Source organism: Scardinius erythrophthalmus (assembly GCF_964197995.2).
Source record: "Scardinius erythrophthalmus genome assembly, chromosome: 13".
Classification (NCBI taxonomy): domain Eukaryota; kingdom Metazoa; phylum Chordata; class Actinopteri; order Cypriniformes; family Leuciscidae; genus Scardinius; species Scardinius erythrophthalmus.
In genome coordinates this window covers 30,139,994-30,253,881 of record NC_138233.1, presented here as the reverse complement: position 1 = coordinate 30,253,881, position 113,888 = coordinate 30,139,994, and the positions used below count along the sequence as shown (strand labels likewise).

Sequence of the window (113,888 nt, the reverse complement as noted above, 5' to 3'; positions counted from 1 at the left end):
CAGTTTCTTGAAAATGTGTCGAGTTGGGCAGGTCATCCCACCAGCAGGGAACAGTCCAGGGAAAGGTCAGTGAAAGTGGTTTTGTGTCTCTTTGGGATGATGGCACCACAAGGCGCCGTTCACTTGCAGAACACAAGCTTCTGGAGACACATAGATCTGAAGCAGTGAGTTTAGGTCTTGCTGCAGCATCTGGATCAGTTGCAGAGGTTTGACTGATGCTGGAAGAGCTGCAATAGTCCAGTCTGGATAGAACAAGAGCTTAGACAAGGAGTTGTGTGGCTCCGATAGAAAGGGCCGGATCTTTCTGGTGTTGTATAAGGCAAATCAGCAGGATCGCATGGTTTGGCTGAAACCATAAGCAGTTGTCTTGGCAAGGTTGAGTTGAAGGTGAAGGTCATTCATCCAGCAAGAATTTTCCATCAGGTAGGCTGAGATGCAAGCAGCAATCGTCAGATCCTCTAGCTGGAATGAAAGGTAGAGATATGTGTCATTAAGTGGTAGGAAAAGTCACGTTTCTAAATGACAGAGCCTAGTTACACTACAAAAATAAATAAAAATAATTTAAATAGATGGGTGGAATCTAACACAATCGTGGTCTTACTGTAGTAAAACCAAACCTTGTGCAGCTACAGTGGCCTCACAAGGATCAAATGAATATTAACATGGGAAAATACAGTATAAAACAAATGAAATGTTCTGCCACTTTTAGTGCAATCATATGGAATCAGAAGACTCAGCCAATACAATATTTTAAATTACTTCTTCCCATACCTTGTTTGCCATGATCATTCTGCTTTCCACTTGACCTGAAAAAAAAAAAAAAAAAATTAACAACTCAGTATTACATTTACACATGTCAGAATATGTTCCACTGAGACAATGCAAAACCTCAACTGACTATGATCTGGAAGCTGAGCAGGAAAGGCTAACAGTGAAGTTTTGAGCTGAGACACCTAACGTTAGGGGTGTAACTGTCTGTTCATCTGGATCAATGCAATTTTCATAACCAATGATCAAAAGTATCCTATGAAAAAGGATACTATGATGACCCCAGGTCATCCAAAATGTAGATAAGTTCATTTCTTCATCAGAACACAAACATTCTATCAACTTTTATTTTATAAGCCTAATATATGCACATGTATGCATTCTATAGCTACGTGTTGGCAAGCAGATGCAGCCAGAATATGCTATTTATCATGTTGTGTTCATATTCTAGTCTCATGTGCTTTCCTGTATCATCAAGTACAGTATTTACTGAATTCGTTTTCTTACCAGTCTTGAGATAGCCATGTTAACCCTTACGAAAATTAACTATGGTTTAACCACAAAGAAAAAACAAAAAAACAAACAAACATGGTAGGCCTATTTGTAGTATAACTGTGGTTATTAAAAATGGTAATAAAAATCCGCCAAAAACGTGGTTACTATAATTTTACTGTAATTAAAACCGAGGATATTTTTTAAGAGAAGAGTTTTCAGCTTCCAGGCAGTGTTTCAAAATGTCCTGCCATTTAAGAGATTGATTTACTGACAGATACTATCGCGTATTAACAAAGATTTTATACACAATTAAAAGGACTTTGATATGTATAACAAGTCTACGAAAGCTTGTTTTAGGTCTTTTGAGATGTGGGTTCAACTGATCTTTCTTAAAACAGATGGAAAATGTAAAGACGCATGCTACATTTTCAGTGTGTTGCCCTCCAGCTCTCGCCAGTTATGCCTGAACATCATTTAAGAATGCTAACGTTAGCTTGAAAACTGTAAACGTAACACAAGTGTAATATAAAATATCGTTCACATGTAACTTAGTATAATGAGACTCTTACCTCAGCCGGTGATAGGTTGGCATGATGTCCGCTGTGACGAACAAGGCTCACTGAAAAGGGCGTTATTTCCGAAGAATCCAAACGGACTGACTGACAAAAGGTCTCCTGCTCACGGCTGCTCTTGACGAATACGATTGCTTTGAACCACTGTTGGATCTCACAATCCACTTCAGGAGAGTAGACTGAATTCAAATCTCCCGCTTGCCCAAACTCGACTGATCAGCTAACGTTAACCGTTGTTGGCGGGAGTAAACAGCGGAAAAGTAATGGCGGCGAATTTGAATCTGCGTCATCGCGCGCGCGCGCATTCACACACACACAAAGCCCTGAATGTGCAGCAACGGAGATTTGGAAAAATATTCATAAAATATACATGAAATTATGGGAGAACAAGACAATGAAATAATGATCAAAATAAGTATAAAATAAAATGTGAAATAAAAAATAATTCAATACAGGCCTACTGTAGCCTATGTAGGGTACTGTATGTAGGCTACAAATACTATTATTTAACCTTAAAAAAACTCACTTTAACCCCCATATGCTTAATAATCTGTAAGGAAAACATATTGAATAGATGCAGATTTCCGCAGTTATACCTTCTTTTCTTTGTTTTCTAATTTCACAGAAAAAATCTGTAAAATATTACTTAATTTCTGTAAAATTACACATAACTCTGTAAAAATACAGGCAAGTTCCTTTTAAAAAACGTAAAATTGATGTAAAACCAAAATACAAGCAATTACCTGTAAATTTAACAGTGGACCTTTAAATTACAGCAAATGCCTTTTATTTTACAGATATTTGCTGTATAATGACAAAACTGTAAAATTCTGTAAAAAAATACAGACAATTACCTGTAAAATTACACTTTTTTTTTACAGTGTAGTTTTTCTTTACGAAGTGACACCACCAACTTCTGGCCTGGAATAACATGCATAATACAGCGTGACTCTTGTCAAACAACATGACTCTTGTCGATCTCCTTAGTGGTTTCTTTAGTCAAAATGAGTCCACACTTAAGCTCTGAACACCGTGGCGGGAGCTGCTATATTTCTATCGTCTTGTTAGCTGGGTTTGCTAATGCTAAAGCTAGTGATGCACCTTTGCACTTCTCTGCATCACAGTTTACGTTCTGAAATAACACTGCCATCTAGCGGTTGGGTTTAACCGAACACAAAGCCACTGACACGAATCTTGGATATAAACTAAGAAATAAATATCGATAGTGTTTTTAAGAATCAATACATTATCGCCAAACATAATATCGCGATATGAAAATGTATCTATTTTCTTCCACCCCTAATACCTAAATCCAGTTAGTGAAATGCTATAATGTATTAATATAAAATAATATATCTTACAGATTAACAGAATTACATTCAAAAGCTTTTGGGTTTTGTCAGTTTTCCCAGTTTTTGGCCAAATATATCAGCCACCTTTTTATTTTATTTAATATTTTGACTCTGAAAAGAGTGGATAGTACTTCTGAGATCTCAGAAGCAGCACTCATTTCACAATGATATCAACAATCCATTTATATGATCTAGCTGTATACTTTGTTCTGTAATGAATGGTCTCCTCCTTTTAGGTTCAGTTCCTCATAGGACATCAAGTCAGAGCTCTATGGGAAGCCATTCAGCGCCATTCAGTGCCACTGTCAGGTATTTCTTCCACTAAAGAATGACTCTACTGTCTTGTATCTTGGAAAACTATTGTATCTTAGCATTTACGCCCGGAGTAATACGAGAAGTATCTCTTGCAGTAGGGAATTCTCCAGTGGTCTACGGGAGCCTGCGATGAGTCCATCCCATAATATGGCCTACCGCAGAGAGTCATCATGGGAAACGCCTGTGTTCAAACTGCCCTCGGCCTACAAATACGGTTCTGTGTCCTCTCTGGGACCCCCTCTCTGACGTTCAATTCAGTCCAAAAGCAATACGGCTAATCACATCTCAAAATATTATTGTATGTCACAAATCTCTGCTATTTTTACCAGATACTTTTAGGAAAAAGACATCAGGCCCATTTATGTAATCAACATCCAGGCCTGTAGGCGAGCAATGAACACACTGCAGCGTGGACCTGTAACTGACTCTTATGATGCCGCAGTGCATTAATGCTGCTTCTCAATGAACATCTGTGCTCTCGTTTCCGTAAATGTTCTTATGTATCATAGCAATTAATCACAGACCCTCATTGAGTGGTTTGTGACTGTGAATTTTAATATGCCATTTTGCGCATGACTCGCATTGTGTCAGCAGCATCCAATATGTTCTCTCTTCTGATTCTCTCCTGATTTCACACTGATAACATTGTACTGAGGTGTTCAAACCTTGCTTACATTGATTAAATTTATGCATCTGATAATGTTGCTTGAGTTTGTTTGGGTCTTTCTCTTGTATCTTGTTTATTATCTTGGTAAGTTGTGAGATTCATCTAATCAAATCATTGGGTTCAACCAAACAGGTATCACTTTATAATAAGTGCATGCTATGAATCATTAGTTAAGCATCAGTAAATAGTTAATTCATCATTTATAAAGCATTAATAGGCAGTTTATAAATTACAGCTATAAATGGTTAATACTTGATTCATTAATATTAATAATGTGTTTAATAATTGTATTTTCATACTTTATTAATGATCAATTGATCAATTCTTTATTATTACGTTATTTGAGCTCTCAGTGTTCATAAGTTGATTTAGAAAGTGTAAGTAAATGATCAATAAACATACATATTTAGACATATAGTAATAGTTTCTCAGTGTATTAATAAATGCTTTATTAACGTATTCCTACTGTATAATTCATGATTAGAAATGATAAAGTGATCATAAATGAAGTATGAAAATACAATTATTAAACACATTATAGATATGCTTATAAATAAAGAATAAAGCATTTATAGCTGTATTTATGTTGGTTAATGCTTTATAAATTATGAATTAACTATTTACTAATGCTTAACCAATGATTCATAGCATGCAGTTATTAAAGTGTTAGCAAGATTGGGAAAATGTTCCATTTCTTTAGTGAATTTACCATGGTTACTAAACACATAGAATAGGATTCCGAGTTAGCTTTTTTTCCTGTAATACAGCCCCTAGTCCAGGGATCAGCAACTCCGGTCCTGGAGGGCCACTGTCCTGCAGAGTTTAGCTTCAGCCCTGATAAAAACTCACCTGCCTGTATCTATCTAGTAATACTGAAAACACTGATTGCCTTGTTCAGGTGTGTTTAATTAGGGTTGGAGCTAAACTCTGCAGGACAGTGGCCCTCCAGGACCGGAGTTGCTGATCCCTGCCCTAGTCCATAAGACTCCTGTCTTCAGTGTTAGATGTTTTATTATCCAAGAGTCAAAAATCATAAGTTAATAACTCTTATAAAAACATTAGCACACCGTTTCTCAACAAACCGACTGAGGCGTCATTCATGTTACATGTACACTAGTGAAAGTTTTTATTAATAATAGACAAATGTAAAGTTTATTTAAAGATTATGATGATATAATATTTATTATGTTTAGGGTTTTTTTTTTTTTTTTTTTTTTGTCAGGTGCCTCACTCAGTGCCACACACACAACATATCAGTTCTAGCATTGCTAACTTGACATTTCAGCTATTCGTCATCAACCAAGTGTAGTCAACCAAACATAAAAGTTACACTGCTCAAAATGGTCTGCTGTAAAATCCAATCTGCTGACCAAACACATTTTTGCAGGATATGTGAAGGATGCAGTTTTATGTGGATGTTGAAACACTAGTGAAATACAAAGCCTTGTTTACATAATGAATAATAGTTAAGCAACCAAATGTTACATGGCAAATACGGAAACACAGGCTATTTGGATTCTTGCCGAATGAGAGAGGTGAGCCCATTAGGTAGCCTATGTTGCTATGGCCTAATTTGTGTTTTATTTTATAGTTTGATAGCTACTTATTTTTCATTCTTGTTCTGTTCTGAATACCTTTAAATTTAAAGAATTTGTTGTAGAGTGAGGGGGAAATAGCCTAGTTTATAATGTTTGTAAATGTTTTGTTTTATTTACCGGTATTTAATATACATATAAATTAATGTAACTATGAGGTTAACGGGTGTTTCTGGGGTGGATCAATTTCTCTTTCATGAGATACTTCCTCTTCTTGGCCGGGTTTCGTTTCTCCATGTCGTAAACTCTAGGGGCGAGGCTTCTAAAGCCTGAATCTTTAGGGGCATGATATTCAAATTACATTGTTTTGAGCCGCTGTAGTGACAAATTGGACCCCCCCCCCTCCCCCCCCCCTCCCCCCCCCCTCCGAAATCGGGTCTCCTTTAGGACCCCAAGCGATCCCATTGGTTCAGATGGCTTTTAATAGGTACTCTCTTTAGCGGCTGATTACAATTCCTCCTTTATAAATGCTGTTTCAAATACAATATAACAACTATTTATGTCTGTATTAGTTAGCTTATACTAGCATAGCATACAGGTAAGTGCCTAATAGCGCCTGATAGCTTAGTTTAGGCTACACACATTTGCACTTACCCTATATAATCTCAATCATATTTAATGTAATTGTGTTAAATGTCCAAATATTTAATTTATATACAATACAAATGAATGATGTTAAATTATTGAAACACTTTTTAGGCTATTATTATTATTGATGAATTAATGGCCTAATCAAATGTAAGAAATTACGTTCAGTTGGTTTTATTATGCACTAATGTGTTTTTGTACACATTATATAGTAAGCTATGCATATTTTAAATTCATATCACTCATTAACTGACAGTTTGGGGAGACCCGATTTGTCATGACACCGCCACATTTCAACGTACGATCATTCGTATGATGGGATTGGTAAATCACACGTGTGAACTGTCACAAGATGATTTCTGCACTTGTTTCTACGCATGTTTCTACGTTAGATCGATAAATGAGTGTGAAGTGAACAATAGTAAAGGTGATGCTTGCTAATGTAACACTGCTAATGTTGTCAAGTCACCTATATTTATATAGCGTTTTATATACAATAAAGATTGTTTCAAAGCAAGCAAACTAGCCATAATGCCCGTAGAACAGCAAGTAAATGAGGAATATTTACAGTCGCTGTGCTCCTCCCAGCTGCAATCCCAGCTTATGACTTATGGAAAACCGCAAGGGCTAAATGAGTTCCAGCACCTTCAAATATCAAACGCCTCCAGGTACTCTAAGTATTTTATAATGTCTAAAGCACAATCCTCATAAATCTAACAGCTGCATTCAGTGGAGCAGATTATGAACACTTTAGCACTGAATCTGAAGAGCTGTGACAGAAGAGACGGTTATAGCTTGAGGGCCTCGCCTGATCAAACAACAGCAGAGATTGTTCCAGTGTCATATCTGCCATGTTACACAAGCTGCAGAGAAAGATGACACAATTACACTGAGTACAGCTCCTTAAACATTTGTCTTTAATTCGTTTAGGAAATGAATGTCTCAAGGGAACGGGATTGCAGATACAGTATAATTTTTATTTTTTTTTTAAACTGCAGTTGCAGGTGACACGTAGATTTATCAAACCAACATTAATTTGTGACTATTAATGGTGCTTCTTATGTCCCTATTTTTCATATTTTGTATTTGAACAAACCCCGTGCATACACACACACACACACACACACAATGTGCTGATGTCTTTCCTCCTCCTTATTGCGTTAACACACACCTGAATGCTCTAGACCAACAGACCGCCTAAACTTCTGCTTTTATAGAGGTGGTTACGCATGCTGATGATCAGTTAATCGAAGGCATTTGATTAGCAGTGCCTGACTGCTACATACTCTCTGAATTCCTATGGAAGCAGTGAGAGTGTACTTAGTTTGTCACACATCCATTTTGCCCTAGATTTTGATAAATAAATAATGACACGGTGTAATATGTCATGTGTTGTTGTTCATTTGAGGTTGCATTTACCTAATTTTAAGACCTGCAGCTTAAAACCAGATGATGTTTTATGTCCTCCTGATACATAAAACCATAGAATTCAAAAGGGTGTACTTTCTTTTTCACATGACTGTATATATGTACAGGCGACTAATATATAGCCTAATTATTGTGGATGGTGAAACGTAGTGATTACACTACTTCATATTACACATATTCTCACTCTACCTTTAATAGTGTGTGTTTCCTCTGGTCATTCTGCTAACAGCACATCTGGTTGCCGTTTTCTCCTGATGTGGTGGTGTACATTCATAGCAGGCACTGTGAGTGAGCGTGTGTGTGTTTACAATAATCACTTCCCACAATTACAACAACATAAGGAAAAAAACTTGTTGGAGGCAGTTGTTTCCAGACTGCTCACCTCTTTGGAATGCAAAGGAAACACGCACACACAAAACCTTGATGAAGCTGTACCGGTGAGAACAGACCCTTCAACAGTTTGATAAGGTACAAAATACTGAAGATGGAACTAAATTAGGCTCATCTTGCTTATTAAAGTGCCATATTTAGTAGGGGGAGCATAAGAGGCTGTTATTATGAAAGTTTTAATAGGTTCATCTGAGACACTGGCACACACCTGGAACTCATTATCCATCCATAATGCAGTGGAAATGGCTATCATGAGGGCTTACCTCTCCTTAACTCAACCTCTGGTAATATAGTACTAAATCTGTGATACTCAGTGTTCAAGGTCTCAACAGAGTGAAACGTCCTCTGAAATGTTGGTGTTTTGTGCATTTCATTGCATCACCACAAATCAAGCAGTGGTTAGGCATAAAGTTTCAACTGGCCAACTACAGCTTGACGAAGCCCTGTAATTGAATGCCTGGTTACATATGTTTGCCTTATGAAGTTTGTTAAATGGTGGAAAGATTGAACAGTGGCTTAACTGAGTTGTACAGACATTGAGGATGCATTATGCGCTTCATTAAAAGACATGCAGTTGTGTAATTCCACCATTAGGATGAAGATGACCGTAAATGTGTGGAAAGGATTTGTTAGGTTGGGGATAACAAAATACCAAAGTTCTACTGAGACTGTTTTTACAGTATGTATACTGTGCAGATAATGTGAACGTTTTGTGAATATACCTAGAAGATATGCTCCATTTGGCACAGTGGTTGTGGCCAAAAATCGTCATACTTCTCTATAGGTGAAAACCAGTATGTGATAAAGGAGTATGTCAAAATGTATGGTAAAAGAGCAGGCATAATAACCCGAATGACCTTCTACTACTGGTGAGATTCTGAAATGTACGGTAGACACTTTACTATCCTACTATACAGGCCATAGGAGAGGATTTGTGAATGGCAGTGAAACGACTGACACTGGAAGGTCACGTGATAATGACAACATGGCTAATGTACGCTCAAAAAACATTTGTCTAAACTTAAGATTTATGTCAATCAATCAATCAACCTTTATTTATACAGCCCTTTACAACACTCAAAGTGAACCAAAGTGCTTTCCAGGAAAAATAAAATAAACAATAAAAAGAAATATATAATGACAACAATATAATGCAAAATATAATAAAATATATATATACAAAATATATAATGCCACAAAACAAAGTATAACAACAAAATGTATGCCACAAAGAAAACACAAAATGCCACAACAACTGCTATAAATTAAAAGCCAGTCTAAATAAATAAGTCTTAAGGCCCTTTTCACACTGGACGCGATTTTTACGCACAAATAATTCGCGCGATGGTTTTATTTTTTGATCAGCTGTTTGTGTAATGAGTGTGCTTTCACACCGAACGCGAATGTGCTGCGGCGAAAAAGCGACTTTTTTTGTTTTGTTTCGAAGTCGATTTTTTTTTCCTTTTGCGGCGACAGAAAAGACTTCAGCCAATCATATACTTTCAGCCAATCATATACTACAAGGACAATGATTGTGTGGCGTAGCATTGCCAACCAACTCGGTTATCACGACTGTGAGTATGTTGTGTGATAGTTTTAGTTGTTGTATAGTCCTGTGCTGTGTAGGCTAGCAGGCTAAACTACATTTGGGATAGAAAGCTAATCGTCAAAGATAGAGATAGAGACCGTGTTTACGCTGCTCATGTGATGGGTTTTGACGCGAACTATTCGCACACGAACTGTTCGCTTTTTCGTTACGCATCCGGTGTGAAAGGGCCTTTAAGCTTAGCCTTAAAGAGGCTCAAGTCAGTGATTGTACGTATATCAGCAGGTAGCTTGTTCCAAAGGTTTGGCCCAGCTACAGAAAAAGCCCGGTCACCCCAGAGTCTGTACCTTGTCCTTGGGACTTCCAGCAAAAGTTGATTTGTTGATCTAAGAGCCCTGTTTGACTGACGCAAAGTTAACATCTCAGTTATGTACGGTGGTGTGAGGCCATTGAGAGCTTTAAAAACAAACAATAAAAACTTAAAATCAACTCTAAAAGAAACTTGAAGCCAGTGGAGGCTTGAATTGTATTTGTATTTGAATTGCATTTCCATCCATTTGGATTGCATAGTTTTAACATAAACAAATGAATAAACTGAATGTGATTCATATTTCTCAGTCATTCAGGTAAAATGTATTTAATTGTATTAAAAAACTGAATGTGATTTCTATATGTCAGTCATTCGTAAATGAAACGGGTAAGATTTATGTAATAATACACAGCAAAATGCCGATGATAAATTAACACTGCCTAGTATTCATGTGTGTGCACACTACAGAGTTAAAGTACCACGAAGCAGTGTTGAAGTTAATGAGATAATTAAGTGATGACTAAGCATTAATGATGAACACCTGCTGTTAACAAGCAGTATCACTGTAGAAGAAAAGAGAAAGAAGAACAGAAAAAAAGAGAAACTTCCAGCCACAGCCTTATGCCCAGTTCACACTGCTTGGTTTTAGCCCTGATTTTCACCTGCCGACAGGTTTTGCGAGATAGACGGCAAATGCCTAAAATCATAGGCAAATCGGTGCTCATTCAAGTGAGTGACAATCATGTTATTTAACTATTTAAGGCTAATTATCGAAGACACGATCTGAGAGAATCGCAGATGAGGATTCAAAATCCTGTTGTGTGAAATGTGTTCTGACTGAAAACTACATTGCGATGACCTACAGTCAATGAGAGAGCAAGATACAGGGCAGAGGGGAGTTCGGAGAGGAGTTATAGACCAGAATATCAGTATTTTAATAGATATATTTACAATTATATCAAACAGAAACAAACCACAAACATTTGCTTGACCAGCAGCAACATTGCAAAATTATTTATTTACCCCCAACTCTCTTTGCAGAACACACAATCCTCTGCTCTCTGCGTCTCCCCAACCATTTCCTCCTGCGTTGGACTGTCTGCGGGTGTAGGGACCATTCCTCTGCCGGAACATTGTTTCTGGACAGTCTGTCTGGTCCTACATTCAGGTGGCCTGGCACGTGCGCTGCTCTCAGCGAGCGCAGGTTGTGCTGAGCCCAGACCAAGAGGCGCTCCGTCAGCCTGTAAAGGTTTCGGGACCTGATACCTCCTTGGCGATTTATGTAGGCCACCACCGACATGTTGTCCGAACGGACCAAGACGTGGTGTCCTTTCATTTGTGGACAAAAGCGCCTCAGCGCGTTGTCGACTGCCATCATTTCCAGGCAGTTTATGTGCAGGAGCCTTTCCAGTTCTGACCACTGGCTGAAGAACGGTCTGCCCTCGAGCAGCGCTCATTCCGAGGTGGAGGCGTCCATAGACACCACCTTCACACTCAAGGAAGTTGACTTTGAGACCCAGATTCTCGAGATGTTCGAGTAATATGGTCCTGTGTTCTATGAGCTCTGAGTGTGATCGAGCTAGAACCAGCCAATCGTCCAAGTAATTCAAAACTCGCATTCCCCGAAGTTTCAGAATGCACATTGTGAATGTACGGGGTGTTAGGGACAGGCAGGACTGTGTATTGATATGCCTGGCCCTCGAAGGCGAATCTAAAAAATCGCCTGTGACGTGACGCTATTTGTATTTGGAATATTTGTATTTTTGACATAAACCAGTCCCCTTGGCGAATTTGCGAGAGGATTTTCCTGGTTGTGAGCATTTTGAACCGGCGTTTCGAAAGCACTTTTTTCAGCTGTCTTAGAATGGGTCTGAGACCCCCGTCTTTTTTCTGTACCAGAAAATATCTGCTGTACAGACCCCCTTCGCTCTGAGCTTGAGATAAAGGCTCTATGGCCCCTTTGCTCAACAGTTTCGCTATTTCGGCTCGAAGTAGATGTGCTACTTCCATTTTCACCGTAGTTTCGATTCGCGGCGCGTAAAGGCGGGGACGTCGAGCGAACTGTAGCGAATAGCCTCTTTTATAACGTTCAGCACCCATTCTTACCCCGGGGAGCTTTGCCCACGCATTTGCATGAATAGCTAGGGGTTGAATGAGATCTGGGCTCTGGTCGCGACATGGTGGCGCCCGGAGAGCTTCGGTATGCTGTAACAGATATGCCGCGCTTGCGGCACTCGAGGCGGGGGGCGCGCTGATCACAGCGGGCAGCGCGCTGATCACAGCGGGCAGCCTGCCCGCGCTCAACTCTCCTATGGCGGCTTGCTGAGGGAGAGCGAGCGGGGCGAACAAAAATCGCAAGACATGTAGTATGTAGTGTTTGTGGGCACTGGGTCATGGGCACATTCACTACATTTAACGCACAATCGACATGAGCCGATTTTATGTGTGCGAGCCCTGGAGTGTGGCGAGCTGAGCTTGTGTGTAGGGATGAGCACTGGACTGTGGTCATTTTTACTACACTCATAGCACCATCGGCCGTGGCCGGGGGAGAAACCCGTGGGGCTTGTCATGTCTGTGAGTGAATGTGGGCGCGGGACAGCGGGCACATTTACTACACTGAGAACGCCGTCGGCTTGAGCTGACTGTATGTGCGTTGGTTTCGTTTTTACAGAAACCGTGAGACATGCAGTGTGCAGTGTTTGTGGGCACTGGGTCGTGGGCACATTCACTACATTTAATGCACAATCGACATTAGTCGATTTTATGTGTGCGAGCCCTGGAATGTGGCGGGCTGTGCTTGTGTGTAGGAATGAGCACTGGGCGTGGGCATTTTACTACACTCATAACACCATCGGCCGTGGCCGGAATACCAGAAAATACACTCTTTATGAGATTTATCTGGGCCGACGTAAAAACGGCGTTTGTGTGCAGGCAAACGGGCTGTGGTACCGGCTTGTTTTCTGCAAAATACATTGGAACAGTCGCATTTTCTGGAACTGAACGAGCGAGAAGTTTTGGTGGAAGTCTGGCCGCAGTGGGACTTGAACACCGTCGTTTTCCTAGGCGGGCTAGGAAGACTTTGAGGCCTCGGGCTTTATCTCAATCTAAGGCCGGGGCTCACGCAGAGGGGAGTGGCGGCCAGCAGAGCGAGAGCGCCATAGAGAATGTTAGCGGATAGCCAGATAGCGTCATCTTGTCTTGTGACAGCGTTTGATTGCAGGCTCGTTTACTGCAATATTGATATTTCCAGTCGCCTGAACTTAGGAGGGTATCTGTATCTAGTATCTGTAAAACTGCATTTTTCCATCTTAAAAATATATCTAAATTACGCCATATGCTCTCATTGACAAATGCGGAACAATTAGTTAATGCGTTCATGACCTCAAGGCTAGATTATTGTAATGCTCTACTGGGTGGTTGCCCTGCACGCTTAATAAACAAACTACAGCTGGTTCAAAACGCAGCAGCTCGAGTTCTTACCAGAACCAGGAAGTATGACCATATTAGCCCAGTTCTGTCAAAACTGCATTGGCTCCCTATTAAACATCGCATCAATTTTAAAATATTGCTGATTACTTACAAAGCACTGAATGGTTTAGCTCCGCAGTACTTGAGCGAGCTCTTAACGCATTATAGTCCGTCACGTCTATTACGATCGCAAAATTCCGGCCAGTTGATAATACCTAGAATATCAAAATCGACTGCTGGCGGTAGATCCTTCTCCTATTTAGCACCAAAACTCTGGAACAGTCTTCCTACCATTGTCCGGGAAGCAGACACACTCTGTCAGTTCAAAGCCAGATTAAAGACACATCTCTTTGACCTAGCTTTCACATAATACATTATAGACTTCTATAATTTAATGTTAGGCTGCATAGATTAGGTCAGCCGGAACCGGGAACATTTCCCATAAATCCTGATGTACTCGTTACATCATGAGAAGAATGGCATCTACGCTAATTTTAGTGTCTGTGTTTATCCCGAGGTTTTCCTGCAGCCTGCCGGATCCAGGCCGTATCCAGATCTGACGAAGGACCTTCGCCTGGACCGATGACAACGCAGTGCTAAAGTGCCAACTAGTCTCTCCCTATGGAGGATCCCACTACCACTCTACAGATAAGGCGTTGTCGGGAAAATTCGTCTCGCGGTCCAACCCCAAAGCAAAAAAAAAAAAAAAAAAAAATTCCTTATCAAAATTTATAAGGAAAGACAAGTATTTTGTTTAGGCTTGGCTTGTAGGGAATTCCAAACCTGCGTATATTCAAACGCACATAACTATAGAACCCATTCTAAATGCGCATGTGAACGCCATCAGCGTTTCTCACAGGTTCGCGTTTAAAGTCTGTGTAGAGGGAATGGTGTCGTCTTAGCGGCCCCTAATTTAATAACAAATGATCATTGCGACGGAAGCAAATCAATTAAAACTAACTTTAGATGGAAATAACTTAACTCTGCTGTAAAGCCGAAACAATTATACGCTTGTCTCTGTAAAGCTGCTTTGAGACAATCTACATTGTTAAAAGCGCTATATAAATGAAGATGACTTGACTTGACTGAGAAATGTGTGAGAAATGGAGGTTGGTCCGGCCTCGGCGGGACTAAAACACTCTCTTTCCTCCTTCCGCCGGTAAGTGACACACACGAGGGGCGGGGTAGCTTTCTTGTAACGTAAAGAAAGCTAGCCCCTTTGAAGGAAACATCCATCCAGAGAGTGTCATCATGTCTTGTGACGGCGTTCGTTTGCAGGCGTGCATGTATTACAACAGGCTCGTTTACTGCAATATTGAATATCGGGGCGGGGTAGCTTTCTTGTAACGTAAAGAAAGCTAGCCCTGTAGCAGGAAACATCCATCCACATAGACGCGGCTTCTTCATTGTCATCCATGACGGAAGCGGCGGCAGACTGCGACCGCTGTCCGACAGTGAGAGACTCGGGCGAAGCAGGCGAAGCTGGTGGGCGAACCGGCGAGCTTTTGCTGGTTGGAGGAGGTTCCGGGACCCGCTGAGCACTGCGCTTTTACGGTGCGGCACCGCTGCGGGCGGAGATGCAGTCTCGGCGAAAGATGCCAGGCGAGTCCTCAGAGTCACCATGGGCATCAGCTCGCAGTGAGGGCAGCCGCCGTCGGCGAGCGCGAGAGCTGCATGATCCTCACCCAGGCAGGAAGCACAGATGACATGGCGGTCCCTGTCGCTGAGTGGGGCTTGACACGAGCCACAGAAGGTGCGAGACATCTTTAAAAAGACGCTCGGCTCTTTTAGGTCAATCAGTGTGAGTCGCAGCGGCGAACACACACTTAGCAGAGAAAAAGGATATACACGCCGGATAGCGTAGCAGGAACGGCGTGAAGGCGGCGAGTTGTCGGCCAGCGGCTTCAGATGCGAAGGCTCGTCCCGCAGGAGGCTTTCTCAGACGGCGCGGCTTCTTCCTCTCGGGATCCAGCGATGCGTGAGCTGCGCTGAAGAGATGAAAAATCAGATTCGATCAGCCTATCGAGCTATATTTATAAGCCTAAGCCACACCCGTTTCGGCGGGACGTGACGTATTGGACCTGACGTCATGAGGGGCCTCTCTCGATAGGCTGCTGCAGCCAATGGACGCGCGAGCTGTCTCGCCTATGTCTGCATGCTGCCGCAACGCGTTTTGCATTATTACAAAATTAAGGATAATTTTTTGGCTTCAATAACTCGCGGAAAAGAGATTTTCCCCTAGCGTAAGATATTACGCAGTACGAGAGACCTCTCGTAAGAGAACTATTATTTTCATTAAAACAGAAATTACAGGAATAAAGTCAATCTGGTTAGTAAAACGTGAAGCTGGTAATGCTGTTTGTGGATTTGTTTAATACTCCTCTGCTGAGATCTTCAGAGATTTAATGTCTTAATTTATCTTCAGTAGAATTAATCTAAGGCTATGACTGGAAGTTTCTCTTTTTATTGTTCTTCTTCCTCTTTTCTTCAGTGATTCTGCTTGTTAACAGCAGGTGTTCATCATTAATGCTCAATCATCACTTAATTATCTCATTACCTTCAACACTGCTTCAATGGTACTTTGCCTAGTGTTCATGTGTGTGCACACACTACATAGTTAGTGTTAATTTATCATGGGCATTTTGCTGTGTACTATTACATAAATCTTACCCGTTTCATTTACGAATGACTGACATATAGAAATCACATTTAGTTTTTTAACACTGTGACATAAATCTTACCTGTTTTATTTGTGTATGACTGAAAAATGTGAATCACATTCAGTTTATTAATTTGTTAATGTTAAAACTATGTAATCCAAATAGATTGAAATTTTATATGTAAATCAAATACACGAATCTTGTTGAGACATAATTGTTTTTTTTAGTGTAGTACATTCATACAAAATGTGCTTTTTTTTACAGTTTTTGTTGTTGTTGTTGTTTTTAAAATAAGTACTTATAAGAGAGTATGCAATGTTGGACACAGCCTATGTGTATTGTGTGGCATACTGTATCCCACAATACAATGCACTCGACATTCCTTTTCTAATGTGACAATTAAACCAGAAGTAATCTTTTTTTTACTTATTATTTGATGGTTCTACCAAAAGATATGTTTATTACACAAAAGTGAGGTAAAAATGCAAAATAATGTTATATTTCAGACTGAATGTGGCTTGTGGAATTAAATACAGAACTTAATATGTAATACTAATATTTTCAATGTTTTTTGTAGAACAATGTGTTGCATACTATAGTTATTGTTATAGTAGGCAGTTTACATAGTCCCTTGAGAAAAATAAGTACTCTTGTTCATTTGTTACTGTGGCAAGCAGTGCGGGGTTGAGAGCCGTGGGAACGGAGCGAGTACTACAGTCCTATTGCTCGTTCTGGGTCGACATTCGACACTAACATTAGGCCGTTTTGATTTATATGCTGTTTAATGTTGATGATCGCGTTATTTTACTTATGCATGTGATCACATATGAGATTGCCTGTTCCTGCATTTTTTTTAACCTATATTTTGATCTGGAGATTCAGTACTCTTTCAGAAGATGTGTCATAGCGCCCCCTACCGTATAACAGTGAAAACACGGAAAGCCGGAACATTCCGGGGGAAGCGTTTTCTTAGGATTTTTGTAGGGGAAAGAGTTAAGAAACATAGTCATGGTAATTAGATTATATGTTGTGTTTTTTATTTATTTATCCTTTATTTTTCCCATTGAGATTCAAAGAGTCCTGGCCAAGATGCCTGTACTAAAATTTCACACAAAATTTCACATAAACATATATCACAAACCAAATTCTAAACAGTCAAATAACTGATGAAGTATTTAAAAGAATTTAATGATACAGAAAAACATCGTAGTAGTATTAGTATGTACATAGTATTTTTTGTTGTACATTTTTGCTAGTTGTAAGCTTGAAAACATGTTCATTATACATGTTAAGCAGTCTTGAGGTTTGTGATGAAAGCAATAGAGGTGTAAGGAAATGTGTTAATATAGTGAAGAAAGAGAGACATTTTCAAAAACATGCCACGCACAAAAGCGCAGATTGAAAAAAAAAAGAAATGAAACTGTCATTCAGCAACCACAAAAGAAATAACATCATCAGGGCAGTATGTTAGCAAACACGAAACAAGCACCACATCAAACACACCGACACATGCAGCGAATCACCAGACTGACACACAACATGGTAGCACCAGCCAGAATAAAAGCAGCGACATCAGGCCCTAATTACAGTGTTATTCTATCTGAAACACTCTGAAATGTTATGCATAAAGTCCATATTTTCAAAGTTGGAAATAAAAGTGACGTTGAGTTATTTGCACTGAGCCAGGGTAAATGGAGGGGAATATTTAGATGTAATGCCTGTCAAGAGACAAATACATTACCAACAGGAACATTAGGAAACTATGTGTCAGACGCCTAAATCATTTAATCCCCCAAAGCTTGACACAAACACATGAAACCACACGATGAGCCTCATATTTCATACCGCATACTATAAATCAAATACTCCACTTGGATGACAGGTAGAAAATCATTCCACGAAAAGACTATTTGTCAATGAATATCCTCTTTACACATCAATAAACATCACTAACAAAAACATACCATGGTATTCCAAGCTAAATTTGCATATGCACCAAGATAGTCAAGTCACCTTTATTTATAGCGCTTTCATACAATACATATTGTTTCAAAGCAGCTTTAAGTGATGCAGGAAAAAGATGCATATTGGCTGAAGTCAGTTCAGTGTTGATTTAGATTAACAAATATTAAATTAAATTTAATCTATAAAGCAGGAAATGATGTCATCAATCAGTTCTTATTACAGTCAGTTTATTAACAATAACAACACAAATAACTGAAAAATACAAATAAGATAACACTTTACAATAAGGTTCATTGGTTAACATTAGTTATTGTATTAACTAACATGAACTAACAATGAGCAATACATTTGTTAGAGTATTTATTCATCTTTGTTAATAAAAATACAGCTGTTCATTTTTCATGTTAGTTCAGTGCGCATTAAGTAATGTTAACAAATACAACCTTTGATTTTAATAATGTATTAGTAAATTTTTTAATTAATATTAACTAAGATTAATAAATGCAAGATGCAAGGTGCAAGATAATAATAATATTAATAATAATAACACACAAGAAATGATCAATAACTTAATAATTATTAGTAATACAGTGATACAGTTCTCTATCTTATTAGTACTACTAGGTATTCATTTATCTCTGTTAGGGTTTTCATCCTCCATCAGAACATGACAGGTGACAGATGTATGTGAATGGGGAGCGATTATCATCACTCGGCCTGTCGTGATCTGCCCCGACTGGTAATTCACCGTCTCGTGTGTATCTTGAGTGTGAGCGTGTCCAATATTACGTATGTTTTGTCAAGACATCCAGCTCTCTAAGAGGGGCGAGGTGTGAACAGACAGTATTGTACATGTGAAATGTGCCTGAACTCTGGGGCTTCAGAGGGATTTCGGGTAATTTCCTGTCCCGGGTCCAGCGAGAGTGAAATTCAGCCCTCGGGTAGGCTGTCATTGTGTCATGCAGCCTGAGAAAAATATAAATCAGACTTCCTTTGTACAGCCCCAGGGTGTACAAATGAGTTGTGCTGCTTCAGTGAGATAAAGAAAACAGTTCGAGAGTTGGCATAAGTGATTGTCCAACTTTAAAACAGAGAGAGTCTTTGTGCTTTCAGCTGGAATGAATTGATTTATGCTTGACACTTCTGACCCCAACATCTTGAAACGCTTTACCCGAAGCAGGTATAATTTATTGATTTTTATTGCTCTTTTGCATTTGAAATGAAGTTATGTTTCATTTGTTTTACACAGTAAACACAGAAGCAATTTTCCTTTGAAGCATTTGCTATTTCTAAATGAAAGTTTGTAAAGAAACTAATCTATAAAAAGATGTCAAAATGTTTAGATTAAACTTTGATTCTGTGCACACTGAATGAACACACTGTATGTGTGTTAACAGTTTTATAACTGTCTATTAGTTTAGAAATTGTCCATAGAAGGTGTTTTTTCTTGTGCTCTGCTTTGACAACTTTTGGCGGCCATAATTGTAAGCAGCACAAAATACAGCTGTTCAATAAGTCATTTTATGGAGAATTTATGTAACAAAGTGGCTGTTTTATTGCCATTATTAGTATTTTGAAATTATGTTTTGTCTGGGTTGGTCATGTAAAATACGATTTGCAAATGTTAGTTGGACATCACTAGCATAGCTCATGTTCACTGTATATATCACTATTAAAGTTTGAACAAAAAATAGGCCTATTTGAATGAAATAGTTCTGAGGTAAAATCAACCTTATTATCAACACAGTCATGAATCGGTCCCACATCATCAACTACTCATTCTTACCACAGCTGTGATTAATGATAATGTAATTTTACAAGTGCGGACAACGCGAGCGGTCGCGACCCGCAGTTCTGTGAGTAATTACAGGAAATAAGTTAAATGATGAGGATGCCCTTGGATGGTCGAATTTAATCCAAACAATGTGTCACAACACCTGCGGAACACAATGACGGCACTTCCTCCGCGCTTATCTGAATCCTCTGGTTTCTTTCAAGGTGCTAAAGAGGCTTTTATCCGTGTGAATGGCTATAAGGAACTTCCTGTTGAATTGTCGGCATGCCTCTCCCGAATGGCTCACCTTGAATGATAAGCATCTGTGTTATAGTTTGAGGTATTTTGGATGTCTGCTGTGGCTTCAGAAAAACATGAACAGGTAAGGGTTGTAAAAACACAGCGCTTGTGTGTTTTAACACACTTGCACAGATGTCCCACATGTGAATAGCTTTGATGACCCTGATTTCTTCCCGGGCTTTCATGATGTCAGCGGGACTGTAGAAAGAATCCGTTCCTCTAAGGCAGCTTGGCAGGATGTGTAAAGAAAGGCCGAAAGACAACACCGAGATTAAGCTGCTTTTGTCATGGTTCTGTTGCGGACTTTAAAGGCTTTGGCTCTGGTCCCATCTTGCAGACACTTCTTTTTATTTTTATTCCTTCCTCTCGCTCTCTGCATCTTTTTCTTTTTGTACGCAAGGTAAACATTTCAGGAAAGCCACTGGCAACCAGTTTTCAGAGGGGGGTGCTTTTTTTATTTTCGCTCTTTCAATTGGCGTCTTTGTTGTCTATCGGGCCATTATGACTGTTTGAAAAAAGAAGGAAAGCAAACAGAGGGTTCATTCTTTGAAAGGAGCAGCCAGGTATTCCCAGGTGTTGGATTTATAGACACTCACGCTTTCTGTGTCTAACTGAAGACGCTCACTCGTCGCTACATGAAGAAATAGAGCAGAATGAAGTGGTTGAGAGGACCGGCAGTGCTTAGAAAGCTGTTTGGTACTGTAGCTTCCTGATTACTCCATGAACTTATGTATACAATTATGCTGATAATATATTTTTTTATGAAAAAAAAAAACAACACAAAACAATATTAGTGCATAAAATGCAAATGAATTCACAATACCCCCCCCCCCCTTAAAAGAAATTACTATTAAACAGAAAGAATGCACTAAATTGATCAAACGTGACAGTAAATTATAAATATAGCTCCAAGCAGCAATTAAGGGGCCAAGCACAAAAAAGGCATGATGAGTCCTGCAAGCATGACTGTGAGCATTAGACTAAATACTCATTGTTGCAGTTAAAGACATTTTTAGATTATTTTACTCAAATGGCTGAAAAATCAAATACAATCTCTAATATTATTTAATTGCTTAATCTACCAAATAAGACTATTATTACCCGCATGCATTATGTTCGGGAACTCATGTGCCTCAAAATCACGAGATGTTGAGGAAAACATTTCACTGTAATTCAAATTAATTAGATGCATATAATTTGGCAGTAAAAACATAAAGTGTTGCACATTTTATTGGTGCAAAGATGAGTATGGCCTCATGTAACTGTTTTAATCACTTAATTAGAAGCACCACTTCTATTAATTACATAGCGACTACTAAATAGACATGTAAAATTTATTTTTAAAATGCGAAGTATTGAAAATAAAATCTCTGTAAACACTTGCATGTTTTGCAAGACTATAAGTGTATCCCATCGAGTAATCAAAAGTTTTACACACACTTGCAGTCTTTAAGCCTACTTGAACACTTGGGTCAAATAGAGGAAATACGTCATGCAAGTAGACAAGTCGTCCAAATACCCACACTTGCCGTCTTTACACTTGACAAGGCATAAGTTTGGTCTAAATATGCTAAAGCGTTCTGGAGGCGTGATGTCCCCCCCCCAAACCAGTTAAGAAATCCCACCCTGCAGCTGATTCTAAAGATTTCATTGGTCATGTCAATCACTGTACTGATTGCCTACAGTCGGCTCTTAGTCGAATTCATTTGTGTGTTATTCAAAAAAGATTTGACTAATTAACTTGATTAACTTTTCGCCTGCATAGTCTGAAGATGTCCTGAACCAAGGACCCTTTACACGGACTGTGAAGACGCGTTTTAACAGTCATCAGTATCGTGAAGTTTTTTATATTTTCATTTTAAAAATAAGTACATTTATTACACTATACTTTGTATTATATTACCTTACCATAAAAAAAATAAAACAAAACAAAAATAAAATAGTTAACTAGTTAGTGAGTGTGTTTCTACTACAGCGGCTGTGGGAGGGCGAGTAAAATTGACATCTTTCTCTCTTCTGACTGCAGTTATCAATCTCTCTCTCTCTCATTTGAAAGTTAAGTTTATTAAAATTAACACCTTTTGTTTGAGCAACGGTAACTCATTGGTTGTTTGTGCTATATCTCTCAAAATTTGATACATGGTAGCCACATTTGTCTGCTACAAATATAACTCACTTTGGCATGCACAGCACAATCACAGATTATGTGAGATAATGTCAGATAATGTCAAACACAAAGAGTTATGTTGCTACAGCCTACTTCCACTACACTAGCTGGGGACAGACGTAACAGTGAGAGGAAATCTGCTGAAATAGGATCCACACAATCTAAATTTATGCAAGAATGCTATTGAAGAACAAAGAATAATCAGTTTTGACTAAACTGAACAATTTAAAGTAACAAAATCACATTTTATTTAGCACAAAAACAATTGCCATGTGTGTTTGTATTCCTGACACATAACATTTCAGTCACTAGTTATGTTACCTATTTTATGTGCATTTTAGGATATCACATAAAAAACGCTGGATGGAAACAATGAGATGTGCATAAATTCAAAAAATGTGCACAAAAAAAAATCGTGCTCAATTGATAATGTGCTTATCTGATAAGAAGATATACACATAAACTATGATGGAAACATATTTACCACACAAATCACTCAATGCGCAACAAAAAACTGATTTTGTCTTAACAGGGGATGTGATTTATGACTGGAATCATCATAAGGGGTAGCCTGGGTTTCCCCATGCTGCCTTGCGCACAGCGCGATTTTATTCACGCTGCTAGGCAGCCTGGCAAGGGCGTAGATTTGGTTTGAACATTGGGGGGGTTGAAGTTTGGGTTCTGCATTTTTTTCATGTGATCATGGTATACATATTGAGGGGGTTGTAATGCATAGATTTAAATATTGGGGGGGTTATCTCCCCCCTAACCCCCCCACAAATTACGCCCCTGCAGCCTGGACACCATGGACCAGATTTTCCCCTCAAAAAGGGAACCAATCACAGAACGGGGAGGGAGCAGCAAGACGATGACGACGTCTATGCGACACACCGAAGCAGTTTGTTTATATCTATGGATCCAACATGGCATCAGACGCGAAGTAAACCTTTCGATGCAGCCTTAGATAGTGTTCTAAGTAGTTTAGAACGTAAGTTTTCATCATCTTCTTCCTCGTCGAATTTCTGTCGCTCTACATACGTCATCTGGTATAATTGAAACGATTGGCTATGAGCTACGTACGGGCGCATTTGATAGACATTCGTAGCGCCCAATAAACGGCTCTGGGCATTCGTAAACCACGCCTCAAATACGAGAAAATGAACATGTGGTTCCCAGACCACGTCTCAATGAGACGAGGTCTGACGTTAGCCAGACTACATAAGGGGTTCATTTTTATTGAACTGTTAGAACTATCCCCACCCCAAACAGCCATAACTTAGCTAACTGTTTTAGCATGTTTGAAGTTAGCATGAATGCAAAGCATCAAATTAAACTAGAGAAATAGCTCCTTTAGATTATGCAAGTCAAAGAACTGTATCTAATGATTGCTAGGCAAAAATGGTCTTAATAATTTTTTTTTCCTTTCTTTCCTGAAAATCAGTTTTTTGGTCATTCAATCCACATTGTTGCTCACAGTCACATGCCACTTCTCCTGTGAGCTCAAAAAGGTGATGCGAGTGTATGATATTGATGACATCACCACAGCTCTTTTCTGACTTGTCAAACTGACAGTGTTACAACACTCTTCGGTCTCCCCCTATTTCATGTATTCTCTCATTCACTGCCATAGAATTTTACCCAACTATGATGACTTCCGCTTCTGAGAAACCTGAAAATGTGAAAAGGATCAATTATGGTAAAAATCGGAGCAATGGTCTAGGAGTTAGAAAAAGTTATTTTTTGGAAAATTCTAATGGCGGAAAAAATGTATATCTATATAAATATGGAACTCTATGGAAAAAACGTCATAGAGTGCAATCGAATCGTTTTGAGCCAAGGAATCAAAGGAAAAGTTTGTTTCTAGCCCAACGGTTCAAAAGTTATTTGCATAAACATGAGTACAAATTTGTACAGTTGGTGGTGCTAGAGGGATTGAGTTAGAGACTCCAAAACTGTTATCGTAACAGTTCAGACTTTCCTGCAAGCGGTTCTATTGGCTTCCATAGACTTCCATGGTGGAGGAGGAAGAGGAAGAGGAAGAGGAAGAGGAAGAAGAAGAAGAAGAAGAAGAAGAAGAAGAAGAAGAAGAAGAAGAAGAAGAAGAAGAAGAAGAAGAAGAAGAAGAAGAAGAAGAAGAAGAAGAAGAAGAAGAAGAAGAAGAAGAAGAAGAAGAAGAAGAAGAAGAAGAAGAAGAAGAAGAACTACTCACAATAGGAGTCTACGGACCTTCGATGCTTGGCCCTTAATTTAAGTTACAAAATATCTCAATTTTAAATCAAATCTGTTTTTTAAACTTTCTATTCATCAAAGAATCTGGGGAGAAACATATCATGGTTTCCACAAAAATATGAACCTATATTAACTAATTTCAACATTGATAATCAGAAATTCAGCATATTAGAATGATTTCTGAAGTATCGTGTGACTGAAGACTGTTTTGAATAAATCTTTAATGGAGTAATGATGCTGAAAATTAAGCTTTGATCACAGGAATAAACTACATTTTAAAATATAATAGAAAAGTTACTTTGAATTAAAATATTTTACAATATTGCTGTTCTTATTGTATTTTTGATTAAATAAATTTGGTGACATTTCTATTAAAAAACATGTAAACATATTACTGACCCAAAGTTTTGAATGGTAGTGTAAGTAGTTTACACGATTAAAGAGTATCTGCTACAGTATTTATATGATTTATTTCACATGACTTTCATATTACACTTTGAATTATAAATACAGTTTGAAGAAATATCTCGAAGAAATATCATCTTGTATAAGCAGTTTAAAAAATAATTTCATACATTTTGTACTAATTGTAATATAAATTAATATAGTTCATAAGAAAATTGGAAAATAGTTATTTATAAGGTTATAATAATATTTTGCCACTTCAAACAGTGGGTATACATTTAGACAAATTGTATGGAATTCCAAATAAAAGATTGTTAAAGGCTTTCATTGACAGAAAATGACACACTCAACACATTTTCATACCTGGTGAACAAGAGCTTTATCATTTTATGATAATGATAAAATTATTTTTAATGTTTCAATGTGACAAACATATATTTTTTTAACTTAAAAACAGGCCAGAATGTACAAGATTGTCCATACAGAGATAACTAATTACGACCGTTGTGTTATTTTTTTCAACAGCTCATATAAATATTCAACACTTGATATATGCTACACTGCAGCTAAGGGAACACAATGCTATGTTTACTCGTTTTTGGTTTAAAACATCTAGATTACGCCCAATTCAAAGCATCAAGTCATTGCTAACAAATAAATTAACTATTTTAGAATCACTTTCCTCTTTTGGCTGACTTTGTTAAAATAACAGGGGCAATGAATTTCAAAGTTTTTTCTGTCAGATGTCTGGGCTAAGTGCATTCCTGTATTCCCGTAGTCCTTTCAACATTTTCCCATTACCATGAACATCACGGTAAACACATGCACGGTCAATGCAAAATACGTCTGAGCTTTAGTCTATGGTTTGTTTTTAAAACTCTGACTCACTTCTGTAAATATTAAAAGGGCAGACATTACATGAGCAGTCAAAGGCATTTTACACAGTATTCATTATAGTGGTCAAGCTTATGATAATACAACTTCCCTCCCACACACACACACACGAAAAACAAGGCCATAGAGCAACTATGGGATTGTAGTACCTCAGGTTATTCAGAGCAGGCCCTGAAAAGAAAAGTATAAAGTTAATGAAAAACACAAGGAACCCCCTTGCCAGAACGTACATTGGCAAAATCTCTTTGTATCTTTAGTTATACGGTATAATAACCATAGCTCATTAATATTCTCTTTTTCCATTAAAGATACAAAACTAGATTGACTGAACCTACACTATTTCTTAAAGTCGAAACAAGGTAGACCATACCTGCAAAAACAACAACATACTGTACGCTCTCATGCATTCAATCGGATGTAACTAAATACACTGTAACTGGATCTGCAAACAATCTTCTTATGCATGCATACGAACGTTTCACTGAGATTTGGTGCTAATCCAGAAAAAAAAAATAATAATCCTTTTGGCCCCATCCACAAGATTAGTCAATGGACGTATGAAAAAATCGTACTAAAATATTGTAGCGTTTCACAGTTTGAAAGCAGATACGTATTGAAGACACAATACATTTGAGTGTGTTTGTTCCCATACAAATCTGCAAAAGAGTTTGCTCTGCCAGCAGTGTTTTTTTCTGAAACGTTTCTCCATTTCAAAACAGACTCAAATATCATCATTTTTTTCGTTAGCCTTGCCCACTGTTCATAAAGGGACTGGTTAGACTGCAACAACATGGCTCAATTGTCTTTCTATTCTTTCGAATTTGAGCAGAAATGTTTGTTTGAGGCAGTGGATGAACACGCTGCTGTATGTTGGGTCCTGTTGGAGACTGAAGAAATATGTGAAGAAAAACCAAGCATGAAGGCCTCGGTACATGCTAACATTGGTAGTGGATGTGTTGGTGCTGGTGAATTTTGCCGTCCACGTGCGAGTGGGTGTGTGTGTGAACGTCTGAGTAGATCTTTGGATAGACTTTGGGAGCAGCTTGGGCCAGCAGAAGCTGTTGTTGCTGTTGCTGGGCCAAATACTCCTCGTAGGTGACGGAGCCGATGCAGTCTTTATCAGCGGTTGCGAGCGCCCGGTCTCTCGGGGCCGGCCGGGGGCCGTTGGGTAAGGACTGGGCTGAGATTATGGCTCCTGAGGAACAGTGCTTTCTGGACTGGCAGAACCAGAGCAGGACGGTACCCAGAATAAACACCACTCCTGCAGGGATGCCGATGATGACGGGCCAGGGAAGACTGGGAGGCAGAACCGACGGGATTGGAGAGAATGGTGGCTTTGGGTCTGGATGAAGACAGAGACGTAAACAACAACAAAACTGACAGTAGAATTGAAATATAGACCACATTCACAAGTATCAGTGGCCCTGTTTACACCTAAGAAGCACTTTCATCGATCCGATCACAGGGCCAGTGTCACATGATCATGATGACATGGTTGAATGACTTTACATGAGGACGAGTATCAGAAGAGACATTTAGGCTAGAAACATACTTAAAACAATTCAGAAATTGCCATGGTACTGTATGACATCATGAGCAAGAGCACATCAACACTGAATCAATATTTAGCACTTTGCCATGGCCTAAAGAGTATGCGAAGGTTAACCAATCATAACACACATAATTTACTAATGTATATTAGGAATGTAAATCAAGTAAAACATTTAACCCTCTGGTGCTAAAGTATTTTTTATTATTATTTTTTGTTAGAATTTTTTACATCGGAATGGTACGAAACTTGGTAAAGGTTTTGGCACTTGCAATGTGAACACACACACACACAAAATCATGGACATGATTCGTAAAGGACAAATGGTCCTTAAAAAAAATAGTCACACTTATGCTCTTCGCGGTCAAAATTGGCCGCATATATATTTCATATAAAATTGAAAATATTCTTTTTGTGCATTTTTTATAACAATAAACTAACTTTTTTTAAGTTCACTTCAGCAATAATCTGCCAAGTGTCGTCTTTGATATACAGTGTAAATATAATTTAGTACCATAAAATACAAAATATTAAATAAAAAACATTATCGAACTAAAATATAATACATTCATTTCATTGAAATAATAATAATCATAAAAAATTGGTCATTTTTGAACGACATGCGAAGATCATCAGAGGGTTAAACTAAGTAATTGCACAGGATTATGTAACTTACCACAATGAATCAAACCAAACATTAACATTTTTAATAAAAATTAATGATTAATCAGAATAAAGTATATTTTTAATAATATTTTAAATATTATTATTAATAATAATAGACCTTTAAAAAAATTACAAAAGATTTCTAATCTAATCTAATCTAATTAAAATAAATGTTGTTCTAAATTAGATGTTCTCTATTAATCAAAGAATCCTAAAAAACGTATCACTGTTTTCTCCAAAATATGAAGCTGCACAACTGTTTTCAATAATAAAAATGTTCCATAAGCAGCAAATCAGCATATTAGAATGATTTCTGAAGGATCATGTGACACTGAAGACCGGAGTAATGATCACAGGAATAACTACATTAAAACAGTTATTTAAAATAGTAATATTTTACAATATTACTGTTTTTACTTTATGATCAAATAAATGATGCCTTGGCGAGTGTAAGAGACTTAAAAAAAAAAAAAAAACAATTACAGAATGTTTTTTTTTCATGCTGGTTTTGCAACTGTAAAACTGTGGTTTAGTAGTTAAAAATAGTATGAATAATTAGCTTGACTAATATTATAAGTGGACTACCGTGAACAATTCAAATGCTGCAGAAGTGAGAGATGTGTCTGAGAGAAGGAAACTGACCAGGCAGCACAGTAAGGAAGGCACTGCGGAAGCTGTAGCCCATGGTATTGGCCCCCAGGCAGATGTACATGCCAGCGTCCTCCTCTTTGGCTCGAGTGATAAGAAGCTTGTTCAAATAGGATCCGTCTGGTCGTGACCACACTTCACCCGTGGGCAACACGACGAAGCGATGGTCTCCGACCTCAATAGTGGAGTTGTACTTGCTCTCACCGCCTGGTTCGACCCTCTTCAACCATTGGATGACCGGCTTCACGTCACTGCGTACTTTGCATTGGAAGGACGTGGTGCCACCGTAGTCTACTGTAGTATTTACTGGATGAGTGCCCGTCAAGATGGGCTTGGAATTTGTGCGCTCTATAATGAAATAAGGAAGATTTTATTTTTGAATTAGTATTTAACACAATTGTGAGGTTCAGATTGGTCTTCCTATTTTCTGTTCTAAAAATATTTTGATGCTATTTCGAGTAAGGAAAAAAATGTCACATATGACTCTACCGAGAGCAAGATTGATAAACTTCCCACTGTTTGGATGTGGTTGTAAAGTCAGCAGACACAGCCACAAATTAATCTGGAGCAAATAGCAATTGAACTGGATAAAATCTTTCTTTTCAGTCTTTACCAAACCAAACTAACCACTTTTAACCACAATTTTAAACTCACTCAGATTCCACTTAGGAATATATTTAAAGATGCATCTATTTTAGTATTTGTGATAATAGATATAATCTAATATAGAATTCAAATTTTAATAATAATAATGAAAAAAAAATGCTTAAATATCATGCATTACTAATGATAAAGCCATTCATTTATTGAGACAGTTTGGCTGGTGCTGCTAATAAAGAATGCTACTCTTGTTTACTAGCAATGATTAGATCAAATCTACCCAACACCAAACTCTTGCCAAGACAGCTGTTAAACCCCCCTGAACAGCATCCAGATACGAGAGAAGTAATGTTAAACTGTTGCTGCATGTTCATTCTTTCAGTCTACACTATGTAAGTGAGTCATCAAAAGCTCCATCAAATTCCAGGAGAACATCACAGAGACGAGGTGAATGACTCACGGATGACTTCCACTTTATAGGTGGCGTTGATCTCCCCAGCGCGGTTGGACACGTGACAGGTGTATTTGCCGCTGTGTTCAGGCGTGAGGTTCTTCAGGCTGAGAGTCCACTTCTTCTTGCGGCCCTCGCCCACCTCTCCGGGCGTCAGAGGCCTGCTGTCCTTCAGCCAGATGATGTCGGGTCTGGGGTTCCCGCTCGCGGTGCACTTCAGCCTTACTGAGCTCCCAACCGGACGCGCAATCACGCGCTTTCTCATTTTGGCCGGCTGCGTGAAGCGGGGCCGCACTACAGGAAAAAAAATTAAAGATGAGGATAGACAGCACCTTTTGTTTTTGGACTAGATCTACTGTACTTAAAACTTGAATGAAACAGGTTTCTATCAGTTTTGTCAGGTTTATAGCCAACTTTAGTAAGAAGTTTAGTTATTCATTTCTCAAAGCTTGTCAAAAGCATGTCATTTTTAAATACAAAAATGAAAAAATAAGAAATGATTAAGATTTTAAGAATTTATAAGAAAATCTTTTATTTTTTATATAAGACTATAGACTATATACAATGGTATTTTTACAGTATGTTCATTACAATTCATACATGTTTGAAACAACTTGAGTGTGAGTAAATGATGACAATTTAAATTTTGAAGTGAATTATTCCTTTAAAGGTATAGCGGAGGATTTTCTTTTTCCGGGTGGGTAGTGTAAACTATTGGTCCACCTAAGTGTCAATCATTCTGGTGATATGTTTACGTAAGGCCGTCGTACGTGCTCGTCCCTTAGTTTTCGCTTTCTGCGCATGCGCACTTTCAGGTGTTTATGTGTGGTGGTGAGCTAGAGTTACGGTTTAAGCAATTCATTGAAGCTCGCCGTTTCACCGGGTCCTTTGAAAATGTCTGAGGGTCGCAAGAGAAAAAGTTTGTACGAACTGTATGAGAAGAAGAGAAAGGCCTCAGAAGAGAGAAACAAGATCAGAGTGTTTTTGGGAGATTGTTTCACACGATGGCGTGCGCTGAAAACACAGGTTGGGCTTCCCACTGATGCCTCAGTCGCGAAGTTTCTACTCGACAGGTAAAGTTTGGCATGCTATTTGGTGAAAAAGTGCAAATCTTCTTTTGGAAAGTAATCTTGTATGAGTGATGCCGACAGCAACTTGTAAACAGAGCGTGCACGAGGAGAACCTCGCACACGTTTAATAGGCGTTCCCTCTCGGGAGCAAGTAGAGTGTTGCGCATGTGCATTTTTTCAAAAAGTGGAGAGGGCGGTTCTTATCTAAAATTCGGAAAGATCCTCCGCTATACCTTTAATATCTATCTTTATGTTCTTTCGATTTTTGGGGGGTAAAAATATTACCCATTCTTATGACATTTTTCCAATTTTGATTTTGGAAATCTGATACCTAAATAAATAAATAATAATTTATGAATACTGCTTTTCCACACTTAAGAGCTTAAATAAATAAAGGGAGAAAGGTGGAATACTGATTTATCATTAGAATTTACACAACACCGCTAACATTACAAAGAAAATAAAGCTGAAAAGAGCGGACATGAAGTTCTTATGTGGGCAAATTTGCTGAGCAATGCACCACACCATGAATGCAATCAGACAAAGCAAACAGCAGCTCCTCTGTAGTTTCACTCTATAGTTCCCTGCTGACTGTTACTGTTCACAGTAGACTCTGAACAAACACCACAAAAGCAAATACAATAGTGAACTAAGCATCTCCTGCTAGCAGCCATCAAAACTGCTACGCTCGGCAGTACAAAAACAAGCAGGTCAGGCCCTCTTTGAACACTGCCGAGTTTAGCGCTGCTCCAATATCAAATCAGATGCCGGTCGTCAGAGGGGAATGGAATGCTTCCCCCCCTCACACTTCACATAAATAGCCTGCTCTTTGGCTCGTCAAACGCAATTACCAAAGCAAACACTGGGCTCCAGAGGTAGGAGTGTCTGACTTGTGACCTATAATGCAGCCTGAATCATAATCATACACTGTTCATTCGTTGGCCAGAGGAGAACTGGCCTTCCGACTGAGCCTGGTTTCTCCCAAGGTTTTTTTCTCCATTTTATCACCTGATGGAGTTTGTGTTCCTTGCCACTGTTGTTAGTTCCACTGCCACTGTTAGTTGGGGACACTTAATATTCAACAATATTATTGATCTGCCTGCATTGACACCGTTGTATGAGAACTTAACTGAGCTGAACAATGACATCACTGTTTTCTCAAGAGCGGCTATAACTAAATTAATAACTTCTTTACAACAGAAATGAACCATCACTGGACTATGACACTATTTTCTTCTAGATCTGCTGTACAGCTGAAATAAAATTTGTTGCATTATTTTCTTGTTAGCACTGTAAAGCTGCTTTTGAAACAATCTGTATTGTAAAAATGGTAACACTTTACAATAAGGTTCATTGGTTAACATTAGTTAATGTACTTACTAACATGAACTAACAATGAGCAATACGTTTGTTACAGTATTTATTAATCTTTGTTAATGTTAGTTAATACAAATACAACTGCTCATTGTTTGTTCATGCTAGTTCAGTGTGCATTAACTAATGTTAACAACATTTGATTTTAATAATGTATCAGTAAATGTTGAAATTAATATTACCTAAGATTAATAAATGCTAAAGAAGTATTGTTCATTCTTAGTTCATGTTAACTAAGGTAGTTAAATAAATGTTAACTATATTGTAAAGTGTTTTCGTAAAATGTTTTATACAAATAAAGGTGACTTGACTTGGCTTGGCTTGACTTGACTCCTGGGAGTAGTGGGCCATGGGAAATAGTGTGCGGACTGTCCAATCTCAGACCACAGGGAAGCCTGTCTGTCAGTATCTGGGAAGATTCAGCCACATGTGTGCCGGCCTGGAGACGGGGGTTTGAAGGGGAAATACAGGGGTGACAGACTGTACATGCTGTCCAAACACTCTGTGACAGGCTCAGTTTCCATTCAGTTGGTCACATTTTTCCATAAGGCCACACATCAAACCTGGATTACTGATGCTCTTCCAGCACACAGCATGCTGTCATATTGTGTAAGACTATGAGACTGTTTTATTTATTCTCATGCATTTGAGTACTACAGTACTGTATATTTACTCTATAGTAACAGCAGTGCTGCTACAGTGCACTAGAAATATCACCACTGCTATACTACAAGAAAATGGCTACGCTGCAATGTTATAAGAAAATGTCACTGCTACTATATTACAAGAAAATATCAATGCTACTTTAAGAAAGCGGCATAGCAATTATACTACAACAAAATGGCAGCATTGAAATGCTACAAGAAAATGTCACCTCCTCTATACGATTAGAAAACGTCACCGCTAATAAACTACAAGAAAACAACAGCGCTGCAATGCTACAAGAAAATGTCAGCTGCTATGCTACTAGAAAATCTCACCGCTACTATACTACAAGAAAACGGCTGTGCTGCAATGCTACAAGAAAATGTCACCGCCACTAAACTACAAAACAAATGTCACAGCTACTAGAAAACAAGAAAACGCCAGTGACATTTTCAAAGGTCTGCCTCGTTGCTCCTGCTGCAGCTGTTTGCGTTGGTGTGCGTCTGAAAGCTTCGTATATCTTCGTTTTGAATCATTATTTACCATCATTCCTTGTTGTTTATACTGCTAAATATAACTTACTCAACATCACACATTAACCTGACATCGCTAGCTTCAATCTAAATCGTTATTGCTAGCACAACACGCTAGTAATTCGCTAGCCTGTTAGCGTGCCATCTGTGCGCTCTTTATTTATTTATTTATTTTTCTTGCGGGCGCTCGTGCCTTTTACGAGTCCATCAAACAACTTAGGTGAGTAAGATCAGTCAACAAAAACGGTAAGTCATGTCATCTTCTCCTCTTATTGTTACTTGCACTTCATGCAACATGCTTAGCATATCCTTCTCTGTCAGCACAGGATTTACATGTGATAAATGCAGGGAGATAGTAAAGCTGACGGGGAAGATTTCAGAACTAGAGACACGCATCCAAACTTTAATCGAGGTTAATTGTAAGAGTGCAAGGGCTTTAGATACTGCTTTGGATGCAACTAGCTTAGTGAACTCTGTACACTGTTTACATTGTTCGGTTCCGGCTGAAGTAGAGCCCATGCAGCAGGGCAATTGGGTGACGGTGAGACGCTGTAGTCGCGGGACAAAACACCGCTCTTAAAAGCTGCTAGATCTGCTTATTTTTCAACCCTATTAAAAGAAAATAAACAAAACCCTAGGTATTTATTTATTTACGAAAAATAAAGCTTCAAGCCCAGACGTTTCCAAGCAGCACAGCAGTAATGACTTTATGAACTTCTTCACTTACAAGATTGATAATATCAGGGAGAAAATTATAACTAGCAACCGTATACTACAGTCTCGCATCAGGCAGTGCATTGCAGTCTCCCTAAGGAAAAATTTGATTCATTCATTGCTATAGAAGAGGAAGAATTCGTTAAACTCGTTAAATCATCTAAATTGACAACATGTATGTTATACCCTATACCAACTAAGCTACTGAAAGAGATGCTTCCAGAGGTCATAGACCCTCTTCTTAATATCATTAATTCATCTTTGTCATTAGGATACGTACAGTACCAAAAAGTATGTTGAGGGTTGATTTGTAGGGAAGGACTACACGCCTGCGCACATATATTCAAATGCACATACCTATAGACTGAACTCGTAATACGCATGTGCACGCCATCGGCATTCTCACTGGTTCGCTTTTTTGAAGTTTGCGCAGAAAGAACTTAAGAGTTTTCTGTTAAACGTGTCGGCCCCTAAGTTAATAACTAATGATCGTTGCGACGGAAGTGAATCAATCAACCTAACTTTAGCTGGACAATAACTTTATTCTAGAGCTGCTATAAAGCCAAAACACTTTACTTTAATTTCCTATTATCAATGTAAAGCTGCTTTGGAACAATCTACATTGTTAAAAGCACTTTATAAATGAAGATGACTTGACTTGACTTGACTTGACTTGACAAAGACTGCCGGAAATAGAAGAGCTAAGCCCATTTACAATACCTAAATGTTTCAAAGTTCTAGTTTTTCATGTTCTTCTTCTTTTCATGGTCGCGTCTGAGCACGTTGTTGTCTTTGGAGCTCCATCGATTGATTTATAATTCTTGATTTCTCTTTAAACTCACTTACAATGAACATTTTCTACTTTTCCTCACCTCATAGTTATAACGCGGATTGTTGAGCAGACGCGTCTCAAGCCTAGTGATCCAACGCTGGATACTCTTATAGGTTACGTCCGTGGATCACGGCTGAACGCGTCTTCTCCGCACTCATTTACAAACAAACATTTTTTCGCCTATCGTGCGTCTACTCTACACCCGTACCACTGAAAAGACGGATTATATCCAAGACTTAAGCCATAAATTAGTATTAATATTGATAGCACCACTGGTAGCGTCGTTGCTAACTTAACTTACTGTCCATCTGTTAAAATGGCGAATATATCAAATGTAAGTAGTCTACCTTTTGGTGCAGGTGAGGACACATTTGAGCTGCACGCGGTGCAGTCTGAGCTGGAAGCTGTTGAGAAACAGATCCACGACCTTTTAGTAAGAAAAGCCGAGCTGATAGACCGGCGGTTAGCTCTTGAAACATCACGTGCCGAGGCACACAAATCAGAGACTAACGTTACTAACCCGATGACTCCGACCTCGTCTACTCCGTGCGTTCCTCAACATCGGTCCCGAACGTCGAGGTCGCGATCAGCCATGGTCTCGTTCACTCCGGCTCCAACATGCCATCACGAAGCCTGGATTTTTCCGCAGCGGAAGACGCGAGCCAGGTCTAGACCAAGAAAACTCTCTCCGACCCTCCCGGTTTTCGAGATATCCACACAAAACCGCTTCTCCCCTCTTCGCGAAACAGAACGCGATGCTGTGATCATCGGCGATTCCATCGTTCGACACGTACACGCTACGTTAACCCTCTGGGGTTCTTCGGTCATTTATGACCCGAATTATTATTTTTTTTAATTGTTAAAAATCGTAGCTTCATCGGAATGGTCCGAAACTTGGTGACTTTATTGGTACTTGGTATATGAACACCCAAAAAAATTGGTGACAGGATTTGAAAAGTCTAAGTGGGCGTAAAAAAAATAGTCACACTCAGGACCTTCGGGTCAAAAATGACCCCCATAGGAAATGAATAGGAAATTGGCAAAAATATGAAAATACAGAGTTTTTTTGTGCGTACAATCTACAAATCAGCCACGATAACACAAAATAGGTATCATTTTAAAGCTTAGAATCTCAGTTTTTTAATGCATCTAATCACTTTGATCAACTCCAAAAGAGTGCTGAGTTATCACTCTAAAACGGAGTGTACCCCCCCGCAGGCGCCACCTAGCTGCGAAAAATATAATCATAATATTTTTCAAAAATATTACATTGATCAACTTAAAATAGGTGTCATTTGAAAGCTTAGAGTCTGAAATTTACAATGAATGTAGCCAATTTGATAAACTCCTATGTAGTGCTGAGTTATTTGCTGATAAATAGAAAAAAAATGTTTTCATAGTTTATTATATGAATGAATATTTAACTACTTTTTTGTACTACGTACAGCAACATGTCAAAGACATCATACAGCTCAGATAGTCCTGTGTCATATGTCATTTGAAAGGTCTCAATGAGTAGAATACAACAAGTATAATTGTTTCAGGCTTTTTACTAAATTTAAGCAAGGTTTTTGTAAAAGACGCCCCTCAAGAGACCCATATATGGATACCAAATTTTAGACACATTTCCGCTCGTAACTTCATGAAATATGCTGCGATTGTGGAAAATGACACATCATTATTTACAGCAGATGCTTACAATTAAAATGAGTTATTCCTCATGGAGTTCTAACACAAAAAAATCCACAGACGCACATAGCCAAACAAGGTAGCTTAGACTTGGCCTTTTTAATCGTATCTTCATGAAACATACATCGATCATGAAAAATGACACATCGTTATTTACAGCAGGACCTCACGATTAAAACGATATATAATATATATATATAATCAATATATTCCATCAATCAGATCTAAAGATATTCCTCATGGTGTTCTAACACAAAAAATACCACAGACGCACCAAGGAAGTAGCAGTAGCAGTGATGCTATGTTGTTTTGATGTGACGTTTCAGCTCATAACTCAATGAAACAATGAACATCTTTATTTACAGCAGATTCTCACGATTACAAAGAGCCCAAACACAACATAATCCATTGCTTTGATCACGAGATATCCCTCACGAAGTTATGCATACTTGGCTAAAAAACAAGTCTCTCATCTTTCCGGGGTGCAAAGTGTTTTCCAATTTTCCCGTAACCGTCCGTGCTCGTTTTCAAACGTGGAATAACAAAAAATATGTATCATCTTAAAGCGTAGAATCTCAGCTTTTTAAAGCATCCAACCACTTCGATCAACTCTGAAAGAGAGCTGACTAGTTGCGCTAAACCGGAGTGTACCGCCCGCGGACGCCACCTAGCTGCGAAAATATTCATTATCATATTTTTCAAAAATATTGCCTTGATTGAAACAAAATTGGTGTCATTTGAAAGCTTAGAGTCTGATCTTTACAGTGAATGTAGCCAATTTGAAAAACTCCTAAGTATTGCTGAGTTATTTGCTGATAAATAGATTTTTTTTTTCATAATCTATAAAATACTTTTTTGTACTATGTACTGCAATGTGTCAAAAACATCATACATCTCACGAAACATTCAAAAATCTTTGAAAATGGCACTTCATTTTTTACAGCATATTATTACAATTAAAATGAGCCCAAAATGAACTTAATCTATTGCTTTTATGACAAGATATTCTTCATGATGAAACAATATAAAAAATGCCCATGAGGGGGCGTCAAAGACTGAACAATTTGGTTCCAAATGCTGTAACTTTTGATGCCTTTATCCAAACACCACAAAATTTTATCCAGATGCAGCTCATATGTAAATGGGCTTGCCCAAAAAAGAATTTTCCTCCTACCTTATTTCCTTCCTGAGTTATTCCATGTCAAATAAGAAAGATATGCATTATCATTATAAAAATTATATATATTTCTTGTCTTTTATCAGCAGTTTCTCAGCAGGAGAATGTCCAAATGTAATGTAATTTATATTTTCAGAAAATTTGAAAAGTGTTCTTTCAAAAGATACCCACCTTTTGACTCTCCTTGCTACAGTTTTGAAGTTATGAGTCTTTAGTTTTGTGTATGTCACTCAGAAAACAATTTTGTTTTATTGCCTTCCAAATGTGTGAGGACTAAACAAAAAGGCTACCTTTGTTCCAAATGCTGTAACTTTTGAGTACTTTATGCGATCACCACAAAATTTTATCCAGATGCAGCTCACATTTAGGGAAACTTCCTCAAAAAATAATTTTTCCCCTACTGTATTTCCTTCCCGAGTTATTGCATGTCAAACAAGAGAGATATGCAAAATAATAATAAAAATTATATATATTTTTTGTCTTTTATCAGCAGTTTCTCGGAAGGAGAATGTCCAAATGTAATGTAATTTATATTTTCAAAAAAATTGAAAAGTGTTTTATCAAACGATACCTACCTTTTGACTCTCCTTGTTATAGTTTTGAAGTTATGAGTCTTTAGTTTTGTGTGTGTCACTCAGACAAAACAACTCTAAAAATGCCTTAGTTTTTTGTTCATAATTGCTGTTGCCAATTTTGAATAAGAGTTACTGTTCATTGAATTGTACAAAAATAATTTTAATGAAAATGTTTATTATAAAAGGTTAATAAAAAAATGTTATGACTGAAAGAATTGCATTTTTATTAAGTTAGAATTAAAACAATGGGTAACAAAATGCTTTCCATTTGTTCTCTTTCTAATGCAATGTTCAGGTTTGACTGTATTATAAAGTAAATCTGGCACTTCAAATTACCATTTAAACCAAACAAACAAACAAAAAACTTTACAAAAATAGTTTCTGAGAATCTCTTATTATATATTAAAATCCACAACCTAAAAAAAATAGGCAAATATGTGCAAAAACAACTAGAATTCGCAAGCCTTTATACAGAGAGCTGTAAATCCATCTAGTGGTTAAAATATGATATTTCAAGATAATTATGCTTACTACATCCACCAAATGGCACCAATCTGACTTCAAAAATTGTTTTCTACAGGCCTAGTCTCTACTTTAACCTAAAATACAGCATTAATAAAAAAAATAAAAAATAAATAAATAAATAAAAAAATTCAATTATATTCAATGGGAAAAAATGGATCATAATTATTGCATAAATATTAATTATTATCATAAAATTATATCAAAACACCATAGAAAAAAAGAAAAAATATTATTGAACAAAAATACATTTGATTGATTTTGCTGAAAAAAAAAAAAATCTGAATCCCGCCCTCCGGGTCATTTTTGACCCGAAGGTCCTGAGTGTGAGTCATAAATGAAGAACCCCAGAGGGTTAAATAAAAGTAAGGTGCATAGTCACTGCTTTCCTGGTGCTCGTGTTTCTGAAATCGCTGCTCACGTTCCCGAGATTTTGAACGAGCGCGTCGGAACTGTTGTCCTGCACGCGGGAGGGGCCGACATCAGACTGCGCCAGACGGAAGTTCTGAAGAAAGACTTCAGGAATCTGATCGATACGGTACGCAGCACATCGCCTGATATAACGATTATTGTGTCAGGACCGCTTCCCACGTACCGACTAGGTCATGAAAAGTTTAGTAGATTATTTGCGCTTAATGAATGGTTAATGTCATGGTGCAATGAGCAGAAACTTCTCTTTGTAAATAATTGGAATCTGTTTTGGGAGCGTCCTAGGCTTTACCGTGCTGATGGCTTACACCCAAGCAGATTCGGATCGGATCTTCTGTCAGATAACATCTCCAAAATGTTAAATACCTTTTGACTAGTAACCAAAAGTCCAAATCATAGTCTCTGCTGCACCAATTTAACTGATATAAATAGTTTAGAACATTGCATAGAAACTGTGTCTATTCCTCGTTTAGTGAGATCAAATCATAAATCTACTGCAGGATCTAGAAAAAATCTAATTGTTATTAAACCAGAAAATGTTGCTATTGGTAATCAAAAACAATTTTTAAAGCTAGGTCTTCTAAACATTAGATCACTCACACCTAAGGCAGTTATTGTAAATGAAATAGTCACAGATAATAGCTTCGATGTACTTTGCCTTACTGAAACCTGGCTTAAACCAAATGATTATTTCGGTTTAAATGAGTCTACTCCATCAGGATACTCCTATAAGCACGAGCCCCGTCTGAATGGTCGTGGCGGCGGTGTTGCAACAATCTATAGAGATTTTCTCAATGTTACTCAGAAAACGGGTTATAAGTTTATTTCATTTGAAGTACTTGTACTAAATGTTACGCTCTTAGATGTTCAAAAAACATCCCTATTATCTCTAGCCTTGGCTACCGTATATAGACCGCCTGGGCCTTACGCTGATTTCCTAAAAGAGTTTGCAGATTTTCTCTCAGACCTATTGTTAATTTCGATAAAGCATTAATTGTTGGAGACTTTAATATCCATGTAGATAATCAAAATGATGCGTTAGGGGCTGCGTTTACTGATTTATTAAACTCCTTTGGGGTCAAGCAAAACATTACCGGACCGACTCATCGATTTAATCATACACTCGATTTAATTATATCACATGGAACCGATCCAACCGATATAGATATCATTCCACAAAGTGACGATGTCACTGACCATTACATGGTAACTTGCATATTACGTACTCCTGTAATATATCATGCTGCGCCGCGTTATCGATTAGGCAGAACAATCCTTCCATCCACCATAGATAATTTTTCAAACAGCTTATCGGATCTGTCTCAGCTGCTCAGTGAACCCAAACAAACAGATGAACTTGAGGAATTAACTAGCACTATGAGCACCATTCTCTCTGGATCATTGGATATTGTTGCGCCCATTAGATTAAAAAAGGTCAGAGAGAAAAGTAAAGCACCATGGTACAACAATACTACGCGTGTTCTAAAGAGAGAAACCCGTAATTTAGAGCGTAAATGGAAACAAACCAACTTAGAGGTCTTTAGAATCGCATGGAAAGCCCTAAAAGCGGCCAGGGCTGAGCATCTACGCAAACTAATAGAAAACAACCATAACAATCCTAAGTTCTTATTTAACACAGTGGCGAGACTAACAAATAAACAGATGTCTCCTGAACAAAATATTCCATTACAGTTTAGTAGTAATGATTTCATGAAGTTCTTCACTGAGAAAATAGAAAACATCAGAACCACAATTGTAAACGTTCAATCCTCAATCGCGCCTTATAATTCAGCCTCAATTATCACCCCGCAAGAACAATTACAGTGCTTTACAACTATAGAACAAAAAGAGTTAAATAAACTTTTTACTTCATCTAAAACAACAACATGTTTACTAGATCCTATACCAACTAAACTATTGAAAGAAGTGTTACCTGTAGTGGAAGAGCCTCTCCTCAATATTATTAACTCGTCTTTATCTTTAGGTTATGTTCCAAAAACATTTAAACTGGCAGTTATAAAACCTCTCATTAAGAAACCACAATTAGATCCGAATAATCTAGTAAATTATAGACCCATTTCAAATCTACCTTTTATGTCTAAAATACTAGAAAAAGTTGTGTCCGCTCAACTGGGCTCTTTCTTACAAGAAAATGACACCTATGAAAAGTTTCAGTCTGGGTTCAGGCCGCATCATAGCACTGAAACTGCGCTCGTTAAAATCACAAATGATTTACTTTTAGCTTCTGACCAAGGCTGTATCTCAATATTAGTTTTACTTGATCTTAGTGCTGCGTTCGATACTATAGATCATACAATACTCTTAGATCGACTACAAAATTATACTGGTGTTCAAGGACAAGCATTAAGCTGGTTTAGATCGTATTTATCTGACCGCTACCATTTTGTTTATTTAAATGGAGAAAAATCTATCATAACTCCAGTAAACTATGGAGTGCCGCAGGGATCTGTGTTAGGCCCTCTATTATTCTCAATATATATGCTGCCACTTGGAAATATTATAAGGAAACATGGAATTAGTTTCCATTGTTATGCTGATGACACTCAAATCTATATTTCATCACGGCCAGATGAAAACGCTAAATTATCCAAATTGACAGAGTGTGTTAAAGATATAAAAGATTGGATGACGCATAATTTTCTTTTATTAAATCCAGACAAGACAGAGGTACTACTTATCGGTTCAAAAAACCACCCACAAAACCTCTCACAATACAACTTTAACATAGTAGGATGTCCTGTTACTTCATCCTCTACAGTAAAAGACCTGGGTGTTATATTAGACTGCAACCTGTCTTTTGAAAATCATATTTCATATGTTACAAGAACAGCCTTTTTCCACCTTAGAAACATTGCTAAGCTACGTAATATGCTATCTGTTTCTGATGCAGAAAAGTTAGTTCATGCATTCATGACCTCGAGACTAGATTACTGTAATGCGTTATTAGCCGGTTGTCCTGCATCCTCAATAAACAAGCTACAGTTAGTCCAAAATGCCGCCGCTAGAGTTCTAACTAGATCAAGAAAATATGATCATATAACACCGATTTTATCATCTCTACATTGGTTACCTATAAAGTCCCGTATTAATTACAAGGTATTGCTACTGACTTATAAAGCCCTAAACGGCTTAGCTCCAGTCTATTTAATGGATCTTCTATCGCCCTATAATCCATCGCGCTCTTTAAGGTCACTAAATTCGAGGCTTTTGGTCATACCTAGGATATCTAGGTCCACCAAAGGAGGGAGAGCATTTTCACATTTAGCACCAAAACTCTGGAATAGTCTTCCGGATACTGTTCGTTGCTCAGACTCGCTCTCCCAGTTTAAAACTAGATTAAAGACGCATCTCTTCAGCCAGGCATTCATATAATACTTTTAATCCTACAGTTAAATCCGACCTCTAGTTCATAAACGCCAGAGGAGAACTGGCCCCCGACTGAGCCCGGGTTCTCCCAAGGTTTTTTTTTCTCCATTAGGTCACCTGATGGAGTTTTTCGGTTCCTTGCCACTGTTGCCTTTGGCTTGCTCAGTTGGGGATATTTGGGGATATTTAATTGAATTAATCAATCAACGATACTATTGATCAGCATTACCAAACGTAGACGTTCCACTAGAAACAAACATTGATGTATTGTTCTAATTTATTACTGTGAAGCTGCTTTGATACAACCTGTGTTGTGAAAAGCGCTATATAAATAAACTTGACTTGACTTGACTTGACTTGACTTCTTTAAATTTGCAATACAATGTAAAACTAAAAAAGTTACAATTCATGAAAAGCAGCTTATGAAACATCTTGGCAGCTGTAGTGCATATTTTCAGTTACTTTCTGGGCAGCAATTATAAATACCAGGAATGAAGGAGATCAAAAGGGATCAGAGGACTGTAGCACCTTACCCAGTTTTCCTGTCAGGTCAGTGGAGTACTCGGTTTCACCAGCTGGTCTTGCACCTTCCCTCCCAGCACTGGAGTCATCTAGAGAGAGAGAAAAATAGAGGGAGAATTGAGTATTTACATATCAAAATAGTATGCTCCTCTGAACACAAATATGTGTAGCAATCTCAGAGTTTATTCTCATATTCATTGAAGTATCAATCAGATTACTATAATTCTTCAGCCAAATCGCTGCATTCCTTCAACCGCCTAAACCAAAATATAACTGTCTCTATACTGACTGGAGAGCAAAAATGATACTGTAGCTGAGAGCCTTAAAATATCGACATTGCATTTCAAGGCTTGAGAGTGTCAGAATAAGGTCAGAAACATAGTTTACGCAACTACGCAAAAGTAGCCATGGCCATCGCACTCCAGACATGCAGTCTTGCTGAACATGCTTAATGTACGCTCTTGTGAAACGCTGTGAAACCTGGGGTGGTAAGAAACATCAGTACTCAAGGGGGTGATATAGTTTCCTTCAGATGTTTCTGTCATTAATCTGGGTGTGTTCTCCTTCAAGTTAACTAGCTATAAACAAGCCGACAAGATTCTTTTCAAACTGCTGACATTTCAGAGCACAGCAACATGCACAACTCATGTACACATACAGTATATGTAGATGTGTAAAGTATGTTTTGGGCCTAAAGGTAACTCAGATATTGTCAGCATTCACACAAAATTTACAAATGTGCAAATTTATGGACATTAAAAAATAAATTAATAATAATAATAATAATAATAATATTTTTTGATTACAAAAGCTGAAGATAAATTTGATGAACATGCACTTTGAAGATTGAGGAAAGCCAAAGCCAAAGCTTTGCTTGTTTTCAAAGCAATTTACTAAAATCTTAAAGGGATAGTTCACCCTAAAATGAATTTACTTCATTCTTCATATTGTTCTAATGTAGTAGGCCCTTCTTTCTTTTATGGACCACAAAAGGATTTTTTTTTTAATTTTGTTACATAATACATACAATCTGTTTCCATCAAACCCTATCATATACCCCCAGAACACTTGGAATATACAGCATGTGTCGCATGGGATAATTTTGTGATAATTGTGCATCTTTAAAAAAAAAAAAATCTTGAAGCTGGTCGCTATTCAATGCCATTATATGGACGAGTGTGAGAAGGCCATATGGCATTAGAACAACACCAGGGTGAGTAAATGAAGACTTCATTTTCATTTTAGGGTAAACTGTCCCTTTAAGTTCTACTGAATCTCCTCACCTTAGAAGATATGTTAAAAATTCAAGGCAAACATGTAAAGTCACGTGCGGTGAACAGTGAAAACTATGGCTGGAAATCTGTGGCCCTTCTGCTCTAGTTACAGCCCCAGCTCATCCGTTCACCACATGACTGGTATTTTCAGGCCTGTCAGCTCTTTGAAGCTGTCGGGGTGGTGGGGGTGTAACACTGCTGAAGGAGAGGTTCCAGTCTGGGCAAAGGGAAACAGCTCATTGCTGGGCAAACAGCTTAATTACTATAGCTCTTACCCTCAAGTATGGTCACTCTACACATAGCTCTTTTGTTCATGTCGGGCTCACGCTCATTGCAACCATTGCACATACATTTTCATTGGCACCTTAACAGCGCTTTCAGGATTACCCTTAGGTTTGTCATTTTAATATAATTCATAAATGTAGTTTGCGTGTTAAAAAACTGCTTCAGAACTTCCATAACATATATAGCGCTCTGTGAGCTCATAAACCATGCACACATACTTCAAGACTTCCCAATGCCTATAAAGGTGTCTGAGGAAAAAACGAGTTTGATTCATGGAAAGTCAACAAAACTTGGAAGTATGAGGGTTGTCAGGTTTCTAAACCAAACAAACTCCTGTTTCCCTTTCATTAAGGCGAAGTGACACTGTAGCGTGCCACATTTCACACGTTGACCATCTAGGCGTGTTCATAATTTTGAACAAGCTCAGTATGACTGAGATGTTTGCATAACCCTTCAGTATGTTTGCTTTCATGTCTGCAGTGGAGACGGCAGTAGAAAACGGGCTTTTTCTGCAGGAAATCTGAGCGTAAGGCTCTGCGCCACTGGATCTTCACCAGGTTTGTGGCCTTCTAGATGTAATGTTCATTGGTGAGGTTGCAAACCAGGTACCCTCTTTTGCTCTCTGGCAAGAGTTTCTGTGGACTTTGGCAAGACCTGCTAGTCCCTCGCTAAGCATGAAACATCCAACTTGGCTGTACCACGTCTTTCAGGCGTAGCAAAAACCCATGGTGTGCAAGATTTATTGCGCTTGCATGTTCAGTTTATGACCTCCAGTCCTGTCAAAAAATCAGAATAGTTGCATCGATGAAGTTGAACAGTCACCACGTTTTTCTGGAAGCAAAGCAGCCACCTTCGCTCAAAGCAAAACAGTGTTTCTGAACACAACATGCTAATTATGCTGTCATCCTCTACGTCTTTGGTGAAGTCAGCTATGAAACCGGAGAGGGTTTGGAGACAACCCTCATGACTGAAATCTTGACAGGGGAGACAATATGGGTGCTAGCTGTTAGCCTTTACCTTGGCTTTGATTTACTGAATTCCAGCACGGGCTTATGGAAACCATTACCAACTCTACTGCTACACAGCTCTATATTAACAGCCAGCACTAAACTGTGAAAATTTATGGGCCGTGGTCACAGCAGAGACGTTACTACATTACTGACTACAGACTAACCCGAGAATGAATAACACTAAGAAGTTGACAGATTAACTGCCTGCCAAGCATATTTATGTTCGATCTCACCAATGTATCTTTTGGCCACTACGTATTTGACTTCGCTTGTGGATGTTTCACAATACGAAAAACTGTGACCAGGCTCAAACGTTTTTATATCAAGCTGTTTTTATATCAGTGAACCTATTGAATTCTGCCTACATTAGCTTAAGATTAGGGGTGGGCGATATCTCGATATTTACGATATATCGAGATATTTTTTAAACTCGATATGGATTTTGACATATCGTATATATCGATATATTGTTTATATTTAATTCTGATTTCGCCAATTTGCTTGTTTGCCTTCTCTGTGCTGTGCTCGCCCCCGCCCTCGCGTGTTGTCTCATTCAAGTCCCCCGAGTCCGGTCAGGCACATCAATCTTTCCCCGCCCAGCGAGTGCTTGAAGTGCGTCAGAAACAGTGTGCGCGCGATCAGTTGTTGTTGGTATTTTTTTGTGTAGCGTCGCCTCTCGCCGCATTGCTTTTGTTTGAGGGCGCTTAACACTCACACTTAACATGCTCCCCTAGAAACGGGCCTGGCAGCTCGCGCCAGCTCTAGACACGTTGAAAGTTTCCTGATTGTGACGGATGGCCGAATTTACATGACACATTATAAATTAGCATTAGCCTAAGTTACCTATTCTGCTATATACAGTGCCGAAAAGAAGAGAAGATGATAAAGGTGGATAAAGACAGAGGTAAAGTGATGTAATGAATGAACAGTTTATCTAATTGCATAGTAGTCAGATACTATAATTTAATGGCAGTTATTTTTACCTTAAACTTTATGCTAGCAGTTGTTCTGAGTTCCCCAGAGGCCCCAGACAGTGTTATTTTGTAACAATCATGTCAATTTTTAGATGCATTTTTATCACTTTTTTTTTTAATTAATGTTTTACTCTACAGTTGTGCAGTTTTTGGGGGATATATGGCATTTGTTTTTATTTATTTGCCAAAATTAGTAATGATATTTCTATACAGGTTTATTAAAAATAGTACAATATGTATTATTTCTTCCTTTATTTTACAGTTAAATTATTATTTTTGTATACAGGGATTTTTTTTTTTTTTTTATGCTGCAGAAGCACTTTGTTCCTACATGAACAGCCTACCTATTTGCACTTCAATAAAAAAAGACTGTGGTATTTGGCATATTTGTTTTTGCAGTAGTTTTTGGGGGGTTATTTTTCCTGTAAAGATATCGAGATATATATCGTATATCGAGATATAGCAAAATATATCGAGATATATTTTTTGCTCCATATCGCCCAGCCCTACTTAAGATTCACTTTTTCATTTGAACATCACAAACAGCTTGATGTTAAAGCTGCTGTATTATGGTCGTAGCATCTATGAACACCAAATCACTATTGAACCCATTTACTTTCTTATTACACGTTTTATTTTAAATGATTCATTATTCCAATAGACAAAAAACTAACTAGATATTCAACTAAAAGTAACCCAACTCTCTCAAACTAATAGTTTAATTTATTGGTCACATATAGCTATTGCAAAATGTGGTTAAAAAATTATATAACAGCATCTGGAGAGTTTCCAGAAGGTACAAAGACTTGTTCCAACAGCTTCAATGTTGACCTGTTCCATAACGTCAACTTCTGAGTCAGCCTGATCATCTACAGTCATTCCTGCTTTGGCACAATCCCTAACAATCCCAGGCCTGAATCCATTCTTCAGCTGTGGAGCACCAGGCAGATTTAGAGAGGCCTTCGTTCCCGGAGCTGAGGACTGACCCCGCATTAAGGGTTTCCGTTTCTCTTTTAAGGATTACCGGAGCAGAGCAGAGGGAAAAGCGAAGAGCCTTGACGAGACTGTGTCTACCCTAAGGTCTTTCATGAATACCAGCTGAATTCACATTACAAAAGGAAAATGTCAAGTAAGACCTGGGCGTTGTCGTACATTGGCAATTTGTGGAATTAAATATATTACAGAAATATAAATAACAAAACAATCTCTTCACTGACTGAATTCATAAAAACTTCTAGTGTGCTATAAAAACGGGTGTCAAAATTACACTCAATTATACCCTAAAAAAAATCTTGAAAAGGTTTTCCACATTTAGTTTTACTTAAGTAAATTTGTAGGTAATTGGTGGATACATTTTATTTGTCCAGACATTGTAAATCTCTATAATATACAACAAATTGAACCCTTTGTCTTAAAATGGATTTCTTTGGATTTTAGTGAAAGTTATGATTTAATTAGCTTGCTAGTTCAGGTAAGATTGTGGGGTTTTTTTTGTTTTTTTTTTGAGGAAAGTTTACATTTGAAATGTATATGTTATACTAAATGAAATTGCAAGGAGTGCAAGTCTTACATTTCAAATGTAAACTTTCCTCAAAAAACAAAACACACACACATGTGTATGTGTGTGTGTGTGTTTTGTTTTTTGAGGAAAGTTTACATTTGAAATGTAAGACTCACACACACACACACACACACACACACACACACACACACACACACACACACACACACACACACACACACACACTGAACTAGCAGGCTAATTAAATCATAACTTTCACTTAAATCCAAAGAAATCTACATTTGAAATGCGTTTGAAATGTATTTGTTATACTAAATGAAATTGCAAGGAGTGCAAGTCTTACATTTCAAATGTATTCAAGGACAAATTTCACCAAAATAATACTTAAAGGTAGGGTAGGCAGGAATTTTCAAAAAAAAAAAAAAATCCAAATTTGTTTAAACTTTCTTTATATATCGATACATAATTAAAATGTAAGTACTCTGAAAAAGAGAGTATAAAAATCGAGTGCCTGTAGTCCTTTCAGGACTGCAATAAACACAGCTACTTATTCCATTCGCTCCCACCCCCTCCCCAAAACACATGAACGCGCGATGCCGACGTCTGCAGCTGGAGGACGCGTTTGCCAGTGCCAAGCGGAGGAGAGGAGCGCAGTGCATGTAGTGACATCATGTCAGAATCACATGTAATAAAATACCTAACTTTATCATTATGAATATAAACAACTAACATGGCTGTTAGTACTCACTATCAAGCTAGCATATCGATACGGGTAAAGTTTAAAATATATTGAGTTTGATTCGGTAACGAGCTAGAACTAGAACGCTAGAACGAGCTTTTAGGCAAAGCTAAAAACAGGTTGCATTGATACACATTTTACCATTACCATCAGTTACACTGTGATGAAGGTGAATTTCATGTAAGATTCATAACATATACGGTGTTTTGCATGTAAGCACTTCCACGATGAAAGCACTGTTGGCTCTGAAGAGGACTAACGTTACACTCCGGTGACAAGTAGTAGCCTACCTTTCTACCTTACTAGTTCCTTTTTTTTTTGCCTTGTTTGCCTTCGCTGACTTTTTATGCAGGTACTGGGAATTGTGACTGCTCTTTCTCTGCCATTATTGTGATTCTTCCTTGCGATCCGTGCCTCTTCCCCTCTTCAAGTCAAACGGGTGCGCACGCATGCAGGGGTGGTTGCCATGGTAGCGAGGGAGAGTGACAGTCGACCCGACCAATCATTTCATTCGTCCCGAATGGAAATAAGTAGCTGTGTTTATTGCAGATTAAAAGGTCTAGAGTCACTCGATTTGTATACTCTCTTTTTCAGAGTACTTACATTTTAATTATGTATTGACATAAAGAAAGTTTAAACAACTTTTGAAAAAAGTTTTTTATACAATTCCTACCTACCCTGCCTTTATTACTGAAGTACAATTACTCAAGTACTTTTTACCCATTTAAAACAACAAGAAAACTGTAGAACTTTTGCCATTATTCATCATGCGTTGCATTTAAAGTAATACATTTGCGCAAACCCTGGAACTGAACACTATAAAAGAAACACAAACAGTTCAATTGTGGTTTATTTGCTCTCTCTGCACAAAATGAGACATCAGATCTGTCAAGCTAAAACATTTGAGCAAATGAGAGAATGTTTGGGAACTAAGGTTTGAACTAACAAATCTTCCACACTTTCCACATTAAAGGGCCCTGGCCCACAAATACAACCCAATACATGTGATTGCATCACAATGTAGAGCAAACTGAAACCTCAATTTCTGTGCGTGCATGTGTGTCAACATGGACATTTTGTTGAAACTCTAAATGTGTGCAGAGCTCTAGAGTGGCTTGTAACAACAGAAGTTTGATAGGATACGATTTGTGGGCTCAGAGGTAATTGCGGCCACCTGTGATAGGACAAAGAGAAACCTGCTTTACAGCCTGTGCTGTGGGGTGGGAGAACAAACAGAGCTAGAAAACGTGCTTGAGCCCTTGCTCGAAACTGTGCACATTTTTAGAACTTAAACTTTTGGGTGTCAATTCAGATAATCAAATCAAATAATCCTGTTTCACCTGGAAACATGCAGGTAAATAGGTTTGCAAATATAAACTATTTACATAAATTTACATAAATAGACATGCAAGAATGCACAGAAGGAAAGGTGAATTCAGGGCAGGATGAGAAAATAACCCAAAAAACATTTGTGGTTTGGGAATATTTTTGATACAGGAGAGATAATGTATCATCGACCCAGGTCATTTGCAAGACCAGTCAAACTACCGTTGCGGCAAAAGAGGGCAAGTAAAAAAAAGGCACAAAGAAATAACTGTATTATATATACAACGTGTTATTTATGCAAAGATATGGTGCCCGCAAATGTCATCAATAAAGCCGGCTTCCAAAAAATTATACAGACAAGTGTGTGTAGGTAAGGAAATATTATTTCAAAATCGTGATTAAAATCTAAATTGCAATATTAATCAAAAAATTGTGATTGTATTTTTTTTTTGCCCATATCGCATAGTCCTGGTAATAATAGCTAATAATCTATTGTTTGAATTTATTGGTCACATATAGCTATTGTAAAATGTGGTTAAAATTTTATATAACAGCATCTGGAGACTTGATCAAAATAAAAATCACACTCATCACCAATCATCAATCTATTCATCTATATGTTCAATCATCACTGTTGATATGGAAGATCAAGTCAAGTGCACTGCATTGTGGTTTACAGGATATCTGCAATGTTCCTCTTCTAAATGAACTTGAATAATATTATTACAGACATTTCTAATATAATTTTAGCTTCTGTGCATCTGTAGTAACTGATTCGCTCTTTGCCAGCCTCAGCACGCCACACCAGTTGGACAGCACATTCTCCTCATGCCGGTATTCAGCGTCTGCTTTATATCATGTTCACACTTCATTTATATGCCACGGAAAATGAAATCCGAATAATTTCCAGCTTTCCATCGGTATGGATGGACTGCTGAACTATGTGGGATGGTCACGGTATGAGCTGTAGAAGGACAAGCTTACACCCACACCACAGCCCATTCAAAGAAGCATCCATTGTGTTACTCCTTACAGAACAAGCTTTTAGCAACAAGAAAGCCTCCACTGTGGCATGCTGGGAGAGATAAAGACGTCCCATCTCGAGTCCAAAGCTCTGGTGTTTGTACACTAATTTAGCGGGGGAACTAAAAGTCCTTAAGAAACTTTAGAATGGCTCTAAAACACATCCATAAAACATCCCTTTGAATTGACAGGAGCAAGCTGGCTTCCATTCTCCGCACTGCCAGGTTGAAAGCCGCTTAATGGCTTCTCTCCATGCTGAGCTGTCAAGACAAAAACAAGTTTGTATGGAAGATGCTGAAGAGGATTCGTGGTATGTTTCCAGGGGGTTGGCACAGGACCCCGCTTCTACTGTCCACCCTCGGCGTTCCAGCTGCCTGCCTGTAACTCTAGCAAACATCAAGGACAGGACGGAGCTTTACCGAATTAACATATCTCACATATTGATCACGCGGCACTCTCTTTGAAACAGACACCTCCTCCCCTGCACTTTGAACTGGCCTCTGTTCCGCCCAAATTATTTTGAAATAAAAAAAGGCCCTTAAAGGAGCAAGACGTTGGGTGTCAGTTACTCACTGGCTAAATTAAAATCAAACAAACAGGAAACTAAAAGTTGCTTGGAAACAAACTGCATTTCAATGATAAAGCAAGGAAATCTAAAAGTAAAAGTTTGTTACATCTGTTTCCAGGAAAACGGTAATATTAATATTATGCTATACATGCCTGAGGTAAAATAAAGCTTTGGAATTGCATTTAGAAAGCCACTCCATCCTCTTATTTCATTTAATCTAATGCTTGTGTTTGCAGGCTCTTGGAAAGCAAGATCAATTGTGTGAACACTATTTCTTCCTCCAATACATAAATTGAAGCCACGGTGCAAACTTGAAAATGTTGTTTCATGCATGTAAAAATGGCAGAAATAGTTGTGCTTGATGCTGTCAGTCAACACATACTTTCAGCGATAGGCTGCAGCAACACCTCGTCATCTTTGAGGCTGTCGAGAGGAGTTGATAGATAAAGATATGGTGCCAAATCTGTGGAGTTTCTCCCTATCAACAACACATGTCCAGTGTTTTTTCAACCCCTCCTCTCTCTCTCTTTCTCGAACAGACTTGTACTGTGAGTTCCAGTGCGATCACACTTAAATTGAACATAATACAGTGAGGGGTTTCAGACCACATCAAAGCACACCTTAAAAAAAGGGAAATGTTGGCGGCACTGGCTTCATTCCACCAACGGTAAATTTAACTACACAAGTCTCTTTTTGTTAACACATTTAAGGAATCCTTTGAGTAAACTGTCAGTGTGTTGTTTATGGACTCGAAACAAAAAAGAGTGTGAAAAACTGCTTTTGATCCAAACTTAATTACAGTCATTCATCAAACTTACTGCAGGCGTCCGTCTCAGGTTGCTAATGTCAGTGACGGGTTTGATTGATTTAAATATTTAAATATGACTTTTAAACAGATTTTCAACATCAACATTGGCAATGAGACTGAAACAACTGAATGACATTTGAATATTAAAGCCAAGAGCTCAGGGTTTTGCTGCTTAGCAAACCTTAAAACTTTATTATGCAGCTTTAGCTGAATATGGATCTTTGGTCTCACTATACGTACAATAATGACAATGCATATACTTCCACATCAAACACAAAAAAGACAAACCCCCGGTTTCAAAGACAACGCTTAAGCCTAGTCCCAGACTAAAATGCATTATTGAGCTGTTTTAAATGAAAGCAACATGCTCTGACATATTTTAAATTGTATCAGATCAGTGCCACTGTTTTTTTACTCAAGATGCACACCAATAGGCTAATGTTTTGTTTTTCTAAGGCATGTTTATAAAAGCTATAAATGTCCTAATGAACTAAGGCCTAATCCTGGCTTAATGTAAGCCCTGACTGTGAAACCAGGCCAATATTACAACTAATATTATAATACATGAACTACATCGGTCCATTTCCCACCCCTTGTTTAAAAGACTTAAAACAGCTCGTCTCAGCTCTGGACAGTTGCTAGGGAAGGGTTTGGGATTGTATGACAGTAGACAATGAGAGTTGTCACGACTAGGGGTTGGCTATTATGATAATTACATTTCACCACCTGTTATGTAGAAACACAAATAATACAGGTGAACTATAGAAGTACTTTACAGGAACAGCAATGCGTTACAAACGTTACAAAAAGTCCTCAAGTTCTACTTCACGATCAAAGCGAAAGCATCATTACGACGTTTCTAAAGGCAAAACATACAATGATCAAAACAAAACCAAAAAGCAGCGCACTCCAATGGAAGAGTGGAATAAACTCAACAAAAGATTGCGAAGACTTCAAAGGGACTACAAACTACAGACGCCGTGTCCTCTCCTCAAACACTTTTAAACTAATTGGTGAATCTATTCTCTCTGACCTCACTCTACTTGTTTCATTTCTTACAGGTTGCATGACTATGGAGGCGAGGCCTGGCATTCAATGGCCGGACTCACAAAAGCCCGCAAGCAAGCGGATAAAGACTATGTCTAATGAGAGAGGATTCTTCCACTACACTAGCTACCAACTACAGAGGAAAGAAAAAGCTATTTTAGATCTTTAAAAGAGTGGAAACTCTGGATAGGTGTGCAGACATACGCTCAAAGGAGTGAGGCACCTCCCTCTGTGACAGACCTTTGGTTCCTTCTCTGATAACAATGGAAGTACAAGCTTAATCCCTGCCAGCTCATAATGAGCTATAAGCTTTCTTTTCACAGCAAAAATGTCCTCCCTTACTATGGTGCTAATCAGGGACAAATGCCCCAGTCCTTTTCAGGTCTCCCGGACCTCATTCCTTTGCTGCCGCTATCCTCTCTTGTCCTGCGTTTTCAAGTGTCCTAGGTTGAAGATGAGATGGTTTTGAGATCCGTGAGAATGGTCCGGCTTTAGCTCAACGTATAGAAGCTCTATGTTCAAGAGGCCCCATTCCTGACTCGTCTTTCCAGTTGCGCAAACACGATGGAGTTTGCAATCGTGCATTTGGGACAATGAAGCAGGAACAAGGGGCAGGAGCTGCTCTTTAAAGCTAAAATAACCAAAAGCAGGTTTTTTTGGTTGTAGCTCTAGGATACTAGCGTGACCGTTACAGCACATAAATGCCTACGCGGGCTGCAGCGGACCAAAAAAAACAACAAAGAGCCAAAACCCCATTCACACCGTGAAAGGACGAGCAACCAGACCGCCGATGAGGCATGTAGCACACAGGCTTTCTTCTTTCCCTCCACCGCACAAGAAGCGCGAGACGTCTATGAGGAATCTATTAAAGCGAAATGACACATAATCGGCTTATGAAGTCGGGCAAAATGAAGAGTTCTGGGGCCCAAACCTCACATTACAGTTCAACTCCTTGGGGTGTTTCCAGATATCTCCAGGGGTACAAAATCTTGGCCATTTCAGTGATGAGGGATCTACAAAATGCTACAAATTAATAAGCCCTTCAAATATCAGGACGCTTTATTCCAAGCAGCACGACAAGAAACACAAAACACAAAACAGACATTTGAAATAGTTTCAAAATTCTTTAGTTTATGATCATGAGGCATTGATTCAATCCGATCCGATACAATTACTCTGGAAAGATTCAACATTACTACCAAAAATATACTGAAGATATAAATTTAAGTGGAGAGACTATTTGCATTTTGAATATTGACAAAAAATAAATCAGGCTTTACATTCACAGTCTCAAAATTTATTTTTGGATCATTGATTCAATAATACAAACTTGAGTAGACTTGAATATGCGTAATATAAATAATTGTATATGTATGTCAAGTATATGGTGATAATTACCATATTTAAATCGAGCCGAGTCACAAAATCAACTTTATATTGTACCAACATAAGTGATCTTACAGATGTTGTCAGCTGTTATGTTTCTTACTGTGTTGATAATGTAATTCCTGATAAAATTGCACAGGTATATCCAAATAATAAGCCATGGGTAAGAAAATCACTTAAGCTGCTATTAAACAGAAAGAGGCAGGCATTTAGGGAAGGTAACTTTTTAGAATTTAACAAGTTGAAAAAGGAAATAAAAATTGAAATAAGGAGAGTAAAGCTGGGTTACAAAGAAAAAATAGAGAAAGACTTTGGTGGAAGAAGTCTACGTTCAGCCTGGGATGGTATGAAAACTGTTATCGGCACCAGGAGAGAAAAGAATGTTAAGGTTGTGTTGGAAGGCTTTAGTAGTAACAATCTACTTGCAACAGAACTAAAGTTTTATTTGAGGTTTGATACCTCAAATTCTAGGAATGTCATTCTAGAACAGAAATCCCATCTATCTGTAAATGGTTTTGTCCCCTTCTTCGATGAAAAAGCGGTGGTCAATATGTTTAAACACTCCAGAACGGGAAAAAGCCCTGGGCCTGACAACATAGGGAGTCGCCTGCTCATCTCTTGTGGAGAGCAATTAGGCCCAGTTTTTCATTATATTTTCCAGTGGCCAAACATAATCATCCAAAGGTATTAAATGACTTTAGGCCGGTTGCTCTGACCTCCTTAGTTATGAAGTGTTTCAAAAATTGGTTAAAAAAGTTCTCACAAAAACAGAGAATCTCCTTGATCCACTACAGTTTGCTTATAGGGCTAAGCGAGGGGTAGATGATGCCACTACTACTCTGTTAAATTTGTTATTCAAACACCTCGAAGGTAGTAAAACACATGCAAGGATTTTATTTGTTGATTTTTCATCTGCTTTTAATACAATCCAGCCACATATTTTAGTTGATAAGCTCTTAAAGAACTTTGACCTGGATTTTAACATTGTGGGATGGATTCTTGACTTTTTAACTGATAGAACTCAGAGAGTAAGGGTGAATGGTTGCTTGTCGGAGGAGATGTCATCATCCACGGGGTCTCCTCAGGGGTGTGTCCCCTCACCACTCCTTTATATTCTTTATACTGATGATTGCCGCAGCCAGTATGAAAATAGACACATTTTAAAATTTACAGAGGATTCTGCTATTGTCAGTCTCCTCTCCTCTGAGGAAAGTGATCATGGTCCTGTTGTTGAAGATTTTGTGCTCTGGTGTGATAGGGCATTCCTTAAATTAAATGTAGAAAAGACAAAGGATACGCTGATTGATTTTAGGCGTAAGTCATCAACTCCACAGAACACTACTATCAATAGGCAGATGGTGGAATTCGTAGAAACGTACAAGTATCTCGGCAATTTGATCGACAATAAGTTACATTTTAATTCCAACACTGAGATGCTCTGCAAATAAGGCCAACAAAGACTGTTTTGCCTTCGCAAACTGTCAAAGTTTCGTGTCGATAAGACCCTCATGGCCCTTTTTTATAAATCATACACTGAGTCTGTATTAACATTCTCAGTAATTTGCTGGTATGGTAATCTCACTGTCAAGACCAAAACTGCTCTTTCCAATATAGTGAAGATCAGCAGTAAAATTCTAGGTGTCCAGCAGTGTAGCCTCACTGACCTGTATAACAGACAGGTAATTAGGAAGGCCAAATCAGTTATTTCTGATAGTTCCCACCCCCTTCATTTAGAGTTTCAGATCTTACCTTCTGGGTCTCGGTTTAGATTACCTCCATTAAAGAGCAATAGATACAGGTACTCATTCGTTCCGACTGCCATCTCTTTTCTAAACTCAACCCAGAGGTGTAGATAGACAACTAACAATTATATAGTGATGGGGTTGTTATAACATGTATAGTATTGATTGATGCTGATGATGTTGTTGATGGAATGGTGATTGTTATGGAAATGTTCCCCTGTGTTGCTATATTATTTTTATGATGAACATTGTCAGATGTTTCTTTTTAACATATGGCTGTCGAATTGGAGGCCTATTTATTTATTTATTTATCTATTCCAGAAATGGAGCACTTTATTCTGTAGCACTTAGGCCTATTTATTTATTTATTTATCTTCTCAATTCTTTTGTTGTACAACCAGAGCCTGTAACATTGAGTATTTTATGTATTTCGGTCTTGTATTTGTGCCTTTGTGTCTGTCCTGTGTCTATGTCTTTCTGCAGAACTAATTGCCCTACGGGGACAAATACAAGTTTAAAGATAAAGTTATTAATGAACAAATAATCTTCATGAGTTGCTTGGTATATTCTCTAAATATTCTGTGATAAAGTACAAGTTATTTTAGTAAAACTGATATGCTATTAGTTTTTGTTAATATTTTGTTTTTATTTTTATATTTTATGTTTTAATTTTAATTTTAGTTGAAGTTAAATATGTACATAGATTTGATTAAGTTTTAGTCTTTAGTGAAACTAAACAAAAATGAGAAATACTGCCTTGGCAACAAGCTGAAATAAAATAAGTTTAATTTTTTTATATCATATTTGTTAATATTTATTTTATTAAAAGTGTTCATTTTAAATTTAATGTAATCAAATTTTTTGTAACTTTTTTGTTATAATTACCCTGCTTTACTCAAATCAATAATGAGGAAATCAGAACCCAACAGTATACATTTTGCAATATTCAAATTTTCCAAGGGCCTACACACAGAGTATTATTATAGTCATCATAATCAAATATTAAAGGCACAATATGTACGATTTTTTGATTAAAATATCCAAAAATCACTACAACAATGTTATATATTTTGTTGTACTTACATTATTCCAAACGTTTCCAACAGTGTTTAAATTAAGAGAAGTCAGCCATTTTAACCAGGACACGGTTAAAAGAGTCCGTGCATCACCTGTCAATGACGTCATATCTGCGTTTCTCTTGATTTCCAGTATTACTTTCGTGAAAACCATGGAAACACCAAAGACACTTTAATATATTATGTGTTTTATTAGATAGGTGAGCAACTGTTTGGATACCTTTATTGACAGAAAACGAATCATTGATGAAAAGCTCAACACTTTGTTTGTGTTGTTTGTTTGAATCACTTGTTGATTTACCACGAGTACCATGTTTTTACCATGTTTCAGAGACAATTTTGTCAAGTGGCTAACATAGCATAATCAGAGAGAGCTTTCTCCATCATACAATCTAGATTACTGCAACAACTCTCACATACCAGCCACGAGCGAAACTTTCAACACACTCAAATGAATTAAGTATGATTATTTTTATTTTAACCATGTAAAACAGCACTGCGTTACCCCACATACACAACGAAAAAATCGGGAGCGGCCGACTCCAATTCATAATAAAAGTCATAATTTGCGTTTTGCAAAAATGTTGCCACAGGTACAGTACGTTTTTCGAATGAGCCTGGGCTTTTATTAGCAGGTGTCTATCATTACCAGTCGCTTCAGTCGGCCTTGTTCAAATTTAATACAATAGCTCATCCATGAACATGATTTTTGCCCGAGTCTGTTGGATTCCTTTCCATTGGCTGAGGTGGTGAAGACAACAACTCCCATGAACCCAAGCTCACGCCTTTGTTTTGAATAAGCGACCTCTAACGAAAATTACATATTGTGCCTTTAAGTTCTGTAATTGATGCACTGAATTTTTATTACTGGACAGATGTGTAATAAAGCCTATTCACGCCCCACTGACAGACTGCAACAGACCTTTCGTCGGGTTTTGTCGGATTAGTCTGTTAGCGTCTGTCAGAGCTCATTTTCATCGACTGAACAAGCTGAATCTGATTTAGACTGTCTGAGAAGTGACGTGCAGTAGTCTGGTGACTGTCGGCGTTGGTCTGCATCTGTCGATGCAGTGTGAATTGGCCTGTATAAGCACTGTTATTTAGTACTGAATGATTGAGAACAATACATTCAGCATGTTTTTGAATTGTCAAAATGTGCCAAACTAATTTTACTCATCATGATTTATTCTTCCCCGAGGGTTCCTCTTCATCAGAGATTCCTCATCTATGAATCCTTGGAGTCCATCATCTCTCTCTCTCTCTCTCTCTCTCCTACATGAATAGTATCTGGCACACCTATCTGAGGCACGTCTCATGAATGCTCAACCCTGCAGATTGGAATGCGCCTCCTCTTTCTTCTCTTTCTGGTGTCTGTCTTCCACAGAAGGTGAAGCGATGCAGAACGCCAGTGCAGGCTGGACGGAGACGCACCCGCCTTCTTGGGACCTTCATAAACAGGGGGGCGTGAAACGTAATCCCAGGCCTAGTGCATTCAAGCGGCCTGGCTGCTTCAAAGTTTTGTTTGTGTTTTTCCTTTTCCGGCTCTTGGAGTGTTTCCCTCCACCAGTGCCTTTGAAACCCAAGCTCACCCCCACCTGTAACGGGACAGGCGGCATGTTTTCATAATCATGTGTTTAAAATGGCGTCTTCATTTCCTGAGCCCTATTTCCGGAGGAGTCGCTTAAAAACAATGAGAAAGGGGAGGATCCGGTGCTGCTTTGACTATAAAGAGATTCGAGGGTTCATCGAATTTATCTCAACCCGCCTTGAATGAAATGTTGACGCAAGGCCAATTATTGTGGATAAGAATGTAGCAGTGTTTTGGATGAGGCTCTTTTGAGGGCAAATAAAAGACAATCTCTTCCTCTGCTTTTTTTGGGATGGTTTGAAAGGTCACTAATGTTTGGTTATGATAAACACATCCTATAAACCACGATCAAAGAAAAATATGTTTTGTACCACATTGTAACAATCAAAACAATCATAACTCAATCACTATCATCGTTGTAAATTCATAGACTTGAAATGTGAACGTCAGCCAGATTTTTCTTTCCTCCATGCTTTCATAAGCCACTATTTCTCATTCTCTCTCTCCTTTGAACCATGACTGCCATTACAACAAAGCCTGTTTTTCATCTTGAAGAAACAGCGTTGGGCAAAACCTGGAGGACGTATAAGGGCATGTGTGGCTCCAACTCCACACCAGTTGCTCTTCTAAGGGCCTGATCCACCTTGTTTTGCCATGCATGTCACTTGGACGGGCCGTGGTGTGTAGAGGCCATAGTCATGTGACATGACTATTGAGGCTTAGCGGAGTACAAGAAAAATCTGCCAAGTTTCTAATATAGTCTTGAACAGGGTTTCCCAAAAGGGGTTTGTAAGTATATGAAAACTTAATAATGAATTATATCAAATCTAAAATGAAAATAAATGATAATCGCAATAGAGCATACGATTATCAAATCAAAGGCTGCCATTAAATAACTGTATAGTCTGTATAGTTCAATGCGCAGCACTGTGTTCATTTACACGGCAGCAGCTCTGACTGTGTGTTCAGTGTTTTCAGCGGCTCAATTCACAATAAATGCAGCAAACTCCATCTCCGCATGTGCTATGAGATTAATGTGCATACATATTATTATTGTAACATGTAGTGTAAAATACTAATGTTTTATAATATTTTTTTTATGTCACAGTACAATTGTAAATTGCAAGAGTAATATATATCTGTCCTAATTTTTATAATTAGAGTTAAAATAATAATAATAATTTCTATTACAACTATTATTATTATTCTGTTTATTTGAGTTCCAAAACACCAGTGTGAATGTAATGTGGACTCTACCACACACTCTCACAGCTAAAAGGAGTTTTGAGCCTACTTTATAGTCCAGCAACAGAGTTAGAATAAAACGAATAATACTAAAAAATATTAAATATTTTATTTGTTTACCTGCATGATATGACTATTAACCAATATTAGAGAACTGCCAACATGCAAATGTGACGTTAAATTATTTAAATATTAACAAAATATCAGGGGGTACTTTCAGTAAATATTTTATGGCTAATCTTTTAAGCTTTTTGGAAATCTCTGGTCTAAAAACCACATGAAATGAGGCAGGAGTGCTCCATCTTTCCATGTATGTCTCTCCACTTACACTCCTTATTCCGATTAAACCCCCTTCCCCCTTCTTTGAAGTACTATACCACCAAGCTAGCTATCAAACCAATATTAGTTACAGGTAAAGGAACTTTAAGCATAATAAACATACTGGCATCCTCTGAAAAGAAATCATATTAAAAAAACTTCATCAGATTGATTCCATTAAATCCAGTAAGGCTATATGGAATGAGAAGGTCATTCATTCCCCTTTTTCTATATTCAGATAGTAGTTTGCTTCAACTGACTTGTTGTAATGTATAAGATTTGGTCGATTTTTGGTTTGATTTAAGATTTACAACTCTTTATTTTGAAAAATATTTTGAATTTCCATAAGAGAAAATGAAGGGGAAAACTGTTCCTGAAATCATCTGTCTATTCTTTCTCAGTCTCTCAACAATTCCCTCGCCCATAATTCAAGCCCAGCATCCACTGTTATATAAAATGGACGTTCATTCTTTGCTATTATTTCACAGTGATTAGAAAGCAGTACCATAAAAAAATCATATATCAGTCAAACCTGTAATTTTTCTCTTCAGATCTTTAGAGGAATGCAATGTAGTCCACTGGCTGGCTGCCCTGCACGCTTAATAAACAAACTCCTGCTGGTCCAAAACGCAGAAGCTAGAGTTCTCACTAGAACCAGGAAGTATGACCATATCAGCCCTGTTCTGTCAACACTGCATTGGCTCCCTATTAAACATCTTATACATTTTAAAATATTGCTGATTTTCTTACAAAGCACTAAATGGTTAAGTGTCAAATAGACTATCCCCTGCGAAGGCCTTATCGACACAACAAAAGTTACATTTTTTCACGACAATTATTTTTTTTCCTCTGTAAAGGTGAAAGCGTTGTCAGATCTGTGGAAGCGACTGGGGGCGCTGTGCTTTGCCAGTGACACTTTTTTAGAGAAGGACACTCGCTCACGCACATACACGTTCAAACGAGCATGGCTGTGGACTGGGCACACGGTATGTGTGCCGTCAATGTTTTCCAGGATCCACGTTTTTGAGGTTTGCACAGGGATGTACTGTTTTTTTTTTTTTTTCAAAACTAAAAAAAAAAACTAAAAAACTTGCACTTTGAGGCCTACTATTAGACTCCGCCGGGGCGCCGTTGTCATGTGGATGAAACACATTACGAGTTTTCTGTTTTCAGAAGACTGTGCAGGTTGTGACGGCCAAAAACGCCTAAAAGTACAATACCATTCAATAATGTGGGGTTTCTGAATTAAGTCTCTTATACTCAGCAAGGCTGCATTTTTTACTGGATAAAAAGTATAGTAAAAACAGTAATATTGTGAAATATTATTACAATTAAAATAGTTTCCTATTTTAATGTGTATTAAAATGTTATTTATTCCTGTGATGCAAAGCTTAATTCATTAATCCAGTCAGAAAACATTCTAATATGCCGATTTACTTTTCAAGAAACATTTCTTATTATTATCAATGTTGAAAACAGTTGTGCTGCTTAATATTTTGTATATAAACTGAGATACATTTATTCAGGATTATTTGATGAATAGAATAAAAGAAATGATTTGAAATAGAGATATTAAATGTATTTGCTGTCACTTTTGATCAATTTAAAGCATCCTTACTGAATAAAAGTGTTATTTACTTGACTCTAAACTTTTGGTTTTAGTAAATTCAGTTGTTGAACAGGCGTGGAAAAACATAAATTATCGATATCCTGGGGATGTAGGGAATATGAATTTGAAAAAATGCTCAAAAATCATCAAGATACTTCAAAGAGACTTCCAATAGTTTTCTGTTAATAATATTTTACTACAGAAGAAGCAAAAATACCAGGAATAAATGAATAATCATTCAGTATTCAACTTGGAAAGTCAATTTTCAACTTCTGGAATTTACAGGAAAACTGCAATAAAATGTCACTGAAGTTAGGTTGTCTAACTTGGAAACTCAAGTAGAAATGTTCAACTTTGCTGAGATGCAGGTACATGATGTCACACGAATGCCATCAGAGTCATGGAAAAATGATTAAAAAAAACACCTGCAAAATAAATGTCAGCAATATCGTCTTGTTTATTCATGTCTTTCATTTATATTCTGTACAATGCCATGGTTCAGACAACAGAGCATTTCATGGTCGGAAGATTGAGATATCCAGATCTGACCTTGAATGGAACGAAGCCTAAACCCACAGACAAAACATGCAACTATCAGAACTCATTTGCATGTATCCTCAAGATTTTTAACAAACAACTCAATTTAATCTAATACACAAAAGTGTATTAAAGTATAAAGTAGAGTTCAGACAAAACTGAACAAAGAAGTGAGTGTTACTCGTGATGAGAAGAAATAAGTACGGTTTCAGAAAGATCAATAGAGCTTCAAGAACCCTAGTTTGACTGTGATAGGGCCTCTTGAAGTCCAGAGGGAAACCCTGCATAGAGATCAGTAGATATCTCAAGCTCCAGTTTTGCTGCACCGCGATCATTACCAGATGTTGGCTGAACAGCAGCTTCAACGGCCCGAGCAAACTCCACAAATCACTATAAATCACCAGGCACTTCCTAGCAGCTTCCTACATATCTCAATTCCACAATCATGTCTGCACTGTCATCACAAAGGGACGGTAAATCTAATCTTGATCTTGCTTTTCTAGCAATAGTCAGTTTATGCAGGTGAGGGCCAACAAACACAACAACCGGGAACAGAGAACTGAATCAAAATATGAAATCTGCTGTTTCAATCTGTCTTTTTCCCCTCCATCACTCCTTGCTTCCGCTGGATGCTCTGAAAGCCACCTGTCTTATCATAATCCAAGGATGGATTTGCCAAGGATGCATCTGGTGCAACAATACAAATGTAAACAAAAAAGCTAATAAATAAGGAGAGGAGATGGCAGTGAATGAATAGGCGTAGGCATACAGGGAGTAAAAAGAAACATAGCAGGCCTAGCGGACTGGGGACATGCTTGGAGTTGGTAAGAAGAGAGAGCTGCTTAAAGCCAAAGCGGCCCATGATAGATGGACAGTAATGTCTTTGCCATCTGGTTTGAGGAAGGGCAAAGCCACTAATGAGCCCTATCAACACAGCTCTTCTGTCCTCACAGAGACATTTGATCACTGAGCCACACAGGACAGAATCAGACTACACATGCTGTTCTACTACGCAAAAGCTCCCAGATAAACTAATGACTCGACCTGATGTTAGGATACAAGGGCTGAGATGAAGATGTTAGATGTTAGAATAGCAGCACAATGGGTCTCATTCACTAATAATTGTGTGGATTATTTTGTATTTGTACGCACAGGAGAACTACTCACGAAAAATCTCAGCCTAATTCACATAGGCACATGAATTTGTTTAAGAACAACTTAACAATGTTAAGACATCGTTCTGATGTTAGTGAATTTGAAGTATTCTAAATGAGTGGCCGAGCGCACTAGGTTAGATATTTGCATAAAACATCCCCAAAACATCTCCATATAAGGGCTTTCCACACATTTTTAATAAAAAAGTCAGAATTGCGAGGTAAACTCGCAATTGTGAGATAAAGTGTCATAATTATCTTTTAAAATGTTTTATTTTACCTCGCAATTCTGACTTTTTTTTGTCAGAATTGCGAGATATAAAGATCATGAAGACCCATTAGCATCCATGAAACCTTTCCACTGACAACAGGTTCTTCATAGTGGAAAAGGTTAGATAAGGGATAATGTACATCCAAGCCGGTTATTATCGCATAATAAACCCCGACAGGGTGGTCTTGCATCAGCCTGAAGGGGTTTATTCTGCGATAACAACCGGCTGGATGTACATTATTCCGCTTATTACACAGCTACTTGCCAGATAAGTAAATAATTTGATATGAAATATTGATCTGAGTCGAAATATTTTATTAGCTCTTTAAACGCAAAGCTTCCGCGGAGAGACCAGTTGCTGGCAAGTGGTGGTATTTCACCACATAAATAATTATGGGTATAACATATATTGTTTGTTTGAAACAAGAGAGTGAGTCCGCAATACCCGGATGACATAATTAAATAACTGTACAAAAAAATATTGATTTTGAGTTAATATTTTATTAGCTCACCAAATGCAAAATTTAGGGGATAATCAGGGGATAACATACTGCTGGATGGTGCGACTGACCAATCAGAATCAAGTATTCCACATAGCCGTGTAATAAATTATTATAATGTTCTTTCAAGAACTGATCACTGAAAGGTTTTTTGGGGAACCTAAAATGGTTCTCTGAAATCATGTGCTTTTTAAAAATCATTTTAAACCTTAACAACTGCAAAATAATTGAATAATTTTTCTACTTCTTTTGGCACAGGACAGATACAGTAGGACATTGATGGGCAGATGAAGGAAATGGGATCTGAAATGTTGCAAGCTGGATTTGAACCTCAGTATTCCAAATGAGCACCATGACTCAACATGTAACCAATACATCACAGGTCCAACTCCAAAACTATTGGTTTTGATGCAAAGTGGAAATGCATTTTACACATGGGATGATCTGATGCTGACATGCTTTGCGTACACATGCCACATGGGTATTTGAAGGATTAGATCCATTAACTAACAGAACAGGATTTGGAAGTGGAGGATTAATTAGTGGTTTCAGAAATTGTTGTCCTGAAATCGAGGTTTCAAATGGAGTGAAAAAGGGGCAGAGGAAACCAAACCAAGCAAATGTAAAAAAACAAATTCATTTTAAGAGCGCAAGAAAAACATCAGGAAGGTCTTCTTTTTTTCTTACAGATCGTGGTATAATGCAGTTCTGGCTTCTGTGCAGACATGTGTTTTAGTTTCATGAAATATAACAAAGATGGAAAGGAAAACTGTGAAAATATTTATACAAATGAAACATGGTCAGCGATAGAAGAGTTGGCGGGGTGTGAAGAAGCAGCCATAATAAGAAAAAGGTGTCAATATTCTTCACTGAATTCAAAAGTGCATATAGAATAATAAACAAGAGTTCAGATGGCCTGGACTAATTATTGAAACCACATCTTGGGAAATGAATAGATTACTTTAAATCCTCACATTCATGGTTCTCACTCCACTGAAGGAAACAAGGACGTGGCTTTATTTTACCACATGGAACACCATATAAAGAGCATAACATGGATGTTATGACATCTCATAAAACTATTCCACAAGGGGAATTTCCTCTAAAAGCCAAAGCAAATCATGTAACAATCTGACATCTACAAATATAAAAATGCTTTATTCTAAATATAATACCAGCCCAGAGATGTCGGTAAAACTTCACATAGTGTTGGAATTTCATAGAATCATGACAAAGATGTTTTCAATATTTAATATCTTTATTTGTAAAATCTTGGCTTTCCGAAGCACTAGTAAACAACGTAACACCTATCAAACTGCACGAAAACCTCCACTGGCACGACTTGAGTTACGTTGAGGGTGGGATGTGCCAGCAGAAGGATTAACAAACAAGTCCAAGTTCAAGGGCCCTGACTAAACAGCATGGCGGAGACGGTTGCGGTGCATCAAAGCCGTCCTGGCACATCTTGGACGTCCCAGCACAGTGGGTGCAGCTGCTCAACTGAGGTCATCTTGGCAGCTGCCCCTGCCTCCCCCCTCCCTACCCACCCCAAGTTCAGGGGTTCGCTTATTGCCTTCAGCTGCAAAGAAACTTCTCATTCATGCTTAATTATGAGAAGACTTTTTTATACACGCTTGTTTTCTTATTCTCATATTGCCTGCTTCGATTCTCCTCGCATGTTTCATGCCGTTTCATACTCGTTTTTTTCTAAAATAGCTTTGATAACCAGCCAACCTTTTACATTTGCAGATTTAATTGGTTTGTCAGCTTGCAGTGAGAGAGTGTGAATTTTTGACATTTTGCAGTTTTTTTTTAATGATTATAGACATCTTGTAGTGAAATCCCTCAGAGAGACTGAGTGTAAATCTTAGACATGCTTAAATTAAAACAACAACAACACAAAAAAAACTTTTATGGTTAAATCTGTCAAAGAAATTGAGTGTAATTTATTATTATTGTATTATTGTTAATTTATTATTAACAATAATAAATTACTTTTTTAAAGTATTTATGAAAATTTTTTAATTAGAGTACAAACATTTTTAATTAATGAATCTTATTTCACACGATTGCAGCATTTCGATAGATATAAAGCTGTTGAAATGACCCCAGTTGGACCCTAACACGTGTCTACACCAGATGCGAGCTGAACGATGTGATGTAACAAAAGCGAATAAAACCCATTATAATCAGTGATGCTGTCTACACTGGATGCGGAGTAACACAACACAACACAACTACGACAAATCCTTGACAGTAAACTGATGCCCCATTCTATACCTGACGTACTTCAAGTCCTTGCGCTACTTCTAATATGAAGAACACACTATGTAATTAAAGGCACACTATGTAAGATTTTTGGATCAAAATATCCAAAAACCACTAGAACAATGTTATATATTTGGTTGATTTGTGTACTTACATTATCCCAAATGTTTCTAAGAATGTTTAAATCCAGAGAAATAAGCAGTTTTAACCAGGACACGGTCCATGGGTCGCCTATCAATGACATCATATCCGCGATACCATGGATTTTTTTATTTTGTAGAAACCATGGAAACACCAAAGAGTCTTTAATATATTAGTTGCTCTATTAAACAGGTGAGCAACTATTTGGATACCTTCATCGACAAAAAACTAATCATTTTGTTATACAGCTCAACACAGTTAGCCTTTTTGTCTAAATCACGTTTTCTTGATTTACCGCGAGTACCATGTTTTACCATGCCTAATATCGTTCTAGCTCACTGCAGTGTGCAAAAAGTGTCTGCCGAGTGAACGCACAGAGTAGCATTATAATAACTTTCAACACACTCAAAAGTATCTAATATGATAAAACAGCGCTGCGTTTCCCCACATACGCATACCGGAAGAAGCGGAAGCGTTCTGCGGTATAATAAAAGCTCCACTACTCGCGCTCGTCTCTTATTAGCAATCGCTCCAGTGGCCTTGTTACGCTCCAACAGCTTTAGTAAAATTAATAAATCTTTAATACATTACCGGTCATCCATGAATATGGTTTCTGCCCGAGTCACGTCGTATTCTCCACCGGCTGTAAAGGTGAAGACAACGATCCCATGATTCCGCGAAATCAAGCCGTCATCAAGCTACGCCATTGTTTTGAATAAATGACCTCTAGTGGTGAAAAATTACATAGTGCACCTTTAATATTATTTAAATTTAGTTAAAAACAAGAAATTATTACTATAATTATTCTATGATGCATTCCTATCACACTACTATAATTTCCACTGTTTAATTGTCAGGACAGTAGCAATATATCCAATATATTTTATGGATATAATTATATGGATGCCCAAAGTAAATTTTACTTTCATTGACAAGGCTTACAAACAATTTGTATTTTGTTTGTTTTTGTCGTCATTTTGTTGTGTCACTCATTGTGAAAATGTCTCTTGACTTGATTTAGAATCAGCTTCGCTTTGTCTGTTTTTTATATATCAGTCAGATATTAAATCACAGGAGATTATAAATTAGCACGCACACTTTGACACACATTATACAACGCCCTTTAACAGGAAAATGCAATAATTAACAGGGCAAAGGAAAATGATTTTCTACGCCCAGTTATCAGTAAGGCGACCAGGGGATACAGCAGGTTTATGAAGCCGTTACTCTAAAAGATGTACATGCAGGGGTCAAGATTACGAATGATCCACTGTATGCTACAAAACAAACAGCCCATTCACTGCTGGGGATGTTCTCAATTCCTGTAATCAAGCTCCATTGTCTTGCATTACATAGGGCTCATCTAAGAGGCAAATAAAAGGATCATTAACTTTGTCCAGCTAATATAAAACTCCCAACTGAAAGAGGCACTCCACCAGGGCCTCCATTTAGACTTGGCATTGCTTTAGATGGATGCTTTTGCAGTCCCAAATTACCCCACTGGTTAACATTATCATCCTTCAAGTTAAAGGTGACTACATGCAGAAGGTCCTGGTGATTTGCCTTTCCGACAGTGTACCATCTCTGATGAATGTACTTGGAGCAGGGTTCATGTCCTCAGAAAGTCAGTAAGGGGTTGGTGAGATCACAAGACCGACCCAGAGCCCCTCCTCACGTAAGTGGACGGATCACCATGTGGAACGCGGCCAAATTAAGCCCTGATTAACTTGGCGAGTGGCCAGCGTGCTCATTCAGCCCTCTAAACTTTACACACAGCAGAACAAAGGTCCATCTACTGGATGACAGGTCTGAGAAAAGGCCATCGAAAACCCAGAATGATCAGAGAGTTGAGGATTAAGTATTTTACGGTTCCTTGTGCTCATTTTTATATGCCCATTTCTGGTTGACTGAAGAAATAAAGTTGCTGTTCATGGCTACAGACATCCTATTTTATTTTGTGGGGAAGGAATAATAAAAAAACTGGATCAACTATTTAAACATCATTATGCATTTTTAGGCCATTTCTGGTTGTTTTCTCTGTCAATGCCTCAGCCAGGTAGGCCTACAATATATTGAAAAAGTTCAGATTAGGAGATAATGGGTCTTTGGGAAATCTGCATTCAAACGTTTTCACGAACAAATCATGATTCACTAATAACTTTAATAAATGAATTCTAAATTTACAAATAACTTTACTGAAAAAATTGAAATCACGAACAATCACATACTCTGGGTGGCCTTATAATCATGTTAAGATGAAATTGTATACATGGATACTTCATCCTTGAAGTACTTCATCCTCATGTGTACATCCTAAAATATATTTCATCATATACAGTAAATGTAAGGGTATAAATACACAGGGCAAACAAAGGGAGCTAAATGAAATGCAGTTTAAACTAATCAGTAACTATGGAAAAAAATAGACCATGATCAGAAACTACAGAAACAAAAAATTATTGAGAACACAGGCACACAAGAAAAGAACAAAACCAAACTAAGGGTTCATTTACACTACAACGATGTACTAAAAACGGAAAAGTTTTTCCTTTTTTTTCCCCGCAACATTTTCAAAACAACCCCGTTCACACGGATCTGCAAAAACGGCTAAAAACGCTTTGAACTGTGTTTGAACTGATTTTGAGGACCTTGCTGCCCTCAAGTGAAAGCTCATCTTTAGAAAGTCTCATGTTTGCTGAGAGTGACGAAAGACTATAAAGGAAAGGCTGTGCAGAAAGCCCTTATATGGAGATTGTTTGGGATGTTTTATTACATTTACGTTTATGCAAATAACTAACCTCGGGCACACAGTCACTCCTTTAAAATACTCCAAATGCATTAAAGGAGAACTCCGGTCAATTTTAAAATTGAGCTCATTTTTTTGTAAATTTGGAGTGCTGTCAGTACAGAGAACAACGACAAAAATCGGTGTTGCCTACACCGTGTTATCCTCTTTTTAAAATTTGCACCCTGTTGGCTTCAATGGGGCAAGTTTTAAACCTGCTTTTAGCCTCTTAACATCCTTGATGTGTCATTACAAGTGCACAGCCATGTGAGTGATTCCTTTAACACGAGTGAATCTGACTGCAGTAGATTCGAAAGATATGAATAAAAATGATGTTAATTCAGCCAGCGCTCATACCTGCATTTTCTTCCTGTTTTCGGTCGAAGTCCACAGTAGTCGGTTGTCGAGTTCATGCGCGTGATAACCTATGCATGTTTAAAACTTGCCCCATTGAAGTCAACAGGGTGCAAATTTGAAAAAGAGGATAACACGGTGTAGGCAACACCGATTTTTGTCGTTGTTCTCTGTACTGACAGCACTCCAAATTTACAAAAAAAATTAGCTCAATGTTAAAATTGACCGGAGTTCTCCTTTAACATAAGAACAAGGTTAAGAAAAAATCATATTGTGTACACATTAAGGTGGAATTTTTCATCCGAATTTCTCCGGAGAGTACAAATATGAAATAATACACACAAATATCACTGTATGAGACCCATTGTTCTCAAGATAAACTGCTATTTTGGGAGGTTTCGTGAAAAAGAGGCTAAACATGCTTACCGATGACGATGAGGGTGTAGTTAATGTTGACGCTGCCAAAGCCATTGGTGGCTTTACAAATGAAGGTCCCAGCATCCTCTGCCTCCACCTCTTTGATGCGCAGGGCTTGCTGAAGGACCCTGAAGCGCATCCAACCGCTGTGGATGTTTCGCCCGTCTTTAGTCCACATGATGAGGGGTGGCGGATCGCCCTCCACAGGACACTGAAGTTTCATGGTGCGTCCGATTCTGACGGTCTGCCGGTGGGCGATCTTCTCTGCTACACGTGGAGGACCTACAGAGAACAAGATGATGGTAATTCCTCTCATTGTAGAGCGATGTCTTAATATACATGCCACAAATTCAAACCCTTCTCCCTATTAACTTACTGATGAAAAAGCAGGAGAAACAAAATGATAAGTTGAAAAAGTATTTTGCACTGGTAAAACAAAGAGCTTTGCTAGCGGGTTAATTAGCTCAACAATTAATTCATTGATTACAAATCAATTAATTAAAGGGATAGTTCACCCAAAAATGAAAATTAGCCCATGATTTACTCACCCTCAAGTCATCCTAGGCGTACATGACATTCTTCTTTCAGAAGAATACATTCAGAGTTATATAAAAAATGTCCTGGCTCTTCCAAGCTTTATTATGGCAGTGAATGGCTTAAACTTAAATGGAATCAAATGTTCATTTGCCCGGAAGCTAGTTATTTTTCTTTGTAAAAAGTTTTAAATATGGATATTTTTCTTACACAAACGCATGGCTTCGCTTCAGAAGGCCTTTATTAACCCCCCGGAGCTGTGTGGAGCACTTTTATGATGGATAGATGCACTTTTATGGACTTCAAAACAAGTATTTCATACTTTATTACAATATTAATGCATTAATTATTAATGTAATGTTTGGTCTGTGACTATTATTTTTGTCATACAATTTAAATTCCATTCCATAAGAGTAAAAAGAAAAAAAAGAAAAGAAAAAAAAATGACACATGACAAATATTAACTACAATGAAAAGACATTTTGTCAAACGACAAAAACTATGAGTTCTATAATGTGATAAGTTAGTTGCAAAATCCTTGTCACATGCCTGTCCTGTCTCGTGTAGCACATGTGGTGTTTTGTGTTCCTGTCTCTGTCTTGATCCCAACCCTCCTTGTTATCTCATCATTGGTTTCATTTGTCCCACCTGTTGTTCCCTCATCACCTGCCTGATTTGTCCCTTTTATAAGTTCCTTTGTGTTTGCAGTATGTGTCAGATCGTTGTCTTGTATACGTCTCCTGTTTTCCCGTGACCCTCCGGTATGTTTGTTTTTGAAGTTGTTGTTTTGTTTTATATTATATTTTTCCCCCTTGTTTTACTTCATGTTTTTTTTATTAAATAAATCACTATTCTTTTGCAGTTGAGTTCTCACCTAGTTTTCTTTAGTTATCACGTAACAATCCTTTCGTCATCAACATGAGTACCACCAGAAGTATTTACTGACACAAAATATACATAAAATATTCCCAATCTACCTGAAATCAAACTGGGCCACATTTTGAAATGACATGAAAGAGTACAAAACTAAGAGTAAAAAGGAAGGAAAAGTTGTCACACCCCAGCAACAAATAGAAACGCATTTATTTCATGTTTGAGCCCAGTGGCTCTTCATCAGTCTGACCCCAGGTGACATTTTCAGGCTGATGAAGAGCCACTGGGCTCAAAACATTACCTGTGGTGATGTATGAGCTTTTTTGCACGTTACATGTTCCCACTTTGTGTTGTTATGAACGTCAAAGAGACCGGAATTTACCTCACAAAATCAAATGTTCATTGTTCAAAAAGTTCACTGTTAGATTATGCTCACATGAACCAAAACTTTAGACTTTTTAAAGGGAATCGAGTGGTTCCTCCGCACCCGAATTCTAAACAAATGCTTATCAAAACCTGTTGTGTGCCCTTCATAATCTTTAATCAGAAACATTCACATGCCTGCAGTGCTCACCATGGCATCTCTTTTCTGATGACCTGTACACCAGCCACTGTTGCCTTTGGCTTGCTTAGTTGGGGACATTTAATTTAATATTCAACAATAATATTGATCTGCCTGCATTGACACCATTATAAGAGAACTGAACTGAGCTGGACAATGACACAAGGGCGTAGGTTTGATTTTGAAATTGGTGGGGACGGGGACATCCCCTGAAGCTGAGCTGCATCTGTCATTAAAGGGACAGTTGACCCAAAAATGAAAATTCTGTCATTATTTACTCTCCCTCAAGTTGTTTCAAACCTGTATGCATTTCTTTCTTCTTCTGAACACAAATGAATGACATCACTGTTTTCTCCAGAGCGCCTATATATATATATATATATATATATATATATATATATAATGAACTAAATTAATAACTTTTTACAACAAAAATGAACCATCACTGAACTTACTTAAGCTGGACTATGACGCTATTTTCTTCTAGAAACAAACTTTGTTGTATTATTTTCATGTTATCACTGTAAAGCTGCTTTGAAACAATCTGTATTGTAAAAAGCGCTATATAAATAAAGGTGACTTGACTTGACCAGCGCAATAAGATTGTCCAATGGCCAGACGAGTTTCAATCCCTACCCATACTGTCACTCACATGAAACGATCAAGCAATTAGCAAACAACAGCTTTCTACAATCGAATAAACTCCCGATTAACAAACCAAGTGCCATCTTACTTGTTTCTTATTCATGAAACCGTTGCACTCAAACAAATGCGTCAAAATAGGGAACACAAGTTGGTCGCAATTTCTGTTCATCATGCTGAATTGTCTGTCCTGAAAATCCTCAATGGTTTCTTAGCAGTTCACTATTCAGTATTCTTGTATACCGGCTGTTGGACTAAGGTAAAGTGAAAGCTTTAGAGATCAGTTGGAGGTTTAGAGAGTCTTGGCCTAGCAGAGCAGAGCAGAGGCTTCCCCCTGCCCACGCACATGTTGCTTGCTCCTGTTAAAAAACCGAATGCAGGAAATTGATATTGTCACTGTTTATGTCTGTGGGGAAATTGTAACCGCAGCCCCGTGTCAGCCAGCCATGTCTCGCTGGCGTACTCCGCTACTGGCCTGCATTGTTTGTGCGCTCCTCAGTTGGTGGCTCCGAGAAGGGTTAGAAAGGTCAGAGTCTGCAAATACTGTCCGCACTCGTTCCTCTCAAGGCTGTGTGAGTCACTCTAATAGCTGTTTACATAAGGCTAATGCCAGATTGGATCCATTTAGCTGCCACAAAACTGGGCTTAAGAAGATCTTGTGGTGAAAAAAATTGAGAAACAGATTTCCACATGCAGTCATACGCACGAAAGGATACAACGTTTTGTACGCCCGTAATTGTAGCCATCACTTGGATAAATTAAGAGGTAGGAGTATTTTATCAGACGTTCATCCAACACATAATAATTTCCAAATCCGTCTCGACAAATTAAATCCGCAATCTGATGAAAGATATCATCTGAATGACAGAGGATGAGTCTGTAAAACCCATCATAAAGTCATCTGAAGCCATATGTCAGGTTAATATGAGGGTATGGTGTAAACATGATGTAACTGAAGGTTAAGGTCGCAACTTGCCGTATTAATAACTCAAGTGGTCACACAAAGCTGTGTATATCTGCTATTTTATAACGGCCTCAAACATGGCTGAGATGATCATATTTGTAAAGTATTACTGTATTAGTTATTTTTATACCAAATTTTACAAAAGTTTTTGTAATGATGCAATACTTTTATGTAAAGTTATGTAAAATGTAGGCTAATAAATGGAATTTGTGTATCTGCTGTAATTTCCAACGTTTTTTAATATGTAGAAACTAGCCCATAAAATAAGCAGCCCTTAGCATACCTAGAAAAAGTATATTCATTACAAAAATCTCTACAAAAAAAATAATCTTTCAAAAACTAAAAAAAGTTTCTGAGGAGATGAATTAAAAAAATTTGAAATACCTTCTTTTTTTAAAGAATTTAATTGTAGTTGTTGTAGCTTAGTTTATAACTTCTTTGTCTTATTTTTAATCATTTTCAGACATCTTGAGGCCTCCTGGTTGAGAACCGCTCAGGACATACAGTAAGGAGGGTAGTAGGGATTTTTTTTCTTCTTCTGCATTTAGCAATGCATTAAAATAATAATAATAATATTTGATAGTATATTGCTTTTTTAAATTTACAAAAACTAGGAGAGACCAGATATTAAGCAACTAAAATTGAAATAATCAAAATAATTACATTTCAGTATTGCAAGAACTTAATGTTCTTCAAGTGTGTTTCTGTATTCCACAAAAGAATTACCTTTTTTATTTTTAGCAATGCCTTTTTATCTTTATTCTATATTGAGATTTTAGAGCTCTGGCAGTGGTGAAGATTATCAGTACTGCTTGGAATATAGAGCACAAGTGCACTATTTTATGCCCTTATTTGAAGCTCTGCACCATAAACCATCACCATCTACATTTGCTGTATGGAAAAGAGCAGCGCGGAAATTCTTTAAATTGTTTTATATGCTGATAGATATCAATTGTCCATGAAGTGTAACAGCAAAAGTGTTTGATGTCCAATCAAAGGGGACTTCCAGTGAAAAATGTATCTCATGCCTGGTTTCACGCTGCTTTGATATGACGTTGTGCTTAGTGGGAGCATGAAGGAGTCACTGGCACAGATTTGGAGCCAGCCTGACTACAGCACACTACTGTGTCCCACAGACACCAGTGGCTAGTTGACATGTTGATGGATGATGTTTGAAAGTGTGAAAAAGAAATTAGTCACAGGCAGGAACTCGCCAGAGTCTTGTTCTCCTGTTCCATTTCAAATCAGAGTAAAATCGTCCTGGTGAGCCGTTTCACAGATTGAAATCTCATTCTCCTTTTGGAGGCCCGTACGCCCACTCTTTGAGCAGATTTACGACCATCCCGCTCCGGGTCTTCTGTTTGCAGGTCGGTCCCGAGGCCTTCTCCTCCTTGCAGACCGACAGCACTTGCACGTTTCACAGATCAGAGGCGTGCGAGAGAAAACAAAGGCCCTAAACTTTCACAAGCAGTGCTTGGTTTGCCTTCCAACTCTTCACCCTTCGGCCAAAATATGGCCTTGGTTAATGCAACGGCTTCAACAAAAGTCGAAGAAAGCACCCTCCAAAAAGAGAAATGACAACATGGAGTAACAGTATTTTCAATGTCTGAATAAATAAATGTTTTTCCAATGCGCAACAACACACTTTTTAACAGCAGGTACTTTAAAAAGCCTGCACGTCTGTGTAAATATTGGGTGTGTGAGAGTATTTGTGAGGAAAGAGCTTGGTGAATGAGGGGAACGGCAGGTCAAACTCTTTAAAAGGCAATCTGTTTTTTCCATTCAACATAAACGCATTCCCTTCTGTCAGAGCACTATACAATACAGAGGCCGGTCTCTCATTCGCATGTGCACCGGGGAACTCTCAGCGAGTTGCAGTCTTCCATATCCCTCCTTCCCTTTTACGGCTTGTTGGCTTAAGGTATCCCAACATGCACGTCTGGAATGTCGACTAATGAGGGGGAAAAAAATGATTCGTAAGAGGCCAACACAAGTAGCATTCCATCATATACTTTCTTATAACTCCAGCCCTCAGCCAAAAAAACCCTCCAAGGCGAGTGGCCTAAAGAAAGCCTTCCCTGAAGAATCGATATCTCTCCTTGAGCCAGCTAGATAAGGGCTCTTTGGTGCGAAAGAAGTCGAGGAATAATATTTTGATTGGCCTCATATAGTGAGCACAGGACATGCTTTGGAGCGCAAGAATGTGTTTGATTATAATTTCTCGAGCAGGTCTGAGCTCACGAGTGCCAATGTATTCACCTTCAGGAAGCGGGCTGTGATAGAGTAAGATAACCTTCACCCTGCCTTCACTTCCTCTGTCTTACAGGAGGCTGTTTTATTGCTAATCGTATTTGCTTTCTACCATTAATTCCCAGAAATGGATTGTGAATATGCCCAAAACTAACAGCTCTGGAGCTGTGGAAATTAAAGGAATATTATAGGTCAGATGCAACATAAGCTTCCAATGAGCGAATGGGACATAACTATGAACAAAACACTTTTAAATGAAGCAAAACACTCACAGGAATTATGTGGGTAACGTAAAACCATATCCTCCTAGAAAAGTAGTTGCACCTCATACAAAATGATAATATTTGGATATTAAGAGCTTTAACAGATATTCACATTTCTAGTCTACCTTTGAAACTTCCAATACATTTGAGTAAAACTGTATGACTTTTGTTCATCTTCGGAACACAAATGTAGATTTTTTTTATTTTTCTTTTTTTTTTGGTATATTCCTTGAAAGTCTATGTAATAAACTTTTTTAAGCTTCAAAACGTCGTAAAATTAATCCATATGAATTAAGCAGTTTGATCAAAGTCTTCTCAAGAGACATAATAGGTTTTTTGTTATAAACAGATTTAATTTAGGTTTTTATTCATTTATAAACAATGCACATTAACACGCATACATAGAAAACATCAAATATGGTAAAAAATTAATAATAATAAAAAAAAGACAGACAAAAAATATGAGAAAATATTAAAAATATCTTAATTTATGTAATGACCGAAAGTTTGGAATGACATGATGGAGAGTAAATGATGACAGAATTTTCATTTTTGGGTGATCTAACAGCACGTTTTTGCTTTGCTTTTTTCTTTTTACAAACTGAGAGACAAACTAGTTTCTGTACTGGTCCATAGTTCTTAGTCATATATTTATTAAGTTGTATTTAAATCAAGAATATTGTAGTTCAAATCAAACAAACCAAATGCATAAAATCAAATCTGTCAAAGCACATATTAAAGTGCCCCTATTATGGTTTCATAATAGACTCCGGAGCTGAAGTTCAGTTATGGTAATGAGCATTTAACTTCCGACGTGCGCTGTAAGTGGTAGACCAATCGTAACAGACTGGACCGTCTGGCCAATCAGAGCAGAGTAAGCTTGCGGAAAGGAGGGATTTAGAGAGACTGATTCATCCGACAAGTGGTTTGAGAATCAAACAATATATATAAATACTGTATATATGAGAAAATGGAAGTGTTTTTTGACCTTTGATGCATGTAAACCTGTTGTAGCCTCCAAAACAAAATTAGGAACCATCAAAATAGCATTATAGGGGCACTTTAAGATCACATTTCAGTTTAAGACCACAAGTCATTATGAGTCAAATAACATACTTTGTGGCTCCCAACCTCTAAACACCATGAACATCACTTTATATAAAGGATGTTATGAGGCTGATTGCATTAAAATTGCATTAAGAGTAATTATTGTAGATTTACGCTATCTTGAAGGATGGCTCATGGCTGGCTGAAAATGTAGAACAAGGAATGTAAACATACTCCAGTTATGATGTATGGTGTGGTCTCTAACAGCTGGGATTGGCCTTCAGTGCAAACTAAGATTTTTCCCAAGGTGACACAAGTGAGATGGAATTAATTGACTTCACTTGTATTTAAAGATCCTTAACAACTAGAACAGGCATGAAAACAACCGCACCATTTCTCATATTAATTGCTTTCTTATTGCTGCTTATCATGAAGCATTTGAACATTTTTGTGTCCAGGATGTCCGACCGGCAATTAACATTGAAACGCTCTGTTAGGTGAGCTCCAGAATCTGTTTACTAAAGCCGACCAAGGGCGGAAAAGAGCCAATGAGAGTCGGATGAAATGAAAAACCTCCTAAAACATTTGCCAGATTGAGCAAGGGTCTCCCTCGGGGAAAGCTGCAATGAAGGGGTTTGTGGGATATTACATGTTGCCACCATGAGGTTTTGAGAGCCAACAGCAACACAAGCAAAAACAAAACAAAAAAAAAAAAAAAACTGATCAGGCTGAAAATGGTCAAAACTTTAGTAGTTACAAAATATGTCAATTGCATACATTGTTTTTCTTCAATTTGTGAGACTAACTATTGCATGTCAAAACTAAGAATGCAAACTACACTATTATCTGACCAGCATTTGGAAAGTTAGAACAAAAAACTGTAATTAGAACATTTTTTGGAATCATTTCATCTTTTCTATTTGTGTTGGAAAACAAACCTACATTCAAGGTCATTCTGACTCTGGGGCATCGGTGTCTTATTATGAGGTTCTGTTTTAAAATGAAACCAAAATTCAGCAACTCAATGACTATAAGTAATTAATGGTAATCTATTTACACCGCTAAGTACAGTTACACACAAACACTAAAAGAAAGAAAGACATCATTATTTTTTTAAGACCACATTTATGTGATACTAAATCCGCAGCAAATCAGGAATTTTAAGGCATGGCCAGAGTCAAAAAGCTTTTCTGCTTTTCATACATAACTGTATTCCTTCATTTGCAGCTTACACAAACACGTAGGCATATAACATGCAAAACATTATGAAGTTTTACATTTCCAGAAGGAAATACCAGTGTTGAAAGTTTTAGTCTTTAGTAGTGTGTAAAATATAAACACATGCAAGGAAGACTAAACCAATAATAATTCACAATGCAAATACTGTACTGTAGTCAACGGGACATTTTTATTCAATTATCATAAAAAAAATTCACAGCATTTCTAAGGCTATTAATTATACAAAACTCAGTCTGATTAATAAAATCAGATTTAATTAATGATGTTAATACACAATGTGGTTTAGGCTGAATAATTGCAGAAGTTCAGTATGTAGGGTTTTAGATCAAACCCTAACCAGACCATCTGAGAAATAACAAAGGATTGAAAGAGCTGTAAATATACATATTAGAAAGACTGTATATCTCAAATATGTAAGTAATATCTCTAATCTGCTGTCTCATCTAAGAGCCCATCTCCTCCCCTTGTGTTTCTGTCACTGCCTGGGGCGACAAGTGAAAGCGATGGGGATATTGCACTCACACAGACCGTACTCCTGTCAGACAGGTAAAGAACAGACATTTCCCCTGCTGTCAATAGGTCAATTGCTACCAATTGCAATAGCATGACAGTTAACGCTGCCCTGAGGTGGTGGGCTGGTCGTCCTTCCATCAGACAAGACCTCCAAGAAGTCTGCAATGTATTCTGTTAATCGAAAGTTTAATTGAGGGGGAAAATCCCATAGACTTACATTGACCGAGGCATATCTATAAAAAAAAATATCAAGACTTTTTGGAGGGGGGCCCGAGGGTGGGCTCTTTTAACAGTAAAGGCCCAGGAATACTTAATTTTCTGCAATCCACTCCGTCTCATGTCCACACAGCTTTCATGTTTTAAAAGCAGCTCTCTGTTTTGGGTTAAGAGAGTTAGGGAAGCTACATTGTATTTTTCTTTTGATGTGCTTTCTTTCTTTTAGGGAATTTAGAGGGTACTAAACTAGTTATTTTAGTTTGTTATTTCGGCCTTGTCCACTCCTGAATTTGATCCCATTGTTTTCACTATTTTCTTGTTAATGAACTCACTTTTGTTTAACATTTACATTGTGAGTGAGCACACATTCATTTTTGTTACGGCTGGTCCTAGACGGTCGTAACAAAGTATACTCAACCGTGGATTACGATATTTCACAATTTATGCGATGTGTGCATCTATGATAGACGGATTGGTATGGGTATTGTAATTGATCGAAACGCACGTGATTTTTGGATTAATACACTGTAAAATCAAATCGTATTCCTTACTATAAAAATACTAGTAGGTTAACTTGATTTTAATCAAAATGTTTACTAAAAATTGTATATTGTTGCTAAAATATTAGAAAATATAGTTACCATAACTAACATAAGTTAAAGGTGGTATCAGTGATTTCAAGCCCAAAAATATTTTTATCACATTCATCTAATCTTTCCTAACGATCCGCTAGCTGCCCGCCCCATAAGCATGCCGTCAAAAAAACGCGTCTCTGTAGGCAGCCTAGGCTCTGAGATCTGCACACAAAAACAAATGGTTTAGCCAAACCCTCAAAACCAAAACAAATAGTGTTCCAACCAATCACCGACAGGGGAGGGTGTTGTGATCCATATATCCGCGCTATGTAAGATTGCCAGATCGGGTCGCGTTTCTGTAGTTCTAATGAGACATAAGAAAACTACAAATTTGACTTGCTTTACGGCAAGCGTTACAATAATTCCAAAGCTGGTGCTGGCTAAACAGCGAGCGTGCGCGTGCGACAGTAGGCTGCGGTAGGCTAAATTATTTACGACAGCGGTAATGGCCAATTCCATTTCCAACCTGTAGGGCGACCGCAGAGGAAAAGTTCCTTGGTGTTGCTTTAACTGAGCCATGTAGCGAACCAGATTATTTTGCCCATTTGCGTACTCATTTGAGGAATAACGAGAAAGTTCAGTGTCCTTTCAAAGACTGTTCATTTGAGACTGTGTACTCCACGTTTAATGCGCATAAAAGTAAGGCACACAAACACCACCAGGTTTGTTTTCTTTTTTCCTCTTCAAAATCCTTTTTTTTTCTTTCTTTTTTTTGTGTGTTTTTTTTGTGTGTGTGTTTGAATTTTAACAACCACTCTATGTTTGTGCTTAAATCTTAGCAGAATTCAATCGCCTGTCTGGGAAAAATCTGAGATCGCAATTCTACGCAACGTTCGACACGCACTCTGCGCGCTTGTTTGAAATTTTCCGAAAAAAAGGAGGAAACCAGGGAAGAATACTTGATGAAATTTTGCAACAAGTTAATTCAAAGGTATTCTTTTATGATGCTATCTTTGAATCATGATTTGCATATGATTGTTACCCTCGGCCAATAATGTGTCTACCTGTCTCTACTTTTTCGTAGCCATCTGATGTAACGTGTTCGCACCGCAGTACTTAAGGGACTTCCAGTCCTCATGGGGGATGACCCAGAGGAATTTTTCTGGACGTGCTTTGTAAGTAATGTTATTGATGTTTCTGCTCTCTTAAATTGGCATTTTGTTTTATTCCATGAGATTATAGCTCATGTTAGGAAAAATATTAATTCTGGGTATACTTTTTGTAGTTTTTGCAGTAGATACTATATATGTCTCTTGTGAAACAATTCAGATTTTTCCTTCTCTACTTCAGCGAAGTAGATGTTGGCCTGCTCACAATTTTACCCGAAGAAATGCCTTCCAAACGTCCAAATGCCCTCAACGTGGACGCAATAAGGGCAATCGTTCTGGAGGGAACAATTGTTGTGGACGATGTCCCAAATTTGCCACATGCTGTGTGTCTCCTTTTTGCTTTGATCTATGCTCTAAATTTAGACTACCAAAGACAATGAGGAACACATTTGATTTTATTCAGTGGGTATTTCTCTTTGAGAGGGAAGAATCTCAAACCCAAACTCCAAACACTTAAAAATCAGCTTTTAAGCTAAAATTGTGTCTCCTTACTTTCTGCATTGGATGCCTAAGCTGCCGTGTTTAAGATGTAGGCATATTGGCATATTCATATGTTTTGATGTTTTAAAGCATATTTGCATTGTGATGTACTTACATTTACTGTAAAACCTGTTTTTTTTTTACAAAAAATAAACAGTTAAGAATTTCACACTTGTGGTAAGTGCATTCCATGCTAGTTGAACTACTAAAAATACATTCGCTTTACTTGAATAAAATGTGGAAACCGATTGCACATATTTTTTTAAGTCTCCATAGCTTAAAATGGCAGATTAAAACCATGTTGAGAATAATAGTATTTAAGATGTTTGCAGAATACATTTTAACACTGTTAAATGGAATTATTCAAGTAATCTTACTATTACATTTTCAGTAAGATTAGTAAATATTATAGAGTATGTTAACTAGAATTGACATTAAACTAACTTGATATTTATTACTTAATTTACTTGGGAAGAGTTTGCTTTCTTTACTTTTAGCTGATTATTATCTTACCTTCAGTTTTCCCTTCAAGTTTGCTTTGCAAAAATAAGGCAATCGGTTTCCAAACTTTTTTTAAGTAAACTGTTAGAATTTACAGTGTAGCAACCTTTAACCATCATAGAGCGAAAGTTTATCATTTGCATGTGTTTTATGTCCTGTCAGTTTAAACTTATTCAAGCGATTTTAAACCATTCGCGCGCAAGGAGTGAAAGTCGATTCGACCTCATGTTCTGTTTCTGTGTGCACACTAACAGCACGCGAACACCAATTTCATTCTCTTCTGCGTAAGGCCAGGACATTATCTATTTTTTTCTAAAAAAATGTTTTTGTCTTACATTGTAAGTTTAAATTATAATTAATTTTAACAAATGGAAGTCTCCAATTGTAAAAGTTTAAAGTTGCCTTTAAATCACACAAAAGTCCAGAATGAAAAAACTTTATACGTCTTATTGGAAGTTTTAAATAAATGGTAATGTAATACACAGTTAAACAGGCCTTTAATCAATATTATTACATGCAATCAATTAAAAAACAGATACAGTACAAAACATGACATGTATTAGGCATCATGTATTGGGTTTCCAGATGAGGGTAAAAAAAAACATGTTGTGAATGGCACAGGATCCCACAAACTGGAGCAGTGAGTGAGTGAGTGGTTTATCTAATGAAGGGCTGGAGCGGTGGGAAAAAGAGAGGTTTGGCTGGCTCTGCCGTTCTGCCATGGCCCCAAAGGAGACACACTTTTCTGGGAATCTCAGAACCAGAAGCCAGTTGGGTGTTGGGTGTTGAGCAGATAATGTTGCCATGTTGACCAGTCAGCAGATTCTTTACAGTTTTTAAGTTCCCTTCGCTGTTCTGGCATTGAACACTATAGGAACACGACATGAGCTCTTTATTCCTTCTTAAAACAAAGATATTTAATAAAGCGCTCAATGCTAGTTTCCATACTACATTCCTATAGTGTATTTTTAAGAATAAATTTAAAGAATCTAAGAATAAAAAAAATAACAAAATTGTGAGGTTTATGCTTACAAAATGTCAATGAAGAAGATATCCTTTCCTAAAACACAACTTTGCTTTTAAAGTTAATGTATCTTGTTCAGATGTTTACACACACACACACACACACACACACACACACACACACACACACACACGCATGCATATCTATATATGTAACGTTATGTTACCGGCAAAGTGTGAAATCCCGGTATTGTATAGAATGCCTAAGCAATGTATAGAATGCCTAATGGTTCTCATTCTATAGAATGCCGGATTACACACTTTGCCGGTAACATATATATATATATATATATATATATATATATATATATAGATGTGTATATACTGTGTGTGTATATTTACTGTTTTTCATTCATATATATATATATATATATATATATATATAAGCATGTATGTATATGATATATATATGACATTAAAACATGTAAATAAACACTTGATATGAAAATTAATTAATTTAATAACTAACCTTAACAGTAAATGAGAGAGATAGAGACAATAGTTAGTGGTTGCTTAAAGGTCCTCTTTGTTGTCTGAGGATGCACCACAATCGTCACGGCAACTCCACTCTCTCAACTGTCAACCATAATTCGGAAGATGCAGCTGATCAATGTAAACTCACTACAATAATAAAACTTACAAGTAACTGAAATAGACATAGGTAATAAAGAAAGAAAGAAAGAAATACAAACAATCCAATATCCCTGTGACCCAACTAAATTCAGGGTGGTCACACACACACACACACACATACATACATGATTTTTTTTTTTTTTTTTGCCATGTAAAGTCTGGGCTGAAATATAATTGTCAAAGTAGAAAGAGTCTTTGAAGAGAAATGAATAATGCTGGTCAAAGAACCAGACCTCAATGGGACTTATTCCAGAAACATTTAAAGCTGTCAGTTCTGAGGAGTGTAAACCTCCATCTCACCTTATATAACGGCCACAGGTTCACTGGAAACAAAGCATGGTTTGTCCTTTCAAATTAACCCAGATCATGTTCGTTTTAAACAGCACCTGTCTTCTCGGTGTAAACGAATTGAGAAACAAAATGTTGCAGTAAAGTCTGGAAATCAGAGTGCTGAAAAGCTATGAAAAGGACACGTTCAGCAGGCGTTGTTTTCGCAAGCTAAAGAGCCAAGAACTGAGGAGTATTTAAAGGACGACATACTTCCACTGGTTATAAAGACTTTTATGAGAGCTCAATAGAAGAAACTTGGGTCTGGATGACAATTATCCAGATGTATTGGACGTGAAAGGGGAGCCTGAAAAAATACAGAGCAGAGAATTCCCAGGGCTGCGACCTCAGCCTGGAAACCGGAGGAAAAGCCAGCTTCTTATTGCACACTGGCGAAAAACTGTGTTAAAGGCCACAACTTCAATTACACGTGGCTGCTGTGGGGGCTTTATGTTTCACAGGGGGAGATAAAAATGACCTCCACAGGGTGCCGAGTTAGCCATGTGGACTCAACGATGGGGACTAATGACTGAGCCGGGAACACACGTATGGACCAGGACAATATGTTTGGGTAGCATGTGGCAAGCTAGACCAGGGGTTCCAAAACAATTTCGGCAGCGAAACACCTTAGATGTTTTCTTGTAGTACCCCCTGAGATTTTAAGTTAATATTTTAATAATTTAACATCAACTATGCATGTTCACAGTTCTCTGATGTTGGTTAATGGTCACATGACATGCAGGTAAACAGATAAAACATCTTTTATTTTGACTGCTTTTACTTTAAAACTATTTATGGTAACACTTTACAATAAGTTTCATTAGTTAACATTAACTAAGAATGAATAATACTTCTACAGCATTTATTAATCTTAGTTAATATTAATTTCAACATTTACTAATACATTCTTAAAATCAAAGGTTGTATTTGTTAGCATTAGTTAATGCACAGTGAACTAACATGAACAAACAATGAACAGCTTTATTTTATGAACTAGCGTTAACAAAGATTAATAAATACTGTATCAAAATACAAAAACTAATGTTAACTAATGAACCTAATTGTAAAGTGTTACCCTATTTATATATACTTCCAGACAAAAGATTGGAAGAATTAAGATTTGTATAATGTTTTTGAAAGAAGTCTCTTACGCTCACAAAGTAATTGTATTATTACAATTTAAAATAACAGACTTATGTGAATATATTTTAAAATGTATTCCTGCTGTGATGCAAAGCTGAATTTTCAGCATCATTACTCCACTCTTCAGTGTCACATGAACCGCCAGAAATCATTCTAATATGCTGATTTGCTACTCAAAAAAAAAAAAATTTTTTTTTTTATTATAATCAATATTGAAAACAGTTGTGCTGATTACTGTTTTTACTGTATGAAATCAAATAAATGCAGGTTTAGTGGGCATAAGAGATTTATTTAAAAAAACATAAAAAAAGTGTAATTATTCCAAACTTCTGTCTGGCTGGCTGCACGACTTGGCCCAAAAATTGTTATATTGATGAAATGCCATTAACTTCTGTCCACAAATACTGTTGAAAATTATGCGAATGAGCCTATCACACATTACGTTCCCGAATGCATGTTAAACTCGCAGTGCTTGCAGAGATGGATTTCCTGGTAAAGCACCATTTACCATGAACTGTGCTCTGAAAACACCGTATTATCAACTGTATGTGTGTAAATGAACACAGTGCCGCTCTTCACTCTGAAACACATGCCATTTAATCGTACTTGTAAAGCCCCATTTCTTTGTTTGAATGTTACATTTGATTAAATTAATTATTAGCTTTTCATCAACTCACAAAGCCCGGTTTGGGAACCCAGTGCAAGGCGAGTCACACATCCGAGTGTGTGCTATTTGGCAGGGAGAGGCGTCTAATTCCACTTTACCACTCAGACAAACGGCTCACAGAGGCCGGGAATGCAGAGCATGAGCGTATAAGATATCCACCCCTTCCCTCCCCCAGGACGACAAAGAATAAAAACACAGCTATAAATGGTCGCTCATCACACACCAGTCTACACAGCATCTGCAATTTGCATCTTTCCACAAGACAACTGGTGGCTTGAATCAAATGTTATACGTTTAAAACTTAATGATGTCAGGCTGACAATCCATTGAGATCAAAGCCGATTTCGAAGTATGATGATGAATTAGTTACTGAAGTCGCAAGTATGAAATTACCATTGAAAAACATGAAATGGCCGAGACAGCTTTAGCTGGGTTTGAGGTTGCAGCACAGGTCAAAGTGTGGAGTGCTGAAAAGAAGAGGGAGAAAGATTGTGACACAGCACAAGGACAACTTGATATCAAAACAGTATAGCAAAGGGAAACTATTACCAGTGTGTGCAGGAGGGACGGGTGGCCGATATCTCTATGGCTAATATTTAACGGTGACAGCCTCCAGCTGCCTGATAAAGGCTGAGACGAGCCTGTCCGATCACACTTCTCTGTCTTATCTGTACTCAGGGCACTAACCCCACTTCAGATAGGAGGCCAGCACCTGCAATTGCTCACTTTTGTAATAAACTTTCTATATTTGTTAACTAGGAGCCCCATTGCACTATAACAACAGATGCAGGTTGAAGCCTAATCCATATTGTGGTATTATCAACGACATGAAGCGTAGTTTAAAATTTAATTAAAATGAGTTAAAATGAGTACACATCAAAAAATACAATTTTATTATCAATATTAGTGGTTCAACATTATTATTATTGGTCACACTTAGCTTTAGAGGCTTGTTCAAAACAACAATGCGTAACCCGTCCTGCTGTTGAAGAGAGGCTAGTTATTGTTGAATAAGCAATCAAACTTTTGATATTCTGCGTGATAAAAGGGCCACAATTTTTTATATTGAACAATGCAAATGTTCAAATCATTTAATGCACAGCTAGTCGTGGATTATCCCGCTTATACCACGATCATTTGCAGGCACTGACAACTTAAAGCTGTTATTTATGTTTGCAGCACAATTTGAAAAGAAGGGTAAAAATGATGGTTATTTTCGTCAGTTACGGCTTATCAGATCTAGTATCTGCACGCTTATTTGAATGAATGTATTATAGCATTTATTAGAATTCATTACTGAGAGAGAGAGAGAGAGAGAGAGAGAGAGAGAGAGAGAGAGAGAGAGAGAGAGATGAGAGATGAGAGGTGTGTGTGTGAATTAACGGTCTGTTCGGCGTCTCTCTCTTTTAACAACAAAGCTTTGAGTTTAATTACTTCAAAATCAGCGATGTTACCCCCTCATTGCTGCCCACTAAACATTGGACGTCGGATAGACGTGCAGATCATGTCTATATTGGGTCCGTCGGTCCATGACCAATTCTAGACATCTATTCGACGTCCAAACTAGGTCCACTATTTGGACGTCCAACCATGACCCAACTTGGACGTCATATTGACGTTCAACATTGGACCTTTTAACTGGGTAATTTTTTTGGACGTCATTTGGACGTCTATGACAGGTGCAGGAAATTTACATGATTACTATGTAATATTTTTTTTATTTACAAATATCAACATTGTTATTATCAACATGATTAATACGAATACATATTATTTATAATTATTTAAGATCATTTTGATGCTGTAGCTCAAACAGTAGAGAGTTGGCGCTTGTAATGCTAAGATCATGGGTTCGATTCCCAGGGAAAGTGTGTGTGTGTGTGTGTGTGTGTGTGTGTGTCTGTGGTCTCATGAGGAGAAGCCTAAAGAAGCTGCTGTTTTGTTTGAGCGCGATTATTGTTTGGAAAAGACTTATCTAATAAAACACACGATCCACAGCAAGCCGACCCCGTCTCCTTCCTTCTTCTCACAAACAAACTTTTCTGGACGGACGTCAACATTAGACGTACGGAAGACGTCGAAAAAAGACGTCGCCTGGCATCACAAAACAACCCCTTTAATGGACCGAATTTGGACGTCCAAAAATTACATGAAAATGACGTCACTCCAACGTCACATTGCGCAGTGGGTGAGAAATATAAATTAGCAATTCAGTAGTGAAGCTATTTTATCAATAAAAGTCAGTGGGCAGTGTTGGTGAGTTTCTGTGCTGATGAATGTGTGTGCAGCACAATCTCCCAGTGAGTGTGTGTGTGTGTGTGTGTGTGTGTGTGTGTGTGTGTGTGTGTGTGTGTGTGTGTGTTTCAATGAAAACAATGCATTAATATAGAATGGTGATTAAACTGACTTGGAACTACCTGTGCATTAAACAGTTTTATTGCACACCTTCCAGCAAATCAGAATGGAGTATTCAGACAGATCATGGTATAATAAGAAAAGTCTCTTGAGCAGCAAATCATAATATTAGAATGAATTCTGAAGCATCATGTGACACTGAAGAATGGCATATTCAGCTTTGCATCACAGGAATAAATTAAAATTGAAAATATATTCATATATTCAAAATATATTGGTGAACATAAGAGACTTCTTTCAAAAACATGAAAAAAATCTTACCGTCCCAAAACTTTTGAATGGTAATGTAAACTTAAAACAAATAAATACATTTGTGATCTACCATTAATTCTGTGGTCTACCATTAATTTGGAAATTGTCATAAGGACCATTCTTTTTTCAGTACTTTATAATCACATTTCCATAAAAATGTTTGTGTATATCAATATATAGTTATAATATCATTATAAACCAAAGTTTAAAGAATATTGTGGTAAAATTTTGCCCCTACTAGCATCCACCCAGAACATTTTATCAACCACTCAAAACTCCTTGGCAACCACAGCACAACGCCCTGGCAACCACAGCACAACGCCCTGGCAACCACCCAGAATATCTTAGCAATGAGAGTTTTGTTTTAGATTTTTTAGTGTTTTAGATTTCTATTTTTTTTTTTTGAATGCATAAAAATATTAAATATATATACCCCACCCACACATATAAAAACATAAAACACATTTAAACACATACATTTTTTTTAATTAATAATAATAATTCCCTCTAAAATCAAACTTCAATTTCCACTATAAGTATCTTCCCTTTCCATTGAAAGGCCGGCATTCCCGGGCCTCTGCCGGAGTCTGTTCGCTCCTCCTGCCTCACACACATTCCACACCGTGTCTCGGCCATGACTAACCTCGTTTGTTCTGTGCCGCTCTCCATCAGAAAGCGTTTCATCTACACGCTCTGTGGGCACCTGACCAGGGCAAAACGGCACATAAGACACCTCGAGTCAAGCTGACCCGTGAAAAAGAATGGCATCCAGTACTGGGATCTAATGTAGACTGGGTGTATCATGAGGACAGCCCTCCATTTGACTGGAGAGGTAGTGAGAAGCACCAGAGGAAAGGGGGTTGCAGGACATTCCACTCAAAGCTCTTGCGCTCAAACAACGTCAGCTGGGAGTGAAGTAGTGCCGGGTCGACGCTCGGCCTTTGTGTTCTTAATGTGCAATATACAATCTGGTCATAGAGGGGCTTTGTATCATTTTCAGTTTTAAAAAAAGAAAAGTGACTAGAAAAAAGCAGAGTTTTTGGTCCAAGGCTTATGGCGTGCTATTTACATAATGGGGTCCACATGAAGTACCTGTATAAAATTACAAACGCAGCACTTCTGTAGTTTCCCGTTCCGATCTCCCCCTTCCCCCGTCAGCTTGTCCTTGTAAAGCGCTTTAGCCCTGTATTCATTGTGGCGCCACAGGAGAAGAATACCCTGACCCCGAAAGGCACAGCCAGATCCGACAAATTGTCCATTGACTGAAGGGGAACCTCACGTGGCCGGCAATCATGGAATATTGTCTCAAATGAATCCGTCGTCACAGCACTTGTACCTGTCAGTGTACATCGAATTTTGCCCTTGCGGGACGCTGATCTGTCATCTGCCTCGTGGTTATTTTCCTTTGCACTGGCGTCACGTGAGGGTCTTTCACGGGCGGTTCCGCCCCATGAACAACCTTCGTCTCCGTTTCCACTCCCGCTCAAAATAAAATGATCAGACCCACGGGAGCCGGCTGTGAATCAGCTATCCTGCCAAATATTTATAGAAACAGGGCCTCTACTTGAAACACAGCTCTAGTGTCTGAAACACGCATTGTGCTGTTAAAAAAGCGTTGCAAGTGTTTAAAGGGATATTTCACCCAAAATTAAAATTCTGTCATCATTTAATCACCCTCATTTCTTCCGTGGAACACAAGAGGAGAAGTTTTGAAAAATGTGCTGGTTTTCGACCTATTACATCTATTACCATCATAGTGTCAACTGCATGAATTTTTATGAAGTCAAACAATCATTTTGTGTGACAGACTGAAATTAAATTTATTCCTGATAATTCAGTGAATCACTGCGAACTCGAGAGCCGCATCAGTCTGATTCATGAATGAATTATTCAGTAAACGAATCAGTCATTCAGGTTTTGGTACTTTTATGGAGCTTTTTGTTTTCAAACAACATAAATTAATATTTTTTGGGGTGAACTATTCCTTTAACAAGACAGCCAGCATCACAAATGTATTTCAACATCCCAAAGCAACACAGTATGAGGTTTGAGATTTTAACTGGACCTCCAATGGACAATGGATTTGGGATTTGGGAAAATGACACCTACACCTGTTACAAAAGAGCCTCTTATATCCCCATATAGGTAATTTATCAGGCCTGATCCTTGGAGAGGCTGAGCGACATATAACAGCCAGCAGCTGTTAGAGCTATTGACCAGTATTTGAATTGTGTTTAAAATATTTCATGCAATAGAGTGGTAAGCTCTATTGCCTACTTATATTCTCAATAGCACACTATTGATTTGACTGCACTGACACTATTGGATGAGAACTGAACTGAGCTGGATGACGACAACACTGTAGATAAAAAGAACTAATTAAATAAATGATGATCTTTACAACGGAACTGAATCGACACCGAACTGACTCTAATTTAATTTAGAGTTGCTGTACAGCCAAAATGAATTGTTTGCATTATTAATTCATTCATCATGAAACAATCTGTATTGTATAAAGCACTATATAAATAAAGGTGACTTGACTGTACAGAAAATCTCTTCAGCTCACACAAATACAGGTTCGAGCAGCCTCTGCGAAACCACTTCCACAATTCTCACACACTTCACACATTCCAACTGCTGTGTGGATTTCAACCCAACAGCTGGCTATGCTTTTCACTCTTATAACAGACAAAAAACAGAAACCAACTGTAAAAATTCAGCCTGGGCAACCACACCATAAAATAACAATTAATGAGTGCAACACATATAAACATATTAATTAATAAAAGAAAAATAGAAACAACGATCATTTCAGTAGCAACTTTGTCTCAGATGTTTCTCCAAAAATCCCTTGAGATTTAAAAAAAGTATATTTATTTTTTTATATGAGAAAAATTAGTATTCACAAAAATAATTATAAAATAAAATGATTAAAAAAATAATACAATAAGACAATTACTATTCACATTACTATGTATTGAATTTTGAATTATATATATATATATATATATATATATATATATATATATATATATATATATATATAAGTGCTGCACGATTAATCATATCGCAATCACAATGTCAAACCTATGTGATTTTATGAAATAAATAAATGCATGTGTGGACATGACAACCCATTCTCTCTGAGAGCTGTTTGTCCATTTTCTACACTGCTAATAAAAAGAAGACCAGTCAGTTTCAGTTTAGGCAGTGGCACGTGTGGTGCGTATGGTCACGTCGTGACTTTCTCCGGTGTGCAGCGCGGAGAACAGGTGAAGATGGACGCTGAGCAGACGGTTGATCTGCAGAACTGGTGGCCAGGAAAAAATCCACCTCTGCTATATGGCTATATTTTGGCTATAAGATAACTGACACTGAGCAGAGAGAGCAGGGCTGCCAACTCACACTCATTCAGTGTGAGACTCACGCAATTGACACTTTTCTCACGCAGAGAAAAGACAGACTAGACAGAGCAGGTTACTTTTGATAGGAAACAAATTCTCAGCTCTCAGATTCTGTCAATTTTATTACGAAATTCAAACAATAGCGTTTTGGCGCTTGTAAATGTGACGTGACAGATCGTGGTCGTGAACTGAACATCTCTCTTAACTAGTTAATAGTAAATAAACATGGATGAACAATAGGTTTGTTGAAAGATACAGTAGGCCTACAACTTACCGAAATGTTTATGCCTCATAAATAATATCGATCGATCAGTGTTTTTCAACCGCAGAAAGAGGTCAGTAAAACAGCTGGAGAACAATTTCACAAAACGTTACATTTACCTGAAATTTGTGTCAAGCAATAATAAAAACAGTAGCCTACCAGTCATTATAGCTACCACGTAAACATTGTAACATGTTGTCACTAAATTTAACAAATTTCTGTTTAGTTACAATCACAATACACATCCTGCTTAAATGTCCCTTTTTGACTGGACAGAATGTTCAAAATATCTTATTTTCATGAGCATACAAATGTTCTTATTTATTGTTCTATTTATTTTATACTATTGTACTATTGAGACAATAACAGGTTTGCAGCAATGCAAAGATGTCATTATTTCATTTAGTAAAAAAAATATTATTTTAATTTGAAAACACTGTGCATTTAGTTGTTGTTGCTAGTTTGAGTTGAGAAATACACATTTCATCATTATCACTAATCTGTGTGTGCATTAATTTTCCTTGAGAACCAAGCAAGTTGACTCATGAAACTCATTTGTTTATTATATCGCATATCGCAATGGCAATCGCAATATTGACCTCAATAATCGCAATATGACATTTTCCCCAAATCATGTAGCCCTAATAAAAATGATATAAAATAATCATGTTGGGCAGAACATCTGTCACATGTCCTGTCTGACAATGGTGAGGAAATCTTTCTGCATTCCACCAGTCACTTAACGTCAGTCAACTCTGCGGCTGTTGTTTAGGCACGGAAAACCTTTCACCTTGAACAGGGTATGCCAGCAGGGGAGGCATGTCATGATGTTTAAGAGACAAAGAGGTAGCTTGGGATTAAGGGGGTCAGAGGGTTACATTCCTAATTGGCTTGAAAACAAATTGCAAGAAGAGAAAACTGGACCGCAAACCTCTAGACTCATGCGAGTAGAACAGCCAAATACAACAGTCACAAGAAGTATTTGGAACCCCTGAGTCACACTTAAAATATGTATGAATATTATCAAACAAAATAGCATTACAATAGCAATTTTTTTTTCAAGCAAACATTTAACAAAAACAATATATTTGTTGATGGACAGTATGAGGTATGCAATCATTTTTGCAAACCTCATATGATAGTTCAGCCAAAAATGAAAATTAGCCCATGATTTACTCACCCTGAAGCCATCCTAGGTGTACATGACATTCTTCTTTCAGACGAATACAATCAGAGTTATATAAAAAAATGTTCTGGCTCTTCCAGGACTAGCTTTAAAATGCCAGTGAATGTCCGTTTTTGTGATAAAGTCCATAAAAGTGCATCTATCCAAGATAAAAGTGCTCCACGGGTTAATAAAGGCCTTTTGAAACGAAGCGATGTGTTCGTGTAAGAAAAATGTCCATATTAAAAACTTTATTGACTAAAATATAACTTTGTCGACTTTATCGTCTTAAAGAAGAATGTCTACACCTAGTATGGCTTGAGGGTGAATAAATCATGGTCTGATTTTCATTTTTGGGTGAACTATCCCCCTATTATTCCTTAGACGCAATTCTATACAAAGCAACTTCTGGAAGACGCTGGCATCTTAGCCCTTCCAATTCAGTAGTGCAGGGTGGCATGTGGCTGATATCTGGGGCAGGTCAGACACAACAGGGGCTGACGGGCGGTACGGTTAAGTGCCCTGCCTTGCCTAAACAAACAAAACAAAAGAAAAAGTTTTCGGGAAGCTGACGCATTTGCGTGCCAGCGGACGGCCTAACTGCAAGAGATGCCCATCCATCAATCACGCGCATAGCTTCTTTGTTGAAGGTTGTCCTGGGCTTCTGCTGCACAGGGAGCACCAGAGCCCTCCCTGACACATGACATATGCACAGCTGCTGGAGAGGCACAGGCCCCAACACAAACTGACATGCCAAATCCCAAAGAAAACAAGGGGAGCTGTCTCCAGTCTGAGGACTGCTTTTCAACATATCATTTGTAATGCAACCAAAAGAACAGCTGGGGATATGGGGGCGGGAGGCGTCCCAGACAGCGCAGAGGAGCGGCGAGCCAACAAGTCCGAATCGCAAAACGGAAAGCGCTTGGAAGAGTGACGTTCAGGCAGACAAAACAGGAGAAATGTTATTGTAAGACCTCTGTTGTGGGGTCAGGCATGCAACCCAATCTGGCCTTCTCTCTGGTCCTCTACACTGACCTTTGACCTTTTCTGCTGAGCACTGGCCAAACACAGACCACCGGCCCAACACAATGAGCTATTCAGCCTATGCTACGACCAGGAAGTGCGAGTGAGCGTGTGAAACATGTAGGACTGATTCCCAGCAGCTATCAGCGGACTGCTTAACGAGCTTCACATTTGACTGAGATTTACTGCTTTGGGACACGCCATTTGTAAATTTGCTATTATAAGAGGAATTTAGGAGCTGGACAATGAATGTGTGGATGACATCTGTAATCGGCTTTCAAATTCCAGTCTGGGACAACCTACATACTGGTCACCAGGCTTGGAAATTAATTGGGGTAATAGGGGCAAAAACGGCACCAAAATGAGCAGAAATGCCCTGCAAATTCAAGATAATTGAATGGCTGTCATGATTAAAATGAAATGTGAAAATGAATGAAAAGTGTCGATTGTTGCTTTACAATTAGATATACAATTCTAGATATACAATCTTTTTTCTTTTGCAGTGCTGAGCAATATAAACAACCACACAATTTTCTTATGAATGTGATGCCCAAACAGAGGCGTTTCGATTCTGAAAATGTTTTGTTCAGAGCACTAACTGATTTCTGCACTCTTGCAAAGTCTCTCATCATAAACAACAAAATGCAGATACAATGTAAGTAAGAGATTAATTTTGCGGCGTAGACAGATTCTGTGGTTATTTACGAGAGTGCAGAACTCGCGCTAGACTGAGGTCATGGACCGCTTCCGTGTTCTTTGCTTTCTGTATTTAATTTATTCCCTGTTTGAATAACAATTTTATTTGTCATGCTACTAAAAATAATCAACGTGAAGTCTTGCTTTTCTAATACGTAAAAAGCAATCAACAAATTCATAAACATTTCCTAGCTTTTGTCTGTGTAGACGTCACAGTGCCGTGTCCCCCAAAACAAACTAGTTTTGACCTGAATTAATAGATTTTTGCCAAATTTTGCAGCACTACCCTAGTATGAATTCTTGTTTTTTAATTTATATAAATGTACAATTGTTGTGTAAATACATGTATGCCAGCTTTAAGCAGCATTAAACATAAATGCCATGTCAGATCAGCTTCTGTTCCACCTTTGTAGTTGTTGATGTTGATCAAATTTTAATGGTAACAGTCTTTACTATAGTATACTGACCGATTGGCAAGTTATTGGTTAAATGTAAGCATTTGACTTAAAGGACAGTGCAGATACATTCAATGAACTAATTATAAAAATTGCCCTTCCAAAGGCAAAACAATTGACCTGTAAATCAAATATTGGCTCTTAATGGAAAAGTTCATTCCTTTCCCTGCTGGGCACAGCTGCTCGGTGGACTCATACTTCTAGTCACACATTTAGCTAAATGTTTGTGCAACCCCCAATTCAATTTGGGCTGTTTTTCCTCTTTTCACACTCCCATCATTACGAGCACCTCCCCCATTGAGTAACAAGATCCCGCACCAGCATCCAGGCACCGTGAGGCACCAAACCCAGAGAAGGAACTCCCAACCTGAACTGCAGGATCTGTGAAGCTCTATTAGCCACCATAAGAGTCACCATATGCCACTCATCCAGTGACCTTTTGGTCTTTTTTATGGCCTAATCAAAATCACATCAGCCAGAGTGACACAGATCAATTGTGATTTCATAACATAATCCTTCATCAGTGTCTCAAGTCATCCAAATAATCCACAAACCAGTCAGACAATAGTTATATACCGACAAACTTGTCTGGCCAACATTAGGCCATTTTGAGATGGTTGGCATCAATTGCTAGCCATCCCTGGTTTACTATCCCTGGTGTGTTAGCATCCAAAATCTAAGGTATATATATTTATTTTAAATATTTTTAGTGATTTTTTGAGTAAACTGTGTAAAATAAATAATTTCAAATCTCACACTTGCTTATGACTCATTTGCTATAATGAAATCCTAAAAATGTATTTACACTACCATTCAAAATTTTAGGGTCAGTAACATTTTATTTATGTGTTTTAAAAGTATCTTTTGCTCATCAAGGCTGCATTTATTAAAAATAAAGTAAAAACAGTAATTTTGTGAAATATTCTTACAATTTTAAATAACTGTTTCCTATTGTAATATATTTTAAAATGTAATTTATTCCTGTGATACAGAACTGCATAATTTCAGCATCATTACTCCAGTCTTCAGTGTCACATGATCCTTCAGAAATCATTCTGAGGGTATGTTTACACTAAACCATTTTCAACTGAAAACAGAAAAAAAAACTTTTCATGCATTTTGGCCATTCATTTACAAGACAACAGCGTTTTGGAGGCCCGAAAATGCAAGCTTTTGAAAAAGGGTTTCAAAGTGCAAGGTTGTGAAAATGATGCCTTTACCGTCTCCATACCGTCTTTACAAAAATGTTTTGTGACACACAAGTTTGTGAATTTGTGAAAATGGTGACATGCGTATGACATGTTTGCGGGGTTTTTCTTGACAAAGGGACGTCGCCAACTACTGGCCTGGCATGCATAATACAGCCTTTTTAGTCATTATTGCAGATCCATGTGGATGGGGATCATTTTGACAATTTTGTCGTCTGTTTTAAGTACCACCGATTTGCAGAGTATTATCAATGTTGGAAACAGTTGTGCTGCTTCATATTTTTGTGAAAAACATATTTTTTTTTCCTTTCAAGATGAAAAGAAAGATCAAAAGAACAGCATATTTAAAATATAATTGTGTAACATTATAAATGTCTTTCCTGTCTTTTTTTAAAAACAATTTAATGCATTTTTCCTGAATGAAAGTATCTTTTTTTTTTAAAAATCCTAAAAGTCTTAGTAAATAACTGACCAAAACAGTCATTAATTGACTGATACACTTTTTATTTTCAAAAGAGTTGAATAATTAATTAAGAATAAATTAAAACGAGTTGTACAAAACCAACATCTATTTCAATTGGATCTAAAGGCATTTGATTTAATTTTTTTTTTTCATGGTCTGTTATACAGCTCATACAGCGTCCTGGTAAAACAAATGACACCGTTTATGTTCCCCAACCATTTTTCCGCCTCATTACAGAAGAATGTCCCTCACAGTCTATTGCAAATGGGAGTTAGGTGACACAAAAATGGCCACTATGTAAACACCATTTGACTTCAATAACTACTTTATTGGTCCCACTTAACAGCCATTCTTTGAGTCTTCCTCAATGGAAATGAGATTTACAGCCTTCTTTACTTATACCGGTTATCCTCACGATAAACCATGCATTCAACCATCTAATTGGTACTAGACTGCGCTTCGGTTTAGACCGTAACTCATGCTGCACAACTAGAGGAAGTTTGAGGATAAAGGAAAACTGATAATCAACCCACTGTTTTGACAGTGGGATGAATGGAGCTACCAACTGTAACACCTGCATGTTTCTTAAACACAGTAAATTAACTTCCTGGACGTTTTGCTGGTGATAAACCATGAGGTGGAAAAAAGGAAAAGCTAAAAAAAGAAGATAAATTGAAGGGGGGAGGGGAGGTGGGGACTTGGTTTTGTGACTCTAGTATTTTTTTTCCCAGAGATTTAGATTTAATGCCCCTCAGATTGGAGGTCATAAGGGTGTTTATTTTGCAAGCAGACCATCTGACTGTTTGCTCCATTGAGATTTTAGATCCACACATCTTAGTGAGTATCGACATATGCTTCAAGGGTGGTCCACATCAGTGTAAACAAATCAGCGTGTGCCTACAAACACTTCAGCCCATCTTCAGAGCTCACCATATGTTCCCAAAACACTCTTCTATATCCCTGCAACTGTGTTCCCTACTAAAATACCCACACACAAGCCCAATTCTTAAGTAAATATGTGAACAGCAATTTCTGCATTGTTAAAAGAAGCACACACAAAGATATGTTTGTATAGTATGAGCAAATGTTGATCCATTTCAGAGGATATAATTCATGTCGATATGATTGAGAAAACAAAAATGGGAAGCTGTAACTTACAAGGCTTGAGGGTCTTAATTACAGTCTCCCAGTGTCTAACACACAATGATATCCATTCAAGCTACAAGGCCATTGTATCATATAAACTGCACACTTTAAGGTTTTTCCTGTGGACAAATTGTTGAAATTCCACATGGGATTGTAAAACTCTGCTTCTGGCATGGCTGGTGAACGGGTCGAAAGTGATTCAGATGGGATTGGATGCATGTTGCATTTACGTACATTCAAAATCGCCAGCTGGAACAAGCGGCCAGTGGGAGGAATCGGAGGTTAATTCTTCTACCTCGAAATGCCTGGACCCGTAAACACAGCAAAGGCTGCACAACTGTAAAGTTTCTTTGGAAGCGCTGCACAAACTATACTTCCTTTAACAACGGAAAATATTTGTCATCTGATGTGAAGAACTCCCCTCACGTCAAGGACAGAGCAACCTTACAGGTCCTGCGCTATCACTCCCAAATAACTGGAGTACTGTTGTAATCTTATTCCAAATCAAATAAAGTGGAAAATGCTAAAGAAACACTAAAGAACCTTTATTGTCAAAATTCTAAATCCTTTACTTTCGTAATGAACGTTGCAGGCTTTACGGTGTACAGTTCATCAGTGCACATTATTATATCAAAGAAAATCTGAGGTGAAAAAATTGTCTTCCTTTTTCATCTGAATGAAATACCTTTTCCACAGACATTACCAATAAAGCCAATACACTTATCAATTCTACCCCTAGGCTTTGTTTTGGTTTGTAACAACAAAAAAATTCCGGATGGAGAAAATAAAGTCAAAAATAAAATGGCTTGTGAATGCAGTTTCATGTTGACATTAATATACTGGTCCCATGTAAGATGTAGCTGTATGAGTTGTAATAAAGTACAAAAACAGAGTAAAACATTTATGTCACTTCTGTCAGATGGTTCAGTATTTAAAGGGATCTGAAATAAAAATTATGTCATTATTTACTAACCCTCATTTTGTTCCAAACCCATAAGGCTGTCAGTCATCTTCAAACTACAAATTAAGAAGTTTTTCATGAAACCTGAGAGATTTTTGTCCCACTATTATAAGTTCATTCCATCAAAACTCTGATGGTTCAAAACATTCATAAAGAGATTGTAAAAGTAATACAAATGAATCAATGGTTTAATCCAAGCCTTCTGAAGAGAAATGACCATTTTATGTGATGAACAGATTTTATTCAGGCTTTTATTCACGTCAAATATGGTCAACGGCAGCTCAACCGTGCGTGACACGTGAGAACAAATCTTATAGGTTCTGATGTGTCAAGCAAGTACATTTGAGCTTCCAGTTACCGCATTTGATGTGCTCTATGTAAAGCGCGTTAAGAATACAGAATTGTATTTTTTAGCTAAACTAACCCTTTAAGGGCAATTAATTCCACTCAGATTTGCATTTTGGGAGAATTGAGATCTTTGAACCCAAGCATTCAACTGCTCTTAAAAATAAAGGTTCCTTTATGAGAAAATGCAACTATCATTGAACAATCTTCATTGCTCCATCAGTCACGTTCTATGTTACAAGTGTAACATCATATTTCACCCGCATCTTTGAGCCTCAGATACGATCGAGGCGGCAAATTGTCTGCATTTGCTTACAAACACAAATCTGTCTGACTTGGGAGGAATACCTTAGGTATTGCACAGCAAACAAACATAATTGGCTAATCTAATCGCATTGCTTTCTGCATTTCTGTTTACTTTTGGCTAAGCATCTCCATGAAGGCCAGGGCTATGTGACCGTGAATGCCACATTGTTCAGGGCCCCTCACAGATGCAATCTGCACAGACGTCGCTCTCTGTTGCTCTCTCTCTCTCTCTTTCTCTCTCGCGCCAGCTCCGGTGACAGGCTGTTGAGTCTGAGGTGTACGCTAACGCTAAAGGGAGACTCCATCACGCTTCACATGCAGCCCTGATGGAGTGGAGGCAGTGAGCTGTACTATCTGCCCATCAGCGGCCCCGGCCCCCATTCAACCCATTCTGAATGGAAATGATGGTTCATTTCAGTCGAAAAGGAAGACCGGAGAACTGCTATTGCGAGAGGACTGCATTCAGCAAACAATGCCAGTGACATAACCTGAAAGTCTCAAGCTCTCAATCTGGTCCTGAACTCAATAGACAGGTTAAAGGAATCCTTTAAAGTCCATGGCAATGAATTTCAACTCGGTAAATGCAAGAGATGGACTGAATTTAGACGGTTTCAGGCTATCATTTAAAATCAGGTTTTAAATCACGTTTAGCATATCAATAGAATATCACATCTGATTAATGAGTCAACTGAACCATCACAACTAAACCTGGAAAGTGATTTCTTTTCTTTTTCTTTTTTTCATAGGGAACATAATACCAAACATATTGCAGTTAAATCTAACATCAAATAAAGACCAATAAGTCACATTAAGGTTGAAAGAAATAATAATAATAAAAGCAGCTGAATGATTCTTGCCAATCTTTGAACATTAAAGGGAACATTTTGGATAGGTTGTAAAGCACATTACTTGATGAATTTATACTAGGTGGACTTAGTCTAAAGTTTTGAAACCTGACAAGTTTGTTACCTTATAAGCTTAAATGATTTGCAGTTACACTTTTTAATATAAATCTTGATCATACTGACAAGCACACGACATGCATGTGACTATTTAGTGACTGTAACTAGAACAACAATAAACTCAACCTGTAGTGACACAAATACTTCTAAACTGTTTATTAACTATTTCCCCGCTAGCGTTTTTTTCAACCAAGAATATTAAAATATGAAATGATTAAAACAAAATAATTTAATTTCTTTGACATGATGAACCATTTACCACGAATCGCTGTAATGGCTTAATCCCCCCATACATTTTACAAGGGCAAATATACTTTTACTCACCTCTAGCGCAGTCTGTTATGAAAATAATGTCAAAAATGAAGAAAACAATCCAAAAGAGTTCCATGATGTCCCTATTAAAGCACTCTGGTTCTTCAATCTATAAAAGAAAGAAATCTTTTAGTGAGAACAAGAACTGGTGAATCAATACCAGAGCAATGCAAAAACTCTAATGAACTGCTGCACCGTTGTAAACGTGTGTAGGATTGAATTACAATTCTAACACAACTTCAGTTGTCTTATAAAGTTTCAGTTAAATCACAACACAGCACAACTTGCTGCAAGGATATATTAATGCATGCAATAACAGCGCATGTCCAAAAAAAGCGGTTTCAAGTGGCTAAAAGGTACATTTTAAAACATAAAACATGCAATAAAATATCTTAAGTCAAAAATACAAGACTTACCAAATGCTGAAAACGTTGATAAATCTGTTCCTCGCGACTGATAGATAAAATATCATGCTTACATCCTGTTAAAACACTCCAGACAAATCATGCCAATGTACACTGGACGCTACGTCAGAAATCCTCACGCACGCAACACTGGATCCAGTGAATTCAATAGGTTTAATTATCACGCGCAACTGTATTCCTGAACGCTCTGACGTCATGTATTTTCGCGCGACACTTTTTAATTCACGCGCTGATCGCCGTAAACTTCTGTTGATGACAGTCACCGCGCGCTGTGTCGCGCAAGCACTTCAGATCACAGCGACTTCATCTCCAAGTTTCGTTTGATAACAAAACACACAAGACAAATTATTTACAGCACCGAAATTTGTATCAAAACGGTTTTTTAAATACCGTTAACTAAATATTCTGCAGTCCAGACACACGCTACACACACACACACACACACAGAGTGTGAGACGGTCCAGCCCTACGGCCAACTTTAGACCAATCACATCGAGCCAATTCACTCTCACTGTTTAACTCTTTAATAATAATAATAATAATAATAGACTAGATAAAACAACATATTACTTAATATTATATTATTTATTATGGTTATTTGTATTAGATTATATATTTATATTTGCTGTGAATAACTGAAATCACAATTTTAACAGCAAAACGTAATTTTACCACGTTCTAAGTCCAATTAAAAAATAGACCTGAACAAATGTCATTTGCAACTGTCTGACATTATAAAAGACCTATAAAAATAATTACACACCCAATCACACTAGCGAGCATTTGAGTGGCCTAAGTGATAGTATCAACTAAAATCTGCAAAGTCTTAACATGGGAGACCCCCAGTAAACAAAGCTTTAGAGAGACAGCTGGAATAATATCTCACAGCTGGCTATTTTACCTTCTCATAGGTTTTTAAATGTGTTGTTATACTCTAATGCAGATCCTGGGCACATGTGGTACACATATTCATCTAATGTAAATATGTGAGTGTTGTGCTTTGTAGACAAGTTTGTACAATTATGCACATATGTTGTTGCACACATTTAGATAGAGTTAATAAAGACAATTTGTTTGTGGACTAATAAAGTGTAAAAAAAGAAGAAAAACAATCCAGCAAAAGCCCCAGACCAAACAAAGCTCATCTAAACTGGGCTCATCACTGCCCTCAGCTGGGGAGAAGAAATCCTACAAACCAGCGACCAACAATACTTGCTAAACGTGCTTTACATTTAAGAACACGTGCCGCCATCTTGTGGTGAATTCTTATACTGTCAAGATGAAACGAGCAAGGTCGTATTGTTTTAAACTATTTTATAAAGTTCATATATATATATTGCTGGATAGATTACTTACTTACACATTGTAGTCCATTAATGAATACAAATTACATGATGAAAACAAAATTTACATAGATTTGAATAGGACATTCTTGTACTACAGTGATATAAAAAAAAACCAAGTGCATTAAACATTACATTACATCAGGGTTCCCCAAACTGGGGTTTGTGAAGAAACCACAGTGGGTCTATAAGGTAAAAAGGTAATAATTAAACCATAAAATGTAAGATTTTAAAATGAAAAATAAATAAATAAATAAATGAAGACTTTCTGAACATATATAAGCAATAGGCTGTTATAGATAGGACAAGTTAAAAGATAAAAAAGAATTGGTGAGAATCAAATTAAATTATGAATAATTTCCTGCCAAGTAATCATGTAATAAATTAAAATATAACTGTCATCTGATTATGAGTATTTTAAAATGTAATCTAGTTACAAGTATATCATTTTTTTAATCTGATTACATAATCCAGATTACATATAATTAGTTACTACCCTGCACTATATGTACACACACACACACACACACACACACACACACAACTGCGTAACAAAATAACTAAACATTTTAAATGAAAACCTAACATAAAAAAGCTAATACAAAATATTAATACATTCTAGAATAGTATATGAGTAAGTAAAGAATAATTGACAACGGGCCATTGAGTTATTAGAAAATACACTATTACATTATTTTCTAATAACTCAACGGACGGGTCAATTATTCACATACACTATGATTGCCACACCTCAAGACATTATTCAGATGCATTTCAAGACATTTGTCAGGTTTTTTTGTCCTCTTTTAACAATCCGTTGTTTATCAAAATGTCTTAAACCCCATGAAATAAAGCACACAATCAGTGATCAAAACGTTTATTGAAATAAATGTTATGGTCTTTACAATACTAACGCCTCTTAACTTACAGGTCCTTTATACATGAAAATATATACAAATATCAACATTTAACATGTATATAGTTGGGCAAACAAGCCTTGCTAGCTTCAGTCCCGGGTCACCCACCCACTGCTAACCGGTCAGCAAATTAGCATTTTAAAAGTGCTTCTGAGATGAAAGCGCGATCAGGACGACACATTTACAGTGTTGACCAGCAATCATTGTTCCTTCAAATATTTATCTGAATACACTGAATGACAAATAATGAATCTAAATATTAATTCCCATCAAATAAAGAGATAATGAATAACAAGTTAACTGTGAGTGACAGTTAAAGCTAACAAGTCTATACAGATAAATGAGAGCAGGTACAGGGAAGGGCGACCTCATTGTCCATCAATGCGCCCCATTCACTAAAAGCTCACAAATTTCACTGACAAATTTCACTAAACAAGAATTGAGACCACCACAGCACTGAGCCATTTTCTTCTCAAGACTAAACTAACATTACTAGATGCTACTGTGATGGTTGGTCACTCATTTTCATTCAAACTGGATCCTAAATCCTCAATACTAAAACGGGGCAGAGTTGAGTGACCGAAAAAAAAGAGAAAAAAGGGGGAAATATTATTATAGCAGCCAAGACCTCAAACCCAGACTACCCAATGTCAGTTTATATTCCCAATACCTCTAAACTTCAAAACAGTGTTTGTGTTCACAATTTAAAAATACTCAATCCTAGACAAAGTGCCCTTTCAGTTCCAACAAAATCACACAAGGTCGTCTTTTTCTGTTGTTGTGCCAAATATCATCTCGGCACTGATGTGTCAAATATGAAACAGCCAGTGAAAACATAGAGGTGTGCAGTTGTTTGACTAGAACGTACTGCAGAAATTGAGACGCTGATCTCAGCGAGTTGCTTGTCTTATCATTAGATATATATTGGGTGATATTGTTTTTGTGTGAGTTTCTTTCTACATGTAGGGCAGCTGTGAGCTCTGCTGAGAGAGTCGCGGATGCACTGACTGCAGAAAAGGTGCCCGCACTTCGTGGAGACCATGAGCCGACCGCTGTCAATGATCTGGGAACGGGATCAAAGATTTATTTACAAAGTCAGATGGTTTATTTAACCAGAGAAATACATCATATTATAGACTAGAAGAAATATTTATAGTTCAATTCAATCATTTCATCCAAAATCAAAACGATTCATCATTAAAGGCCTGTTCACACCAAGGATATCAATTCAGTAAAACGATAACGATACGGTTCCAAAAATTTGTTCCATAAATGAAAAAGAATAACACACCACAACTATAACAATAACGGCACAGAGAGGAATATTGCTGGAATCACTTTCAGAAATATAAACATTATAAAACATTATAAAACATTATAAAACATTTATAACCACACAGCATCATTATTTCTGTGTTACAGTAATTCAAATTTTCACAGAAGTACTGGGAATAACAGGTTATGGTTTGATGTGTATGGTAGGGATCAAAATAGAGTAAATCACCTTTTGAAAATAAGTTGATGATTAAAATAAAGATTTTATCAATTACATTTTTACACCAGTAGGTGGCGACAAGTGACAGATGTACTTGTCATTGAATCATTCATTCATTCAAGAGATTTGTTCAAAAACTCTGATTCATTCAGTAATGGAATAAGTGAATCTTTATTAGCCACTCATTGATTCAAACCGATTTAAAAAATATATATTTTCTTTTTAATAGATTGCACATTTTGTAAGAACTTCTAGTAAATTACATGTTATTTAATATTTTGTTTAGTTGTCTATTCAGAATCGTGTTCTTGATTTTTTTATTTTTACTATCCAAAATGTTCCAGAAAAGCCAATTCACACGGCATCATCTATGGAAGCTGTTTCCGCCACAGAATGAAACATAAAAAAGGAAATTGCGACTATCTCACAATTCTGACTTTTACATTCGTGAGCTCTGATCCGACAAAACCCGATGAAGTTTCTGTTGCCGTAGGTCGGCGTTTGTTTGTGCAGTGTGAATTGGCCTTAAATGATGGCTATAACTCATGAAGAGAGATTGCCCAGGTACTGGACCGAGTTGTTGTAATGCGCATGTGTCAAATGAAACTGCATATAAGGACTTACCTCTGAATAAGCATCCATGCAAACAGGACAGCTAACGGCTCCTGGTGTAGACCTACAGCCAACACAACACCACAAAACAAGTCAACACGAGAAGATGGAGAAATACACACTGATCTAGACATTACTGTTGTGTAGAAGTTCACAAAGCTGCACCCACAACATTTACATGCAAGGATGAAGACTATTGTTTAGCATATGTCATGTCACCTGCATTTATACAGCGCTTTTAAACATAAATTGTTTCAAAGCATCTTTACAGTGATAATAGGAAATTAAAGTAACAGAGATTGTTTTGGTTTTACAGCAGCTCTAGAATAAAGTTATTGTCCAGCTAAAGTACGTTTTTTGATTGATTCACTTCCGCTGTAAAAAAATATATATATATTAATTTAGGGGCCGCTTACACGACACCGTTTCAACTGAAAACAGAAAACTTTTTGGTGGCACTGAAATAGGTTTCAAGACTCATAGGCTGATCTAGTCTGTGTGAGGAGCATGGATGTACCTGGCCCGTGAGCTGGCATGCAGGGTGGACAGTAAACCTGGACTGAGTCTGAGACTGGACTCTTCCTCTTCATCACTGCTCAGAACGTAACTCTCTGTGCCCGGTCCACGTCTGCTCTGCACACCTGCAACACAAACATGAATGTTACTCACCTCACTGCCACAACAATAAGTATTCTGCATTCTGTCATATCATATGATAATATGCTTTTATCAAAAACGACTCACAAATGAGAAGTTTAATTACATCAACAAAAGAAAAAACAAAGTGATACATTACCATCTTCCACAACCTTGATCCCATGAGACGCGAGAAAAGGGAGAGACAGAATTCATTAAAAAACCCCGTAACAATACCAACACAACCAAAGAATGGAAAGCACATGCTTCAGTCAAACCTATAATATAGTACAAGAGTTGAAGACTCACCACAATAGAATCATTATTGGTGAGGTCAACAACCGCAGTTTCAGACCCCTCACACGTTAAATCTACTACATCTTCACCTTGGACAAGACAGCATGAAAGAGAAACACGTTAGCAGTCTAGATCAGGAGACATTTAGTGAGAAGCTACGGGCCTGTTTACACCTGGTCACTTCATGCATTTTTACTGATCGGCTAGCTAACCTTTTTGTTAAAACTCTTCCATTTACACTTGGCCACATAAACGTGTTTATTTCTCATCATCTCATTTCAATATCAAAGCCAGCAATAGGAGAGAGAGCGGCATCAGCAGTGGTGGGATCATTTAGTCTCTACTTTAATTTGCACGTCGGTTTGCAACTCAGCTGGTGGCCCAAATCTGTGTTGCAGTATCGCTGTCATGTGACTACAGGGAAACGGGAGCCTATAACAGGCCCTTGTTTTTACCATTTTGGGAGGAGTAAAATGTACATATGTGACTTCAACAACCAGATGGATTTATACTTGTCCAGTTTCGTTTGGAATGTGTCTCAAACCACCTCCTGAAGTGGTTTGAGTGATCGGATTTAAATCCGTTTAAGAGGGCATTTACAACAGTTGCATAAACAGCCATTATGTTAAGACTGTGTCTTAAGAACTAGTGTGAAAAAATAGCACTTAGTTGGGGTAATCAGTCTTACTTTTCGGTATCAAATTAGACCAATCCACGATTTTATGTAACTGACTTGAAAAAGAAATGAACAGTCTTGAAGGAAAAAAAAAAGATGACTAACTTGTAAGACTAGTCTTAGCAGTTTATGCATCTGGTCAGGTCTTTCCAGGATCAAATAGCTATCTGGTCAGAGAAAATGCATGAAGTGACCAGGTGTAAACAGGCCCTAAATCTGTCAGGGAATTCTTTTAAATTACAGTTCCAAAAAAAAAAAAAAAAAAAAAAAAGATACTACAATTGCTGTTAATTTTTTATTTACTGAAACATTCTAAAGGCCTGTTCACACCGGGAAGAATTTCGCGCGCGATATTCGCCGACGTTTAACACCTCGTGACTAAACAAAGGGCGCCAATGTGAGTGTGCACACCGGCGCGAAAAACGCCACGCGTAAAAGCGTAATTTTTTAAAAAACGCCTCGGGTTCGTTTTTTTGGTTTGACGCGCCGCGTCAAACTATCCGACCAATGAGATTGGTGCTTTTGCTCACGTGTCTGGAGCTTCTGAAGTTACAGTAAAACACAACTTGGGGGCGCTCAAACACAAAACGGTCTGGCCGAGCACACATACGTAACGGCGAAGAAGATATATGCCGAGTAGCGTCTAAACACTGCCGGGAAGAAATAAGACGAGGAAGATGCAAGGCAAGATGAATGTAGAGCTGCTGGTCTCGTTGGTGTCAGAACATAAAGAACTATATGACAAACGCGACAGCGACTACAAAAATCTTGATAAAAGAGAACTGTTATGGAGTGTTATTAAGCGCCATCTAATGTCAGGGAATGAATTTGCATGTTCACTCGGCTCATCGTCAGCGAAAATCGTTTGGGTGTGAACACAAAAAACGCGTTGAAAAACGCTGGCGAATAACGCGCGCCGATATTCGTCCCGGTGTGTACGGGCCTTAAGGCAGACTGAGCACACTTAAAGTCCCGTGAACCGGAAGTTGCAAACGACTTTTCTCCAGTGTTGTGACGTATTTCCCAGTGAAACGGAATATTGAACAGAGGGCAGGGTTTTACTCTAGCGCTCCTCCTCTCCATCTCTGCTCATAGCAGACCAACGGTTTGAGGGGAGTGGTTAAGCGTTTCCCAAACCAAGCCGTCAAACCTACGTCATCAGGGAAGGTCCTCCAATGCAGAGGGGAGGGACATTTTCAGATTTTGATTAAAGATTACAAAGCCAAAAATTTTGATGAATTGTTCACCACAAAACGATCAATTTAGGCAAACAAAGTAAATATGGTCAATTTTGATTTCATGTGGACTTTAAAGATTGTTTCCAACGACTGGAGCAGATTTTACACACCAACTGTGAACACCGATCATAGGGTCTTTCCAGTAAACCACTGTATGTTGTGCTTGATAAATGATACATCATATGAGAAGTGAATGACTCATCTAGCAAACTCACTGTTAGTTCTGTCACTTTCCAGCACATCAATAGTCTCCATCACCGTCTGAGACATCTGGGTCCGGTTCCTCTTTCTGCTGACACGGACTGAACATGCAGTGGATGACGTTCGTCTTTTCCTCTGGGTCTAAACACAGGAGACACAAGTGGTTACCATAGTAAGTTACAGCTGTTATATTACTGTTATTGTTTGGAAGCAGGGAAACTGCCATTCAACAAGCTGCAATAGTTTAAATTTAATCAGCACTAATCACGTGAGTGGTCACATGATCAGCCATACTCACAGCATTACTCATGTTGACTGGTGTTCTCCAATATGCCTCGGAAAATCACTTAGTCAACAGATTATTCCTCGAAACGGATAATAAATGCTAAAACACAAATTAGTCGTATTATAAGGACACAAACTGTTTAGACAAAGTATTTATTTAAATCTTAGTAATTCAGTCTAAAGATGTCCGTTTTTTACTCCCGACGACACATTAAATGACGTGTAGCTTGCTATATTCTCACAAGATAAAACCCTTGTGTCAAATATCGTATGTAAGTTAAATAACTGAGCGAGTTGAATATCTGCATTAGCCAGCTAGCCTTATTTACATGACTAAAATTCATAGAAAACCGTGCATAGTAAGCATGGACAAAAGGCGCGTTTTGTTATTTTGTAAACAATAATAAATACTTCATGTGTTCATTAAAGAGCCCGTCAAAAAGTGTTTTAAATAGTAGCTAGTTCGCTAATTACCTAACATGGTCTCATTGTTAGCTGACAGCTAAGTTAGCTTGATTCTGGAAATGTACGTTTGGTTAAATTATTGTTTAATACATTAGTATATTAGATTTTATATTTAAATATCACATATTAAATCAACATTATCGTCAGTTTAACAGAATAGCCGGTTACATACTCAACACTCTCTCCAGCAGTCAGCCCTTAAAAGCTACAGTAGAATAAGACGCACAGTTCTGCTCCAGTCACAGCGCCACCTGTGGGACTGGAAGTATTCTGGATGAATGTATTTTAATGAACTGCAAATCTTTTCTAGCATCCATAGAGACAGAGCGCATTTAGGCCACGCCCACACCCAGGGGGAAAACAAACCAACCGTCCCCATTGACTTTGCATTGCGAGAGGCTGCCTCCTTGTCATTTCTTGCTTCTAACAAAAGACAAAAAAATGCCTAAAAGCTGCTGTGTGACAAGGTGTACAGCAAACAAGCTAAAAAACCCAGAAATAAGTTTTTATTAGCTCTCGACCCCAAAAAACGAGTGTTTAGGACATAAAAGTGGATACAGGTAGTTGAGACAGAGCGTCACGTGTCTCATTACTCTGAGAACTAACGTACGCCCGCTGGAGGAGACCGTAATCGGCTACACAGGATAGTTTATCTTACAGAAATATAATATATAAAGCTGACATTTGGATATTTGACTCACCAGTGACCAAATGTTTAACTTACTGCACACGTAGTGTATTTTTAGTGCATACTGAGTGTCAGGATCCCACAATTTACCCATTCGTTCCAGCCTGTATCCACTTTTATGTCCTAAACACTCGTTTTTTGGGGTCGACAGCTTATGAAAACTTATTTCTGGGTTTCTTAGCTTGTTTGCTGTACACCTTGTCACATAGCAGCTTTTAGGCATTATTCTGTCTTTTGTTAGAAGCAAGAAATGACAAGGAGGCAGCCTCTCGCAATGCAAAGTCAATGGAGACCGTTGGTTTGTTTTCCCCCTGGGTGGGCGTGGTCTTCAGATTATGACGCGTTGCGCTCTGTCTCTGGGAACATTACAACATAACATGAAACACACACACACACACACATTTATCAACAAATAAATAAATAATTAAAAAAAAAAGAAAAGAAAAAAAGGACAGATATTTTGCCATAAAGCCTTCTGTCTCCATATATTTTTAACGTAAAATTTTGATTAAAATAAACAAATTAGTTAATAAATAAAAATTAATTACAATAAATAAGTAATTAAATAAATATATTGAACAGTACAGTACTATAAAAAAGTAGAAAAAAGAAACATAATAATGCAGCCTAACTCCAACTCATGCTTTGGAGAGTAATATTTTGTAAATAAAGTGGTAAAAATATTATTATTATTATTTGCACAAACAAAGCAATCACATCTCTTCATAAAACTGAGGTTAAACCACTGGAGTCACATAGATTACTTTTATGATGTCTTTACTACCTGTCTGAAAGTGGTAGTTGCATAGACTGTCAATAGAGGGACAGAAAACTCTCAGATTTAATTAAAAAGATCTTCATTTCTGTTGCAAAGATGAACGAAAAAGTCTTATGATTTTGGAATGACATGAGGTTAATTAATGACAGAATTTTCATTTTTGGGTAAATTAATAGAAACCAAATATTTTCCAAATGATATTCAGACATATTTATAAAATTATTTTCTCATGGTATAAACTGGGTCTTTACAAGAAACTATATACCTTTTAAATTTTAGGATGGGGGTCCTTCACATGAGGGTGAGCATTATTTGGGGGTCCTTGGCATCTAAAAGACTGAAAGCAACTAGCTGAGAAAAACTGTATACAAATGTAAAATTAAATGTAAATTAAATAATTCATATATAATAAAAGAAAAGTAGATACATTTATTTTAAATAAATATTTATATACAAAATATACAATATTGTATAAGAAACTAAATATATTCCAAATAATATATAGACACATTTATAATTATATATATATATATATATATATATATATATATATATATATATATATATATATATATTTTTTTTAATACAAGATGCCTTTTCAATTTCGATAAAACCCCTGCTCGATTTATCCTTTTATCCTATTTCACAGTTTTATCCTATTTCACCTTATGACAATCTCATAAGGTAAAGGAGAAGCTGTGAAGATGCACATGATTAGGAAATGGAATCAGTTTCCTTAATAGGCCTGTGTAAAATGTTTTATTATGCCAATATACTCTCACATCATGTACGGATGATGATTTTGAGTGCTCTTAAAAAGTGAAGAACCCTCTTTGACCACAGAGCTGGACGATCCCAAAGCCAGAAAAGGGTCACGGTGTTCCCTGCTGTTCAAGCTCTACTGCTCTAGTTAGCTGGGACAGAATGTAAACTCTGAAACAAAGAAGCAGAGACACTATATTTTATAGGCTGTAAAATATTCTGTATCTTTCACAAATAATAGCCCCCTTTTATGGGCCTGATGTCATGTGACCTACAGTAGGATGAAATCAGACAAGAGCCCAATTCACAGCTGACAGATGTTTTCACAGCAGGATTGAATACATGGAATATATTCCTCAGAGAGCAACTGGCTTTATTTTCTGGAAAATAATCTTACACAGTCAATTGTGAAGAACATCAATGCTCAGCTTTTAGCACACAAAAAATTAAACTATTGGATGTTTATATCACATACCTTTCCTTTTGCTTTTAAAGTTCAGATAATAATCCATTCCAGATGATGCACGGATGAACATGAACTATTCCAAGATTAGCAATGTAGATAATAAACCTTATACGGTTTTGTTTCACGATACAGTTGTGCTTATGAATTTACATATTCTGATGACTGGTACAGGACTGGCCATGACAAAATCAAGACCCACCCCACATTTGTACTTGCTCGAGAAGCCGTCTCACTCAGATATGGGTCAATGACATGACGTGCATATTTTTGTGTCCAACTGCATTGTTTCCTTTTACAACAATTTGATAAATTCATGACATATATCACTTCTATACAACCTATTTAGTTCATTCATTTTTAGTACATT

The 113,888-nt window shown here is 37.6% G+C and overlaps 3 protein-coding genes across 6 annotated transcripts in view; all 3 read right to left on the bottom strand.

Moving 5' to 3' along the window:
• Nucleotides 1-6,001, bottom strand: part of LOC308700478 (uncharacterized protein) — a gene marked incomplete at its 5' end in the record, with an annotated part of 11,856 nt that extends 5,855 nt beyond the window's left edge. Inside the window, one exon of the mRNA XM_081382111.1 lies at nucleotides 5,929-6,001. Coding sequence (XP_081238237.1) covers nucleotides 5,929-6,001 — 73 coding nt within the window. The remainder of the gene's footprint in view (nucleotides 1-5,928) is intronic.
• A 19,035-nt stretch (nucleotides 6,002-25,036) lies between these two features.
• fgfrl1a (fibroblast growth factor receptor like 1a) lies at nucleotides 25,037-103,147 on the bottom strand. The gene is made up of 7 exons (XM_081383121.1): nucleotides 102,654-103,147; nucleotides 102,250-102,346; nucleotides 71,248-71,520; nucleotides 43,283-43,360; nucleotides 29,812-30,096; nucleotides 28,746-29,099; nucleotides 25,037-27,230 (listed from the first exon to the last, which is right to left on the bottom strand). Exons 2-7 carry the CDS (start codon nucleotides 102,311-102,313, stop codon nucleotides 26,824-26,826), a joined length of 1,461 nt encoding a protein of 486 aa, XP_081239247.1. The 5' UTR covers nucleotides 102,314-102,346; nucleotides 102,654-103,147; the 3' UTR covers nucleotides 25,037-26,823.
• A 1,720-nt stretch (nucleotides 103,148-104,867) lies between these two features.
• rnf4 (ring finger protein 4) lies at nucleotides 104,868-111,124 on the bottom strand. 4 transcript variants are annotated; one of them, XM_081381888.1, is made up of 8 exons: nucleotides 111,000-111,072; nucleotides 110,376-110,462; nucleotides 110,092-110,218; nucleotides 107,975-108,051; nucleotides 107,826-107,838; nucleotides 107,547-107,670; nucleotides 107,042-107,093; nucleotides 104,868-105,985 (listed from the first exon to the last, which is right to left on the bottom strand). In XM_081381888.1, exons 2-8 carry the CDS (start codon nucleotides 110,385-110,387, stop codon nucleotides 105,836-105,838), a joined length of 555 nt encoding a protein of 184 aa, XP_081238014.1. In that variant the 5' UTR covers nucleotides 110,388-110,462; nucleotides 111,000-111,072; the 3' UTR covers nucleotides 104,868-105,835. The 4 variants fall into 4 exon arrangements, with proteins under 4 accessions (XP_081238014.1, XP_081238015.1, XP_081238016.1 ...); XM_081381889.1 differs by lacking the exon at nucleotides 107,826-107,838 and having other exon boundaries at nucleotides 107,971-108,051; nucleotides 111,000-111,088; XM_081381890.1 differs by lacking the exon at nucleotides 107,826-107,838 and having other exon boundaries at nucleotides 107,971-108,051; nucleotides 110,837-111,013.
• Nucleotides 111,125-113,888: the final 2,764 nt, after the last annotated feature.

Bases quoted from the DNA above. Each gene is read 5' to 3' on its own strand.
- fgfrl1a (XM_081383121.1), bottom strand. From the start codon at position 102,313: ATGGAACTCTTTTGGATTGTTTTCTTCATTTTTGACATTATTTTCATA. The intron at 30,097-43,282 runs GTAAGGTGCTAC...TTTTTCCTGTAG, and splicing joins TGACCTGACAGGAAAACTGG to TGCGGCCCCGCTTCACGCAG. The intron at 29,100-29,811 runs GTGAGTCATTCA...ATTTCATTATAG, and splicing joins CTATAAAGTGGAAGTCATCC to AGCGCACAAATTCCAAGCCC.
- rnf4 (XM_081381888.1), bottom strand. The intron at 107,094-107,546 runs GTACATCCATGC...TGTTGGCTGTAG, and splicing joins CATGCCAGCTCACGGGCCAG to GTCTACACCAGGAGCCGTTA. The intron at 105,986-107,041 runs GTAAGTCCTTAT...TCCCGTTCCCAG, and splicing joins GCATGGATGCTTATTCAGAG to ATCATTGACAGCGGTCGGCT.